Genomic DNA, 122,407 nt, shown 5'->3' with positions numbered 1-122,407 from the left:
CCCGGGGATTACAAGCGTGCGCCACCACGCCTGGAGCTACATTTTAATTTTTTTATTTTTTATTTATTTTGTGTGTGTGTGGTACTGGGGATGGAACCCATGGGACATTCTACCTCCGAGATATACCTCCAGCCCTATTTTATTCTTTTATTTTGAAACAGGGTCTCACTAAGTAGCTGAGTCTCTTGGCCAACCTGCGATCCTCCTGTCTCAGCCTCCCAAATACTGAGATTACAAGCGTGCGCCACCACGCCCGGCTGGTAACTACATTTTTGAGTTGAAGTACAGCCAGGGTGCAGCGGCCCAAGCTGGATATCCCAGTACTTGGGAGGCTGAGACCGGAGGATCCGCAGGTTGGCGGACAGACTCAGCTACTTAGTGAGACCCTGTTTCAAAATAAAAGAATCAAGTCACGTGTGGTGATGCACGCTTGTAATTCCAGGACTGGGGAGGCTGAGACAGGAGGATCACGGTTCAAGGACAGCCTCAGTACTCAGGTCCTTTTAACTGAGTGAGACCCTGTTTCAAAATAAAGACTAAAAAAATAGGGCTGGGGGTGTAGCTCAGAGGTAGAAAGCCCCTGGGTTCCATCCCCAGCATCAAAAAAAAAAAAAAAAAAAAAAAAAAAAAAAAAAAAACCCTGAAGTATGTATGTAAAGTCCCTGGAACGCAGCAGGTGCTTAATTATTGTCCCTTCCCCTGCCTGGGTGGGGCCTCACTTGGGGCCTGCAGGAATGAGGTCTTGGTGGTGGCTGTTTGAGAGGACCACGGGACCCAGGGCAGCTGCTCCAAACAAACCCTGCTTCCTGGACACCTCACCCCACCCGCCCAGGAGCCGAGGTCAACTTGACCCGGAGCCCTGAGACGTCAAACATGAGCTGTGCCGCTCCCAGCCTCCGTCTCTCTCCCTGAAAAATAGAACTGACAGGTCCCCACCCCACCCGAAACGACTCCCACGTAGACAGGTCAGCTCCACTCCGCCCGGGACCTCTGGCCCGCGCCCCTCCTACCTCTTAGGCTGGGGCTCTCAGGTCACTGGATTAAAGCGTCAGCTCCGCAGCGGCCGGGCTGGGTGACCCCAGGAGAGATATCAGCCTCTCTGGACCTCTGGTCCTGTGGCTACAAGTGAGATGGTGACCGCGCTCTTTAGTGGGGCTCCCGGGTCTCCACGGATACTCCTCCCCACCAAATGGCTCCTGGGGTCCCCCTCTCGCCCCATCTGAACACTGAGGCTGGCTCGTGCCCCCCAGCATCTTCCAAACCCGTGGCCGAATCTGGTCACCGCCCCCATTCGTGGCCTGATCTGCGCTGGCTGGGACACTGCCGCCACCTCCCGGCTAATCCCCTGCCTCCTCCTGAATCTCCTCAGAGCCTCCCACAGCCCCCCGACACCCATTCCCCACAGAGGGGACCTAGTAAAATCTCAGCACACCCCTCCTCTGCTCTCAGCCCTGTCAAGGCTCCCGCTTCCCTGAGCACAAAATTCACCCCACCCAGAGCCCCCGAGTTTCCCTTCCCTACGGCTTCCCCCCTTGCGCACCTGGCCCCAGCCACCGCAGCCCGCCCCATCTCCCTTCCCCAGGCTGACTCAGTACCCCTCAGCCTCGGCTCCCGGCTCTAAGGAGACAGTCCTGCCCACCCTGTGCACCCTGTTCCGAGACCCCTGCTCGCTCCCCTGCACTCTCAACCGCAGTTACCTGGGTCATCTCCGCCTGCTCCTGAACTCCAGTGCCTGCGGTGGGTAGCAGGTGCTCAGATCCCTGCAGAAAGACTCCAGCAGTCACCAGCTTAAAGCTCTCAGCCCCGTGGCGACCATTCATAGTTCAGAAACCGAGACACTAGCCCCAGTGTGGGGCCTGAACTTGGGGTCCCTTCACCCTATTAAAACCAAAGGAAGACAGCCGGGCGTGGTGGCGCCCACTTGTAATCCCAGCATTTGGGAGGCTGAGACCGGAGGATCACGGTTCAAGGACAGCCTCAGCTACTACTTAGGCCCTTTGCAACTCAGTGAGACCCTGTTTCAAAATAAAGAATAAAAAATAGGGCAGGGGGTGTAGCTCGGAGGTCGAATGCCCCTGGGTTCCATGTCTAGTACCGCAAAAAAAAAACAAAAAAGCAAAGGAAGAGCCACTTCCCTCAAACCCAGCAGCCTGGCCCCCAGGTACTGCCCAGATGCGGCCAGCCTTTTCAAGGTCCTACTGCAAGGTCCCCAGCCAATACAAGCCAATGCTCTGCAAAGGCCTGGCCTCCTCCGGACAGCCAGAAAGGGGAGGACAGGAAGCTGCAGGGGCCTGCCTCGCCTGGAGGGAGTGCCTGGTCCCTGGCTTGGCTTATCTCTCCGGCTGCTCTCCAGAAAGTTCAGAGTCCGATGTGGGTACTGCTGATTCAAAAGCCTGCAGCCAGGCAAGAGGCCGGAGGGGGCCAAGTTTCTGCTTCTCCAAGGCAGGTCCAGCCTGGGAACCTTTGAAGAAGTCACTATACCTTCCCAAGCCTCAGTTTCCTCCTCTGTTAAAGGGACCGCAGAGAGAGTCCACCAGCTTGTGTTACGAAACGCTCGCCAGCACATGAGGGGAAAGGCCTTCAAAAACGTTATCTGCTGGGAGTGGGGTTTTTGCAGCCTCAGCTACAGAATGGGACTTTACATCCATCCCGGGGAAGGGACGAATCATCAGTCTTTTTTTTTTTTTTTTTTTTTTTTTCAGTACTGGGATGGAACCCAGGGGCATTCTACCTCTGAGCTACACCCCCAGCCCTATTTTTTAGTCTTTATTTTGAAACAGGGTCTCACTGAATTGCAAAAGGCCTCACTACGTAGCTGAGGCTGTCTGTGAACCGTGATCATCCTGTCTTTTTAGCAGGGTGGGGTGGTGCGCACCTAGTCATCTCAGTACCTAGGAGGCTGAGATAGAATCGCGGGTTCAAAGCCAGCCTCTACAAGATGGTGAGACCTCAGTACAATCTAGCAAGACTCTGTTTCAAAACAAAAAATAAAAAGGGCTGGAGATATAGTTTGGAAGTAGAATGCCCCTGGATTCAACCCCCAGTAACACACACACACACACACACACACACACACACACACACACAATGTCATTTTGCAGAATGTTCCATAGGTATTGTACATTCAGGAAAAAAAGCTGTCAAAAAGGCAAATTATGAGGTAGGCATGGTGGCCCATGCTCATACAAATCCTAGTATTGGGAGGCTGAGCCAGGAGGATCTCAGGTTCACGGCCAGCCTCAGCTACTTAGCGAGGCCCTATGCAACTCAGTGAGATCCTGTTTCAAAAATAAAAAGAATAAAAAAATAGGGCTGGGGGGCTGGTGTCTTTCAGAGGTAGAATGCCCCCGGGCTTCATCCCCAGTACAGCAAAAAAAAATAAATATTTTTAAAAGTTAAAAAAATAGGGCTGGGGTGTAGCTCAGAGTTAGAACGCCCCTGGGTTCTCTCCCCAGTGTCTGTCTGTCTGTCTGTCTGTCTGTCTCTCTCTCTCTCTCTCTCTCTCTCTCTCTCTCTCTCACACACACACACACACACACACACACACACACACACACACGGCAAATCATTAGCCTAAGGTCTCCAGGGGCACAGCTGGCCCCGCAGCTCCAGGGCTCTGGGAAAACACACACATGGCTTTGGGCACTCAGTTCAAGGAAAGAAGAGCCACACACCCTGGTGTGTGCAGCCCAGCTTGGCTGAGTGCTCCCCGGCCACACACCCTGGTGTGTGCAGCCCAGCTTGGCTGAGTGCTCCCGGCAGCGGGCGCGGGGAGAGGGTGTGGCGGGCGCGGACTGAGAAAACGTGTGCCCAGGCGCCGACCAGCCAGCTGCCAGCGCTGCCCGAGGCAGCCCCGGTCCGGCCCTGCCCCGCGGCCCCGGCCCTGGCGCGGGGTGTCGGGGCCCCTGCTCCCCAGGGGCCGCCAGGCCCTTCCCAGGGGGCCGGGGGTCCCGGGCCCAGTTGGCCCTGCAGCTGGGGCATCACCCCGGTGCAGACTCTCCGCCGGGGGGACCCCAGCAGCGTGCCCGGGGCAGCCCCGAGGCCCCGCGGCCGACCCCCGCAGGTGCCCGCCGGCCCGGCCTTACCTCGCTGCGCAGGCCTAGGGCGGCGGCGGGACGCGAGGCGCGGGCGGGGGCGGCCGGCCAGGGCCCGGGACCCGCTCGGGGGCGGCGGCGGCCGCGGGGCTTTGTCTCCGGGCGGCCGGGCCGGCGCGGCCGCGGGAGGGCGTCGCTGGGAGCCGAGCAGGCGGGGCGGCCGGACCTCGGGCCGCCGGCGGGCGCGCCCCTTTAACCCCCCGCAGCTGGCCGGCGCAGGCCCCGCCCCCGCGCGGTCCCGCCCCCTCATTGGCCAGCCCCGACCCGGCACGCCCCCGGATTCGCCACGCCCCCAAGAACGGGGTCCTGAGAGCGCTCTTAAAGGGGACGCGACTGGGTTAGACGTCCCCCGGCTCCTGTCCTAGAAATCCCCAGGATTTGAACCCGGAAAGCTGCCTGCGAAGGTAAAGACAGGTCGCAGATTCGCCTGGAGAGGGCCGTGGGGTCCTAGGGGACCGGGACCCTCGCCGAGGTCTTGGGCCTGGAGCCCGAGATCCCCGCTGGCTGGGCTTGACGGACTGAGCTGACCCACCGCCCAGCACAACTTGTAAAACAATTCCCGAAAAGTTGTGGTCGGTTGAAAAATAGCTAAAGACAGGGCCTTCCAGGTATCGTGGCAACGTCAGTAAGGGATTGTGTTACATATGCAGGGCGCCCGGCCGTGCAGCCCTTTGCCTCGGGTGGACCGCACGCGCCTGTAATCCCAGTACTTGGGAGGCTGAGACAGGAGGATCGCAGGTTCAAAGTCAGCCTCGGCAATTTAGTGAGACCCTGTTTCCAAATAAAAAATAAAAGAGGCTGGAGGTATAGCCTGGAGGTAGAAGGCCCCTGGATTTCACCCTCAGTACCATAAAATATAATCATAATGACAAATAAATTTATCTCCAGTACAAAGAGAAAAAAAAAAAAAAGGAAGGAAAAAAATGATTCAGAGATGGATTCAGCGCTCCAGTCCCACTAAGCCGCTCAATCCCTGTGTGATCTTAAAGAAATCTCGGGGTTTCTGTTTCTTTATCTGTAAAACAGAGGCAAGTACTGTGTATACCGCAGAGAACACAACAGCCAGACACTCTAAATAAGTAGGGATCGCTGAGGGGCTTTTTCTGCCCAAAATAACAGGGCCCAGCTCCCCGAATCCTCCTTTGCTAAAGGACAGCCTCTCGGCCGTGTGCTACACCCCCAGACGGTTTTATTTATGTATTTCTCTTTGTGGTACTGGGGATTGATCTATCACAGGGGCATTTCACCTCGAGCTAAACTTTCAGCCCCCTTTATCTTATTTTTTATTATTTGGAAACAAGATCTCACTAAGTTGCCGAGGGACCCCACTAGGTAGCTGAGGCTGGGTTCGAACCTGTGATCCTCCTGTCTCAGTGTCCCAAATACAGGGACTACAAGTGTGCGCCACCACGCCCATTTCCATAATATAAATAATGGAAGAAATGAAAAAGTTTGGGATGGAAAAGAGTAGTAGATTAGTTTTTTATCAAATTGGGTTGGAACAACCAGATATCCATAGAGAAACATAAACCTTGGATGCACACCTGTAATCCCAGTACTTGGGAGGCTGAGACAGGAGGATCGCAGGTTCAAGACCAGTGTCAGCAACTTAGTGAGGCCCTCAGCAACCTAGCAAGACCTTGTTTCAAAATAAAAATTAAAAAAGAGCTGGGCATGGTGGCGTAGGCTTGCAATCCCCGCGCTTGGGAGGCTGAGACAGGAGGATCGCGCAGGTTCGAAGCCAGCCTCAGCTACTCTTAGTGAGGCTCTCAGCAACTTAGTGAGACCCTATTTTCAAATAAATTATAAAAATAGGGCTGGGGGTGTAGCCCAGAGGTAGAAAGTCCCTCGGTTCCATCCCCCAGTACCACTAAAAATAAAAATAAGCTCGGCATGGTGGCGCACGCTTGTCATCCCAGCATTCAGGAGGCTGAGACAAGAAGATCACGGTTCCTGGACAGCCTCAGCTACTCAGTGAGGCCCTTTGCAACTCAGTGAGACCCGGTTTCAAAATAAAGAATAAAAAATAGGGCAGGGGGTGTAGCTCGGAGGTCGAATGCCCCTGGGTTCCATCCCCAGACACCCCCACACACAAATAATAATAATAATAATAATAATAATAATAATAATAATAATAATAACAAAATAAAATAGGGTTCGGTATTTAGCTTGGAGGTAGAAGGCCCCTAGGTTCACTCCCTGATACCACCAAATAAATAATTAATAATAATAATAATATCTAAAGTGAACTTTCCTTGGCATTGAAACATTCATGATATTATAAAACTACTTTGGAGCCGGGCGTGGTGACACACGCTTGTAATCCCCATCCTTGGGAGGCGGAGACAGGAGGATCGCGCAGGTTCGGAGCCAGCCTCAGCTACTTAATAAAGTGAGACCCTGTTTCCAAATAAAATACATATTAAAAAATGGGTCTGGAAGTATAGCCTGGAGGTAGAAAGCCTCTGGGTTCCACCCCCAGTACCACAAAAAAAAAAATAAATAAATAATAAAAATAAATAAAACCACCACATCTGTCTAGTTCTAAAATATTTCTGTCGCCTCAAAGGGGGGTCCTATACTCATTAGATGCCACAGCCCGAGCTACACCCCCAGCCCTATTTTTTATTATTTATTTATTTGTGTGTGTGTGTGTGTGTGTGTGTGTGTGTGTGGTACTGGGGTTCCTGGAAACCCTTCTAACTCCGGGCTACGCTCCCAGACCTATTTTATATTTTTATTTGGAAACAGGGTCTCTTAAACCAGAGAGGCTGGTTTTCTCCGCCTCCCAAGTGCGGGGATTAACAAGTGTGCGCCACCACGCCCGGCCTTATTCTTTATTTTGAAACCAGGTCTCACTGAGTTGCTGAGGGCCTCACTAAGTAGCTGAGGCTGGCCGCGAACCGTGATCCTCCTGTCTCAGCCTCCCCAGGACTGGGATGACCGGGCGAACGCCATCCCCGTGTGTGTCTGGCTTAACAGGGTGTCTGAAGCTTTCCCATGACTGTCCATACCTTTTTCCTTCACAGGTCCTCGGCTAGAGGGCCTCCTGGCTAGAGGACCTGCGACCCGGCCAGCCCCCGCTGCCGAGCCCCACAGCAGGCATCTCTGCCTCCGGGCTGCTGTCTGTGGCTGGGGCTGGAGAGGGTGGAGAAGGGCCTCTGAGTCAGGACTGGAAAGGAGAACTGGAGAACCAGGACGGGGCTGCGGCTGCCTGGTGTGGCCGTCCTGAAGGCTGACCCTCCACACCGCGTCTGGAAGCCGCCACTTCTCCATGACCTTGGCCACTTCCCCGCCCGGCCCCGGCGCCCCTGCACACCTTCTCCCCCGGGCAGCCCAGGAACGCCTGTCGGGTGGGGTTCTGCCACTCTCCTGCTCAGAGACTTTCTGTATCTCCCCATCACCTGGGTAGCAAGTCCGGACGTTTCTCCTCGTGAGCGATGAGGCCATCGTGGTCCCGCGCCCTGACCCGCCAGATTCCTTACCCGGCATTTCCTCTCTCCCCTCTCTCAGCTTCAGCCGCCCTCCTCCCTCTGCTCCCAGAATGCACCCTGCTCCAGACCTTTGCCCCTCTGGTGCCTTTTCTGGAAGATTCCTTCCCATGTCTTCCCGGCCTCATCCCGTGGGCCCCTGTTCAGCCATCACCTCTTCCATGATGTGACTGCGGCCCTCTGTCGCACTGAGGTGGATGCCGTCTGTCTCCCTAGTATTCTTTCAGCCCATAAAATAGAGCTTGGAGTAGAAGGCCCCCAGCCCCCTCCACACACACAACAGTTACATGTATTACATGCATGTTCAGGGCAGCACCAATCTACCGTAGCCACAAGCTGGAGACAGTCTGAATGACCCTCCACGGGCCGGTGGGTAAATAACCTGTGGTATGTCTATGCTGGAGAATATTACTTGGCCATGAAAAAGAATGAAGTTTTTATGCATGGTACAGCAGGGAGGAATCTCAAAACATGAAAGCAAGTGAAAGAAGCCAGACACAAAAGGCCACATATTATATGATTCATTAGAAGAGATAAATCTATAGAGACAGAAGACCTGCGGTTGCCCGCAGCAGAGAAAGGGGTACATAGTTACAGGGCGTTACTTTGGAGTGGCTGAATGGTTTTTGGAACTGGACAGAGTGCTGGTTTCACAATACTATGAATGTACTAAACACACAGAATTGTTCAATTAATTAATTAATTAATTTATTTATTTATTTATTGTGGTACAGGGGATTGAACCCAGGGGTGTTCTACCTCTGAGCTATAGCTACAGTCCTACTTTTTATTTACTTGTTAAAATTTTGAAGCAGAGCCGGGCGTGGTGGCGCACGCTTGTCATCCCCGCACTTGGGAGGCGGAGACAGGAGGATCGCGCAGGTTCGAAGCCAGCCTCGCTGGCTTAAGAGACCCTGTTTCCAAAAATAAAAAAGTATAAAATAGGTCTGGGAGTGTAGCCCAGAGGTAGAAGGGCTTCCAGGAACCCCAGTACCACACACACACACACAAAATATTTGAAGCAGAGCCAGGTGTGTGGTGGCGCATGCTTGTAATCCCCACGCTTGGGAGGCTGAGACAGGAGGATCGCACAGGTTCGATTGTGGACGGCCTCAGCTATTTAGTGAGGCCCTCTGCAACTTAGTGAGACCCTGTTTCAAAATAAAGGCTAAAAAATAGGTCAGGGGGTGTAGCTCGGAGGTAGAATGTCCCTGGGTTTCATCTCCAGACCCACAAAAAATAAATTAATTAATTAAAATTAAAATAGGCAAGGGCAGGCGTCTTCGGTGGCCTAGCTCTCAGCTGGCTCCGAGGGCTGCAGGGGCTGGGACACGGGGCCCTTCAGCGTCTGCATCTCAGCCTCTGCCAACTGACCGCCTCCACTCAGCCACCAGCAGGGAAGATGGGACCTGGAAGCTTCCCTCCAGGGTGGCCGCCCCACCCTAGGAGCGGCTGAGCCAGCCACCTCCTAGGAGGAACTGAAATTGCCCTGGCCACTCATAGGCTGCCCCGGCCCCACTTGGGGTGGGGCCGGGGGTGCAGGAAGGATCCGAGGGTCCTGGCACACACGAGGGAAGGAGGCCGAGCCCAAGCGGGGTTACTGTGAGTCAGCCCGAGACCTGGGAGGTCGGCGAGCTAGTCCACATTAGCTGGGGTGGACGACCTGTGAACTTCGCTCTCAACCCGGCTCATAAAAAATAGGTCTGGGAGTATAGCCCGGAGGTAGAAAGCCTCTGGGTTCCACACCTAGTACCACCAAAAAAATAATAATAATAATTAATAAAAAAAATAAGTAAATAAATAGAGAAGCTGGAGATGGGCGTGGTGGCACACGCTTGTCATCCCAGCATTCGGGAGGCCGAGACCGGAGGATCGCGGTTCACGGACGGCCTCAGCTACTTAGTGAGGCCCTCCGCAACTCAGTGAGACCCTGTTTCAAAAAAAAAAAAAATAGGGCAGGGGGTGTAGCTCAGAGGTCGAATGCCCCTGGGTTCCATCCCCAGACCCGCAAAAAATCAAAATAAAATAGAGAAGCTGTGCATTTGGGCACGCCCCAGCCCGGTGTCGACCTTGCTGGCCATCCATCGGTGTCCTTGACCTTGCTGGCCATCCATCGGTGTCCTTGACCTTGCTGGCCATCCATCGGTGTCCTTGACCTTGCTGGCCATCCATCGGTGTCCTTGACCTTGCTGGCCATCCATCGGTGTCCTTGACCTTGCTGGCCATCCATCGGTGTCCTTGACCTTGCTGGCCATCCATCGGTGTCCTTGACCTTGCTGGCCATCCATCGGTGTCCTTGACCTTGCTGGCCATCCATCGGTGTCCTTGACCTTGCTGGCCATCGGGGAGGGTCTGGAGCCTGGGAGGCTTGCGGGAGGGCGCGGGCCCGAGGAGGCGTCGTCCCAGCTCGGGCCGCCAGGGGGCGCCAGAGCCCGCAGCCCGCGCGGCCGCGGTCCCCGCCCGGGATGCCCGGGCAGCGCGAGCGCGGGGCCGCTGGGGACGATGGAGTCCGCGCTGCGCGCCCCCTGCGGACCTTCTGGGGCCTGTAACGACCGGTTTGGAAGTGAATTATTATCAGCGGGGCCTCAGGCCACTCAGTCACTTCCCCCAGAAACCGGATTCCCCGGCTGGCGGAAGCGGGGGCGGCTCGCAGCTCCCCAGCCCCGGCGACTTCGGTCCAGATGGAGCCTGGAGCCTGGAGCCTGGAGCCAAGCCTGCCCACCCGCGGGCCTGCAGGGTCCCTTCACCTCTGCGCCTCGGCTCCTCCTCGCCTTCATACTGTGGTTGGGCAAAGTAAATCATTAATTCAGTGCCTGGCATTTAATACCCAAATACTTATTGTAGTAGTAGTTGTTGTTGTTGTTGTTATTATTATTATTATTATTATTATTGTTGTTGTTGTTATAGTTTATTTTGAAACAGGAGACTGAACCCAGGGCATTCCACGTGTGTGTGTGTATGCGCGCACGTGTGGGTTCATATGTTACTAGGAGTCGAACCCAAGGACATTCTGCCTCCAAACTACATCCTCAACCCTATTTTATTTTTATTTATTTATTTTAATTTTGTTTGCTTGCTTGTTTATTGCTGTACTGGGGATGGAACCCAGGGGCATTCTACCTGTGAGCTACACCCCCAGCCCTATTTCTCTCTCTCTCTGCTGTCCGCGAACCCCGATCCTTTCTCAACCTCCCAAATGCTGGGATGACAAGTGTGCGACACCACACTCGGCTCTTATTTTTATTTTGAAACAGAGTCTTGCTAGGTTGACGAAAGTTTCATCACTTGTGAGGCTGGCCTTGAATCTGTGACCCTCCTGTCTCGGCATCCACCACCACGCCCATCCCCATTCTACCTTTGAGCTCCACCCGCTCCTATTTGCTGATGGCTCGGGATCTTGTGAAATCTCTGTTCTCCAGCCTCGGGTCTGAGCCTTCCACTGCCACCACACCCGGTTCCTAATCTTATCCCTTCCGTTATCGCTGTCTTTTGTATTATCTTCCCAGGATACAGCTGGTTGAGAGCCGGGCCGGGCCTGGAGCCCAGACCAGCTGCCCCAGTCGCTCACCAGCTAGGTGGCCTTGGGCACACGGCGCCTCACTTTCCTCTTCTGAAAAAAAACGGCAGTGGGAATAGCACCTTTCCTTGAGGGCGGAAGGAGATGCCTGGATGGCTTCTGCTTCCGTAGATGGAGGCCAGATGGTAAAGACGGTCCTTCCCCTGGGCAAGGACTAGTGGCAGTTTTAGAGACCAAGGCGCTGGGAAGACAGGAAAAGGAACCCACAACCCACGCACGGGAAGGAAGAGAGGGACAAGATGGCGTCAGGCACCTGAGCTCAGCAAATTAGGCCCAAGCCCAGGAGCTGGACCGCGAGTTCTGACAGCTCAGGAGAAAAGAGGAAGGAGAGCTGGGCGTGGGGCACAGGCCTGAAATCCCAGCCCTTGGGAGGACAGCCTCGGCCTCGGCCACTTAGTGAGACCCTCAGCTATCCATGGAGACCCTGTTCCAAGATGAATAATAAAAAAATAGGGCTGGGGATGTAACTCAGAGGTAGAATGCCCTTGGGTTCCATTCCCAGTACCGCCAATAAATAAATCACTAAATAAATAGCTGAAAGGTGTACCTCAGAGGTAAAATGCCCCTGGGTTCAATCCCCAATACTAAAATGCGTAAAGAAAGCTAATTAGGAGCTGGACGTGGTGGCGCACGCTTGTAGTCCCCGCATTTGGGAGGCTGACACAGGAGGATCGCAGTTCGAGTACAGCCTCAGCTACTTAGGGAGGCCTTTTGCAACTCAGTGCGACCCTGTTTCAAAATAAAGAATTTTAAGAAACAGGGCTGGGAGCCGGGCGTGGTGGCGCACGCTTGTCATCCCCGCGCTTGGGAGTTTGAGACAGAAGGATCGCACGGGGTTCAAAGCCAGCCTCAGCTACTTAGTGAGGCTCTCAGCAACTTAGAGACCGTTTCCAAGTAAAATATAAAAAAGGTCTGGGAGTATAGCCCAGAGGTAGAAAGCCTCGGGGTTCCACCCCCAGTACCACCAAAAAAAAAAAAAAGAAAAAAAGAAAACAGGGCTGGGATGTAACCTGGAAGTAGAATGTCCTGGGTTCCATCCCCAGTACCAAAAAACAAAGAGGAAGGACACAGTTAAGTAATACTCTCCCATCTCTGGGCAGACCCGTGTCAGCCGAGGCCAAGGGCGCCGTTTCCTGAGCCCTCTGGAGTCCGTTGGTAGAGAGCGGTGGCTGGACACCCCAGAGCTCGGGACATCTCTGTTGGTTATCAACTACCGTGTACCCAATCACTCGCAAGCTTAGAGGCTTAAAGCAAACAAGCGTGTCTTAGCTCCTTGGGTTTTAGGGATTCAGATGCGATTGATTGCTTAGGGAGACTGTTGGGGCAGAGGGAGCAGGGTGAGACTAGTGGGGTGCAGCAGCCCGCACCTGTAATCCTGCTACTCAGGAGGCCGAGACAGGAGGGTCAAAAGCTAGAGGCCAAGCCGGGTAAGTTAATGAGACCTGTCTCGAAATGAAAAATAAAGCCGGGCGTGGTGGCGCACGCTTGAAATCCCAGCATTTGGGAGGCTGAGACAAGAGGATCCGGGCTCGAGGACAGCCTCAGCTACTTAGTGAGGCCTTCTGCAATTTAGTGAGACTCTGTTTCAAAATAAAGAATGAAAAATAGGGCTGGGGGTGTTGCTTGGAGGTAGAGTGCCCCTGGGCTCTAACCCCAGTACCAAACACACACACACACACACACACACACACACACACACACACACACACACACGTAGAAAGGGCTGGGGTGTACTGAGAGGTAGAATGTCCCCGAGTTCAATTCCCAGCACCACACACATAAAAAAAAGGAGGAGGAGGAGAACAAGAGCCAGACATGATGGTGACACCTGTAATCCCAGCATTTGGGAGACTGAGAGAAGGATCACAAGTTCGAGGCCAGCCTCAGCTGCTTAGTGCGGCCCTCCGCAACTGAGTGAGACCCTGTTTCAAAATAAAGAATAAAAAAGAGAGCTGGGGGTGTAGCTCAGAGGTAAAATGCCCCTGGGTTCTCTAGTACCAGGATGTAGAAAAGAAGGAAAGAAGGAAGGGAGGAAGGGAGGGAGGGAGGACTGAAGGAGCCAGCCAGCTGGGGGTGCAGCTCCCAGGTAAAATGCCCCTGAGAGTAGAGCATGGTGGCGCACTCTTGTAATCCCAGCATTGGGAGGCTGACACAGGAGGACCCAGGTTCGAGGCCAGCCTCAGCTACTTAGTGAGGTCTTCTGCAATTTAGTGAGACTCTGTTTCAAAATAAAGAATGAAAAATAGGGCTGGGGGTGTAGCTTGGAGGTAGAATGCCCCTGGGTTCCATTCCCAGTACTGCAAAATAATAATAATAATAATAATAATAATAATAATAATAAGGAACAGGATCTTGCTAAATCGCTGAGTCTCACTGCAATGCTGAGGCTGCCTGGAGCCTGTGATCCTCCCACCTCTGCCTCCCAAGTACTGGGATTACAGGTGTTCGCCACCATGCCTGGCTTCACTGTTGATTTATTAGTATTCTTGATTCTAGTTCGGTTTTGTTAATAGGTTTTGTTAATACCGATTGTTAATAGGAATATTAGTGGCAGCCGTCACTGTTGACCTGTCCATGTTGCCGCTGCCTCTGGCTCACTTTTGTTGATATCATCTTGATGGTAAGTAACTGTGAAGAGGTAGCGGCATCCATCTGCTCTTCTTGGTGGGGTTGTTGTTCCTAGGTCTGGGAGCTCAGAACTTGGCAGGCGCGGCGGCGTTTGGCAAGGCAGGAAGGAAGGGCGGTGGGACCTTCGCCCTTAGGACGGCCTCGCTGGTTTCCGGAGCCACCAGTCCTGCGTGGGAATTGGAGTCACCCTTTCTCTGCGGACCTCGGGGGGGGGGGGGCCTGCAGAGTGGGAGGAGCCCCCGGGCCCGCCCCCCGAGAAGAGGACTTTGCTGCTTCCAGGCTGGGGCAGCCGGAATCTTGGGCGCGGCCTTGGGAGGGCTATGGCTGGGCAGCCCTTTGCCAAACCAGAAAGAAGTCTCTGGGTGGGTGCAGCAGGAACCTGGGCTCCCGCGGGGTCGCTGGGCCCGCAAGAAGGAACTGAACCAGGAAGGAAACCGGTTTGGGCCTCAGAGAAATCTGACAGGCAGGGCGCCTCGCACCGTGATTAAAAGGGGAGGAACCGCAGGTCCCCGTTTAAGTCAGCAGAGCGCCCGTCTGGGCAGAGAGAGGGAAAGTACTTGTGGCTGGGTGCCGCACCGGGGCCAGAGCGCACCCCCCGGCCTCAGTCTCCCCAAGTGTAAAGACGATGGTGATGGGGGGCTCCACTGCTCCTTCGGGGCTCCCCAGTGCCCTCCGGGACCTTTAACACACCATTTCTGCCTTTTTTTTTTCCCTACCAGAGATAGTACCCAGGGTTGTTCTACCTCTGAGAACTACATGCACCCCGGCCCTTTTAATTAATTAATTGACTAATTAATTTATTTATTTACAGTACTGGGGATGGAACCTAGGGGCCTTCTACTTCCAAGCTATATCCTCAGCCCTGTTTTTTATTTAAAAAAAATTTTTTTGGGGGGGTCTGGGGATGGAACCCAGGGGCATTTGACCTCCAAGCTACACCCCTGCCCTATTTTTTAGTCTTTATTTTGAAACTGGGTCTCATTGAGTTGGAAAGGGCCTCACTAAGTAACTGAGACTGTCCGAGTAACTGAGACTGTCCGCAAACGGTGATCCTCTGGTCTCAGCCTCCCAAATGCTGGGATTACAGGGGTGCACTATCACGCCCAGCTTTATTTTTAAAATTTTATATACTTTTTTGGTGATGGGTATTGAACACAGGGTCATTTTACCTCTGAGGGACGCCTCAAGACTTATTTTATATTGAAATACAGGCTGGCCTCAAACCTTCAATTAGAGGGCGGGAACGGGGGGGGGGGTTTCTACCTTGGGCTATACTCCCAGACCTATTTTATACTTTATTTGAAAACAGGGTCTCACTAAATTGCTGAGAGCCTCACTAAGTGGCTGAGGCTGGCTTCGAACCTGTGATCCTCCCGTCTCAGCCTCCCAAGCTCTGGGATTACAAGCGTGCGCCACCACGCCCGGCCTATGGTTTTTATTTTTTTAATTTGCGCCCTGTCTTCTGTTTATTGCTGTGCCCCTGCGTGCAATTCCAGGCACATAGTAGGTCTTCAGTACATATGAAGGGAAGACACATTTTCGTGGTTTCTTCAAGGCCATCGCACTCCAACTCCAGGGATCGCGAGGGCCACCTGCGCCGTCTGGGCACCCCCAGGTTCTGGGGAACCCCTTCCCGCAGCTCCAAGGGCACCGGGCAGGGCTCAAGGCTGGCTCTCCAGCGACTGATTTAATACATTTACTAATTTAACCCTGCCAGCCACCCAGAAACTGAGTTCGCTTCTTTCATCCCATAGGTGAGGAAATGTAAGAGCGACGCGGGGCCCAGGGGCCTGCCGTCTGGGAAGGGTGGAAGTGGCCCCTCCAGGCCGGGGGCGTGGGCGGCCTGCTTCCTGTTGGGGGAGGGGGAGAGGAGCTGCCATTCCTCTCTCCCCTCCCTCCCCTGCGTCGGGGCCAGGCTGGCCGCGAGTCAGCTGCAGTCCAGATGAGGGGGCACGCACTGTCAGTCTCCACCCCACGACGCCCTAGAGAGAAGGTAAGCCGGCTGCAGCCCGTCGAGCCGGGGCGCGGCGAGCCCCGACGCCCGCGGTCCGGGAGGGCTTCCTGGAGCAGGGTGCACCCGTCTGGAGCGGGGGCCGGTGGCCGGGAAGCAGAGGGTAGCTCCCCCGCGCTCGGGTCCCTGCAGAAGTAGAGCTGAGGAGGGGGCCAGACCCGCATGGGGGAGTCGGGGCGCGCGGGCCCGCTCAGCGGGGCGGTGGGGAGTCGGGGCTGGGGCTGGGCCCCCGGCCCGGCGATGACGAAAGGCGCGGCCGCTGTTGCACCGCGCGGCCGGGCGGCCGCAGATAAGGCCCCGCGAGAGGGAGGCGGCGGGGGCGCGCCCCCTCGGGGCCTGGGCTCCGCCCACCGCGGCCCCGCCCCCGCCACGCGAAGGCGGGGTGGCTCTCGGGCGTCGGTGGGTGTGGCTAAAGAAGCCCCGCCCCGGACCGGCCCTTCACGGGGCCACGCGAGGCCGGTGGGCGGGGCCCGCGAGGCCACGCCTCCCGACGGGCCCGGCTCGGGAGCCCAGGATCCGGCCGCGGAGGCGCGGGTGGGCGGGGCCACGGCGCCCCACCCCCAGCGGGCGAGGGCGTGGCTCCGCGTGGCCCCGCCCCGGCCGCCCGCCCCGGGGCCGGGCGCCCGCCGCGGGTTCCTCTTTACATAACGGCGCGGGGCGGCATGGGCTCGGGGCGCCGCCTCCGCCCGGCCGCCCGCCCGGACTGTCGCGGCCCGCGGTGGCCTGGGCGGCGGCGGCCCGGGGGCGCGTCCTCCCGCGGCTGCCGAGCGCTGGCGGCGGAAATGATGAGGCGCTGGCCATCTTCCGAGCGCGGGTTTCCTGCCTGAGCCCCGCTCGGGACCTGGGGCCGGGCGCGACGCCATGGGCCGGCCGGGCCCGCTCGCCGTCCGTCGCAGGTAGGGCCGCGGCCGGGCGGGGGTGGGCCGGCGGGTGTGCACACGTGCTGCGGGGTGGAGGTGGCGGCGGCGGGGCGTGCGCACCCCGGGGCCGCCCCCGGCTCGTGCCTGGGGTGGGGGTCCCCGCCTGCCCCCGAGGAAGCGGAAGCAGCCCGGCCGGGGCCTTGCAGTGGGGGGTGAGCCCCGGGAGGGCAGTGGGCGCCGTGGCCAGCTTCGCCCTCTTCTGGGTTCCAGGCCATGTGGCTGAGGGGTAGCGCCTCCGTTCAGGAAGCCCCTCTCCACCCCATGAACGTGCAGGTGAATCGGGGGGCTCACCAGGACAGGGGGCCCCACAGCCTGGGTCTCTCTGGGCTGGGGTGCCCAGGGAATTCCCCACCCCTCAAAAATAAAAATAAAGAGGATGTTGGTTGTACAGGTCAGCACTACCTGGGAGAGTATTTTAGGGCCTTTAACGTCTGGTGCAGAAATCCCCTCCCTCCCTTCCCTCTGGCCAGGGATTTATTTTCAGAGGAAGGACTGCATTTGAGGAACTGGGGAGGGGGTTCTCCTTGCCTGTCCCCCTCTTTTTTTTTATTGAGTTTCCTCATTCTCCAGTTTCTCTTCCCCATTCCCGGGGCCACAGTGATGTAGATGGAGAGGTCACTGCTCGCAGCTGGGGGCCTCCAGGGAGGGGCAGAGCCAGGCTGGGCCTCCCGCAGGAAGTGAAATTGCGTGGCGAGTAGGGGGCTTCGGAACAGAGGGGCCTGGCCGGGTGACATCTGCGGGGCCATAGTCCAGCTTTGGTGACCCAAAGGCTGAGATCTGGGCCCGAGAAACAGGTGTCCCCTGCTGCCTGCCTCCGGTTGACAGTATTGCCGGCACCGTGGGCACGGCGTCTCCAGGGACATAGGCGCAAGTTGTTCCTGGATTTTCAGTCACTGACCTGGTGGCCAGAGTGTGAATGGCTTTGGAGGTCCCCAGAGGGGACTTGCGGGGCTGGGGACCCAGCCCCAGTGGGGGAAGAGGCACCCTGGGCGGGCTGGGCTCGGGGCCAGAGGCCAGGGCTCGCTGGGGAAATCGGAGGGTTTTAGTACACTTTGCTGAGCCTGTTCCCACAGCCCCCCTCTGGGAGGGAAAACCCTGAGCCAAGGGGGGTATACATTGCTACTACGGCCAGCCAGGGAGGGGTAGCCTGAAGTAGCAGCAGCGGGGTCTGAGGGCCGTCAGGGGCCCGGCTGAGCTCCCAGACTCCCTCCACCTCTTCCACCGCAGTTTTCCTCTCTGACAAGTGGGGTAATAACAGGTTTGCTGTACCGTGTGGCAGGAACAGGGGCTCAATCACAGGGCGTCGGGTGGTATTCTTATCATCAGTGTTATTGTTTCTGGGTGGGAAACGCTCCTCTGTCAGTTCCCTCCAGCACCTCCAGGGCACTGCCGGCTTTCCTGAGCCAGGGAGGATTTGGAAGCCCTGAGCAGAATGATGCCGTAGCACTTCCTGGCTGGGAGGCCTCGCTCGCCTGCTGGCCTCGGTCTTCTCATCTGTCAAATGGGTGCATTACAGACCTACTTTTTTTTGTGGCAGCGGTGCTGGGGATTGAACCCGGGGTGTTCGATCAGCCTGTTTTATTTTTGTTTTGAAATGGAGTCTTGCAGAGTCGCTGAGTCTTGCTAAGTTGCTAGGGCTGGTCTTAAACTCGCGGTCTTCCTGTCTCAGCCTCCTGAGTACTGAGATTACCACCACCCTGGCCCACGCCCTACTTCTTAGGCTCACCAGAACCATGAATGAATGAACCCGCAGAATATTTGCAGGGGCTATGTCAGGAGGAGGAGGAGTCATAGTGATGGGCCTTGTCTTTGTTGAGGAGGTTAGGTCTGCCGGTTTTCTTTCTTTCTTTCTCTCCTTCCTTTCTTTCTTTTTCGTGACACTAGGAATTGACCACATAGGCATTCTACCTCCATCCTACACTCCCAGCCCTATTTTTATTTTTATTTTGAAAGAGGGTCTCGCTAGGTTAACGAGAGTCTTACTACCTGCTGAGGCTGTCCTCGAACCCGCTATCCTCCTATCTCAGTCTCCCAAGTAAGTACTGGGGTGACAGGCGTGCGCCACCAAGCCTGGCCCAGATATACTTTGTAGGGTCATCAGAGCCATGAATATTTGGAGGAGAGCAGTGAGGCTCTCAACGTAGTGAGACTGTTTTGAAATTAAAGTAGGGATGGCTACGTAGCTCAGAGGCAGAATCCCCGGGGGTTCATGTCCCGGTACCAAAAAAAAGAGAATATTTGGAGGGGCTTGGTGGGGAGGAGTCATAGCGATAAGCTCTGTCTTCTTTGCTGGGGAGGTGGGCTCTGCCTGGTTTTCTTCCTTATCCCTTCACCCCCAAGCCTCAACCCGGGCTTAAGCTTCCTCCTCCAGAAGCAGAACTTTGAGGGAGAGCCGCCCAGGTGTGGCGCAGCCTGGGCCGCAGCCTCAGCCTGCGGGGCCTGAGGACGTTCTCCAGCTCTGGCCACAGCTTCCTCAAGGCTCGGGGGCAGAGCTGGAGGGACCTCCTCACCGTCAGGCCCAGGGCCACCTGTCCCTGCCAAAGGGAGGCGGGGAGCCCCCCCAGCCACGAGGGGCTCAATGAAGGGGGCCCCAGGGACCTGGCAGCAGACGCCTCCAGTCTGGGCCCAGACTACTCCCTTCGCTGAAAAGGTCTTCAGGGCCCAATTTATGCACCTCTGCCTCCATTTTGCCGTCTTCTTGAGGTCCTCCCGTGGCTGTGAGCCCTTGGGTGAGTCCCGTAACTTCTCTGAGGAAATTAAGTTTAGGTATTTGGAGCTTGGGCCTGGCACTCAATGAACAGGAGAGGTTATTATTACCACGAGAAGCTTCCGGTTACGGTCCCGCTTGGCCCCGTAGCAGTGGTGGGGCTTGGGGCCAGATGCAGGCCGTGCCAGCTTCTAGCTCTGAAGCCTTGGGCAGGCTCCCCGGCCTGCTGGGACCTGCCCCTCTCGGGAAGGACGACTTGCACTGCTGGTCGTGACTGCCCTGGCTCTGTGACCTTGGGTCTACCTGCCAGCTGCCGTGCAGAGAGGAGCATGCTCGGTGCCGCATGCTGTTAGCGCCCAATAGGTGCAAGGTACTGCTCTAAGTGCCCAAGAGCGGCCCAGCCGGCCCCCTGTTGCCGGGTTACCCAGGAAACCGGTCCCGGGGGTGGGGGGCCCTGTCGAGCATCTTGGCCTGCGGGGCAGGAAGCCACTTCCATCTGGAGGGGGCTGCAGAGAGTCCAGGGCCCATGCCAGATGCACTCCCGGCCAGACCCCTGGGCCCTGCACTGCACACGAGCCCCCTGAGGACTCTGCCCCCCCCCCAAAGAAGCGGCCCGGGAGGTCACTGGGAGTGAGGCCTGACTGGACCAGGAGCCCTGCGCCCAGCCTCCTGGCTTTAGGGACTGGGTCAGTCTGGGGCCGGGCAGTGGATCCTGGGCTCTTGCCTGGGCAGCCGTGCCTCGGGTTCAGGTTCTGGGGTTCCTCTGGTCACCGCTGATTGGGAGTCCTTGCCTGCAGTGGGCGCAAGGACACTTCCCCAGGGAGCAGCCCTGCCCCACCGGAAACCCCCGAGGCTGAGCAGATGGCTGGGAGAGAGATTTTCCCTCCCACGCTACCCTGTCAGGGGTCGGCCTGGCCAGGCTGCAGGCCTGAGCCCCTGGGGGCCCGCCCGGATGTCCCCCCCCACCCCCCGCCCAGGGCTACAGGGCAGGCGGCTGCTGCCCAGGACATGCGTCCCCAGGGAGCCCTGCGAGGGAGGAAGTCTGTGCCCAGTTAGCAGGCCTGAGTCACAGGGGGTGCTGGGGGCTAGATTGTCATCTGTCAGCGGGGAGGTGGGCACGGGAGGCCTGTGGCATGGGCTCTATCCCCTGGGGCTTCAAGCCTCTGGCCCTCTCCAGGAGGAGCCCAGAGGGCAGAGAGGGAGAGGGCCCCCGCGGTGCCCTGCAGCACTGAGATGGGGATGGGTGGGGGTGGGCTGGGGACACCGCCCCCTTGCTTTCCCTCCTCTGAGCCTCTCTGGGGCGGCTGGGTGTTGGGGGAGGGGTGGCAGAGGAAGCCAGAGGACATTTCCTGCTCTGGCAGACTGTGTTGCCCTGATAAACGTGGCCGGGCACTAGGTGACCCTAGAGAGGGCCGGCGGCCAGCGCTGGAGGGCAGCACGCCTCCGCTCTGGGGCCGGGAGCCTCGCCCCTTGCTTTCTGTGAGGTCTCTGCTGGAATCTCCTTAGTTAGTCTCCTTGGGCAGCGGGTGCTGTGGGTGGGTGGGAGGGAGCCTGGAGGCCTCCAGGGAGGAGGTGTCCCCTGAGGATGAGCTTCCTGCCCAACTTCTGTGCGTGAGCTGGGGCCTCTCTGGCTGGCCTTTTTTTTTTTTTTTTTTTTTTTTTGCAATGCTGGGGATCATGTGATCCTCCTGCCTCAGCCTTCCAAGTCCATTATGGGCTTGTGCCACTGCACCTGGTTAGCACTGGTAGTACTTTTTATTTTTGGTAGTACTGGGGATAAAACCCAGAGGCATTCCACCTCTGAGCTATGCCCTCAGCCCTATTTTTTTTTTTAATTTTGAGATAGGTTCTCACTAGGCTGTGAAGGCCTCACTAAGTTCCTGAGGCTTGCCTCGAACCTGTGCTTGTCCTGTCTGTCTCCCAAATCCTGGGATTACAGCTTGGAACCGACTCTTTGTGACCTCGCAGTTGAAGCAGTCTCCTAAGCCTGGCGGGTGCGTCCCACAGGTGGGCACAGCTTTCTCAGCCTCTGGGGTGCGGTCATTAAAGGGGACGCGTATTGTGTTCCCTAGATGTCTTCCTCTCCAGGCTGAAGGGGTGGGGAGAAGCTGCTGAGCCCCTGTCTCTGGTCATGGGCTGGAGGCCCCCAGCTCAGAGTTGACGGGATCCTGCCGCTCTCCCTGGCATAGCAGGCTCGCAGGGTGTGGATGAGCCTGCACGGGGACTCCGTGGCAGCCCCTGTAGGCACTCGGGGCCCTGAGGTGCAGACTCATCCCCGTCAGGGGCAGGGAGTGGGGTGCCAGGATGAGCAGGCTGAGTCTGCTTCTGTATCATTCTGGGCCTTACTGGGCTGTGGGATTTGGAGAAACCCCGGACACGCCTATATCCAGGAACTCCCTGCCCCAGAAGCCTAACTGAGCCAGGGCACAGGCCCCTGCACTGGCCCCTGCATGCCAGAGGTGGTTTGTCACCAGGCGTGGTGGCGCATGCTTATAATCCCAGTACTTGGGAGGCTGAGATAGGAGGATCATAGGTTTGACAGCCTCAGCAAAGAGTAAGACTCTTAACAATCTCATGACACCCTGTTTCAAAATAAAAATAAAAGCTGGGCAAGGTGGTGCACGTTTGTAATCTCAGTACTTGGGAGGCTGAGACAGGAGGAGGATCACAGGTTCAAGGACAGCCTCAGCAATGGACTCATCAACCTAGCGAGACCCTGTTTCCAAATAAAAGTAAAATAAGGCTGGAAAGCCGGGCATGGTGGTATATGCTTGTAATCCCAGCATTTGGGAGGCTGAGCCCGGAGGATCGCGGTTCGCGGACAACCTCAGCTACTTAGTGAGGCCCTTTGCAACTTGGTGAGACCCGGTTTCAAAATAAAGAATAAAAAATCGGGTTGGGAGTATAGCTTAGAGGTAGAATGCCCCTGGGTTCCATCCCCAGTACGGCAAAAAAAAAAAAAAGGCTGGAGATGTAGCCTAGAGGTAGAATGCCTCTGGGTTCAATCCCTAGTACCACAAAAATAAAAATAAAATAGACTGGGGTGCAGCTTAGAAGTAGAATGTCTCTAGATTCAATCCCTAGTACCATGAAAATAAAATAAAGTAGGGCTAGGGTATAGCTCAGAGGTAGAATGCCCCTTGGTTCAATCCCCAGTAACCCATGCACACACAAAAAAGGTGGTTTGTCTTTCTGCTGCCCAGGCTCCCAGAAGCCCCAGAGGCCAGGACAGATAGCAGTGGCCCAAAGCTTCTACCTCCCAATCCCTATGTTGGTCTAAGCTTCGGGACTGCCCCCAGCCTACCCCACCCGTGATGATTAGCCATTGCTTCCTGCCAGAGCTCCTCAGCCCCCAGCCTCAGCCGTCACGATCCCACCCAAGTCTTCATCTTCATCTGTTGCTGGCTCTCAGCAAAGCACTCGACACTTCTTCCCCGGCCAGGGACAGGAGCGGACCTTCCTGTGGCCCGGCCCCCTGGCTGGCCCGGGCAGTCAGCCCGGCCGCCCATTTCCTGCCTGGAGCTGCCCGAGCAGCCCCCTCTCCCTGAGAAGTCCTTTTGTTCTTCCAGGACACCCCCTGCCCAGCCGGGCCCAGAGGCTCAAGGCAGTCTCGGCAGGCCTGTCTACTCTAACCACAGCACTGAAACGCAGCCCCACGCCCCACGCCGAGCCCCCCCAGGCAGCGGCTCCGAGAGCGCTCAGCCGGGCTGGAAAGAAACAGCAGCCCACAGAAGCTCGCCCAGCACGGGCGCTGAGGCACATGCACCCAGGCTGTTGGCTGCCCAGCGTCACTGGGATGCCTCTGAGTCCCCGGCGTCTGTGGAGTTGGACACAACTCCAGAGACGTCTCAGTGCCCGCCTGCCCTGTCCAACCCTGGAGGGATGTCTCTTGACATCTTTACTGCTGTCATCCAAAACGACTGACCACGCAACCTAGCGGAAGGGAGATGTATTTGCTGTCAGTGTTTTGGATCTCAAGGTGTGGTGGGAAGCCAGAGGGAGAGAGCGGAGCACACGAGGCAGCAGCGAGGGATTCAGAGACACGCCCGCAGGCCCTAGGCCACACCCAGAGAACCGCCTTCTCCATCCTCACCACCAGCCCGGTGGCCAGCCTGTAAATCCATCGCGATGGGCTTGTCCACTGATGGGTTAGAACCCTCATGACATACGCACATCAACTCTGGACATCAGAACATGAGCTCAGCCAGCCGCGGGCACGCTTGTCATCCCAGCACTCAGGAGGTGGAGACAGGAGGATCGCGGTTCGCGGACAGCCTCAGCTACTTAGTGAGGCCCTCTGCAACTCAGTGAGACCCTGTTTCAAAAGAAAGAATAAAACATAGGGCTGGGGGTGTGTGGCTTGGAGGTAGAATGTCCCTGGGTTCCATCCCTAGTGATGCACAGAAAGAAAGAAAGAAAGAAAGAAAGAAAGAAAGAAAGAAAGAAAGAAAGAAAAGACAGACATGAGCTCAAGCCAGACGTGGTGGTGTGGTGGCACAAGCTTGTAATCCCAGTAGTTGGGAACTGAGACAGGAGGATCCCAGGTTTAAGGACAGCTTCAGCAAGTAGTGGGACTCATAAACCTAGTTTCAAAAATAAAATAGGAATGCCGGGTGTGGTGGCGCACGCTCGTAATCCCCGCGCTTGAGAGGCAGAGACAGGAGGATCGCGCAGGTTCAAAGCCAGCCACGCGGGCTGGCTTAGGAGACCCTGTTTCCAAATAAAAATGTAAATATGGGTCTGGGAGTGTAGCCTGGAGGTAGAAGGGCTTCCAGGAACCCCAGTACCACACACACACACACACACACACACACACACACACACACAAATAGTAATAAATAAATAAATAAAATAAAATAGGAGCTGGGCATGGTGGCACACACTTGTAATCCCAGCATTTGGGAGGCTGAGCCTGGATGATTGTGGTTTGTGGACAGCCTCAGCTACTTAGTGAGGCCCTCTGCAACTTAGTGAGACCTTGTTTCAAAATAAAGAATAAAAAATAGGGCAGGGGTGTAGCTCGGAGGTCAAATGCCCCTGGGTTCCATCCCCAGACCCGCAAAAAAAAAAAAAAAAAAAGGGCTGGGAGTGTCGCTTGGAGGTAGAATGCCCCTGGGTTCCACCCCCAGTACCGCAAATAAATAAATAAATAAATAAATAGGAGCCAGACATGGTGGTTCACACGTGTATCCCCAGTTGGGAGGCTGAGACAGGAGGATTGCGCAGATTGGAAGCCAGCCTCAGCTACTTAGTGAGGCTCTTAGCAACGCAGTGAGACCCTTGTTTCCTAATAAAATATAGCGAGGCTCTCCAGCAACTTAGACCCTGTTTCAAAATGAAAAACAAAGCCAGGTGTGGAGGTCAAATGCCCCTGGGCTCCATCCCCAGACCTACAATAAATAAATGACTAAAAATTAGGGCTGGGGGTGTAGCTTGGAGGTACACTGTCCCTGGGACTATCCCCAATACTGCAGAAAAAAGAAAAAAAGAAACCTGTGGATCTAGTGCAAAAGTAGAATGCCCCTGTGTTCAATTGCTAGTACCAAAAAATAATAAAAATAATTAAAATCAGGCTAGGACCTTAGCTGAGAGGTAGAACGCCCCCTCAGCACCACAAAATGAAACAAAACGCCCCAAAGCAGTGTGTGGTGTAGGGCGGTGCTGGGGGTGGTGCCGGCCTGGCCAGTGGGGCCCTCTAGTGGACAGCAGTGGGCAGGGGCCGTGTCCAGGCAAAGGGACATCACTAAGCTGGCTGCCCTCTCCCTCGGCGGGCGCGCTGGGAACAAGAACCAAGCAAGAAACAAGGAGGCCCCGAGCAGGTGGGGAGGGGGCTGCGAATGCAAGCACCCAGCTGCCGCGTGATGGCGCAGAGTGCCTCCTGCGTGCGGGCACCCTCCTGGAGCAGCGCCCTGCTGCCCTCCGCGGCAGGTCACAGCGCCTTGTGGGGTTGTGTGAGGAGGTGCCCACGGGCGGGGTGGCAGGAAGAACCCCCTTCGGGGCTCAGCTCTCCGCCTCGAGCCCCTCCCCGCGACTCCTACGAGGTGGCGGCTGCCTGGCAGAAGAGGGCCTGAGTCAGAGAGGGCTGGGCAGGGTCAGAGCTGCCCGGTGATACCGGGCCCTGGGCAGCGGGGGCCCAGAAAGCAAGGGTTTGCCTGTCTAGTCCACTGTCGCGTCGCCGGGGCCCAGCAGGGAACCTGGCACACAGCAGACCCAAGGGTGAGCGCATGAGGAGGCTGGGCGGCCCGCCCACCGCCCCTGCCCTGAAGGCCTTTCCTGGCTTCCACCCTGAAGGGCCCGGAGGCGGCGGCTGCGGAGCTCTGTGGGTTCAGCACCGAGGACAGCGGGCTCGGGGCCTCTAGGCCTCTGTGGGAGCTGAGGGACCCCCAGCAAGCTGGAGGCGCCTTCCCCGAGTCAGTCATTGGTTCACTCCTTTTTACCTGTCTTATGTTTATTATATAGATATCAATACACTCTTGTACTATTTAAAAAGGATAATAAGTCTCATCACCCTAGCAAGGCCTTGTTTTCAAATAAAAATAGTGCTTGGGGTGTACCGTGGAGGCAGGATGCCCCTGGGTTCAGTCCCCAGTACCAAAATGAAAAATGAAAAAAAAAAAAAGGATAATAAGCCAGGCATGGTGCTGCCCGCCTGGAATCCCAGCACTTGGGAGGATGGCAGGTTCGAGGCCAGCCTGGGCAATTTAGCGAGACCCCGCCTCAAAACTAAAAATGGGCTGGGGGTGTAGCTCAGTGGTAGTGCCCTGAGTGCAGACATCTGACCACAGAATAAATTTGCAGGTCAGGGTAACAGCGGCGGCCCTCACTCCACTTCTCCAGGTTCTTAGGCCTTTTTTTTTTTTCCCCTAGTACTGGGGATTGAAGAGATTGAACCCAGGGGTATTCCACCTCTGAGTTACATCCCCAGCCCGTTTTATTTTGAAATAGGGTCTCGCGAGAGAGAAGCGCTAATATCCTTCCTTGCCCCCCACCCCGTATGCCCCGGTCCTGCTCTTCCGCAGGGGTCAGGCTGCTCAGGACACCCTCCGGTTAGAAGTGTACAAGTGCGGTGTGGTTGCGTGTTTCTGTCTGGGGCTGAGCCTCTGCTCAGCGTGGCCCTGGGCTCTCCAGGCGGTGGCAGGCTGCATCCTCCATCCTTTCCAGGTGCCGTGCTGTGGCAGCCCTTGGCACAGACTCTCACCATTTATTTCTGACGGGTCGGGTACTCGGGTTGTATCCGCTTTTTACCCATTATGAACGCTGCTCTGGAAACGTCCAGCGGGAAACTGCCCCGGCTCTGCCTTTCTCTGGCACAGTAGAAGGCGGGATGCTGGACCTAGAGTCGATTTTAACCGGGCGTGGTGGCGCAGGCCTGTAGTCCCAGTGCTTGGGAGGCTGAGACGGGAGGATCGCCGTCAGCCTCCGCAACTGAGCGAGGCCATGTTTGAAGATTGTTTAATAGTAATGAAAATCATAGTAATTAAGGCGGGGTGTAGTTGCCAGCTAGGACGCCCCCGGGTCCCGCCTCCAGCACCCCTCCCCCCCCACTAAATAAGTAAGTGCTGATCCTGCCCCGCGGGCCGCATCCCCTGCCCAGCCCGGGGGGCGCGGCAGGGTTCTGGAGGTGCGGCGGGCCGCGTCCTGGCCCCGGCGCGCCCTCACCGCGCCCCTCTCTTGCAGCCCGGCGGCCCCCCCCGCAGCATGAGCGGCTGGAGCGAGTTCTGCGAGCGGCACGCGGCGGCGGCGGCGCGGGAGCTGGCCGGCCAGTACTGGGCCTTCGCGCGCGCGCACCCGCAGCAGGCGCCGCAGCGCGCCGAGCTGGTGTCGCGCCACTTCGCCGAGCTCTTCCAGCGCCACTTCTGCCGCGAGGTGCGCGCGGCGCCCGGGCGCGACTACCGCGAGGCGCGGGCGGCGGCGCGGCCCAAGGCGCGCCCCGAGGAGGCCGGCCCGCGCCCGCCGCGCCCGCCCCGCGCCCCGCGCCGCGGCCTGCGCCAGCTGCTGCGCCGCCGGCCCGAGCCGCTCAAGGAGGCGGCGCTGCGCTACAGCCTGGCCGACGACATGGACGGCGCGGCGCGCTGGCGGAGGGCGCGCCTGGCGCTGCGCCGCGCCGGCCCCGAGCGCCTGCTGGAGCTCTTCGACCCGCCCAAGGTGAGCGCGGGCGGGCGGGGGCGGACCCCGGACCCCGGACCCGGACCCGGCGGACGGCGCGGACGGGCGCCTCGGGCCCCAGCGCCCCGCCGCCCGCCCACGGCTGGCTTTCCTCCTGCGCGGGGGCGCCCCGGCCCCTCCCCTCGGGGCGTCCCGGCCCCTCCCCTCGGGGGCGTCCCGGCCCCTCCCCTCGGGGCGTCCCGGCCCCTCCCCTCGGGGGCGCCCCGGCCCCTCCCCTCGGGGGCGCTCCGGCCCCTCCCCTCGGGGGCGTCCCGGCCCCTCCCCTCGGGGGCGCCCCAACCCTTCCCCTCGGGGGCGCTCCGGCCCCTCCCCTCGGGGGCCCTCCGGCCCCTCCCCTCGGGGGCGCCCCGGCCCCTCCCCTCGGGGGCGCCCCAACCCTTCCCCTCGGGGGCGCCCCGGCCCCTCCCCTCGGGGGCCCTCCGGCCCCTCCCCTCGGGGGCGCCCCGGCCCCTCCCCTCGGGGGCGCCCCAACCCTTCCCCTCGGGGGCGCTCCGGCCCCTCCCCTCGGGGGCCCTCCGGCCCCTCCCCTCGGGGGCGCCCCGGCCCCTTCCCGCGGCGCAGTCGGGGCACAGGGTCCCCGTGTCCTGGGGACCTGCCGGCCTGCGCCCCGGCAGGCAGTGCTGCCCCTCCCAGGGGGCCGGCGAGGTGGGCGCCCCTGCGGGGTCCGCCCCTGGGGACCGAGGCGAGGCTGGCCAGAGCCCCGTGTGCGCCGAGGCCAGGCGCCCCCTCTGCGTGGAACCGCGCTGCTCCAAGGCGTGTGGCCCGGGGCGTCGGGGCTCGCCCTGGTCCTGGTCCTCGCCGAGTACTGCTCCCTCCGCCCCTCGTGCCTGCCGTGCGCGTGGGCTCGGCTTTATTTCTGCAGTCCTGGGATGGAACCCAGGCCCGTCGGCCCTGAGCTCCGCCCCCAGCCCAGTGTTTCAGTCTCAGTCTCCACTTGGAAGCAGCTCTCGGGGCTGCAGAGGGCCGCAGAGGGCCTCGCTCAGAGTCGGGGCTGGCCGCCCACTCGCAAGCGCTGGGGTGACAAGCCCGCCGCTGCCCTCCCTCTTGTAGGAGCTTTCATGTTGGGGCCTTCTCCTTTGTCCGCGGGGACCGCCAGCAGAAGTCTTGGGTTTCAGCGCTGCTGCGTCCTGCACAGGGCTCAGCGCCCTACCCACCAGAAGCTTGGCTGGGCCTCCATCGTGGAGGTGTGAGGCCGGGCCTTGTCTTCTCCTGGACCGAGTTGCCCCTCCTTCCTGGAGGCGGGTTTCTCTGTGGGGAGATGCTTCTGTCCCCGTGGCCTGCGTGTCCATCCTCATGCCAGCACCACACTGCCAGCGTTCCGTGGAGTCCTTTTTTTTTTTTTTTTTTGGTGCTGGGGATGGAACCAGGGGCATTCTACCTCTGACCTACATCCTAAGCCCTATTTTGTTTTTATTGGGAAGCAGGGTCTTACTAAGGTGCTGAGGCTGGTTTAGAACGGGGATCTTCTTGTCTCAGCCTGCCAAGCGCTGGGATTGCAGGTGTGCGTCACCGCCCCCGACTTGTAGAGAGTCTTCAGGGGCGAGAATGGACTGAGCCCTGAGTCCCAGGCAGGAGAGAGCGCGGGCGGAGCCCCGAGCGGGCAGGTGCGGGCGCACAGGCAGAGGTGCAGCCGCTCGCTCTTGGGGAAAGGCAGGCGCAGGTGAAACTTTTCTCATAGTTCAGGGAACGTCTCGCGGTATGAAGGCGAGTGCTGGCCCAGTGCCTGCTCTGGCCTGTGCGACACCACAGTAGGCCAGCTGGGGACCAGCCGTCAGATCCAGGCGGCCTGGGCTTGCGTGCAGACCAGCGGGAATGACTGTATGCCCCTCCCCGCTCCCAGCCGCTGCGGGCTTGGGGGGGCACCAGCATTTTTCCCGCTGGGAGGAGCTCTCGGCTGCCTGCTCTGGGCAGCGCTGGTGGTGGCCCCGTTAAATTCCTCAGGGCCCTGCTTGCTGGCTTTGGTGGCTGCCATTAAGTCGGATGCCACCCAGGAGGCCAGCTGCTCTGCGTGGGAAGGGCCGTGGAGCTCAAGAGCTGCGAGGGTTAGAGGCCCTGCCGCCACCTCCACCAGCCACAAGGCCGGCATGGCGCTGCCCCCTCGGGCTCTCAGTGGGCTGGCATGAAGCAGGACCTTGGCAGCAGGCCCGCGAGGGAGGCTCCGCCACGCACCACCGCTGCAGGGTCGGAGGAGACATCTGTGACGGTTTCCCCAGCACAGGAGGCCGGTGGTGAAGTCATACATTCTCTGGCCTCAGTGGTGTCCCCAGGGGCTGGGACCCCCTGAGCTGAGAGGCCGAGACTGGCCCTGGCCCTCGGAGATGCTGCCGCCGCTGTCCCCAGTGCGGTCCAGCCAGGGCCCTTGGCCCAGCAAAGGCTCCTGCAGCCACTGTCTGGGTACCTGCGGCGTGGGTTGTGGGCTGAGGACTCAGTGGCCTTTGATGTCCAGTGTCTTGGCCAGGTGGAGGGCAGGGCGGGGCTTCGAGGGCTCAGGTCAGCCCAAGTGCCACCTCGCACAGGGCCCCAGGACTCCCAGGAGGAAGGTCCTTGGGGCTCTCGGTCCAGCAGTGTGCCTCTGTGCCCAGCCTGCCCGCCTGTGTCCCTGCCCCCTCGGTGCCCCGTGGGCCCGGGCTCTGCGAGGGGGGGTGGCCCTGAGGGCCCCTGAGCCTGTTCCCAGGGCCCCGCCCTGCCTGTGGGAAAGAGGAGGCAGAAAGAAAGGGACGTCCGCGCTGGGGCCTGGCGGGTTTCCGCTCGGAGGCAGGAAGCGGTGGGCGGCCTCGGGGCGCAGCCTGCCAGCCCCACTCCTGCCCACTGAGCTGGCCGTCCCCTGGTCCTGGGCCTGTCCTTTTGGGTTCGACTGTTTCCCATATGATAGGCACTGCCTGGAAACGCCAGGGTTCTCCTCCCACAGAAACGGTGGGTGATGAAGCCATCTCCCATCCGCCCGAGGCCATGCTGGGGATGGAAGGGAGCTGGGAGCCCCGTGTCGTGGCGCCAGGCTGGGCTGGTGCATAAGTAGGAGAGCCCACTCTTTCTGGCCTCCAGCCCGAGGGGCCGTGTGGCCCAGGCAGTGCCCACCTGCCCCTGCGCACACGGAGCAGCCCCACTTGCTGGGCAGGGGGGTGTCGCTCGGAGGTCGGATGCCCCGGGTTCCATCCCCAGACCCACAAAAAAGAAGGGAAAAAAGGTGTTTTGCAAGCCGGGCGTGTTGAGGCATGCTTGTAATCCCAGCGTTTGGGAGGCTGAGACAGTAGGATGGCAGTTTGCGGGCAGCCTCGGCTACTTAGGCCCTTCATAACTTAGTGTCTAGGCCTCGCGCATACGCTGGGGCTCCACGGGGTTGGAGCTGGAGCCCCCTCCCCAAGCCCCTGCCGCAGCCTCGCCTTCACCTCTTCTTTTGAATCATCATTCCTCGAAGGCATCGGGGCTGGGGGAGTCCCCCCTCCTGCTGTGCGCCATGCAGCCCTCTCCTAACCACTGTCTCCACCTGCCACTGCGCGGCCCAGCTGGGGAGTGTGGAGACGCTGCTGGCCAGGCCCGTCACGGCGGGAGCAAGGGTCCTGCAGGGCTGTGAGGAGCAGGCGAGGCCCTCCGCTGGTTGTGGCTGTGGTGCCACAGGAAACCGAAGGGAAGAGCCTGGGGGTCCCCACTCTCAAGCCACGGCCGTCCCAAGCATGGGTCCAGCCCCCATGGGCTGTGCACGTGCGAGCCAGGCGCTGCGCCCCGTTGTCAGGCTCTCTGACATGGGGCCCGGGGTGGGGGCGCTTGCTCAGCACCCGGCTCCAACCAGCCCAGGCCCACTGCTGTCGGGCCGCTCGGTGCTGTGGGTGACTGCCCGGCCTGGCGCTCATGCCAGGCTGGTGCATGGGGCGACTCCAGAAGGGCAAGTGTGGGTCAGCTCTGCCCTTCCCTGCTGCCTCACCGTGGGGGGAGGGGCGCCAGGAGGCCCGCGGGTGCGGGGCAGGTGGAGCTGAGCAGAGGGGTGCCTGCCGGGTCTGTCTGAGGATGGAGCGCAGAGGGCCGAGGCAGGTGCCCTGCTGTGGTTTCCACATCCTGCCTGCAGCAAGGGCCCTCCATGTGCTGCCGGGGCAGGGCCACACACACCCCCTGTCCCCTCCTCGGCTGGTCGGGGCCCAGCGAGGGCATGCCTGGCAAACGAAAGGCCCGTTGGGATGGTTGGAGTCGGGTGGCCATGCTCCCAAAGGGCCGCAGCTGGGGGCGGCAAGCAGCGGAGTCTGGGGCTCAGGTGACTCCCCACCCCATGGTGGGGTTCCCTCGCACCCTGGCAGGCTGGGCCTCGCCCTCCCCCATACCTCTTGGGCGCCTGAGGCCTGTGGATCCCGTGCACCAATGACGCGGGTCTGTCTGCTAGCGACAAGGCTGCTGCGGGAGGCCTCCGAGCAGAGCACTGGGTGGCCTTCCCAGGCGCTGTCCACCCAGGACGGCCGGAAGGAGCCAGGCCCAAGCAGTGGTCTAAGATGAGGCCCTCCTTCCCTGATCCCTTCTTACCTCGGGATGGGCCCAGGTCTGCGGAAGAGGACGGACTGTCTGACGGACGGAACGCGTGGGCTCGATGGGCTACTCTGCGGCACAGATAGCCGTCCCCTCGGAGAGCCCTCTGCCTCGGCTGCCAGGAAGCTCAGCGGCCACGGTGCAGAGTGGGGCTCCGGTCTGTTTCAGCAGATGTCTCCCAGCTCTCCCTGGCTGCCACTATAATCTGACTCAAACCTTTTTATGGAACAGGGCAGGTCATTTTATTTTTTAGGTTTGTTGGCTTTTTTATGTCTACCAGTCAGACTAGATTATTTCCTGTAACAATGTTCATTCATCGGGCAGCAGCCATTCCAGGCCCTGGGATGGGGCGGGGACTCGGCCATCTGTGACGGGCTTTCCCGAGTCAGCAGGGCCTGGGTGCTTGTCCCCAAGTCACTGAAAAGAAAGCGAGGCTCCAGTCAGCACTGTCACCCAAACTCACAAGCTCAGGAGAGCCAGCGAGGCTGCGGCCCCAGGCCGTCACTGGTCACCGCTGCCAGGTAGAGGCCACCCCGCGGGCCAGACGCTGGCCTCCTTCCAGCCTCCTGAGGTGGTGGTGTGGCCAGCAGCCTGCCCTGCAAGTGTCCCAGGGTCCCTGGGCACACCCAGCCGTCAGGCCCGTGCCTCAGTGGCGGCAAGTCCCCTGGATCTCCCTGCCAGGCGGAAGCACAGCAGGTGGCCCTGCCCCAGGGTGGGCGTGGGCCGGGGGCGCAGCGTGCAGAGTGCTCTTTTTAAAGATGTTTTGTCTCTGGAAAGCTCTGGCAAATCCAGGACGGGGCGCTCTTACTTCGAAGCTCGGGGCCTTCCTGCGGTGTCCCTGCCCGCTGGGGCACCGAGGCCCCTCATTTCCCACCACCCTAGGCAGGGTGGGTAGGCGCGTGTGTTTTAGTTCAGAGCGTGTTACAAAAGGGGTAACGGAGGGGAGAGCAGGGTGCTCAGGACGTTTTCTGGCGGTGCCGGGGAGGCCTTTCAGCAGCGCTGGCTCACCCTTGCCACCCAGATACCTGCGGAGGTCAGAGCTGCAAGGTCCAGGGGTGAGGTAGCTGCAGAAATGCCATCCCTGAGCTGGTCGCGGTGGCGCAGCCCTGTAATCCCAGCACGTGAGGCCGAGAAAGGACGGCTGCAGGTTCAAACCAGCCTCCACAACTTAGCAAGACCCCGTTTCATCCCAGTGCTCGGGAGGCTGAGGCAGGAGGGCCCCGGGGGTGAGGACAGCCTCAGAAGCAGTGAGACTCTCATAGCCTGGGGTGTGTAGCTTGGAGGTAGAACATCTCCTGATGCAGTCTCCAGTTAGTGACAGCCTCACCACTGGTCAGCCAGGACCGAAGGACCACCCGCCCACCTGCCCGCAGCTCTTCCCAAGTTCCCCACTAAGGGGTCAGCAGGCTGCAAGCAGGGGCCGGGCAAGGTGCTCCCAGAAGGGGCGCTGCAGGGCGTGGGGGGCCGACCTCTCACAGCTGCCTGAAGCGGTGCAGCCGCTCTGATCACCAATCCCACCCCCAAGAGGTGGGTCAGCAATAGCTACTTGCGGACCAGGCTTTCCCTTTACTGGGGGCAGGGGATTGAACTCGGGGCCTTCTGAGTTACACCCCTAACCGTTTATTGACCTATGGTACTGAGGGTAGAACCCAGGACCCTTCTACCTCCACGCTGTACCCCCTTTACCCTGTTTCTGAGGCTGGCTTTGAACTTGCAATAATCCTGTCTTAGCCTCCCAAGTACTGAGATTACAGACATACACCACCATGACCCAGCTCAGGCTTAGCCTTCAAGGCAGGCAGAGGGCGTGTAGGTGAGGGGCAACCTGAGGCCCCCTTGTTGTTCCTGGTATCTGGACCAGATAGGCTGCGCTCCTGTAGGGACCCTGGGTCTCCCCAGAGGCAAGTGGTGTGGCGGGGAATCCTCTCCCCACCTGCCTGCCCAGCGCTTCCTCCCACAGCAGAGGTGGCACCGAGACCTGAGCAGAAAGGAAAGGAAGACCAGCATCCCGGATGCTCCAGGCCAGGCCCACTTCCTCCAGTGATGGGGCAGAGCCGCGGGGCAGGGCGCAGACAGGAAATGAGGCTGGTGTGGGGCCCGTGCCCAAGCTCCGCCAGCCCTGGTGGGTGCTGGGATGGCAAGCTGTGTGACTTGTCTCCTTCCCTTCCCAGGAACATGAGCGCTCAGTAAACCCTGCTCTTGCACCAGCAACCAGGAGACCCCAGCTTGGCTAGTCCGCCCTCTGCCCCAGTTCCTGCCAGCCTCTCCACAGGGGTGGGGTATGCAAAGTTCCAGAAGTGTGTGGTTTAGAGCGGACTTAGGACTCCTGGTCTGTGTGGACAAGGACTTGAACCCAGGGGACGGTACTATGGAGCCTCAGCGCTAGCCCTTTATCTCATGAGCGGATCTCCCTATGTTGCCAGGCTGGCCTCACACTCGCCACCCTCCCGCGGGCTGGGGTCACAGATGTGACCGGGCAGCAGGGACCTGCCTTTGGGCCTGGCTTCCACCCCACACCCTTCTGCCGCAGAGGCCCTGCCCCACCCGTGCTGCAGGGAGGGGAAGCCAGTGTACTTTCACCTCACTGCTCTGTACTTCAGCCCCTGGAGAGACAACCTCTCAGCCTTACCACAAGAGGAAGTGGAGGGCAGAGAGCCCCCCCCCCCGCCGGGACGCGCCCCCAAGAAGCTGGTCCTGGGCTGGAGGGTGCCTCAGCCCCTGCCAGGGCCAGCCAGGACCGCCCCTTATATATAGCAGCTCTGCGGCTACCTATGACTTGTGGAGCTGTGCTAGCAGGTTTGGTGTGAGGACAAGGGTGAGCAGCCACTCAGCAGGCAGGACGTCAAAACTGGAGTGTGTGGGCCCAGGGGAGGGCAGCCCTCAGCCAGCACAGGTGTCTCCCAGCAACGCAGGAGGCCGAGGCATGTTTGACGTCAGCCTGGACTTTTTAGTGAGACTCTTGTCCCAAAAAAGGCTGCATGTGTAGCTCAGAGGAAGAATACCCCTAGGTTTAGTCCCTAGTACCAAAGGAAAAAAAAGCACTGCTGGCCACGGGCAACAGAAACACAAGGGAGTAGCAAAAGGTGAGGCCTGGGAGGGGAGAGGCCTCCAGCCCCTGTCCTCTTCTCCTAGAGCTCAAAGCCCAAGCTCCAAACGGCCTGCTCCAGCATCCAAGAGGTCCGGAGATGCACACGCCTGGAGATGCCCGACAACCTCTACACCTTTGTGCTCAAGGTGAGCCACGGGCCTCCGCGCTCGGGCAGCACGCTCCTCAGACCCCCTCAACTGCCCCCTTCTTCACCAGGTGGAGGAGCGGACGGACATCCTCTTTGAAGTGGGAGACGAGCAGCAGCTGAACTCGTGGCTGGCGGAGCTCCAGGAGAGTGCAGGCAGAGGGTGAGCCCCTGGCTCGCCTGCACACCCGGGATGGCCCGCCTCGATGCCTAAGGCAGGCCCTCACCCGCCTCTTCCCTGGCAGGCTGGAGAGCACCGACGCAGAGCTGCAGGCCCCCCCCGCCCCAGGGCCCAGCATGTCCAGCTCCCCACAGGGCAGTGCGGATTCCTTAGACCAAGGTGAGTGGGCAGGCCGTCCTCGGGGCGCTGGCACACAGGACCACCGCTAACTGCTCCTCCATGCCAGGCGCGTCACCCGGGGGGCTGCCGGACCCCATCTGCCAGAAAACAGACCACTTCCTGTCCTGCTACCCCTGGTTCCACGGCCCCATCTCCAGAGTGCAGGCAGCCCAGCTGGTACAGGTGCAGGGCCCGGACGCCCACGGCGTGTTCCTGGTGCGGCAGAGCGAGTCCCGGCGTGGGGAGTACGTGCTCACCTTCAACTTCCAGGGCAGAGCCAAGGTACTGGCGGGGACTGCCCAGCTCCCGGCACCCGGGCCGGCGGGGCCCGTGCGAGCCTGCCTTCTGTCCCGCAGCACCTGCGCCTGGCACTCACGGAGCGGGGCCAGTGCCGCGTGCAGCACCTGCACTTCCCCTCCGTGGTGGACATGCTGCGCCACTTCCAGCGCTCGCCCATCCCGCTCGAGTGCGGCGCCGCCGGCGACGTGCGGCTCTCCAGCTACGTGGTGGTCGTCTCCGAGCCGTCAGGTGGGACCCAAGACCCTGGGCGGCTGCACGGGCGCCGTGGGGGTGCCCTCGGGTAGAGGCTGACCGCATGGCTTCTCGGTCATTGATCCTAGGCTCCGGCCACGCTGTCCTCTTCCCGTTCTCCCTCCCTTGCTGGGAGTCAGAGCTGGGCCTCCCGCACCTCGACGGCTCTAGCTGTCCGCGGGGCCGAGCCTCCCCCCCGGAGCAGATCTTCCACCTGGTGCCTTCACCCGAGGAGCTGGCCGACAGCCTGCGCCGCCTGGAGCCCGAGCCTGCGGGGCCTGCCCGGGACTCAGACTATGAGATGGACTCAGCCTCGCGGGGCCACCCGCGGGCCGTAGACAACCAGTACACGCCTCTCTGAGTCAGCGAGGGACCCAGGCCTCCAGGCGCCGGGACCACAGCAGAACCGTGGACTTGTGGATGTATGCGCTGCCCTTGAGTGCAGAGATTTAAGGGCCAGCTGCTCTCCAGCTGGACGTGCCCTGCCGGGCCTGCTGAAGGGCCTGCGCCTTCTGTCTGGCTTCCTCCTCCCTCGAAGGTGTGGTTCTTGTCCTCAGGGCCAGACGCCACGAGCTCCTGCCTCGGTCCGAGACGGTCCCACGGCGCTGGGGCTGGCAGTGGGCACGCCCCTCTTTTTCACTGACGCTGTCATAACTGGTGACAGGTTTTCTACTGGGGGAGGGGTCCAACAGGAAGCCCAGAACACTAAGCCCCGACTCTCACATGGCTACCATCGTAGCTTCGGTCCGTGGCAGGCACACAGTGCACGCCACGGTGACCACTCTGTTTCTACCCAGCTTTAGGACAAAAGCTCTGGCAGAGAGACAAGCTAAGGTCAAAAATGATTTTAAACGTTTTACCTCAGATTAATTTTGTATAGGATTCAGGTTTCAAAATGAATACTCGCTCGCTGCAGGGCACGGCCAGCACAGGGCCGCCTGCGCTCGGGGCAGTCGCCTGCGGCTGAGCAGCCTGTCCTCCCTTGTAGAGAAGTGAAGCGTGTCACCTTTCAGGGAAATTCAGGCAGTTACTGAAATAGGAGGGTGGCAGGGAACAGTCCTACCCCGTGCCTTAAAAACAAACCGATTCCGGTTTACAGCAGCTTTATGCAGTTAAATCGGCGGGGGGGCGGGGATGGACAAGTGCGGAGAGCAGAGCCCCAGCCCCTGCGGGTTAAGGCCTTCACCACAGGCACCCAGCGGCCTGCCCCAACAAGTGGGCTTTAGGCTCCTTTACAAGCTGAAGTGGAAGCTGGGAGCCTGGTGCCACAGTTCATGGGAAACTCTTAAGGACCCACAGTCAGCATTCCGTTCCAGCTGGCTGGGGCTGCGTCTGAAGAAGCCCATGTGTCCTGCGCACACACCAGCAGCCTGGGCGGGGCCCGGACTCCTGGGCAGCAGCAGAGGTGCTGGTAGCGTGGGTCAGCGCATCCGCCAGGCTCATTGCAAGTGGCTTCTAGGAAACTGGGGGTTCCGTATAGCTTCACACCCCAGGTCAGTAGGAGGCAACCGACTAATAGTACTCACCGCCTTAGCTGCGGGGAGAGCTTGGCTGTTTGAGTCCTTCTCTGTACTTTGAAAGGTTAGACTTTCACTTCTGGAACTTTCTGGGGACGTGGGGAAGCTGCCACCTCTGTACCATTCTGAAAACACTCTTGGTGTTTTCATGGACCATAAAACAGATCCAGCATACTCAAGTCTGTGGTCCACTTTTAAGAATATTTGTTTTTATTTTCCATAAGCAGACATTTCTAGAAAATAAATGCTAAGAAGTATAAACTGAAGAAGTGATACTCTGAATTTCTTTTTTTTTTTTTTTTAAAGAGGAAGTCGCTGGTCCAGATTCTCTCCCATCTGCACAGGAAAGGGCTGGGTGGACAGCGAGCCCAAGTAAGCGACCCCTCTAGGCAGGACTTCAGACAGCCAACCTCAGCAGCTGGCCAGCTCGGGTCCCTCAGGCAATGCCATGAGGCAGGCCACTTGCTACAAACCCAGCACCCTCAACCCACGGGCTGCCAAGATCCGACGGGGAACTGGAAGGCACCCAGCCCTAGACGGCCTCCTTTCTAGATGTGGCCAAGTTGCCAGGGCAGCTTCAGCACATTCTGACAAAAATCACCCTTGCCTCAAAAGTGACACTAAGCCTGCAATATCTTTCTGCAGCAGGTCCAGCTGGCAGAGGCCAAGTATTCTCCCCAGCTAGGGGCAGACACCCTGCTGGCTGCAGCCAGCCCCGCCGTGAGCACTGCTGGCAGCTGAGGCCACACCAGCAACTTCCGCGACACGCTCTGAGCGCCAACTGGATAGAAATGGCGGTCCTTCCAGTTGACCCTCCTTAAGCCCACAGTGGAACCCGACAGCCCCAGCACCACCGTGTCCTTCACCCGCCTGGTGAACTCTTTCTTATAAACTAATGGTCACCAGCACCAAAGAATTAAGTCAACTAACCTGCCTTGATTTTAGACCAGCCATCCATATGGCTTTATCTGGTATAAATCTTCTGCCTTTGATCATTTCTGGACCATGGAGGAAAAGGGAATAGCAATCATTAAAATTGGGGCCAGAGAACACTATTTTTACATACCAGTTTCTAACCTAAGTCAAGGCCTCAAACTCTTCCCGAGGACTGCCCGAGGCTCCATGCGAGCGTCCCGTCAGCACCGACATCTCGACGGCGGCGCGCGGCCTCCCCTGCACATTGTGGATTCATCTTGGATCACGACAGGCAGAAGGTATTTGGAGAAAGTTTATGTATTGTTTATGTACTGTACAAGTAACTTATTAAATGATGCAGATTTTGCTATAATGTACAAGTTGCTATATGTGAATTAAAACCATTTTTAGACTCTTGATTTGTTGCCACAGACTTGAAGGCTGTGTTAAGATTCTCTACAAAATTCTTACCCTGCTCAAATACTTGCCTTTCCCCTTTGTCTTCCTCCCACAAATTGGAGACTTTTAACAAATACAGGTCTCTATCACCAGTGGGCTGTTTTTGTACAACTTCATACCTTCAGCCCCTTTCTGCCGTCAAGATTTTTTTCCTTTCTCTTTCTTTTTGCAATAGTGAGCTAAACCCCCAGTCTCCCCTTCCTTTGAGCTAGAGTTGTGGAGGCTGTCCTCAAACCTCTAATCCTCCTGTCTCAGCCTCCTAAGTACTGGAATGACAAGAGTATACCAGTGTACAAGATGAAGCTTTATTGCAGTTAAAAAGAAAAAACAGCCAGGCGTGCTGGCGCACTCTTGTAATCCCAGCATTTGGGAGGCTGAGACAGGAGGATCGCGGTTCGCGGACAGCCTCAGCTACTTAGTGAGGCCCTGTTTCAAAATAAAGTGTACAAAACTGGGCAGGGGGGTGTTGCTCGGAGGTCAAATGCCCCTGGGTTCCATCCCCAGATCCGCAAAAAAAAAAAAGCAAAAGAAACTGTCTTCGGCCTCCCTCTGGTAAAGCAGATGCCCTGAAGGTATGAAAACGGGAGATGGGAGGCAGCGGCAGCCGGAGGGCGTGGACCTGGAGCTGCCGCTCTGGCCTCTCTGGCCCTGGCCTCTCTGGCCGGCCGCCCAGCCGCCGCCTCCTGAAGCCTCCTTTCCTAGAGACCATGAGCCAGAGGCGAAGAGGAGACTCACTGGCAACGGTTCTGGGACGGCAAGCAACGCCCCGCGAGAGCAGCTCACACACACACGCACGCTAGCTTGGTATCAGTTTTTAAAACTTTTTTTATTTTTTAATTTTTTTAAAATTTTTTATTTTATATTATCTACAAAGTAAAAGTTTTCCCTTAACTTAAAAGTTGAGCCACTGTAGACAGTGATCACCTCATCAAACTTGATTTATAAATAATAATCCGTCAGTTTGACGGTAAGAATTTACTGAACCTCTGTCAAGTTTAGTAAAAGGGCGTTCCAAGTCTTGATTTTTTACCTTTTTTTTCTTTTTAGCAGTAATAGCAGCAAGAATCATTCTTGTTACTTCTGTTGCTAGCTGATGTGTTCATGACTTTCAAGGGCCATTAAAAAATAAATAACTTCCAGTTTGGCAAGCAGAGCGGGGTACTTGCGGGACTGTGGAACGGCATGTGGGGTTACGGAACAGCCCACAGGCTCCTAGACGCCTCGCCTCGGCCCAGGTCTTCCACTGCACGTGGACTGTTAGCATTCCTACTGGATGTTACAAGAAATCAACACAGATTTTTAAAAACAAAATAAATGAAATTCTAGTTTTCTGTGCTTCCGGTTGGTAGAAGCAGTAGAAGGGAGGAGGGGATTTGGCCTTTCGGTTCCTCCAGGGCAGCCTTACAGCTGCTGTTGGTGGTGGGCTTGTACTGTAAAAAAGAAAAGTGATTATTTAAACACAACACTGGCAACGCTGCACACAAGCCTAGTGCCTCTGCAGACAGCTGTCAACTCCCTGTGCTGGCTGAGCAGGACTCAGTTAACCCACTTCCCCTTCCCATCTGCACCAAGGTGGGGAGGGGAGGGCAGGCGGGGAGAAACGAATCAGTCAGACGTAAGACCACCTCAGATAAAACTCCCAGAAGACTTGCTGTCCAGGGCAGGAGAAAGGCCTTGATGTACCCTCCCCAAACCTTAGCCAAGCACAGTATTGCTTTAGTGACAGGTGAGACTGAAATATCGCCATGGCAGCCTCCAGCATCGAGCACCATCCGGGCTTCCCCGCCGTCAGGGCGCAGGCTGGAGCTGCTGCTACACTCAGACCCGTCCGCACACGGCACCTGCTCATCAGGAGTCTTCTCCAAGCTACAGTCAAACTGCCATGGTAGTCACCCCCCACACGCCAGCCTGCTGGGACTCAGGAAGGAACACACTGCGCTGCCCAGCCTACTGTGACAAGGACGGCCAACTGAGCGCTCGGCATGCGCCAGCTACACAGAATGCTGCTGCTGCTCATCAAGCCAGACCCCGATACCGTCAACACACACAGACTCGGCTCCTGGAAGCCCCAGGCCCTGACGCTGACTCATCACGGTCCTTCCTGCGCACACCTGGGCGGGTTTTGCTATTCTCCAGTGTGGGGCTACAAGCGCTGGCCCTGCCTGCCATTCGACCTGTGCGAGCAGAATGCTTGGGGTGCCCCGGCGGCCCCTGCACACACACGCCTCACCTGAAGGGTGCGTCATATAGGGGAAATGCGCTGTTGTCGAGACTGGAATGGGCTGTAGTGCACTTTGAGCGAGGGCGGCCTGGGGACCGCCGGGTGGCTGTGTCGTCATTAGCATCATTGGCGCATGGGCAGTTGGATGAGAAGGAACCATTCCTGACTGTACATGAGCCTGAAACAGAGAGCTCTTTTACGCATACAGGCAACATCTCCGGCTTAAACAACATGTCAACTGTGTTCCTTTCACTGGGCTGGGACTCTCAGGAAAAGGCAAAGGTGGGCCTCAGGGCCCCCTTTTCCTCTGGGGACACTCCCCGGTTCACCGTTTGGAAGATTCTGCAGGGCTGGGGAAGAAGGCACCATGTAAGCCTGGGTAAACATCAGGGCTGCAAAGAACTGGTCGCCAACATTTCTGATCGCTGAATTCTATGTGTAGGGCAAGGTCCTCATGGAGAGCAGCCCTGGGCCGAGGGCAGCTTTAGCTGGCTAGGACGTGAGCTACAGTGGTGCTTCAGAAGCTGGCTTCCCACGCGGCTAGAGCGCGTCCCTTTCAAACAGGAGAGCAGGTCACTACGGGTAAGCAGGAGTGTCCTATGGGTTCTGAGCCCTTTCCTCACCTGCCCCGCCCCCTCTGCTGCGGCCTGCTCAGCAGGCAGCTAAGGAGAAGAGATGATCCGGCTCCCTGTGCTCTCTAAAGATACAACGATGGGGAGGGGTGTGATGGGAAGGAGTCTGAAACTGCCTGGGCCAGCCAAGTGCCCCGGTATCACGTGACAGACGGCAGGTTCAAGGGGGAGATTGTAGTTGGCCCAAAGAGCCAGACCCTACAGGGCCAGGAAGAGCCTTCACTTCCTCTTCCCATAGTGAAAGCTGCTCTAGACCATAAGCCTTCAATGAAATGCTTTCACTCTCACATATTCAAGTGGAACCATGGCGTAAGTGCGCTTCCTTGCACCTCTTTGCTCTTTCTTCACAAAAGCACAAAAGTGAGGTTTGTAGACCCTACCTTGCACACACACGTATCAGCCACCAGCCTGCGCTAGACACCTCAGGACCCCACTCCCGTGCAGCAATTCCACCAAGCGCACTGGCCACACTGACCGAAACGGCTCCCTCCCACCATCAGGAGCAAATCAGCTACCTGCACTACACTGCGAACCTGAACGCTACTGCAGGATGGACGACACTGGCTCCAAGTAGCCTTCTGAGCGCTCCAGCTGCGTCACGCCTCAACCCACACCTGCCAGAGCCTCACTGGCACACTGCTTAACGGGAAGCGGAATTCAGTGAGGGGTCTCAGGCCCACCCAAGACTTCTGTGACGAAAGCAGCTTTCTAATCCAGCCAGTTCACCCTCACAGCTCCAGGGAGAGCCTCCAGGACAGCTCAGAGCCCAGCAGGGCAGCTCCTGCTAACAGTCCAGCTTGACCCTGGCCTGCACTGACCTCCGTCCAGCAGACGGCAACCACACCCTTCAACCTTGGGAAGCTTACGCTAAAGGCGAGCTCCAAAGTGCTTCCAGGACTGCTCTGTAAGAACGGGAACACCGGGGTGCTTCCAACGTCCAGTTACACTGCAGCAAGGCACAAGGCTGATACTTCTCAAGGACAACACATGGTCAGAGCACATGGAGGGATGACCAGGGAAGACGGGAAGATGTCTCTGGAACTCATGTGACTAACGTTCAAGCGGACAGGCCCAGTGCAGCCTCAGAGACCTGACACTCTGTGGAGGCCTTTCATCCCTGCCAGGCTTCCGTGTGGATATGTGGAGGGATATATATACACATACATACATACACATATATGTGTATATATATATATATATAAAACACACATATATATAGTGGGGTGAAGCTATATAGACATAGCAAAGCGGACACAGAAAGGAAAGGAAGACTGGGTGCATTCCAGAGTCAAAGATATTTTAAGGTCGTATAGCTGGGAAACGTTAAAGGACTGACCAGTAGCAATTCACTGATCCCATTACGAAAACCACACCAACATTTACTGAGGACCAGATTCCATGTACTGAGCAGGAAAAGGAGACGGGCAAACGGCACCACACACAGGGTTTCTAGCTTGAAAAGCGACTGGTGTTGGCGCTATCTGAGGACCACCACAGCCTACCGGGCTCTACAGAAGCAGGCCCGTGCCGGTTACCTGAGGTACGTGGGCCACGTGGGGTGGGTTGGTGTATGCCGGCTGCACGTGAGAAGGGTGGAGGGCAAAGACAGTCTGTTGAGCTGCTGGGAAGCTATTCTGTGGCGACTGCGTGTTGGAGGCAGGTGTCATGGCAGGTGGGGTTGGTGCGAGCCCCGCGTGGTAAATGGCTGACTGCTGCTGTGGGCTGGCCAGATGGAGAGCTTGGGCGGCCTGGTGCTGATGATGCTGCAGAGCAATGGGAAAGAACGGAGAGAAAACCTCAATGCCAGTGCTGAGCTCCACAGAGCTGTGCTCTGCAAGCAGGCTCCCAGGGTCCGTGAGGGGAGCGCGCAGGACGTCGGGGGCAGGGACGAGGGAGTCTCCTATCCAGCTCCTTTCTGGGATGCTAAGCCCTGGCTCTCAGCCTGGCAGAGGCCAATAAAGACTACGGTGGCCAGGCACGGCAGTGCATGCCTGTAATCCCAGTACTTGAGCTGCTTAGATAGAAAGATCCAGGTTCAAGGCCAGCCTCAACAAGGCTCGCGGCAACTCAGTGAGACCTTATTTAAAAAAAAAAAAAAAGAAGAAGAAGAAGAAGAAGAAGAAGACTGGAGGCAGATCTCAAAGGTAGACTGCCCTGAGCCCAATCTCTACTACCACGGGAAAAAGGACCATTGCAGATAGCAGACCCCTAACTGTCTCTCTTTACTTATTTATTTTTTGGTGGTATTAAAGATGGAATCCAGGGGCCTTCTATCTCCAACCTACACCCCCAGACCTATTTTATCCTTTTATTTGGAAATAGGGTCTCATTAAGTTGCAGAGAGCCTCACTCAGTGAGGTATTTTTGATGTGTGTGTGTGTGGTGTGTGTGGTACTGGGAGTAAAACCCAGGAGCTTTTTACTTCCAGGTGACACTCCCAGACCTATTTTACTTTTTTTCTGAAAACGGGGTCTCACTAAGTAGCTGAGGCTGGCTTCGAACCTGCGTGGTCCTCCTGTCTCAGCCTCCCAAGTCCTCCTAATTGCCTCTATTAGCAAATATGATGGAAGAGGCTAATGGCAAAAAACAAACTCATCACATAAACTTTAGGAATGAAATAAAGTCGGAAGCAATAAGAATATGCTTTCTGTTGATCTGTGAGGTTTACATTAAGTTAGATTTTCACTATCAACGCGTTTCCAAAGGTTGTCCAATTACCTTAGTCTCACTATGTACCTTTTTATCTCTTGTGGTCCTGGGGACGGAACCCAGGGGCATTCTACCTGCGAGCTGCACCCCAGCCCTATTTTTTGTTCTTTATTTTGAAATAGGGCCTCACTAAGTAGCTGAGGCTGTCCGCGAACCGTGACCCTCCCGTCTCAGCCTCCCGAATGCTGGGATTACAAGCATGCGCCGCCATGCCCAGCTCTTACGATGATTTTTAAAAATCCCCACCTCCACCCTGCAGGGCATACCTGAGGGGCCACGCGGCTTGTTCTGGGTGTGGTGCCTCGTACCTGCCTGGCCCTAGAGAAAGGACAAGTGTCTCCTCACCTGCACAGGACTGGGTGCGGGGTGGCTTCCACCGTGCTGGCTCTGCTGCTGTCCGGTGGGGGTGGCTGAAGGCTGAGGATGTGGAGTATGTGGGTGCAGGTTAGCGTTAGGGTGCGCATACTGCTGAGCAAGGGAGCCCGTGGAAACTGAAGTGAGAGAAAGAGGGACATGTACGACCAGCACGCGTGACGACGGTCCTCATCTCTGTCCCATGAAGCTCCCTCATGTACGCTGCCTGCCACCTCAACAAGGAAACCAGCCATGGTCTTGAAAGGAGTGCAACTGCTCCTTCAAAACCAGACTACGTTTGATTTGCATGACACAGCTGTATGCACTGCATTGAAATCTAGTTCAAACGTACTCTGAAAACAGTCACTAGGTTTAGTTGGAAAGGCAACTTAGAAGTGTAGGCAAAAGCGTCTCAAACACTGGACCTCGAGTACGAGGACACAAACTCACTCTCTCTCGCTCAAGGCCATCACCCGGCCAGCCTCGCTGCGCTGCGCTGCGAGAGGGCCTCCACCCCGCGTCCCACACGGCTACAGCCACGCAGCACGCCGCCACTCGGACGGCTCCTGGGCCCTAGTAAGGATCACCACCCTGCTGTAGAAAATCTACATGAAACTCATTGTATGTAGAGAAAAATGAAGCCCCTTCAAAGTACCCAGCCCTGAAAAAAGACTTCCAAGGAAACATGAAGGGCCTGTCTAGGCTGAAATGTGGTAACTGAAGATCGGAGCCCAGAGCCAACACCGCATGAAGCTCGGCCTGGGCCACACCTGGTTCTACAGCACGGCAATCAGGTACGAGCCGTGTGTCCCTGCCTTCCCAAAACATCAAGGTGAGAATCAAAACCCAGTGAAGCCAGGTATGGTGGTGCACACTCGTAATCCCAGTACTGGGGAGGCCGAGATAAGAGGACTGCAGGTTCAAATGCAGCCTTGTTTCCTGAGGTTCTCAGAAACCTGGTGAGAGCCTATTTCCTAATAAGAAATAAAACTGGACCAGGCATGTAGCTTAGAGGTAGACTGCCTCTGGGTTCAATCACCATTACAATACAAAAACAAAACCCCAGTGAGAGGTCTCCCTGCTGCTAGTGATTCTGTACAATGTGGAGCTGCCAATCTAACTCTGCCTCAGCAGGAGCAGAGAACAGAGCTCCCTCAAGCCGACAGCTGCTCCTAACCCCAGCCTTCTCCCCCAAATAATCCTTCAACCCTTCAGAGGATAAGCCCACACACAGAAGTGATGCCACAGTAGTTCTTCCTGTTCTTCATGTACTGTGTTGGCCAACACGGACAGGGGCCAGGGGAGAGGCCCCCTGAAGGACCAAGGTGCCAAGAGCCACTTCATGGCGGGTTCTGGTGCCCATCAATGGCGTGCCTGCAACGCCGGACTGACGGGCCGAGGCCGCCAACACTGCAGAGCAGCCTGTTAACGGCTGCAGATGTGTCTTAAGTGCTGGGCTACCTGTGCACCTGCTGCCACTGCCTAGTGAGAGAGAGAGAGAGTGAGAGAGACAGACACGCGAGGGATGAAACCCAGGGACATTACGGCTGTGAGCTACATCCTCAATCCTTCTTTATTTTGAAAAAGGGTCTTGCTAAGTGGTGCAAGGAGTCATAAAGTTGCTGAGGCTAGCCTCGAACCTCCTGAATCAACCTCATGAGCACTGGAATGACAGGTGTGCACCACCATGCCCTTCAGCCCTTTTTATTAGGTAACCCCATGCTGGCCATAAACCTGCCATCTTCCTTTCAGCCTCCAATGTACTAGAATGACAGGCACGCGCCGCTGCAGCTGACCTGGTGTACACATTTAGTACCCAGTTTAGACTAAACAGAGCAGTTCAGCGCAGATGATGAAAAACTCAATACAGGACATTTTAACAAGAACGCCGAAACAGCAGGGCATGTCGGCGCTCCCAGGACCCGGGCGGCCGAGAGAGGAGGAGTAGGTACTTACTGAGACCATCTACGACTTAGTGAGACCACGTTTCAAAATGTAAGGATAAAAAATAGGGCTGGGAGCCGGGTGTGGTGGTGCATGCCTGTAATCCAAGCATTCAGGAGGCTGAGATAGGAGGATCGCGGTTCCAAGACAGCCTCAGCTACTACTTAGTGAGGCCCTTTGCAACTTAAAAAAAAAAAAAAAAGAGAGAGAGAAATGTTTTAAGTCTGTTTTTGTGGTGCTGGGGGAGGAACCCAGGGGCTTTTCTACCTCTGGACGATACTCCCAGCCCTATTTTATATTTTATTCAGAAACAGGGTCTCACTAAGTTGTTAAGAGCCTCACTAAGTAGCTGAGGTTGGCTTCAAACCTCCAAGATCCTCCTGTCTCTGCCTCCCAGGTACTGGGATTATATGCATGTGCCACCATGCCTAGCTTGGCCTAACATTTTTTATTGTAGCCCTATCTTTTATTCTTTATTTTGAAGCAAGGTCTCACTAAGTTGTGGAGAGCGGGCCTCCCTAAGTAGCCGAGGATGGCCGCGAGCCTTCTGCCTCAGCCTCCAAAGTGCTGGGATTACAACAAGTGTGCGCCGCCACATCCAGCCCTATTTTTATTTTTTATTTATTTATTTTTTTTTTTTGCAGGTCTGGGGATGGAACCCAGAGGCATTCAACCTCCGAGCTACACCCCCTGCCCTAGTTTTTATTCTTTATTTTGAAACTGGGTCTCACTGAGTTGCAGAGGGCCTCACTGAGTAGCTGAGGCTGTCCGCGAACCGCGATCCTCCGGTTTCAGCCTCCCAAATGCTGGGATTACAAGCGTGCGCCACCACGCCCGGCTCTATTTTTATTTTTAATTTTGGTACCAGAGATTGAACCTAGGGGTGCTCTGCCACTAAGCTACATCCATAGCCCTCTTTTATTTTAGGACAGGGTCTTGTTAAGTTACCAACTTGTAATTCTCCTGTCACAGGGGTCTCAATGGGTTTTTGTTTTTGTTGGTCCTGGGATTGAACCAAGGAGTATTTTGCCTCTAAACTACAACCTTAGCCTACCTCTCCCCCCTTTTTGATAATGGGTATTCTACTTCTGAGCTAAGCCCCCAGCCCCCCCCCCTTTTTGGGGGTGGTACTGAGGGTGGAACCCAGAGGCTTTCTACCTCAGGGCTATACTCCCAGACCTATTTTATATTTTATTTGGAAACAGGGTCTCAATAAGTTGCTGAGAGCCTCACTAAGTAGCTGAGGCTGGCTTCGAACCTGCGTGATCCTCCTGTCTCAGCCTCCCAAGCGCGGGGATTACAAGCGTGCGCCACCACGCCCGGCTATTCTCTATTTTGAAACCGGGTCTCACTGAGTTGCAGAGGGCCTCACTAAGTAGCTGAGGCTGTCCGGGAACTGCGATCCTCTGGGTCTCAGCCTCCCGAATGCTGGGATTACAAGCGTGTGCCACTAACCTGGCTCTAAAAGTTTTATTTTTGGAAAATTAAATCTGCCACACATGGCCAGCAACTACGAAATTGGCGGGTCTGGTTTTATAGTTTACTTCCTTCATCGCAAACAGTCCTACTCAAGAGCGCTATCTGGTTACCGTCCATCTGCCTCTGTTGCCACTGGGAGTTCGGGGAAGGACCCAGGGGCATTCTACCAACAGCTATGCTCTCTGCCCTTCTATTTAAAACTTTAAAACAAGGCATCCCTAAGTTGCTAAGATTGACCTTGAATTTGTGATCTTCCTTTGTCTCAGCTTCCCAAGTACTGAGATCACAGGCAATTACAAGCATATGCCACTGCTAAGAGTTATTTTTTAAAGAATTAGCCTTAAGCCGGGAGAGGTGACACACGCCTGCAATCCCAGTACTGAGACTCACATCAATCCAGCAAGACTGGTTCAAAAATAAAATGAAAGAGAGCTTAGGGTAGAACTTGGATGTAGAGTGCCCTTGGGTTTCATCCCCAGTACCAAAAGGAAAAAAAAGAAAGAAAGCAGCTGGGCATGGCGGCGCACGCTTGTCATCCCAGCATTCGGGAGGCTGAGACCGGAGGATCCCGGTTCGCAGACAGCCTCAGCTACTTAGTGAGGCCCTCTGCAACTCAGTGAGACCCGGTTTCAAAATAAAGAATAAAAAATAGGGCAGGGGGTGTAGTGCAGAGGTCAAATGCCCCTGGGTTGCATCCCCAAACCCGCAAAAAAAAAAAAAAAAAAAAGAAAGAAAAAAAGCATTATAATCATGTTCCTATGTTTTTTATGGTACTGGGGATGGAACCCAGGACATTCTACCCCTGGAGCTACATTTCAGGCTTTTTTATTTTGAAATAAGACATCACTACATTTCTGAGGGCCTCACCAAATTGCTGAAAATGACCTCAAACCTCTGTTTTTTCCCGTTTCCAGCCTCCCAAGTATTGGGATGGCAGGCATGTGCCACAGTGCCTGGTTACGAGATTTTTTAAAAGTATAGAATTTCAGAGCTTTATAATTTTTATAAGCTTAAGAGCCTTTAAATAGTATGACAACAAATTAAAATTCTAAAAATATTTTTAATTCACAGATAGCAACTTGTATATTATAGCAGAATTTGTGTTACTCAAGAACAAGCCATCAAGGCATGATGGTGGAACATGATTGTAATCCCAGTACTTGGGAGACCAAGACAGGAGGATTCCAGGTTCATAGCCAGCTTCGGCTACTTAGTGAAGCCCTCCGTAACTGTCCCTGGGTTCCATGCCTAGAACCAAAGGGAAAAAAAAAAAAAAAGAACAAGTTACTTGTACAGTACACACTGCAATCCCAGCTACTAGGGAGCCCGAGGCAGTGGGATCACAGTTTCAAGGCAAGGCTGGGCAACTTAGACCCCGCCTTAGAAGGGGGGGGTGGAGATGTATCTCAGTGGTATAGAGTCCTGGGTTCAATCTCTAGTGCTACCAAAATAAATGAATAAAAAAACTCTGGTGTATTACTTCTACATATAAAAACATACCTAGCTGGACATGGTGGCACATGCCTATAGTCCTAGTACTTGGGAGGATTACAGGTTTGAGGTGAGCCTAAACAACATAGCAAGGTCCTGTTTCAAAATATTAAAAAAGGGATAGGGAGCCGGGCGTGGTGGGCACGCTTGTAATCCCCGCACTTGGGAGGCGGACACAGGAGGATCGCGCAGGTTCGAAGCCAGTCTCATTGGCTTAAGAGACCCTCCAAATAAAATATAAAAAATAGGTCTGGGAGTATAGCCTGGAGGTAGAAGGGTTCCATCCCCAGTAGCACCAAAAAAAAAAAAAAAAAAAAAAGGATAGGGATGTAGCACGCAGGTAGAATGACCCCTAGTTTAATCCCAGTACCACCATTAAAAAAAGAAAAAAAGGATAATAAGAGAGGCAGGAAAAGAAACAAGAAAAGATAAAAAGGTAAACAAGGAAAAAATATTGCAGAATTATGGGAAGGAAAAGGTAGAAAGCAAAGGCTTCACCGGTGTCATGGCGCAGGCTTGTAATCCCTATGCTTGGGAGGCTGAGACAGGAGGATCGTGCAGAATCGAAGCCAGCTGGCTTCTGAGGCTGGCTTCGAACCTGTATGATCCTCCTGTCTCAGCCTCCCAAGAGCGGGGATTACAAGCGTGCGCCACCACGCCCGGCTACAAATAAGTTTTTTAAAATTCAGATTTAGCTATTCATCCGTTAACTTCTATTTATAAAACTTGAGTAGTCTTTCATGAAATATTTTAGATTAGGAAATTTAACAAGATAATCAAAGAAGTATTGCTTCATTGGGCCACACTTGGCCCAGAAGTTCACCATTCAATGTACTCCTTGCCAAAAACACTTCACACTCTATCCACTTCTGCTACTGGTCAAAGCTTTACAGGGCGAGCTGCACTCAACCCAGCTCGAGCTACGGCCTCGTGCAAGCCCGGCTCCTCAGGCCGGGTGTGGAATCTGCAACTAGGTTTTGTCATGTTGATCTTGGATGTACAAATCACAATAGCCAGCACTGTAAACATTAAAAATAAAAAAGTTTCCAACTTTTAAATCTGGTGTTAAACATAAGAAAAAGGAGTATGAATAAACACTGAAAACTCTAAAAAGGAAATAAAAAGGCCACTTGACCAAACTTTACCAAGATGGTTTAAAACAAGGGGAAAATAGAGTATTAAGTAAGAAATAGCAGCCAATGGTTAGTTTCTTATATTCCGTTTTAGGGGAAGTTGTGCTTAGGTAATTAATGCTCAGGTGATTAAGAATCTTTTAGCTACTTACCAGGAAAAATGACTCCATGACTACCAACACAGACAGTAAGATGGTGAGGATAACTACATTTGAGACCTCAAATTGAGTATATTATAAAATTAATCACGGACACTATCTTTACATACTATAATCACAGACACAGTTTCCCTTTAATAGTATAAACATACAGCAAGACTCCTTTTTAAAGAGCATCTATTAAAGGATTAAATTTGTTAACACTTCCTAGCACCAAATAAATGTTTATTTTTTCAACTTATTTTTGGATACCAAGTCATGGCACAATTAATGAAAATTTAAAGTCAAAAGGCTTCCTAAGGCTAAGCCTGACATTTGGTAGGATCAGACAGAATCTCTCCAAAAGAATTCAAAATTTAGTCCCTAAGAATGTTAATCCTTAGTTTCCTGTAGAATATAGTGTTTGTACAAAGTGACATGTTATCTGAATTACTTTCCTAAAGGATTTCTAGTAACCAGCACTCTCCCTACTCAAACATCAAAGTCCATAACCTTTCTTATTAAAAAAAAAAAAAAGTCCTACAAATTGGGGAAAGCCACCTGGTGAGTTTATTTCCAAGGAAAGCCCTGTTGGGACTTTCTGCATTTGGACCCCTGTCCCCTTTCGCTGTGGGGAGACCTGTGCTGCGGGGGTGGGGTGGCCCGGCCCCCAGAGGTCTTGGTTCTTGCTGAATGAGGCTGGAGACACATCCTGAGTGTGTCTGCTACCAGAGATTTTAAATCTTTGGTCATGCAATGACTGAAAAGACAGGAATGTAACTCCCGTAGTACCTTAGCAACAATATTCAACTAAAAATCCTGGTAAAAATAAATTTCTTACCAAGATACAAGATATTATTTATTTTGTGTGTGTGTGGTACTAGGGATAGAACCCAGGGGCATTCTACCTCTGAGCTACATCCCCAGCCCTATTTTTTATGCTTTCTTTTGAAACAGGGTCTCACTGAGTTGCAAAGGGCCTCACTAAGCAGCGGAGGCTGTCTGCGAACCGCGATCCTCCTGTCTCAGCCTCCCAAATGCTGGGATTACGAGCGTGCGCCGCCACGCCTGGAGATACAAAATATTTTTAAAAAATCCTTTAAATTTTATATACTAATCTGTGGATTGGTATAAAAAATTTAGCTACCCGTAAGTTTTCCTAAACAAGAAAAGATTAGGCATTTTCCAAATAGCTATGTGTTTGCTTGGTATGCAAAAATTAATTTCTGAGTAACTCAATTTTTTTCAGTAACTCCAGCTTTCTGAAGCTGGGTCATATTTCCTTTTTCCAAACTGAATTACTGATAGATATACATTCATTTAATGATTTCGTCTGGCACAAGGAAAATACTGTTCAACAAGTCTGTTCCCTTAACATGTATTCTTTAAAAAGTGTTTTACTGTAGAATTAAAATTAGTATAAAAAACCCAACTCACTGGCAAAGTAGAAAGAAGGGCTTGTCTCCTTGTTGTATGGTAATTTGGGACATGCTGAATTTGGGAAATAGAAAGGTAAATTAGCCTTCGAGGTGTGCATTTTCCTAATGTTCTGGAAAGGTTGACACATTTAGTCATCTTTCTGTATTCATGCATAATTCACTTTTATTGTACACGAGATGGCGAACGCTCCGACACTGCTACAGAATTTAAAAAGACAGGACTGAGCTGGCAGACAGTTTTCTTCTGTGCTGAGGTATTAAATCCCGCATGCTGACTGAAGTGACAGGAATAACGTGTTTATCTGATGAAGAGACCAACATACGGCATTCCACTAACAACCTTCATAAACATAATGCCCCAATAAAAGCAATACTTAGCAGATTCAAGAGACACACAATTTTATAATACAACAGAAATGTCATTATAGGCATCTGATAGTGGACCCAAATTCAGAAATATAATACAAACACGAGCACGTTGTTTCTTATTAAAACATGTCTACATAAAGGGGGTTTTGCGTGTGTGTGTGTGCACACCTGAAAGGATATAAAACAAAATCAATAGGGGTTTGTCAAGTAGTTTACTCCTTTTTGCTTACTGTATTTAACTTGTCTCCATCAAACTACTAACAACAACCCAAAAGATCCTGGCTTGAATTCTGGACTAATTAGTTAGTAGAAAAAGCTTTACTGTTACTGTTTCTAAAGGGTGAAACCAGGGCCGGGCGTGGTGGGCACGCTTGTCATCCCCGCGCTTGGGAGGCGGAGACAGGAGGATCGTGCAGGTTCGAAGCCAGCCGTGCTGGCTTAGGAGACCCTTTATCCAAATAAAAATATTAAAAAAAAAAAATAATAGGTCTGGGAGTGTAGCCCGGAGGTAGAAGAGCTTCCAGGAACCCCAGTACCACCAAAAAAAAAAAAAAAAAAAAAAAAAAAAGTGAAACCACTGACATAAAACCAAATTAGAAGAATTAAAAGACTGGTGTGAGGAGAACAAAAAGTAATGTTTTTGGAGGGGAAAGCAATGGTGCAAAACTCATGTCAAAGAGTGGGGTTTATAACCAAAGTTCTTTCTAAGCCAGTGAGGAAGAACACGAGGTCAGCATGTTTTTGGAATGAACACGTCTCCTAAAGAATGTGTATTCAGAGCCGGGCATGGTGGCACACGCTTGTAATCCCTGCGTAGGAGGCCGAGACAGGAGGATCGCGCTGGCTTAAGAGACACCAGTACAACCAAAAAAAAAAAAAAAAAAAAGAATTTGTATTCAGTAATCTGTTAGCATATTTATAATACATAAAAAACTTAAAAATGATAATCATTTTGTGATCATTAGTGGCCTGCATTATTATCAATGCCTTTTGCTTTGACTATAACCATTAATGAATGACAAAAAACCATCACCAACATCTGGGTGCATAGTCTTACACTTGTATTAAAACTGTTGAAAATCTAGACAGAACATAGCTTGACAGTTAACATTTGTCAGGTATTTTTTGGGAATAAAAATATGCACTGTTCGAAATGAACATTGTAGTATTTTTATGGAACAGTGTTGTTTTAGGTTAAAAGAATATAGTTATAGCCAGACTTGGTGGTGCATGTATGTAATCCCAGTACTCTGTATGTAATCCCAGTACTTGGGAGGCTAAAACAGACTGAGGATCACAGTTTGAGACCAGCCCCAGCAATTTAGCAACATTTGCGACAACTTAGCTAGACCCTTTTTTTTTTTTTTTTGCGGGTCTGGGGATGGAACCCAGGGGCATTTGACCTCCGGGCTACACCCCCTGCCCTATTTTTTATTCTTTATTTTGAAACCGGGTCTCACTGAGTTGCAGAGGGCCTCACTAAGTAGCTGAGGCTGTCCGCGAACCGCGATCCTCCAGGTCTCAGCCTCCCGAATGCTGGGATTACAAGCGTGCGCCACCACGCCCGGCTTAGCTAGACCTTTTCAAATAAAAAAAATAAACCCAGCATGGTGACACATGCTTCTAATCCCAGCATTTGGGAGGCTGAGACCGGAGGATCATGGTTCATTGATAGCCTCAGCTACTTAGTGAGGCCCTTTGCAACTCCGTGAAACCCTATTTCAATAAATAAAGACTTAAAAAAAAAAAAAAAAAGGTCTGGGGTTATAACTTGGAGGTACAATGACCTTTGTGTTCTATTCCCAGTACTGCAAATAAATAAATAAATAAATAAATAAATAAATAAATAAATAAATAAATAAAAATTTAAAAGCTGGGTGTAGCTCCACTTTAGAATGTTCCTGAGTTCAATCCCTAGTACCAAAACATGAAGAACATACTTAAAGGGCTGGGAATACAGGTCAGTGATAAAGTGCTTGTCCACCACACACAAAGCCCTGAGTTCAATCCCCAGCCAACACATATTCATGGAATGTACTTATTTGGGATAATCAGGCTTTGAAAGATCTAAAATAACTCAAAGTAATGACAAACTTGCTTTAGCAGATTAAATTACGGATTATGAGAACAAATTAAAGTTTCCAGTGTTTTTTTTTTTTTTTTTTTTTTGGGCGTGTCTGGGGATGGAACCCAGGGGCATTCTACCTCTGAGCTACACCCTCTGCCCTATTTTTTATTCTTTATTTTGAAACCAGGTTTCACTGAGTTGCAGAGGGCCTCACTAAGTAGCTGAGGCTGTCCGCAAACCGCGATCCTCCAGGTCTCAGCCTCCCGAATGCTGGGATTACAAGCGTGCACCACCACGCCCGGCTTCCAGTGTTCTTTTTAGGATCCGGGGTACCCAGAGAGAAATGTAACTGGCCCACAACAATCATACCAAGCCCCTATACAACGACACCAATGAACTAAAAGCTGCAGAGACTGCAGCTGCTCAGATCTGGCTGAGCACCTTCGAAGCTCCTGGCACGAAGGAGGGCGGGCTCCACTGGCGGCGGCCTCCTTCCACACTTGAATGGAACTTGGGGTGTAAGGCCAACTGTTTGTAAGTGGGAATGTTCTGGGATGGTAGTTATAAAACCATTCGTGCCCCAACTACAGAATGTATGTACAGCCGACTCCAAGCCAATGAGATCCATCCAAAAGCCGGGGCGAGGCGTCGCAGTGAGCGCCGCAGGGGGAAAAGCCCGACTCGTGTGGCTGGAAAGCCCGGGACACACAGCGCTGTTCTCTAAATGGGATGGACACCGTACAGAGGAGGTTCCCAAGGGGAATATGCCAGGAAGAGGAGCAGCAATGTGTTTCCACTTGTCAAATCAGGATGTATGGTTGGAAATGTGTAATTATAATGAACTTTTCACCTAAACCTTAGCAAACTGGAAAATGGCTGAAATGTACACAAACTTTCATGAAAACCAGCACACGGAATCAATGGTGCCTTTTCGTATGAACTTAGTCTGATTAAGACAACTAAAAAAAAGCTAAACGAAGAGAGATCATAAGCAAAAGAATAAACCAAATCAACCTGTCACTGCATTTTCCAATTCAGTTACAAATGGACTTCTTATAATAGTGATACTGTGGAGAACCTACACACTGTCTTATATAGAGTGGAAGCCTCTCAGGACGTGTAGCTCCTCCCAGTGGTGAGCCCTGGCAGGAGCCGGTCTCTAGGAAGGAAGCGGGCCAGGGCTTCCAGAGGCTGTGAGGCTCACCGACTCTCATTAGCCTGCCTAATATTACAACTGGCATTAAAAAAAAAAAAGGAACGAGAAGGTATGAAAGCAGTATAATTTCCATAAGGGGGTGCACGCTTGTAATCCCCACGCTTGGGAGGCGGAGACAGGAGGATCATGCGGGTTCGAAGCCAGCCGTGCTGGCTTAAGAGACCCTGATCCTGTTTCCAAAAAATATATATAAAATAGGTCTGGGAGTGTAGCCTGGAGGCAGAAGGGTTTCCAGGAATCCCAGTAGCACCCCCCCAAAAAACCCTGTAAATTCAAGCTGGGTGTGGTGGCACATGAATTTAATTCCAGCATTCGGGAGGCTGAGACCGCAGAGGATCACAGTTCGCGGACAGCCTCAGCTATTTATTGAGGCCCTCTGCAACTCAATGAGACCCGGTTTCAAAATAAAGAATAAAAAATAGGGCAGGAGGTGTGACTCAGAGAGCCATGCCCTGGGTTCCATCCCCAGACCCACACAAAAACAAACAAACAAACAAACAAATCTGTAAATTCAATTTTGCCTAGGTATGTTCATTTTCAAGCATACAAAATGTTTAAAGAGGTTCTAAAAAACAAAATGCTTGCCGGGCGTGGTGGCGCACGCTTGTAATCCCCACGCTTGGGAGGCGGAGACAGGAGGATCGTGCAGGTTCGAAGCCAGCCATGCTGCTTAAGAGACCCTGTTTCCAAAACTAAAAAAATAGGTCTGGGAGTGTAGCCCGGATATAGAAGGGCTTCCAGGAATCCCAGTACCACCACCACCACCAAAAAAAAAAAAAAAAAAAAAAACTCCGTAGTTTGTAACAATTTAATTCTAACAGTAGTAGTACACTTTTCAATTATCTGAATAAACCTAAATTTTTCTTCTTATACATAATGAGGTAACCTACAGTTTTATATTATAATATATGTGGAAATTATCAAAACTGAAAAAATTCTTTCTTTCAGTGCTTTTCGAGCTCCACCACCCCTAGAGAAAGTGAAAGGGGAGGTTGGGGACCTCCCTCCAGGAGGCCAGGGTTGGGGAAAAAACCAGGAGCACGGGTACCAGCTTCTTTATGTTTTCTTTCTTTCCTCTTCTTTTTTTGCTGGGAATTGTGTCCAGTATTTATATTCTTATTTTATTTTGAAATAGTCTTGCTGAGTTGCTGAGACTGGCCTCCAACCTGCCATCCTCCAGTTTCAGCCTCTTAAGCATGGGATGACAGGGGTTAGCCACCACCCCCAGCTGGTCTTGCAGGGCTCTCTCTCTCTCTTTTTTAACTAGAAATTGAAACCCAGAGGCTGGGCGTGGTGGTGCATGCTTGTAATCCCAGCATTTGGAAGGCAGGGAGGCAGAGACCAGAGGATCAAGGTACGCGGACAGTCTCAGCTCCTTTGTGCAGCCCTTCGTGACTCAGTGAGACCCTGTTTCAAAAAATAAAAAGACTAAAATATAGGGCTGGGGGTGTAATTCAGAGGTAGAATGCCCCTGGATTCCATCCCCAGTACCGAAGGAAAAAAAAAAAAAAAAGAAATTGAAATTGAACCCAGAGGGATTCTACCAAAACAGTTGACCTACACAAAGTTCTCTGGACATAAAACTAAGATGGTTAATCTTAAAAATTATTCTTATATAACAAATACTGTTTAGCGTGTGTGTGTGTGTGTGTGTGTGTGTGTGTGTGTGTGTGTGTGTGTTGGGGATTGACAACAGGAACATTCTACCTCTGAGCTACACCCACAGTCTTATATTTTATTCTTTATTTTTGAAACAGGGTCTTAATAAGTTACAGAAGGCCTCACTACGTAGCTGTGGGTGGCGGCAAATCTGTGATCCTCCTGTCTTAGCCTCTCAGCCTCTCAAGTACCAGGATTAAAAGCATGTGCCAACACACTTTTTTTTTTTTTATTTGAAACAGGGTGTCACTAGATTGTTGAGTGAAGGCTGATCGAACCTTCAATCTTCCTATCCAAGTACGGGGAATACAGAAGTGCACTACCACACCTAGCTAATACTGTTTAATTTTATACAAAATACTTCTAATTTTATCATGGCTTATATTGATTTATTTTTCAAGTGTGAATCCTATCTAAAATAGTTTTTTTTAACTTTTTGTGGCACTGGGGATGGAACCCAGGGGCATTCTACCTCTGAGCGACACCCCCAGCCCTATTTTTTATTCTTTATTTTGAAACAGGGTCTCACTGAGTTCCAAAGGGCCTAAGTAGCTGAGGCTGTCCAGAAACGACTATCCTCCTATCTCAGCCTCCCAAATGATGGTATTACAAGCATGCACCACCACGCCTGGTTTAAAACAGATCTATTAATAAACAATTTCAACCACTTACAATAAAGCATAACACAGAAACACAGTATCTTAACAGTAAAAACAAGTAACCAGTGACCACAAAGCAGGCAGTGGCCTGCTTTTCCGAATTTTTTTAACGAATTTTTACGAATGCTTTTACGCTTGGGAGTGTCTGCTTTTACATGGTCAACACTGTCTTGTGTGTCTTAAGCAGGCTACACCAAAGGATAACACAGGCAAGGACAAGAGGACGGTACCTTTCTCCCCCAAAGATGCTTTGCTGTTCTATACATTATCACATCTTAGTTGAAGTAAGAAAGAACTGCAGAGGGCAGGTACAAAAGCTGAAATTCTTCACCAAGACTTACAAAGCAGGTCAGCAGGAGAAAAGGCTTCATCTTTTCCTTTACATTCTACCCTCAATGTCACCAAAGGCCAGGGTACTCTTAGTAGAGAGCATCTTTACAGAGCTTTAAAACAAACTAAGAATAATCACACACACTGAAAGAGACAAAGCAAGGGCTTCCTACCATACATCGTGTGCGTCTGCTCGTGAGCCCCGTACTGGGCCGCCGAGGAGGACACCAGGCCAGGCTGCGCGTGGGCCGGTGGGGCCATCATCCTGGCACTCCCCTGTATGACAGGACTATAGACGTGAGGATGCTAGCAAACAGAACAAAAGAAGAAGAAAGAGAAATCAAGCAGATTTTACTCAGACTGCTCACGCCACATTCTAAATTCTGCTCACCCTGCATTCTGAATTCTAAAGCCTTTTTGGGCTGCTTCATTTAAACTGACGCCACTCATCAGTAGTAAATTCTTGAATATATCTTAAAAAGGCTCCAAGAGCCGGGCGTGGTGGCGCACGCTCGTAATCCCCAAGCTTGGGAGGCGGAGGCGGGAGGATCGTGCAGGTTCGAAGCCAGCCGCACTGGCTTAAGGGACTCTGTTCCCAAATAAAAGTATAAAAATAGGTCTGGGGGGAGGTAGAAGGGCTTCCAGGAACCCCAGCACCACCAAAAAGAAAAAAAATAGAAGGCTCCAATAAATAGCTGCCTCCTCTACCATAAAGCAGACACGGAGCCAGTGGCGACGGGCACAGGGGCACAGTCTTACCTGAGACTGATAGTGGGGCACGTGCTGCACCAGGGGCTGACTGGGAAACTGCTGCGGGCTGTAGGCCACGTACTGGGTGGAGTAGGCCGGGGGCGTGGCCACGACGGGCGGGCCCGCGGCGGTGGCAGTGGCGGGGTGCAGCACGCTGCTCTGATGGTGCTGGTCTGGCCGCTGCGGGGGCATATTTGGTACTGCGGGGAGAAAGGCTTGTCATTCTATTGATAGAAACCAGGTCCTCGCAACACGAGTACACACATGCAGTTCCACATGCATGCACGTGCTCCGCAAGGCCCTGAACACGCCACCTCGTGCCCACCTCTCCAGTGTGACCTCCACCACTCCCAGTCCTGCGGCGGCCACTTTGGGCTGTTACCACGTTGCTGTCCTCAGCCTCAAAGACCAATTTCTACGTTGTAGCTGAAACGACCGAGACTCACCTTTCAGGTGTAACTGAAAGCACCTTTCTCAGAGGAGCCCTCCACGACCAGCCTCAGACAGGATCAAGTCCCTAAAGGGACACGCACGGCGCTGCCAATGACCCGCTTCACGCCACCTCTCAAATAACCTCTTGCTGATTTTTCACAACAAAACCTGGGGACTGGGGTATACCTGTACTTTTTTTGGAGGGGGTACTGTGGATGGAACCCAGGGGCATTCTGCCTCCCAGCTACACCCTAGCCCTATTTCTCATTCTTTATTTGGAAACAGACTCTCACTAAGTTGCGGAGGGCCTAAGTAGCTGAGGCTGGTCGTGAACCAGGATCCTCCTGTCTCAGCCTCTAAGTACTGGATTACGAGTATGTGCTGCCACGCCTGGCATCTATACTGTTTGATATACTAATCATGCCACTTGCCAGGGAAGGGCACTGGGTTCATTTAGAGAAAAAACAGAAGCATGGCACAGAGACCCAGTCCCGCCGTTAGCTGCCCCTCAGTTTCGTACAGCACCATGGAGCAGACAGCAGGCTTCTAAGCAACAGCTCTTCTCAAGGGTCGCGTTGCACTCTGACTGTTCCCACAGGGCTCTTCCACAGGCCACACCTCCACCTTAAGGGCAGCCTGCTCCGCCTGGGTCCACACAGCACCTGTGCGCGTCTGGGATGTTTCTGGCTCAACATTAACCAAGGGGAGGAAATGTGTGACCACTGCTTGCAAGGAACGAAGCACAAAGAACACAGAGAACCTGGTATTCCTAAGACTGGCAAATGAGTACAGAGTACCCGCAAGCTTGCAGACAGAGTCTAATTTTTTTTTTAAAGGAGGTTATTATAAAAAGATAGAAATAAAATCACCGCCAGAATCTGATTTTCATTTTAAATATTAAAAAACTCTGGTACAACATTTACTGAGTGTTGATTGTTTTCTTTTGAGGGGAGATTACTAGGGATTCAACTCAGGGTCATTCTATTTCAAAACTATACCTCTAGCCCTTTTCAGTTTTTAAATTTTAAATAGGATCTCTCCAAGTTGTGAGTATGGCCTTGAACCTGCGACCTTCCTGTCTCAGCCTTCAAAGTACTGGGATTGCAGGCACACACCAATATGCGGCACAGCCGGGGCGGTGGTGTGCGCCTGTAACCTCAGCACTTGGATGGTGAGACGGAGGAGCACAGGCTCTCACCCAGCCCCAGTCACCTCGAGGCCATCTGCAAATTAAGACTCTGGAGGTGTAGCTCGGAGGTAGAACCCCTGGCGCCGGGCGTGGTGGCACACGCTGGGAATCCCGGTGCTGGGAGGCGGAGACAGGAGGTTCATGCAGTTTGAAGCCAGCTGCGCTGGCTTAGAAGACCCTGTTTCCAAATAAAAATATAAAAATAGGTCTGGGAGTGTAGCCCGGAGGTAGAAGGGCTTCCAGGAACCCCAGTACCACCAAAATAAAAAAAAAAAAAAGATCAGGTATGGTAGGCAGCTCGTGTGGACAATCACAATTAGGAATGCCGAGGCAGGAAGACAGCAAATTCAAGACCAGCCTGAGCAAAATGCAGGGAAATCTTGTCTCAAATAAACAAACACATACATACAAACATATGTACATAGTATAAAATTGCTGGGGCTGTAGCTCAGCGACACACCAATCCCTGTTCAATCCTTAGAAACAGCAACAAAGAGTTAAGGGACTAAAATCTGTGGGCTGAGGATTTTGTGTGGGTGGTACTAGGGATCGAACCCATGGGCATTCTACCTCAGAGCAATAGCCCCAGCCTAACTTTATTCCTTATTTTCAAAAGGGTCTCACTAGGTTGCTAGGCTGTCCTCGGAACCTGTGATCCTCCTGTCTCAGCCTCCCTTGTACTTACTGGGATTACAAGTGTCCACCACCACGCCTGAATGCTTGGCTTTTTTATTTTATTTTATTTTTTTTTTTTTTGTGTGTGTGTGTGTGTGTGTGTGTGTGTGTGTGTGTGTGTGTGTGTGTGTGAGTGACTGGGGATTGAATGCAGGGACATTCTACCTCCAAGGAACACCCCCCAGTCCAATTTTATTTCTCATTTTGAAATGATCTCATGAGGTAACCTGAGTCTCACCATTTGCTGAGGCTATAGTCAAACCTCCAATTCTCCTGTCTCCGCCTCCCAAGTACTGAGATTAAAAGCATATACCACCACACTCAGTTCAAGTAGTTTTTCTTATAGACATTTATACAAACAAGATAAATAATAGTCTCCCCTTATCTGAAGGAAGATACACTCCAATATCCCCAGTGGATTCCTAAAACTTCAAATAGTTTCAAACCTTATGAAAAAATACATAGGATAAAGTTGCAAATTAGACACTCTAAGTGATTAACAAAAATAACTACTAATAAAACATAGCACACTGCAGTAAAGTGGTTCAATTCTTATGAATTATTTCTGGATTTTCCATTTAATAGTTTTGGAAGCTAGGAAAAGTGGTACATGACTATAATCCCAGTACTAGAAGGCTGAGGAGGCAGGAAGGTGCAAGTCTGAGGCCAGCCTCAACAATTTAGTACAGTAGAGACCCTTTACCTGCAGTTTTGCCTATTAGTGTGTTACTCACTGACAAATATAGTGCAAAACTCTTTTCTCTGTATTAGGGATTGAACCCAGGAGCATTCTACCTCTAATCTACACCTCTATCCTTTTTTATGCTTTTTTTTTTTTTGGGTGGTAATGGGGGTGGAATCCAGGGGCTTTTCTACCCCCGAGCTATACTCCCACACCTATTTTATATTTTATTTGGAAACAGGGTCTAAGTTGCTGACAGCCTCACCAAGTAGCTGAGGCTGGCTTCAAATCTATGCAATCCTCCTGTCTCAGCCTCCCTGAGATTGCAAGTGTACGCCACCTGTCCTTTTTATTCTAAAACAGGCTCTCACTAAGTTGTTGAGAGTCTCTCGATTACAGGCATATATCACTGCAGCCCAGCCACAAACCAGTTTTACGTAGCATGACTACATTCTATTTGCAGTTTTCTTCCTGTAGGTATCACTGGTCACATTCGGGTTTGGTTTGGGGGCTGAGGTAAAGGGGGTACAAAACAAATACTGGAAAATTTTCTGTGCTCTGTAATTTTTTTTTTTTGGCAGTACTAGGAATGGAACCCAAAAATATCCTACCTCCAAGCTACAACCCCAGACCTATATTCTTTATTCTTTATTTTGAAACAGGGCCTAAGTTGTGGAGAGCCTACGTCACCGAGGCTGGCCATAAACCTCATCCTCCTGTCTCAGCCTCCCAAGTACTGAGATAACAAGAGTGCCCCAAGCCCGGCTTTGTAGTCCGTACTCCATCATGGTGGAAAGCATACAATACCTCGCTCTACAGGCACTTATAGGGAGGAGACGGCTGGATTCACCACCACCACCATAAAACTTTCCATTTAATTCATTAATGATTAATTCTAGTCATTTTTTACAATTGTGGCTGTGTTTCTCAAATTTTAGTGTGTATCAGTCCCGTAGAGAGCATGTATTATGAAAACGTTGTAGAAAATGGCAGCACACGCCTGTAATCCTAGTACTTAGGAGGCTGAGACAGGAGGATCGCAGGTTTGAGGACAGCATCAGAATGTAGAGACTCTTAGCAAAAATAAAACAGGCTAATGGTATAGCTCAAAGGTAAAATGGCCCTGACTAAAAACCTCAGTAACACACACACTCACACACACACACTGAACTTTAAAGAATTATAGAAGAATGTAAATTAAAGTCAGCAGTCGAGGGAACTTTTCCCCTTTTGTTCCTAAAAATTTGTCTAAATGCTTTAATGTTGGCCAGCACAAGTAAAAGCCATCTGGGCGTGGTGGGCACGCTTGTCATCCCCGCGCTTGGGAGGCGGAGACAGGAGGATCGCGCAGGTTCAAAGCCAGCCTCGGCTACTGAGTGAGGCTCTCAGCCCTGTTTCCAAATAAAGTATAAAAGAGGTCTGGTACATAGCCCGGAAGTAGAAAAGTCCCTGGGTTCCACCCCCAGTACCACCAAAAAAAAAAAAAAAAAAAAGTAAAAGCTAAAAATGAATATTTGTGATACAGTGAGTCGCCTAATCCATGCAGCATGCAGACCACACGCAGACACGGGCATGATTATTCTCACCTTTACCTGCTCTATATGTCTTGGCTTGATTCACTGGCATGGGCGTCATGGGTATTGGGTACAAAGGCTTAAAGAAACAAACAAAATTAATATTAGGCTCTTATGATAAGAATGTGTTTTATCACTTTAAGTTTAATCTTTTTAGAGATAATACTTGCTAATTCTCCAAGTCATTAAAGAATAAAAACATACTCGAAATTACAGCAAATCAAACCCCTGTTTCTCCCCAGAAAACATTCTCACTAACGACACACCAACATACTCGTGCCCCTGCCCTCTTCTGACTGCTCCTGGAACGTCGTCATGCCTCAGGCCACTGAAAATCCACAGTGCCTTTGTGTCAAATACAAACATGCAGGTGGCTGAGTGCACATTAAATTCTAGGACTCACCTGCACGCCAGGGCTCACTGGAACAGGATACATCATATTTGGTGCAAAACAAACAGGCTGCGTATAAACTGGAGCTGGCTGTTGATGGCCCACCAGAGATGGGCTGGGCTGTGCTTGAGGCCGAGGCGAAGTTGGGGTGGTAGAAGGCTTTGGCTACAAAGCAAAAATGAATTCAACTGTTTTTTTCTTTTTCTTTTTTTTCAGTACTAAGGATGGAACCCAGGGACATTCTACCTCTGAGCTACACCCCAGCCCTATTTTAACTCTACATTTTTAAACACGCTCTCACTAAATTGGGGGGTGCCTTAGGAGCTGAGGCTGGCGGCAAACCTGCCATCCTCCTGTCTCAGCCTCCCAAGTACTGGAATTATAAGCATGCACCACCATGCCCAGTTCAACTATTTCAAGATGAAAAGTTAACTATTACTGCAACTGCAGGCTAATTTCCCCAATCATTCTCATTTTAATTCTCTTTTAACTAGTACCATTTATTTAAAAAAATAAATAAAAAGAATTTTCTGGCATGCATGAAGCCCTGGGGTTAATTCCCAATGTGGCAAAACAAGGTAAGCTTTGGCGATGGGGATGTAGCTCTGTGGCGGAGTGGTGGCCGAGCGCGTCTATTCCCAGGACTGACAAAAACAAAATAAAAAAACTACTTTGGCAAAAAACTAAAGTAAAACTTTTGTCAATAAAATATATAGATGTGGTGGTGAATGCCCGAAATCCTAGAATTTGGGAGGCTGAGACAGAAGGATCACAGGTTCAAATCCAGACTCAGCAACTTAGCAAGGACCTCAGGAATTTAACAAAACCCTGTTTTCAAAATAAAAGAGGGGCCGAGCGTGGTGGCGCACGCTTGTAATCCCCGCGCTTGGGAGGCGGAGACAGGAGGATTGCGCTGGTTCGGAGCCAGCCTCGCTGGCTTAAGAGACCCTGTTTCCACATAAAAAAGTTAAAATAGGTCTGGGAGTGTAGCCCGTGGGAGTGTAGCCCGGAGGTAGAAGGGCTTCCAGGAACCCCAGTACCACCACCAAAAAAATAAATAAAAAATAAAAAATAATAAATGAATAAATAAATAAAAGAGGGGCTCAGAGGTAGAATGGCCCTAGATTCAATCCCTACTTTTTTCCATTTGTGTGGAAAATGAACTTTCTTTTTTCTGAATTCAGTTGAAAAATGATAATGTATCTAATATTGTGAGCCAAGAAGATTCAAAGACGTGCCCCAAATCACATCCAACCGATGACAAAACTAGAATCTTGTTCATGGCTAAAAAACATGCATTAGTGCTCGGCTCCACGTAACAGGCCCACAGTGCTCACTCCTCAGGAGGCTCAGGTAACAGGAGCACATGTTGCCTCAGCAACGCAGCAAGACCTGGACTCAAAGAAAATATGAAGGAAAGCGCCAGTGGTACAGCTCAGTGATGGTGCCAGTTCCATCCTCAGTGCTGCAAACAAAGCAACAAACCCGAAAATGTAAATAAGGAAATATTCACTAGTGACTAGTGAATATTTAAAATTTTAAAGAAGCCGGGCGTGGTGGCGCACGCTTGTAATCCCCGCACTTGGGAGGCTGAGACAGGAGGATCGCGCAGGTTCGAAGCCAGCCTCAGCTGGCTTAATAGACCCTGTCTCCAAATAAAATATAAAAATAGGTCTGGGAGTGTAGCCCAGAGGTAGAGGGCCCCTGAGTTCCATCCCCAGTACCACCCAAATAAGAAAATAATTAAAAAATTAAAAAAAAATTTTTAAAGAAAAAAGTTTGATTTAGCATGCAAGAACTGAATTTAGATGGCCATTATGGGAGAAAGACTATCACTAATTATAATACATGAATTCTTTTAGAGATTACCTCAAAGAAATTAATAAACCTAGCCGGGCGTGGTGGTGCACACTTTTAATCCCCGCGCTTGGGAGGCTGAGACAGGAGGATGGCACGGGTTCGAAGCCAGCCTCAGCTACTTAGTGAGGCTCTCAGCAACCTAGTGAGACCCTGTTTCCAAATAAAATATAAAAAAGGTCTGGGAGTATAGCCCGGAGGTTGAAAGCCCCTGGGTTTCACCCCCAGTACCACCAAAAAAAAAAAAAAAAAAAAAAAGAAAGGAAAAAAAAAAAAGAAAGAAAAAAGAAAAGAAATTAATAAACTTACCTGAGAAAAGGAGCGAGGATTGAACTCCTTTGCGTTGGGATTCAGTGTTGATTTCCTAACTTGCCTAGACCAGAATAAAAAAACCAGAAAGGTCAGTTAAGTCTGCATGAAACTTATATTTCTCTCACATCTCCAGTAAATATCTACAAGTAGTGAGACTCTCATTAACCTAGAGACCCTGCTTCCAGCCATAATAAAACGGGGCTGGGATTTATTGTGGAGACAGAACGCCTCTGTGTTCCATCCCCAGTACCCTCCCACCATAGTTCTTAATAATTCTTTGTAGTTTCTGTAGCATGCAATCATTTATAAATTAACAGGATATTTTTTACATCATGAACGCTGGGAAAAATCATTGTTCTAGTAAAAGGTTATTATTCACACCTAAGAATAATCCGTCCCTCAACTTAAGAAGCTGCATCCCAAAAATTCAGCTGTAAATTTATCTTTATAAATCTAAACCTTAACTATAACATTGTTTCTGATGGAAAACACTTTGAATCCAAGAAGGAGTACCAGATACTTTATTCTTTTCTTGGATGTGACAGTTATTAGTCCTGGCAGCGAATCAGGGTGATACTGACTGTAGTCCAGAGGTAGATCCCCCAGGCCCAACATTTATAGAAAAAAGTTTTCTAGTTTTTCTTTCCCCTGGGGAAATGGAAGGTAGTAAAAGTAGAATGACGTGCTTTACTTAAGATCCCATTCCTGAAGCCAGTTGGTTGTAAATAATACCTACTTATACACATTGGGAAAAGATCTGAGGATAACAAGTGTCAAGCCCAGGCTACTCACTCAGCTGCATCTCTCTTTTCCTCTTTTTCATCTTTCTCTTGTTTGCAGGCTGGACTGGATGTCTGAACCCCCTGGGATGTGACCTCGGGCCCCCTCTTGTGCTCTGCGCCGCTAAGTATGGAAGGGGAGAGGCTGGGGCTGCCGGGCTTGCTGCCGCCACTGGGGCAGCTGCTGCTACTGTTTTCAATGAAAGAATCCTTAGCGCCTGTTTCCATTTTGTCTTTGATCATATCTCTTGATTTTTCTCCCTCTCTATTTTTACTTAGTAGTTGATCCATAGATTCAGAAGTAGAACTTGGCTGTAACTAAATAAAGAAAATAATTATATACATTAAATAATTCTAGTAATCAATTTTCTCCAAATGTAAAAGCAATATAATACCATCTGTGGGCATGAAATGTTTTGAAAAGGCTTTTTTTGCTATTTTAAGAGGAAGGTAACCTGGGCATGGTGGCACATGCTTGTAATCCCAATATTCAGGAGGCTGAGACAGGAGGATCACGGTGAAGAGACAGCCTCAGCTACTTAGGAAGGCCCTCTGCAACTCAGTGAGACCCTGTTTCAAAAATAAAGAATAAAGCTGGGTATGGTTGAGCATGCCTAGTAATCCCAGCATTTGGGAGGCAGAGACAAGAGGATCACAGTTCACAGAAAGCCTCAGCTACTTAGTGAGGCCTTTTGCAAGTCAGTAAGACCCTGTTTCAAAAAATAAACAGTAGCCTGGCATGGTGGCACACACTTGTAATCCCAGCATTTGGGAGACTGAGACAGGAGAATCGCAGTTTGAGGCCAGCCTTAGCTACTTAGTGAGTCCTTTGCAACTCAATGAGGCCCTGTTTCAAAATAAAGAATAAAAAATAGGACTGTGGATATAGCTTGGAGGTAGAATGCCCCTGGGATCCATCCCCAGGACAGGGAAAAAAGTAATAATAATAAAGACTAAAAAAAATAGGGCTGAGAGTGTAGCTTGGAGGTACAACGCCCCTTGGTTCCACCCCCAATATCATAAAAATAAGTAAATAATAAAAAATAGGGCTGGGGGTATAGCTCAGAGGAAGAATGTCCCTGGGTTCCATCCCCAGTACTGCAAAAAAAAAAAAAAAAGAGTAATGTAAATACTGGCGTGGTGGTGCACGCTTGTAATCCCAGCATTTGAGAGGCTGAGACAGGAGGATCACAGTTTGCGGACAGCTTTAGCTACTTAACAAAGCCCTTTGCAACTCAGTGAAACCCTGTTTCAAAATAAAAGATAGGGCTGATGGTGTAGCTCAGAGGTAGAATGCCCCAGGGTTCAATCCCCAGACTCACCAAAATAAATAAATAAATAAAAACAGGGCTGGGATGTAGCTCAGAGGTAGAATGCCCTTGGGTTCTATCCCCAGACCCACAAATAAAAATAAAATAAAATAAAATAATAATTCAGTATAACACTTACCCTAAAATCATTTTTAAACTTCTTTAAATCATCAATCTGTTTTCTATGTTCAGAAACAACTGGTGATATACCTATAAAATAAAAAACTGTTAGATAAAGGTTTGTTTTCAGTCTTTAAAACTCTTTTGGTATTAGGTGTACAAAATGAGAGTAAGCTATCATCAAAAGTAATTTTTGTTGTTGTGTATGGTACTAGGGACTGAAATCAGTACTTAAAGAATAATCATTTGGAGCTGAGTGTGGTGGTCATCCCTGCACCCTAGTACTGGGGAGGCTGAGGCAGAGAGATTGAGGTTTGTGGCCAGCCTCACCGACTCTGTTAAAAAAAATGCTGTGGCACACACTTGTACTTTTAGTACTTGGGAGGCTGAGATAGGAGGTTCCCAGGTTCCTAGTCCCAGCTGCCTTTGCCTTTGCCTTCTGCAACTTATTGCGACCCTGTTTCAAAAAAGAATAAAAACTGGGGCTGGGCTGGGCACAGTGGAGCATGGTTGTAACCCCAGCATTTGCAAAGTGGCCACCGGGAGGACTGTGGTTTGGAGGACTCAGCTACTTCGCAACTCAGTGACACCCTGCTTCAAAAAAATAAATAAATAAATAAAGCTGGCCGTGGTGGCGCACACTTGTCATCCCAGCGTTCGGGAGGCTGAGACCGAAGGATCACTGTTACTTAGTGAGGCCCTCTGCAACTTAGTGAGACCCTGTTTCAAAATAAAGAATAAAAAATAGGACAGGGGGTGAAATTCGGAGGTCGAATGCCCCTCGGTTCCATCCCAGACTCACAGAAAAATAAATAAAATAAATGTAAATAAATAATAAATACACTAAAAAATAGGGCTGTGGTGTAGGTTGGAGGTACAATGCCCCTGGGTTCCATCCCCAGCATCACAAAAAAAAGGGGAGGGGGCCTGAGGTATATAGCTCTGAGGTAAAATAGTCTTGAGTTCAATTGAAAGAAAGAAAGAAAGGGAGAGAGAAAGAGTGAAAGAAAGAGAGATGGATGGAAGGAGGGAGGGAGGAAAAGAAAAGGAAAGAAGAGAAAAGAAAAAGCTGAGCGAGGTGGCACATGTCTATAACCCCAGTGCTTGGAAGGCTGAGACAGGAGGATCGTGGGTTTAAAGCCAGCCTCAGCAATCAACTGATGCTTTCAGCAACTTAGCGAGATGCTGTTTCAAAATAAAAAATAAAATAGGGCCTTGTGGATTCCATCCCCAGTACCACAAATAAAATAAAAAAAATAAAAATTAAGAAAAAAATGAAAGAAAAAAGAGAAGGGGAGTGTAGTTCAGACAAGAATATCATCGCGTTTAATTTCCAGTATCACTCCCCCCTCCAAAATTAAACAATTTTGAGTGTTCATTTTGGCACTGATCAAACTATGCATTCATATGTACACAATACTACGTAAGAAGTTAAACTAAAAACACTGCGTATTAGCCGGGTATGGTGGCGCACGCCTCTAAGACCCTGTACTTGCGAGGCTGATATAGGAGGATCACAGGTTCAAGAACAGCCTCAGCCCAAAAGCGAGACTCTCATCAACCTAGCGAAACTGTTTCATAAAATAGGGCTTGGGGTGTACAGCTCAGAGACAGAATGTTCCAAGGTTCAATCCCACTACCAGAGCCGGGCACGGTGGCCCACGCTTGTAATCCAGGCTGAGACTGGAGGATCGTGGTTCGCAGACAGCCTCAGCTACTTGGTGAGGCCCTCTGCAACTCAGTGAGACCCGGGGGGTGTAGCTTGGGGGTCCGAATGCCCCTGGATTTCATCTCCGCCAAAAAAAAAAAAAAAAAAAAAAAAAAAAATCCCCACCACCACACCTACATATACACAAAATAAAAAACCACTGTACTGACAATGAAATTAGACATACTCCTCCCTATTTCCACAGTATGTCTTAAAAACCTTGTAAAATGCTAACCTTTATTTTCAGCTTTTGAGAAGCTAGGTGATGTTTCATTTTGCTTAATATTTTCTTTATTCCCTGCAGGAGAGTTCTGCCTCTGATCTTGAAGCCTGGAATCTTTAGCTAAAAAACAAGTTTTACAAAAAAAAAAAAAATTAAGAATCAGATTTTTAAACAGTAGAAAAACATTCAATAATTTCAATTTCCTATGTTTTTAGAAAATACTTTCACTCAAACACAGGCTTTTGTACTTTGCAGACATCATTTGAAACATCAGTAATTATATTCACACAGTGACTTAGTACCCTGGGAATGTTAACTTCCTAACACCAGACTAAGAATATGTGCTGATATCAGTGGTATTATGTAAACAAACTTTACTTACATAAAAAGTTAAATGGATATTTAAAATACATATCTAAGACAAAACAAAATTTGTCTGCATTATGTCAGCTTCTGCAGCCCTTTCGCACTTACCCTCAGCTGAGGGAGTCACTGCTCTGTTGGAAGCAGGGCTAGCGGGCGTAGGAGACGCAGCCGGGACCGGCATGGCAACAGCTTCAGCTGGAATGGTGCCAGCCTGGGGAGAACCAAGCACGGGCCCGCTGGGAGTATGTCCAACACTGTTCTGTCTGGGAGACCTGGGTCTGTGAGCTTTTGGAGATAATCTTGGAACTAGAAGTAAAGGGAAAGTTATTCATTATATTCTCGGTTCAGCTGTCCCTTTCTCAGAGACTCCTCTGAAGATCTGGGTAAAACAGCCGTCCTCACCCTCAATCCCGTTACCTTTTTTTTTTTTTTTTAATTTTCAAAGTCCAAGGAATCGTGGTGGTAATTGAAATTATAAATACGTGAAGACATAAATTACTCATACCTATGTCCTAAGTAGGTTTCCCTCCTAACAAACGTATTAATATTGAAGTGAAATTTTTCTGGGGTGGGGATATGTAATGGAGATTGAACCTAGGGGCTACTTTGTTAATTTTTATTTTGAAACGGTCTCATAGGAATTGCATTACAAGCCCATAAAGTACTCAAAAAATACTTAGCTCCCTGAGAAAATTGAAATTCAGATGTGTGCATGACAGGCTCTACCATGAAAGTAGTAGAGCCCAAAACAACATATCCCTGGCTATTTCACTGTATCTTTTTCTCCTGGTACTGGGGATGAAACCTAAGGGGGCATTCTACCTTCAAGTTACACCCCAAGCCCTATTTTTTAGTCTTTTATTTTTTGAAACAGAGTCTCATTGAGTTGCAGAGGGCCTCACTAAGTAGCTGAGGCTGTCTGAACCACAATCCTCAGGTCTCTGCCTCCCAAATGCTGGGATTACAAGCGTGCCCACCACGCCCGGGCCTATTTCACCCATATCTAATACATACACTTATATTTATGCAAGAGCTTTAGCTGGGTCCTTGGTACATCTGCTTCATTTACACAATGAATACTCAGAACGACCTAATCCAAGAGACACCTACCCCCACTGACCACTGATGACCAGGTTCCCCCTGCAGGACTGGTCCTTGCCACGGGAGGAGCAGCGGCTTCACTTGGTGGGTTGTGGGATACAAATTCTAGGCCACTGGACATGGAACCCCTCCCAGCAGAAACTCTGTGATTTCGAGGGTGTCGCTGGGCCTTTGGGGACATCCTTGGAGGACCTAAAAAATGAACAGGGATCATATAAATATTAAAATGTCCTCCCGTACCACTTTTCTAAAAACACACACATACTCTCTCACTCAATAGCTTCTTCTTCGTTTAAAAAATAAAAGGAAAAAAAACTACTCACACCATACTTATTTTTGGGCCATATTAACTCAAAATTGTTTTGAGAAATGCCACAAGTTTATAAATAAATTTTATTTCTCTTCAAATTTAAAGAAAGGGAGAGATGAAGTTGGTGGGAAGAAATCAAATAAGATGTTATAACTCTTTTTTTTTTTTTTTTTTGTGGTACTAGGGGTAGAACCCAGGGGCTTTCTACCTCCGGGCTATACTCCCAGCCCCATTTTATATTTTATTTGAAATCAGGGTCTCACCAAGTTGCTAAGAGCCTCACTAAGTAGCTGAGGCTGGCTTCGAACCTATGTGATCCTCCTGTCTCAGCCTCCCAAGCGCTGGGATTACAAGCGTGTGCCACCACGCCCGGCTGTTATAACTCTTAAAAAGAATTTTAGCAATGTTTACATCCATTACTTGTAGGCATATAAAAATAATAAAATGTTAACAAAAGCTATAGCTATCTAATAAAAATATTTTTATTTTTATAATATATTTTAACATTTTATCCCAAAATTTCTAAAATTTATTACTTCCAAAATTAAGGGGAGAAATGTTTACTTCTTCCTATTTATTTACTTATTGACACTGAACCTGTGGGCATTCTGCCTGAGGTACACCCCAATCTCTTTTATTTTGAAAGAGGGTCTCACTGCATTGCTGAGGCTGGTCTCCAACTTGCAGTCATCTTGCTCAGCCTCCCATGCACTACGATTATTGGTCTGCGCTATCATGCTCCGCTTAAAAAATTTTAAAAAAAATTTATTTTGGGTGGTACTGGGGGTTCCTGGAAATCCTTCTACCTCCGGGCTACACTCCCAGACCTATTTTTAAACTTTTTTTTTATTTGGAAACAGGGTCTCTTAAGCCAGTGAGGCTGGCTTCGAACCTGCGCGATCCTCCTGTCTCCGCCTCCCAAGTGCGAGGATTACAAGCGTGCGCCACCACACCCGGCCAAATGTTTTTAATTAAAAAAAATTTGGGGGATAGTGCTGGGTAACAAACCAAGGGACCTGCATTGTTAGGCAACCACTTGATCGCCGAGTTTTGTGCCAGTTCCCAGGAAAGTTTAAAAAAAAGATAGTAAATCTACATATGCCCCTATACTGCTGAAATATATAAACATACCCTTCATAAATTCCTTAAAAATGTTTATTTACCTCTTCTGCCATGATCATGAATTCTACAACTCATGGCTTACAACAGTCCTCACTTATAAGCAGTTATCAGGATGTGAGAAGAAAACTGAACTGTTAAAGCAGGTCACTGGGGGAAGAAACTTGTGCTACACAAACTGTCAAAACTCAGCGTCCCTGATTCTGCCATCCCATTCCTGATTTCAATTGGTAAAACTACTGCATTGGAACAGACCATCAAGTGAAAGCAATGGACAGGGCTGCTCTCAGCACTGAAGAACATTAAAAATATTCTACGTGTCAAAGCCTAGACTCCTTCCCCAGGCCCTGCTTCTCTTAGTAACTCTGAGTTACTTCAAGTCCACAGTAGAAATTTAATCATGAACAGGAGCTTTAAAAGAATGCTCCTGTTATAGGCAACGTTCAACAGGAGGCATCCAACAGCCCTGAAAAATGCAGGAGAGATGGCAGCCAGCGCAGGAGCTGTTCTTGCATCTTGATCTAATAAAGATGCTCGCGGCTCATCAGTGGCTGTACTTTAACAAGAGACTCTTGTGATAGAAACATCACATATTCAAACAATGGACGGCAATAAACACACCAGCAGAATGGAATCTGGCACCCACTGGCTGCTCTCAGAGCAGCAGCGGAGGGAGCCAGCCACCTTGGCTGCTCAGCTTAGCTGTTCAGTCGAGGTCTCAGGAGCCTCTGCAGGGACAGCAACCATTTATTTAAAAGCAGTCAAAAGTTTTCTCCAAAGAAGGAGTTTATACAAAAATACATTATTAGTCCCAACATGTATCAATTGTAATTTTCATGATCAGATCAAAATTTTCACACCAATATTTTGAACTAACATCTAAAGGATATTATCGCTCAAAAATTCATGTTGTCACCTGTCTACAATATATCCAAGTATTTGATATGCAGCAATGGTGGAATTGGTATGGAACGCTAAATAAGAATGATAGAAGTTTTGTTTTTGACAAAGGCAAAAAATACCTTCAAATTAAAATTCATCTCTTTGTTTTTGTCCTGGGCATTGAACCCCGTGGCATCTTGCCTCTGAGAAACACTCCAAGCCCTATTTTATCTGTTTCATTTTGAAACATTTTGATCCCACTAAGCTGATGAGGGCTTTGCTAGACTGCTGAGGCTGTCCTCAAACCTGCAATCCTCCTGTCCTAGCCACCCACCTTGAATTTTATTTTAGATCAAGGACTTCTCTCAATTAGAGTAGCCCTTTGCTATAATAATATTGTAGAACTAATTTTTTTAAATGACTGTTAAGTTTTAATTCCTCAGGTACTCTAAAAAGCAATCTGCATTGTAATCTGAGAGCACACATAAAAAGGCAGCTGCATGGAATGTTCTGCTCACCAAGGGTCCCTACACCATGCAGCCTATGGCCAACAGGAAGCTTCACTAGCTTTTTGGCCAAGGAGCTGTAAAATCACAGACTCTACAGTAAGTCCAACACTCGGTGGAAAAAGTTCACTATTCAAACTTAACCACTGCACCCAGGATCTTAGGATGGGGAGGCCTAAGACTTTTCAGAGGCTGTACAGGAGCATTATTGACAGGCAGAGATCAAACCCCCTTTCTTATAATTCAGGATAATTCATAGCTTCACACAGTATTTATCAAATTTCTAATGAATAAAAGGTTAATAGAAACAGTTTTAATAAACTAAAGTTAAAACACGGAAATCATAGGTTATTAAATAATGAAGAGGAAACTATTTTGTAATTATAAACTCACATAGGAGTTAAACAAAGACAAAAACATGAACAAACTGTGGTATTGTACCTTCTGAAGACATGCGTTTAGGCACAGTAGAGACAGGAGCTGGAGAACCATGAGCAGAGGGGTGAGACGGGGGCCTGGAGGGCCGCGAGGGGGGCCTGGAGGGCGGCCGTGTGGGGGTGGCTGCCCGAGGTGGAAGAGAGTTGGGACCTGACTGGTAGCGAGAAGGTGGGCGAGAGGAAGGAGATGGGCAAGGCGATGGCCAGGGAACACCTGACAGAACAAATGATATGAAGGAAAGTATAAAAACTAAAGAAAAAAATGAGGGAAAAAGTAAACAGAAAAAAAGTAAAATGACAAAAATGATTTCTTGTACATTTTAACCCTTTGAGGACAGTCATTTGATTTGTGATCAATTTTAGCATAACTTAACTGACATAAATTCACATTTTACTTTAACCTCCTTAAAATTGTCTGTTTAAATGAATACACGTTCCCAAAGGGTTAATTAGGATCTACACATACTACTGAAGAAGACAGGCTATCTAGTCATCCTGCTTCTATAACTGTTTCGCAGTAATCATTGTTTAAAGGAATATAACATATAGTAAATAATTTCACACAATAAAAACAATAATTACTACTCAGGAATAAGCTTATTTACTACTTTAAGCTCTGAAACAGTGAAAATAAAGAGCAGCTGTTCTTCTGGTACATTCAATACTAAGAGTTGGGCTCTTAAAATCACCTATGATTTTCATCAGGTTTGTGTATGAATCAAAGGTTTGATCTGAAGTCTTACTAAGTCCCATTTAAGCAGAAGTAAAATACGACTTCTATTTTCTAAAGTCGCTTAGTTAATACACATGGGTCTTTCAAGACAAGTCTCTTAATATCATTAAACTAGGGGGGAAAAAGAAACCTTCCAAATAATTTATGAAGCAAAACACTTATCTAAGAGACTGCTTGATAAACAATACCGGTGCAAAGCAGTCACCACCAAATAACTGCTCCTGTGGTGTGACCCAGCGGTCAAATGCAACAGACATTTACTGTTTCAGCTCACTTACCTTAAGCTCAAGAAATACTTCCAGGTCTCCTCTCCAGAGCGCTCCACACACTTGAGTATCAGTCACTTCCAAGCCCCAGGAAGGTTTTTGTTTCTTTTTTTTTTTTTTTTTTAATAAACAATTAGGAATTTTTACTCAGTGAGTAAAGACATTTCACCCCAACACTAAGAACAGAAAATACTCAAGAGTGTTCACTTGGAGAGAAATACTGGAGAAAAGACCTAATCTTTAAAAATGAAATTGGAAACTTCGTGTTCTCCATTTTTATCTAATTTTCCAAACGTAGATGCCTGAAACTGAATGCCCACTCTTTCTGAGTTAGTAGCACAGGACTGCTATAGTTAATTACATCAATGTCAGGCCATTCACAGCTCTGACCTCGATAAACCATCTGCAACCTTTGAGCTACATTCAACCTAGATTTTATAAAAGAGAAAATTTCTTCCAACTGAAGGCTCTACTTTCTTTTTTTGTGTATGTGGTACTAGGAACTGAATCCAGAGGCATTCTAACTTTGAGTCGTACTCTCAGACTGAATGTGTTGCTTTTGTTTTTTCTTTTTTTTTTTTTTGGTGGTACTAGGAGTGGAACCCAGGGGCTTCCTACCTATAGGCTATACTCCCAGACCTATTTTACATTTTATTTGGAAACGGGGTCTAAGTTGCTGAGAGCCTAAGTAGCTGAGGCTGGCTTCGAACCTGTGAGATCCTCCTGTCTCAGTCTCCCAAGTGCAGGGATTACAAGTGTGCGCCACCACGCCCAGCTCAGCCTGATTTTATTTCTTGTTTGGAAACCAGGTCTAGCTAGGTTGCTAAGAGTCTTACTACTTGCTGAGGCTGTCCTTGAACCTGTAATCCTCCCATCTCAGCCTCCCAAGTACTGGAATTACAGGCGTACACAATCACGCCCAGCTCCACTTTCTTTTACTTTAATTGCTAAACTGTAACATCCACCCTCAAAAGAGTTGATTTTGTTATATTTTTAATCAAATGTCTTTTTTTGTACTAATGATTAAAGCCAGGGGCATTCTACCTCTGAGCTATACTCCAGCTCTTTTTTAATTTTTAATTTGAAACAAACCTTGCTAAATTGTTGAGGCTGGCCTGAAACTTGCAAACCTCCTGTCACAGCCTCCCAAGTACTAGAATTATAAATATAAACCACTATACCCAGCTCTCTTATTACTTTCTTTACATAGTCAATTTTTGTTCACATGCTGTCTTACAAAATACCTTAACTCCTTTCTTGAAGGAGAATATAAATATATAAACAGTTAATAAATAAACCTACATTAATCATCATTTTGTGTATGTGGGGGTTTTCCATATAGTCCATGTCAAAACAATTACCCAGTTTTGTTAAAATATAGAACCTACCCAAAGTTTCCAATTTCCTTATAGGTGTAAATGTCTGGGATCAATTGAGCACCTTCTCTTAGTATAGGAACATTCTGCCATGCTAAATACTGCCTATGCCAATGACTTACACAGCATTTTACTAATCTGATATCCACAAAAGCAAATTTTAAGTATATCTGAAATGAAATATTCCACAAAAGCATTAATGGTATGCACATTCCTATGGATTACATAAACTATCCAGTATTTAAAAAATTAGATAGTTAATCAACGACATTGACAAATTTGGCCGAAATACTTGCCTCCATTAACTACTCTTTGGTCTGAACCAGAGCTCGGGTTGAAGTCTGGAGCGTGAGAAGCAGATCTTGATGGCAGAGAGCCCGCTCCGGGCTGGCCCATGCGTGGGGAGTTCTGTCTCCCACTTCCCCAGGATAGGACTTCTCTATTTCTTTGTCCAGGAGGAATATATTTATTTTCCCTGAAAATAAGAGATCCTTTAAATCATTTTATCCTAAAAGGTATAAGGCTAATAAAACATTTCTAAAAGTAATTGAGAAAGAAGTTTCAACACTCAACCAGACTGCCTCCTTCCCCTCCGATCCTTCCACCTTACCGAGGTTTAGCTCTGGCTCCCCCTTGCCTCAGATGCCCTTCAAGACAGTTTGACAGGTGTGTGCCCATCTCCCCCTTCCTGACCTCTCTGTGGATGATCCTATCTACCACGGTCAGTCTTCTTTTTTTTTTTTTTTGGTGGTACTGGGGTTCCTGGAAGCCCTTCTACCTCCGGTATACACTCCCACGGGCTACACTCCCAGACCTATTTTTTAACATTTTTATGTGGAAACAGAGTCTCTTAAGCCAGCGAGGCTGGCTCCGAACCAGCGCGATCCTCCTGTCTCCGCCTCCCAAGGGCGGGGATTACAAGCGTGCGCCACCACGCCCGGCACGGTCAGTCTTCTTAAAACACTTGTCCTTTCTTTTCTCAGGTTTGTACTCTCTGATGTCTACTTGCCTTGCTTGTTCTTTGTGTGTTTGTGTTTTGGGTTTTTTACCTGTCGTGGCTTCAGCATTAGCAATGCTGATGAATTCCAAATCCTGCTTCCAGTCCCAGACTCAAGGCATCCCACTTGACCTGGCAGTCCATACCACCAGACTTTCTGTGAGTGCCTTGGAGACAGGATATACCTCCTGCTCTATCCAGTACAGACCAGGTGTTCCTCAACACCCATTTAGGAATAAATTCAAGACCTCCAAGCCTACACTGTAACTAACTGCACACACAAAGTTCGTATTTCTTCCTCCAACTTGCTCCATGCTTCCCATCTCCATGGTCAGTACGACCATCATGCACTCACTCGTTAAATAAACCTCTGACCTATCTACCACTAGCCTCGGTCCTGTGACCGAGTTTCCACAGGGCACTGCTGCAGTACACTACAGGCGCCGCCCCTCAACAGCCAACAGCGCCCCAGTTTTGTTCACGCCACCCAAGCCTACACGGGACTCTACAATCCGCCATGCCGGTTCCTCCCACCACCTCAGATCCCATTACAACCCAACACCGCTGCAGCCACAACACAGCCCGCAGGTTCCAGGCTCAAACGCACCCTCTGCCAAGTGAGGCAGGCGCTCAACACAGGTCTTTCTACCACGTGAAAAGTTCTTTTTCCACACTCCTGAGCGGTAAACAGACTATCACAAACATGTCACCAAGGCCTTCTCTGAGCACACAGGCATAGCTATGGCCCCGTCCTGCTGCATCATCCCGGTCCTCGAACACCGCTCCACTCCAGCAAACCAAACTGCCCTGCTGCTAGGCGGCACGCCCCCCGCCTACTAGTAGCCTTCACACTGAGTCTGTGGTGAGGAGCAAGAGACCCAGTATCTCCTCAGCACAGACTCAACACTTGGGCTCCACAAAGCTGACACTCAAAGTACTTTCCAGCCGGGCGTGGTGGGCACGCTTGTCATCCCCGTGCTTGGGAGGCTGAGACAGGAGGATCGCACGGGTTCGAAGCCAGCCTCAGCTGGCTTAAAAGAGACCCTGTTTACAAATAAAATATAAAATAGGTCTAGGAGTGTAGCCCGGAGGTAGAAGGCCCCCGAGTTCCATCCCCAGTACCACCAAAAAAAAAAAAAAAGTACTGTCCAGTATATGGGCTTTTATCTACTAGAACCTTAGAGCAATTCATCCTGCATTCTCTACCTAGTCTTCACTAAAAGAAGAGGAAATGTAACGATGACAGTAATCATAGTAACAACACACTTTTGCAAACAGACCTTGAGGCGTGCCTCCGAACCCGCCTCAAGACCCCGGAATACCTCGAGTTGGTGCCGTGCCCATCCCGCTCACTGCCGCTTCTCTGAACTGCTGTGTATTTTTCCTCCTCGCTCCTATCATCATTCTCCAGGGCCACTCGAGCTTTGTACTGAGCACTTGATTCAATTTCTTCTGCTAGCTGCTTCGCCCTTGCTTCCCGTTTTAAAAACTCTTCAGAGTTATCTCTTTCTAAGGGTACCCTGAAACACAAGGGGAAGAAAAGAGAAGCGATTGTTTTCCTGTCACAGTTTACGTACCTATCATAACCAGCTATTAGGAAGGTTAGAGTTTGGAATATTAGGAAACTAAAAGTTACAGTGCTGCTAATTTACATATCAAACCTCAAAGTTTTACTGTTACCTTTTACAAGGAAAAAGATTTACTATTTCAAGAACTGGTTAAATTGCTCACCATAGCCTTTACCTTTATAAATTTAAATTTTTACAACTTAAAAAAAACTTATGTTGAGTACAAGATAAAGTTTAGGGAGAGAAACTACATTTACTACTTGTTTTAAAAGAATTTTTTTGGCCTGCATAGTAACAGAGTAATTCTTCCCCATAGCTAACATCTAACTAACTTTTATTCAGCACAATTTAAGGTAATGAAAATCAAAGAAATATACTAAACTGAAAACAAACTTTTAAACTTACGTATATGAAGACAAACTGCTATCATATGTAGATACTACACCATAATTTTCTTCATTATATCGAAACATATCATTGGGATCCCATCCATTAGACTAGAAGAAAATGAAAAACATTTTTAAAAATGACAAAGTAGAGCAGGCGTGGTGGCGCACGCTTGTAATCCCAATATTTGGGAGACTGAGACAGGAGGATCTCGAAGGTTAGAGGCCAGCCTCAGCTACTTAGTGCGGCTCTCAGCAACTTAGTGAGACCCCGTTTCCAAATAAAATATAAAGTAAGTCTGAGAATGTAGTCCAGAAGTAGAAGCCCATGGGTTCCATCCCCTGTACACACACACACACACAAAAACAAACAAAGTACTTATCTTAATTCAGTTACAATCAATACTTAAAGTAAAAATATCTGTACTACTTAAATATAGAAAATTTTAAAATAAGCAAAATGTTTTAACATTGTAAGTGCTGGGTGCAGTGGTGTATACCTATAATCCAGTAATTAGGAGGCTGAGATAGGAGGATATCCCAGAATTAAGGACAGTTTCAGCAACTTAGTAAGCCCATGTTTCAAAGTAAAAAAATATATTTGTATATTTTTTTGGTGGTACTGGGGGTGGAACCCAGAGGCTTTCTACCTCCGGGCTATACTCCCAGCCCCATTTTATATTTTATTTGGAAACAGGGTCTCACTAAGTTGCTGAGAGCCTCACTAAGTAGCTGAGGCTGGCTTCGAACCTGCGCGATCCTCCTGTCTCAGCCTCCCAAGTGCGGGGATTACAAGAGTGCGCCACCACGCCCAGCGTAAAAAATATTTTAAGAAAAAATTTTTACTGCACATATCAAGCCCACAAATTGGTAAATAGTACCGCATAATTACTTGAGAGGTTATCAGAACAGTTTACATCACTCTAGTTACTTCACAGACACAGAGCCTTCAGGTCGGTGATCTGCTCTTACCTGACCTCTAACAGCCACCTTTCTGTAGGACAGACACAACTGTATGTATCTGAAACCTTTTTGAGATCACTGAGGATCAAGTTTGTCAAGGAAAAGGTACCTTCGGAGAGCCACAATTACCTCCAGTGTTGGCAGAAAGAAGTAAAAAGCCAAAGCTTCCTTTCCCCACTCTTCACTACACTACTTCAAGGTGGACCACAGTGCTAGAGAGCCCAGTCAGCCTCTGCTTCCTCGCGGGAATGCTCATTAAAGGGTAGTGTAAAGCTGCCAGGCAGCAAATCACACGAGAGCTGGGTTGAGAACTGGTTTTGTCATTCGAGTCGGAGGTCTTTGGCAACGGCAGTTCTGAGTCTATATGCCAGACCTCATAACCTCCCTGTGTACACAACCCTTCAGTGTTACAAAGGAACTATAGGAAACCATCCCTCTCAGAAGCGAGGCTGCATGCTTTAATGGGTAAGAGTCAACCGTCAACCATACAATGAAATGCTGCAAAAGCCTTCATTGCCTGGCGAATCACGTTTCTCTTCTTTTAAGGTAGATGGGTTAAAAGGAGCGAAATCCAAACACAGCCATGATTCACCCACAGGAGACCCAGCATTATCCAGCAAGTGTTGATGGCAATTTCAAACTTGTCTTAAAATTCACCTGTCAAGCCTGGGTTCCCGCTAAAATGACAACACTCCTCTACCACAAAAGTAATTCCTTTGACCTAATAGAGATAGGCCAGAAATTACCTTAGAAAATTTTACTTCTTTTTTTTTGTTGGTGATACTGGGGGTGGGACTCAGGGGCATTCTCCCTCCAGACTATACTCCCAGACCCATTTTATATTTTATTTGGAAACAGCCCCACTAAATTGCTGAGAACCTCACTACATGGCTGAGGCTGGCTTCGAACCTGCATCAACATGCGCCACCACTGCTGTCACAATTATTTAAGTAATATATGCTATACATAAAGTCAGCCAGGTGTGGTGGTTCACACCTGTAATTCCAATACTTGGGAGGCTGATTCAGGAGTATTACAGGTTGGAAGCCAGCCATGGCAACCTAATGAGGCTCCCACCAACCCACCAAGACCCTGTTTCCAAATAAGAAATAAAAAAAAGCTGGGCATGGTGGCGCATGCTTGGGAGGCGGAGACAGGAGGATCGTGCAGGTTCAAAGCCAGCCTCGCTGGTTTAAGAGACCCTGTTTCCAAATAAAATATAAAATAGGTCTGGGAGTGTGGCCCAGAGGTAGAAGGGTTCCATTCCCAGTACCACCAAAAAAACTAAATTAAAAATTAAAAAACCAGGCTGAAGGTATAGCTCAGAGGTAGAATGCCACTGGGTTCAATCCTCAGCACTATAAAAAATAAATAAAAATGTCTAATCCACACAGAAAGATATCCAATAAAAAAAAAAAGTCTTCCAATCTCAGGTGGCATAGATACAGATTAACATATTCTTGTGTGTAATTAAGACTTCTATGCATATTTAACAACATGATCAGCCTTTCTTCTTATTTGGGGATAGAGTAACTGGAGGTTTAACCCAGAGGCATTCTACCTACAACCTAAAACACCAACCCTACTTTATTTTATGTTTTAAAAAGGTGGCGCACGCTTGTAATCCCAGCATTTGGGAGGCTGAGACAGGAGGATCGCAGTTCATGGACAGTCTCAGCTACTTAGTGAGGCCCTTTGCAACTCAGTGAGACCCTATTTCAGAATAAAGAATAAAAAATAGGGCAGGGGTTGTAGCTCGGTAGTCGAATGCCCCTGGGTTCCATCCTCAGACCCGAAAAAAAAAAAAAAAAGAAAAGAAAAAAAGGGGTCTGACTAGGTTGCTAAGGATGGCCTTGAAGCTATGCTCTTCCTGTCTCAGCCTCCCAAGTACTGGCATTACAGGCAGGTACCACCCAGCCAGGATACCTCTTTTTTTTAAGTTCAAATAAAATCTAGTTATAAACTTTCTCTTTAATAAATCTTGAATATCACATCGTGTGTGGGGGGTATGTTTTACTAGGGATTGAACCCAAGGGCATTCTATCTCCAAGCTAGCCCCCCCACACACACATTCTATTTTTATTCTTTATTTTGAAATAAGCTCTCACTAAGTTCCTGCGGCACTCCTCGAACCTGTAATCCTCCTGTCTCAGCCTCCAAAGTATTGGGATTACAGGCCTGAGCCAACACCTGTTTTGTTTTTGGAGATATATTGTGTTTCTTTTGGTTGCACCATAAGTATACCTTATGCTGGGATTATAAGTGTGTACCACCATGCCCGGCTATACATGATTCTTTGAACTGTGAAAATTAAGAATGAGCCAGGCGTGGTGGTGCATGCTTGTAATCCCAGAATTAGGGAGGTGGAATTCGGAGGATCACAGTTCAAGGACAGCCTCAGCTACTTAGCGAGACCATTTATTTGCAACTCAGTGAGACCCTGTTTCAAAAATATAAAGACACGCCAGGCGTGGTGGCACACGCTTGTAATCCCCGCACTTGGGAGGCAGAGACGGGAGGATTGCACTGGCTCGGAGCCAGCCTTGCTGGCTTAAGAGACCTTGTTTCCAAATAAAAATAGGTCTGGGAGTGTAGCCCAGACATAGAAGGGCTTCCAGGCACCCCAGTACCACCAAAAATTAAATAAATAAATAAATAAATAAATAATATAAAAAATAAAGACTAAAAAAAATAGGACTGGGGGTGCAGCTCAGAGTTAGAATGCCCCTGTGTTCCATCCCTAGTACTGCAAAAATAAATAAATAAATAAATAAATAAATAAGAATGATATATTACTGTTATATTTCTAGTTTAGAGGTGAGGTCTAAAAAAGAGAAGATACGGATTACTAAGATGTTATGCCTAAAACATTAAACACAGGTTATCGATTCTAAATTCAAGTAAATTTTGCTAATTAAACACACTCTTTATTTTTTTGTAGTACTGGGGATGAAACCCAGGGGTATTCTACCTCCAATTCTCAGAGACAGTAGCAAAGTAGGAGAGGAAGCCGGGTGTGGTGGCACATGCTTGTAATCCCAATACTTGGGAGGCTAAGGAGGAGGATCACATGTTCACAGCAGCCTCAGCTACTTAGTGAGGCCCTCCATAACTTAGTGAGACCCTGTTTCAAAATAAAGAATAAAAAGCAGGGGAGGAGGTATAGCTCAGAGGTAGAATACCCCTGGGTTTCATCCCCAGACCCGCAAATAAATAAACAAACAAACAAACAAACAAATTAAAAGACAACCACTTTTCTTAACTTGCCTTATTCTGTAGAGCGTGCAACTCAAACACACCTTGGCATTTGTCATGGTTTCCAGTTTAAATTTTAAGTTGCTTACTATCTTTTTTTGTTTGTTTCCCTTTGCACTGGGGATTTAACCCAGGGACAATCTACCTCCACAATAAACCCACTAAGCCTATTTTATCTTTTATTTTGAAATAGGGTTTCGCTGGGCTCAAACCTGAGACTCTCCTGTCTCTGGCTCCAATGTAACAGGATTACAGGTGTGCAACACCGCACCTGGTTACTTATCATTTAATCCCAAGCAGTAATTCATGAGTACGCAAACAGACTGCATCCCCACATAGCTCTGATGAGTAAAATAGCAAAGACCATTTTCCTTTATTTATGGCCTGGGAGAAAGTCTCTACTTACACAACTGTTACTCTAAATGCATTCATTACGACAACAAAAACAGACTTGAAACTTAAGGGATAGGACGCTACATGCTACCATGCTAACAAAGCTGATCGCCAATCCACAAGACGTAACTTACTACATCATTCTCCAGAGCCTCCAGCTCCTCGGCGGCGGTGAGCTCCCCAGCGTCCCAGGGCTCCAGGTCCTTCTCCTTGTGCTCCCCATTTACTTTAGCACTGATCGCAGAGTCAGTAAAAGCATCTGCAAAGGACGGTTGTAGTAAAAGATCATACAACATACCACAAGCTGCACTGACATACGCGACAATGATCAACCAAGACATCTGCTTCAAAAGCACGAAAAGTGAATTTCAACTACGTTAAAGACCCACTCAGCAATCGCTTTCAAACACTTGGTAAATGCATCACCGATGCAAAGCCATGAAACTTATTTTGTGCATGGAGCACTACGATCGAATATAAGGGCATGCTATGTCTGAGATAAACCCCCAGCCCTTCTAAATGTGGCTTTGAAGCAGGATTCACCAGCTTGCTGAGGTGAGCCACACGCTTGCAATCCCCCTGTGCTGGCGCCTCCCACAGACTGAGATTGCAGGTGTGTGCCGCCATGCTCAGCGGATAACATCAAATTATATGATACTCACATAGTTCATTAAATTATATTTAAGAAAATTATTTCATGTGTTTCAGAAATGAAATAAAAAAATTTTTACTAATCTAAAAAGTCTCTTGTTTAATGGATCCAATAATTACATGCACCTTCAGCAATAACTTCAGTCAAATATATGCAGTAGAGCCCAGTATCTAAAATACTCTTGCCAACAATTAATGAAAGCTTTCTAAGTAGTAGCCCATTCCTTCCTGGAACTCATGTTCCCCGATACCAAGCGATACCAATTTGTTAGTAAGGTCAGGCCCCAGTGTCCCCTGTCCCCACAAAGTTCAGGTGACGCACTAAAGATTTCCTAGTGTTCTCACATACCTATGTCCTCCCCTACTTTTTCTTTTTTTGTGGTACTGGGGAATGAACTAGGGACATTCTACCTCTGAGCAACCCCGCCCCAGCCCTATTCTTTTAATTCTTTATTTTAAAACAGGGTCTAAGTTACAGAGTACCTAAGTAGCTGAGGCTGCTGTGAACCTCTGATCCTCCTTCTCAGCCTTCCAAGCATCGCGATTACAAGCATGTGCCACCACACACCCGGCCTCCTCTCCTACTTTACTATCATCTCTGAGAACTGGAGTCTTGTGAAGGTAACGTGTCCAGAGCGAGCGGGCCATACTGCAGGAGGCAATGGGAACTTCTCCAGCTGGGAGGCGGAGCCCATCAAAAAGCTAAATAATGCCAGGAAATGCTTTGTAGATATCTCTTTGGTTTTGTTTTGCACCAGGGACTGAACCTGGGGGACAATCTATCTCTGGGCCACACTCCTAGCCATGTTTTATTTTGATATTTTGATATTAAAACAGAATCTAAGTTGCTGACGCTGGTCTCAAACCATGAACTTCCTGTCTCAGCCTCCCAAGTACCAGGATTACAGACATGTGCCATCATGCCTGGCTTATGCTTGCATTTAATACCTAAACCTGCACGGTGGCATTTACCACCAGCTAGGGAGTAATCCTTCTGATCCGGCTCTGTTAAGAGAACAGATTCCCCATTGTGTTCTTACCCATCCTGCAGTTACCCCAAAAAGGAGGAAGGGAAGATTCAATATCCTTAGGCCCATACTCCCCTTCAAAAGAAACAATTTCAGAGAGATTTTGAATTTGGAAATTTGGCATTACTTCTGCAATCATCATTCTCCCCAGCTATCAAGATGCCCCCACCCCCCCATTTTTTTTTCAACACGCAAATGTAGGCAGAGCATTCCAAGACCAGCTAACTTTAAACTCCTCTCTCACCTCAAACTGAAGGAGGAGGGCACGGAAGGGCTGAGCTGCCTCCACAGTGGCAGGAGGGAGGGTGCGGGAGGTGCCCGAGCTGCAGACTCAGCTGGGGGTGAGCAGTCACCAGAAGGGATGAAACTCCCAACAAGCCATTTTCAGATGGAAACCAGAAGTGTTCCTGAACACCTAGCCTTGCTCAACACTAACAATCTCTATTCTACATCACCTTAAAATTACATAAATTTGCCGGGCGTGGTGGCGCACCCTTGTAATCCCAGCATTTGGGAGGCTGAGACAGGAGGATCATGGTCCGCAGACAGCCTCAACTACTATTAGGCCCTTTGCAACTCAGGGAGACCCTGTTTCAACATAAAATTAAAAAATAGGGCTGGGAATGTTGCACAGAGGTAGAATGCCCCTGGGTTCCATCCCCAGTGCTGTAATAATAATAATAATAATAATAATTATTATTATTATTACATAAAGTCTTGGTGAAAATTAATTAACCCACGTGTATTTTCAAGAATATGCAATGTTCCAAGAAAACATCAAAAGAAAGCCAGGCGTGGTGGCACACGCTTGTAATCCCAGCATTTGGGAGACTGAGACTGGAGGATCGTGGTTCATGGACAGCCTCAGTTATTTAGTGATGCACTCCATAACTTAGTGAGACCCTGTTTCAAAATAAAGAATAAAAAAATAGGGCAGGGCGTGTAGCTCGGGGGTCGAATGCCCCTGGGTTCCATCCCCAGACCCGCAAAAAAAAAAAAAAAAAAAAAAAAAAAAAAGATAATTTATACATTAGAATCCTGAAATTCCTTCAATTGTAAGAAAACAAGAACACTAAGCTGGGCGTGACAGTGCATGCTTGTAATCCCAGTACTTGGGAGGCTGAGACAGGAGGATTGCAAAGGTTTGAAGTCAGCCTCATCTACTTAATGAGGCTCTCATCAACTTAGTGAGACCCTGTTTCAAAATACACACACACACACACACACACACACACACACACACACACACATATATACGTATGTGTGTGTGTGTGTGTGTGTGTGTGTGTGTGTGTGTGTGTATTTGTGTATAAGTCTAGAGTATAGCCTGGAGATAGAAAGCCCCTGAGTTTCATCCCCAGTACCACCAAAAAAAAAAAAAAAGAGAGAAACAAACAACAGTAGATACAGGGAAAGCTGAAACAGTTGTGTTATCTTTTGTAAGAAGCAATAACATTTAGTTTATACAGAAGATCTTCTTAATGTCTTAATCACACTAGTTTTTGAAAAGTCCACATTAAAGTAAAGAAAGAATTAAGATCAAAAGAACATACAAAGGCAATAATTTTATTAAAGAAACTAAAGCTCAAAGCACTGAAGAAATTTTTTTTCCAGGTACTAGGGATGGAACCCAGGAGCATTCATTCTACCTTTGAACTACACTCCCAGCCCTATCTTTTATTCTTTATTTTGAAACAGGGTCTCACTGAGTTGTGGAGGTCCTAAGAGCTGAGGCTGGCCACAAACCGCCTGTCTCAGCCTCCCAAATGCTGGAGTTACAAGCGTGCACCACCACACCCAACTTAGAGATTTTTATAGAATTAAAATGGACATTTCATCACAGCCTGTGTGTGTGTGTGTGTGTGTGTGTGAAAGAGAGAGAGACAGACAGACAAGACAGACAAAGAGAGAGGGGGAGAGAGAGAGGGAGAAAGAATATTTTTGAAGAGACTGGGGACTGAGCAAAGCTGTTTTCAAGTAAAAAGATCCAAATATCCAAAATAAAATAAATATCTTGACTATACTTTCATGATATGATTTTTTCTTTTTGGTGGTACTGGGGTTCCTGGAAGCCCTTCTACCTCCGGGCTACACTCCCAGACCTATTTTTTTTATATTTTTAAACAGGGTCTCTTAAGCCAGCGCGGCTGGCTTCGAACCTGCGCGATCCTCCTGTCTCCGCCTCCCAAGCGCGGGGATTACAAGCGTGCGCCACCACGCTCGGCTCATGATATGATTCTATACATAAATATCAAAAGGGTCCCCAGAAGCAAGGCCAGGTAACACATGCCTATAATCCCAGTAGAAGAGAATGAAACAGGAGTATTACAGATTATAGGCCAGCACATGGTAATTTAGCAAGTTTGTTTCAAAATAAAAAAAATCTAAGAATACTGTAGCTCAGTGGTAGAACACTCCTGGGTTCAATCCCTAGTACCACAAAAAAAAAAAAAAAAAAGAGGACCTGCATATGTCTGTAATCCAGCTGTGAAAGGCGAAGCCAGAAGGATTTTAAGAAGCCCAGGCCAGATCTGGCACTGCAGTTAGACCGGACTGAGGATGTTGCTCCGGGGCCGAGCGCTCGCCTGGCCTGTGGAGGCCCGAGAGTCGTGGGCGCCAAGTGGAAGGCACGGATTAAAGCAGCAGGGCACTGGGCTTCTATTCTGCGGATGCTTCCAACCTTATTAAAGAATCAGCGCGTCCTATGCTGTGACTTAGCAGTACGGTTTTCTTTTAGAACAGTAAGAGAGGTGGGAAATCCTAAACTATGAAAGGCCAGTTTGGCAGAGTGGTGTACACCTGTCATCTCGGTACTTGGTGGCCGCAGACAGGAGGATCCTGCGTTTAAAGGCAGCCTCGCCAATCTGTGGAGACCTGACTTCAGATCCCAGTACTTCAAAGGCTGCAGGTTCCAGGCCAGCCTCGGCAATTTAGCAAGGCCCTCAGCAACTTAGTAAGACTCTGCTTCAAAACAAAAAACGAAGTGAGACGGCCCGAGGCTGCTGTTAGGAGTAGAATCCCTGAGCTAAGTCCTCAGAATCAGCTTGTCATCCCCGCGCTTGGGAGGCAGAGACAGGAGGAATGCACAGGTCCAAAGCCAGCCTCCACTGGCTTAAGAATCCCTGTTTCCAAATAAAAAATATAAAAATAGGGGTCTGGGAGTGTAGCCCGGAGGTAGAAGGTCCCTGGGTTCCATCCCCAGTACCGCCAAAAGGAAAAAAAAGAAAAAAAGGCCTCAGTACCCAAAAAAGAAAAAAGGAATTATATTCTCAGATGAGCATGGTGGCTCACACCTGCGACATGCAGATAACAAGTTGGGAGGCCAGCTTCACCAACTTTGGTGAGACCTTGTTTCAAATTTTAAAAAACGGCTGCGTGTGTAGCTCAAAGGGTTTCATCCCCAGTACAGGGGGTAAAAAAAAAATCTTACAAAGTCGCTGAGGCTGTCCTCAGACTTCAACCCTTGTTGCCTCAGCCTCAAGTGCTGAGATTGCAGGTGCGCACCACCACACCCACACCCAGTTAGTAGGTCCCTTCTTAATGAAGAATAAAAGGCGTAGGGACACATATGCCAAGTAGAGTGTCAGCACAAGACAAGGTGACAGTGGCAGACACCAATACCCACTACTGCAAATTCTCATTGATTTTACAATAAAAAAAGCTATACGTTTTATTAACATGTTTGAAAAGCACTTATCTTTTTTTTTAAAAAAAATCAATGATAGGATTAAAGAGTGCAATTGTTTAAACCAAGATTCCTGAAAGCTCAAAACTCTACATGTTATTCTATATTTTATCATCTGTAGTATAGAAATTTACATGCAGACTACATCCATGCCATAAGTCATAGTGTATTAATTTCCATTATTCTTTATGGTGAGAAACAAAAGCATTATAAGAGCAAGATGCAAGAATACAAAAGGAAAGTTAGAAAAGTGTTACCTGTTTCTGAAGGAACTATAGGTAGGTACATAAAGAAAAAAGGAAAAATAAAAATTATCAGATAAGACCAGATAGGATTCTGTGCTTCATTTCCTGCCTTATGAACACTGTATTTACAAAAGCCTCTAGAGTAGAAGACACTAAAAGGTGCAAGATTACTCTTCCGCCTCTTGGTACTCTATGGGCTAGCCCGCCCTGCAGGCTCCGGGCCAGTGATGCCACCTGGTGGAGGTGAAAGAGAAATGCCTAAACCACAGGCCACCTCTCGCAGGTCTTCAGACCCACACCCAGGAAACAAGGTAGGTGCTCTGTTCCCAACCTCTCCTCTTCCACCTCTCAGGCAGTTACGCCATCAAAAGTCATTCAAAATTGTCTGAGAATTATGTTAAGAAGTAGAAAACAAGTCAAGTAAAAAGACAGTGTTAAGATGTAAATGTATATTTTAAAAACCATGAAATGAGTCGGGCGTGGTGGCGCACGCTTGTCATCCCCGCGCTTGGGAGGCTGAGACAGGAGGATCGCGCAGGTTCGAAGCCAGCCTCAGCTACTGAGTGAGACCCTGTTTCCAATAAAATATAAAATAGATCTGGGAGTATATCCCAGAGGTAGAAAGACTCTGGGTACCACCCCCAGTACAAAAAAAATAAATAAATAATAAAATTGGGTGGAATGACCATTGACATCAAAGCTAACAGCAGAAATCCTCAAATGTTTTGTTTTTGGGTTTTTTGGCGGTATGGATGGAATCCAGAGGCATTCTACCTCCCAGCTATACCAACAGCCCTATTTTTATTCTTTATTTTGAAACAGGGTCTGAGTTGCAAAAGGCCTCACTAAGTAGTAGCTGAGGCTGTCTGCGAACCTGGATCCTCCTGCCTTAGCCTCCCAAATGCTGAGATTGCAAGCATGGGCCGCTACCCCGGCTTTGGGGAAATGTATTTCAAGGATTGAAATCTGTTGTTTCAATAGCACTGTTTTGTAACTGGGCAACGATGAAGACTATCAGAATTACAATAAACAAGATCTTCACTTGTTGGTAAAACTATATCCTAAAAAGGCAAAAGATAAGCCAGGAATGGTGGTGCACACTTGTAATCCCAGCATTTGGGAGGCTGACCAGAGGATTGGAGGATCGTGGTTCCCGGATGGTCTCAGCTACTTAATGAGACCCTCTGCAACTTTGTGAGACCCTTTTTCAAAATACAGAATAAAAAAATAGGGCTGAGGATGGAGCTCAGAGGTAGAATGCCCCTGGGTTCCATCCCCAGTACCACCAAAAAAAAAAAAAAAAAAAAAAAAAAAAGCAGTTCAAGTGATGGTCATAAAATATACATTATCAGGAGAAAGTTTAAAGTGGTAACACAGATTTACTTTTGCCTACCTATACTTGACTTGGCACTCATTTTGACAACTTTTAAAGTAACAAAAAGGCGGGTGTGGTGGCACACACTTGTAATCCCCGCACTTGGGAGGCTGAGACAGGAGGATGGCACAGGTTCGAAGTCAGCCTCAGCTACTTAGTGAGGCTCTTAGCAACTTAGTGAGACCCTGTTTCCAAATAAAGTATAAAACAGGTCTGGGAGTATAGCCCGGAGGTAGAAAGCCCAAAAATTAATTAATTAATTAATTGACAAAAGCAACAATACTGGTAAATGTTCCTACCTGTCCTACATACTACTGTGCATCCAAACCAATAAATATGTATCTGACCAAAAAATATATCAAAAGAGTATATCTTAATGCTACGTGTCAGCTGTTTTACATTAATCTGCAATCAAACCACCTAAATAATGTCTTTGCACAATGCCTTACTAAAGACAATGTTAAAAATAGGCTTTTGTGGTGGTACACACTTGGAATCCCAGACCTTGGGAGGCTGAGCAGGAGGATCGCGCAGGTTCAAAGCCACCTCAGCTACTTAGTGAGGCTCTCAGCAACTTAGTGAGACCCTTTTTCCAAATAAAATACAAAATAGGTCGGAGGCATAGCCCAGAGGTAGAGGCCCCTGGCTTCCACCCCCAATATCTCTCTCTCTCTCTCACACACACATACATACACACACACACACACACACACACACACACACACACACACACACACACACACACACACACACACACAAGGCTTTTGGCCAGTTGTGGTGGCCCATGACTATAATTCTAGTTTTTGGAAGGCTGGGACAGGAAGCTAGCACATTTGAGGCCATCCTCAGCAACTTAGTAAACCCTGTTTCAAAAATAAAAAAAAGGTGGTGGGTGGCAAAGACTTGTAATCCCAGTACTTTGAAGGCTCAGACAGGAGGATTGCTGGTTCATAAAAAACCTCAGCTATTTAGTGAGGCCCTCCGCAACTTAGTAAGACCGTGTTTCGAAATAAAGAATTAAAAATAGGGAGGAGGTGGAACTAGGAGACAGAATACCCCTGGATTCTATCCCCAGTATAGGAGTAGGGATAGGGATCCTGAAATATAAATAAAAACAAAGAGACGGGGTGTAGCTCTGGATTCAATCCCCAGCACTCCATCCCCCAAAAAATGCTTTTTAAAAACACAAGCTTTTGCAGGGCTTGGTAGTGCACACTTGTAAGGCCAGTAACTGCCAGATTGAGACACGAGAATTGCAGGTTCAAAGCCAGCCTCAGCAGTTTAGTGAGGCTCTTAGCAACTTAATGGGGCCTTGTTTCCAAATAAAACAAATGTCTGTGGGTATAGCCCAGAGGTAAAAGGCCCTTGGGTTCAAAAACATAAAATATGTGGACAACATTTATGTTCACAAAACATAAACAGATTAATAAATAAATGAATACAAGCTTTCTTAAGAGGCTGCTCCTATCTCAGCAACGCAACTCATACTGATAGAACTAAATTTTCTTTTCTTTTTGCAGTACTAGGGACGGAACCCAGAGGCACTCCACCTGGGAACTATACCCCGACCCTATTTTTTATTTTTTATTTTGAAAAAGGGTCTAAGTGTCGGAGGGCCCACTAAGTAGCTGAGTCTAGCTAGCCACTCGAACCTGCCCCTGAGTTCAATCTACAGTTCCAATAAATACAACATACATAGATACATACATAAATAAATTAAGCAAAATAGGGCTGGGGCATAGTTCAGACATGTGTCCTTGGGTTCCATATCCAGTACCACCTCCTCAAAAAAGAAACTAACACTAACCAAAGCATCGTGTTTTGTTTCTTTTTTAAACCTAACCTAGGAACCCCCCTTTTTTTTTTTTTTTGGTGGTACTGGGGTTCCCGGAAGCCCTTCTATCTCCAGGCTACACTCCCAGACCTATTTTTATACTTTTTATTTGGAAACAGGGTCTTTTAAGCAAGCACGGCTGGCTTCGAACCTGCGCGATCCTCCTGTCTCTGCCTCCCAAGAGCGGGGATTACAAGCGTGCGCCACCACGCCCGGCCTAGGAACCCTTTTGACCAAGAAAGTCTGGAAAGAATCAACTGGCCTGGAAAAAGCAAATCCCAAAGTACTATTTTCTTTAAAAGAATATTTTGGGTTTTTGTGTGTTGGGGGGGGTGGAATCAAGGGGCTTTCTACCTGCGGGCTACACCCCAGCCCTATTTTATTCATTCATTCATTTATTTATTTATTTATTTATTTATTTATTTATCTATTTATGTGTGTGCATGTGTGTGGTGGTACTGGGAGTGGAACCCAGAGGCTTTCTACCTCCAGGCTATACTCCCATACCTGTTTTCTATTTTATTTTGAAACAGGGTCTAAGTTGCTGAGAGCCTCACTAAGTAGCTGAGACTGGCTTCAAACCTGTGTGATCCTCCTGTCTCAGCCTCCCAAGCACGGGATTACAAGTGTGCACCACCACGCCGGGCTATTTTATAATTTATTTTGAAACAGGGTCTCACTAAGTTGCTGAGAGCTTTACTAAGTAGCTGAGGTCGGCTTATTTTGTTATTAAAGTATTTCTACAAAAGGACTGCAGGTTCATGGCCAGCCTCAGCTACTTAGTGAGGACACTCCACAACCTAGTGAGACCTTGTTTCAAAATAAAGAATATAAATAGGGCTAGGAGTGTAGCTCAGGCGAAACGTGCCAGGATTTCACCAGTACCAACAAAAAATAGATTAAAAAATAAGGCTGGAAATGTAGTTTGAAGATAGTATGCCCCCGGGGGGCGGGGGGGGGGAGGGGAAAGAGGTGGTGGGTAGGAAGAAACGGAAGGGGGAAAAAAGAAAGGGAAAAGAGAAAGTACGTGATTCTATATAAACGCTAGGGGAAAAAAAAAACTCAGTGAAAAACTTTTAAGAACAGGCTAAGGAGCAGTTGGTAAAATGAAATGTGTTCCCATTCTTACAGCTGCAAAAACATCTTTGTGTTTCTGTGGCAAATACATTAAAAACTTTACAGATTCGGACGGTTTCTAATAAAGGAAAACAACGGTGCAGATGTGCGTGCTCGCTTACTCATCTGCACAAAATGGCGGTCAATTTCATCCGCACTTAGACGGGGCCAGAGTTACACAGGAGAAAGTGTCTCCACATCCTCCACTGCCCAGCTTTATGACTAGTTTTAGTTTATGTGCTATTCCTAAGACTCAAGAAAAAATAAAATCAAAACCAGACAGTCACCTGGCGTGCTACCACTGCACAATACTGCCAAGTAAATGGCCTTACTGAAAATCTCCCGGGGCTGGGGGCTGGGTATGCAGCGCAGAGGGAGAGCACTTGCCTAGCACATGCAGGCCCTGGGTTCCATCCCCAATACTGCAAAACAGAACAAAGAGGGTCTGAACACTGAAAATATCCCAGGCACATCTGTACTGCTCACTTAAGACTTCAAAATCACTCTTTGATCGGTCTTAAAACGCCCATTTTCTAATTCCCTTACTATTAACAAGCCATACTAATCTTTCTCAATGAAAAATATTACACCAGTGCTTTGAACCTGCACTCCACCACGGTGGATCGCCTCCCTGTGTGCTCACTGGCCCTTTCGTCAACCCGCTTTTGTTGAATACTCCCTAATTCACAGCAGGTCTTCTAAAATTCATGGTACTTTGGGACATATCTAAGTATTTCACTTTTTTTTTCAGCACTAGCTCCAAGCTAGATACCCAGTCTTATTTTTTATTTTGAAACACGGTCTCACTAAGTAGCTGAGGCTTGCCATGAACCTGCGATCTTCCTGTCTCAGCCTCCCAAGTCTTGAGATTACAAGTTTGTGCCACCATACCCAGTTGTATTTAACTTTTTCATAATCAAACATTTCAATCTTTACCTATGATTTTTTGCTTTAATGGTCATGACTCTAAAGGTCCTTCCCCACCCAAAAGTATACAAATTTATAAACGTGCTCTAGTATTCTCGTATGGTTTTGGAACTTTTCCTATCTTTCACTCTTTTTTTTTCTTTTTGTGGTACTGGGAATTGAACACTGGGGCATTCTACCTCCCAGCCTTTTTTTTTTTTTTTTTTTTTTTTTCCGTATCTGAGGATGGAACCCAGGGGCATTTGACCACCGAGCTACAACCCTTGCCCTATTTTTTATTCTTTATTTTGAAACAGGGTCTCCCTAAGTTGCAGAGGGCCTCACTAAGTAGCTGACACTGTCCGCAAACTGCGATCCTCCAGTCTCAGCCTCCCAAATGCTGGGATGACAAGCGTGCGCCACCACGCCCGGCTCTTCTTTTTAATTTGTAAGAGTCTTGCCAGGTTGCATGAAGATGCTGAGGCTGGTCTCAAAGCTGCAATCCTCTTGTGTCACCTAAACACTAGGATTATAGATGCAAGTCACCATGCCCAACACAATCCTTTTTTTTTCCTTTTGGGTGGTATTTGGGGTGGAACCCAGGGGCTTTCTACCTCCCAGCCCTATTTTATACTTTATTTGGAAACAGGGTCTCACTAAGTTGCCGAGAGCCTCACTAAGGCTGGCTTCGAACTTGTGTGATCCTCCTGTCTCAGCCTCCCAAGTGTGGGGATCACAAGTGTGCGCCACCACGCCCAGCTAATCCTCTTTTTAATTCTATTTTGATGATCACTGTGAAGCAGGAGTCTAATTTACCCTAAATCTTGTACAAACCTAATTTGCTGAATGAAATTACTACAAATTTTTTGGGGGGATACTGGGGATGTAAGTCAGAGGTATGCTACCTTTGAGCTAAACTGCAGCCCTCTCCTTTGTTTTTTTTTTCCAACAGGGCCTTGATTAAGTTGCGGAGGGCCTACCGTTACTGAAGCAGGCCTCAAACCTATTTCAGTCTCCAAAGTGGGATTATAGTGCAGTTGTGCGCACCACACCCGGTTTCAATATATATCTTGAATCAGAATCAAGCTACCTTACTCTTACTAATACTAAAAAAAATTTTATATAGAATTTTTATTGTTTTTGTTTAGTTTTGAAAAAACAAAGGTAATTTTTTTAACTTTGGCATACACATGAAAACTACAGTAGAGAATCTTATATGCTAACATTGTGTGAAAATAATCTTGGTAAGTGGAAGATTGTATGTTAATAAACATGCAACACTTTCCTATATGTTCCTTAAAATATATTGCTTTTCCTCACCTAGCTCTACTCAACCTGTCTGCTTTCTTGTTTGAATCGCATCCTGCACCTAGTTTTATAAAAACTAGTCTCTATAACTCGGCCCAGCATGAACTATACATACTCACTTCTTAATAGCCTACAGCGAAGCTGAGGCAGTAAAATTTCTACGATTCAATTTTAAAAGATTATTCGATCATTGAGAGTTACTTAGAACTAGCTCACTAGTAGGCTGGGATGTAGCTCAGTGGCAAAGTGCCTGCTTTGCAGGTGTAGCGCTCTGGGTTCGATCCCCGGTTCCAAAAAAGACAAAAAAAAAGAACCCCTTTAAAAGAACTAGCTCACTAGTTATTCCCAAGGCAATCCTTTCTCCTGCCTCCTTTCTGGCCACAAAAGGATACCTGTGCACCCATTACTCCCTCTGCCCACCTACCACAGGTACCAGAAAGAACATGAAGTCCATGTAACCACTTTTCTGTTTAAGAGGTGCTGCCTAACCAACGTCAGCACTTCCTGCCCCTTTACAGTGCCCACTGCGCTCCTATCTACAAGAATATGCCTACTCAGCTACAGCAGTGTGGCCTGTCTGCTCTGGCAGAGCTCCGCCCCTGAACCAATGTGCCATATGTTTAGATTTCTCTGTGACTGGCTTCTTCTTAGACCCCTGACATGGCATGCTTAATTCCAGACCCTTCAAAGAGATCCCTTTCTGATACTCATAGTCTTTACTATTAGACTAAGAACTCAACCATTTTAAAATATAAGAGTAAAACACAAGGGCAGGAGATATAGCCTGGTGGTCAACTGCTCACCTGCACAGCCATGAGTTCAATCCCCAGCACAGGAAGAGAAAACAGAGAGGAGAGGAAAGGGGGCAGAGCCAGGAGAGAAGAGGGGCAGAGCCAGGAGTGGTGGTTCATGCCTGTGGTCCCACTACTTGAGAGACAAGAAGACAGCAGGGACATGGCCAGCCCTAATACCTCAGCAAGACCTTGTTTCAAAATAAAAAATTTAAAGAGCTAGGGATGTCACTCAGAAGAAGAATGCCCCTAGGTTCAATCCATAATACCAAAGGAAAGGAAAGAAAACAAAAAAATTCCATAGAAATTTATACCTCACTGCTCATTATACCATCCTACTCACTTCAAACTCCTCAAATTACTAGTCCACACAATTCTCAAGCCACCAAATTCTCAAGCCACCAAATTCAACATTCCACTTTTCTTGAATTTTCCACAAACTTTAGTACTGCCAACCATGAAAATGCATAGAATATAGCCATGGTGGCACAAACCTGTAATCACAGTACTTGGGAGGCTGAGACAGGAAGTTCACAGGTTCGAGGCCAGCATCGGCAACTTAGCAAGACCCTGTTTCAAAAATCAAAAGGGCTGGGGGTGTAGTTCTGATGAAAACACCCCTGAGTTCCATCCCCAGCACAACACATACACACCAAAAAGAGAGACTTGAGAAGTAATATTTACTTATCCAAACGTGGGAAATGACAACTCAGTATAAAAAACTTAAAAACCGCAGCAGGGGTGGGATACAGCTCAGTGACAATGTTTACCGCTCACGGTTCAATCCCGACAAATCCACGAGCAACAAAATACCTAAACACACACTGCAAACGGCTGTCAGACCAACGGCCCGGTGTCCAATAAAGTACAGACACTGTTTTTGCTGTGGCTAATTTTATTTTCAAGTGCTATATATTGCAACCAACTAAAATTTTAATTTCATTTTTGGCTTATAACCAAAGTCAATTTTAAAATTTAAAATTAGAGAATGTTTTAAAAGTCTAAGTATAAATATAAATAATTGGGTGCTCCAAGGTATAAACAAGATCAACTCTAAAGGCAGCAACTAAAAAAAGACTTGTTTCCTTGTATGGGTTACTGAAGGACTCTTAAGACAAAGAGTTGTGAATCAAAGAAACAGACATTTGAGAAGATACAGAAATGGAACACTGTGCTTTCATCAGCGTTTCACAGCAGTTACCAAGTACCTAGTGCTGCCAGCCTCTGAGAGAAGGCAAGTTATAAGGTAAGAACTTTAAGAGAAAGGTTTTGACTTCCGCAGGTCAGTTTCAGTATAGAAGAATCAGCTACACAAAAAGTGGCTGGTTTTTATCCCATTTGATGTATGAATACGGTGCACCAATAAAAAAAATTGTTTTTAAAGTGTCTGGTACAGATAAATTCATGAAATCAAAAGGTAATGAATTACAATGTACAAACAGAATTAGGGATTTGACTATAGAATTTAGCATGCGTAAGTCATTAAGGAATTGTAGAACAAGCTCAACATTGCTCAGAAGTACCATTCACCCTGTTACTGAACACTGAGCGACAAAATACCTAGACAAATGAAAAACAGCACAGCCCTCTTTTCTCCTGAATGAGTTCTTGAAACAGACTTGTACTGAGGATTAAACCCAAGTGTATTTCACCTCTGAGCTGTACCCACAAACCTATATTTTATTCTTTATTTTGAAACAGGGTCTAAGTTAGGAAAGGCCTAAGTAGCTGAGGCTGGCCACCAACCTGTAATATTCCGGTCTTAGCCTAACATGTACAAGGATTACAAATGTGCACTTCCACACAGCTAAAAACAGACTAAATTCAATAGAACTGTGCAACTTTTTTCAATTCTCAAAACATAATACTACACTGTAAGTATTTATTTATTTATTAATTTTGGTGGCACTGAGGATGGAACCCAGAGGCTTTCTACTTCCCAGCTATACTCCCAGACCTATTTTTTATATTTTATTTTGAAACAGGGTCTCACTAAGTTCCTGAGAGCCTAAGTAGCTGGCTTCAAACCTGTACAATCCTCTTGTCTCAGCCTCCCGAGCGCGGGGACTACAAGCATGCGCCACCATGCCCGGCCACTTTGAATATTTTTAAATATTTATCTTTTGCTTTTCTTTTTTCTTACTTTTAGTAAGAAAAGTCTTACTTTTTTTTTTTTTTTTTTTTTGCAGTACTGGGGATGGTACCCAAAGGCATCTTACCTTCAACTGACACACCCAGCCCTATTTTTTATTATTTTATTTTGAAACAGGGTCTCACTGAGTTGCAAAGGGCCTCACTAAGTAGCTCCTGTCTCAGCTTCCCAAATGCTGGGATTACAAGCGTGTGCCTCCACGCCCGGCTTTCCTCATTAGTTTTCTATGCAGAACTCTCTACCTTTCTTGCTTAGCCCTGATCTTTAAATTCTTTCCAAATGTATAGGCTCCCTACAAACATCACAAGCCAAATGGATGAAGAAATTGTGTGTGTGTGTGTGTGTGTGTGTGTGTGTGTGTGTGTGTGTGTGTCAGGAGTTGTAACCGAACCCAAAGGCATTCTATCTCTGAGCTATATCCCCAGGGTCTTTTTTTTTTTTTTTTTGGTGGTACTGGGGATAGAAGAACCCAGGGGCTTTCTACCTCCAGGCTATACTCCCAGACCTATTTTATATTTTATTTGGAAACAGGGTCTCACCAAGTTGCTGAGAGCTTCACTAAGTAGCTGAGGCTGGCTTCGAACCTGCGCGATCCTCCTGTCTCAGCCTCCCAAGCATGGAGACTACAAGCGTGCGCCACCATGCCCGGCTAAAAACCAGGGTCTTTCTTGAAACAAGAAAGTGTGTGTGTGTGTGTGTGTGTGTGTGTGTGTGTGTGTGTGTGTGTAGTACTAGTGGTGGCGGCAATGAACAAAATGGCATTCTATCTCTGAGCTACATCCCCAGACCGATTTTTATTTCTTATTTGGAAACAGGCTCTCAGATTGCTGAGAGCCTCACTAAATTGCTAATGCTATCCTTAAACCTGAGATCCTCCACTCTCAGCCTCAGAAACACTCGGACTTCATGTTGGTGCCACCATACCTGACTCAGACAAAGATTTTCTTTTTTTTTAATTGGTGGGGTTGGGTATGGAACCCAGGGCATTCTACCTCTGAGCTACACTCCCAGCCCTATCTTTTATTCTGTATTTTGAAACAAGGTCTCACTGAGTTGCAAAGGATCTAAGTAGCTGAGGCTGTTCTTGAACCACGATCCTCCTGTCTCAGCCGCCCAAGTACTGGGATTACAAGCATACATCACCACGCCCAGCTTTTATTCTTTTTTTTTTTTTTTTTGGTGGTACTGGGGTTCCTGGAAGCCCTTCTACCTCCGGGCTACACTCCCAGACCTATTTTTACATTTTTATTTTGAAACAGGGTCTCCTAAGCCAGTGCGCGCGGCTGGCTTCGAACCTGCGCGATCCTCCTGTCTCTGCCTCCCAAGCGCAGGGATTACAAGCGTGCGCCACCACGCCCGGCTTATTCTTTATTTTGAAATAGGGTCTCACTGAGTTGCAAAGGGCCTCACTAAGTAGCTGAGGCTGTCCACTAAATGCAATCCTCCTCTCTCAGCCTCCCAAATTCTGGGATTACAAGTGTGCACCACTATGCCCGGCTAGACAAGACATTTTTAACTGAGCATCATCAGTAATTTATCTGACCAAAACCATAAGAAAATACATTACAAACTATTTTTTTTTTTTTTTTTTTTTGTGGTACTGGGGTTCCTGGAAGCCCTTCTACCTCCGGGCTACACTCCCAGACCTATTTTTACATTTTTAAAATTTGGAAACAGGGTCTCCTAAGCCAGCGCACGTGGCTGGCTTCGAACCTGCGCGATCCTCCTGTCTCTGCCTCCCAAGCGCGGGGATTACAAGCGTGCGCCACCACGCCAGGCCTACAAACTATTTTTAATAAAACAGTTATTGCCCAGACATGGCGGCACACACTTGTAAATCCCAGCCTTCGGAAGGCTGAGACCGAAGGATCGCAGTTCGCAGACAGCCTCGGCTACTTAGTGAGGCCCTCCGCAACTCAGTGAGACCTGGTTTCAAAGTAAAGAATAAAAAATAGGGCAGGAGGTATAGCTCAGAGGTCAAATGCCCCTGGGTTCCATCCCCAGACTTGCAAAAAACAAAACAAAAAAAAGTTACTTATGCTAACAAGTACCAAGTATACTTCATTCAAATTTTGAGTACTTCCCAACAAATATGCATTAACATTCCCATTTTGCTAAAAATGTTTAAAAACCTGTCTTAATGCATATATTTCTTAAATAGGAAAAAAAGAAAGAAAAAAGCCTGCCAGGCCTGGTGGTACACACTTGTAATCCCAGTACTTGGGAAGCTGAGACATGAGGATAGCAAGTTCACAGTCAGCCTCAACAACCGCATGAGGCCTTCTACAATTTAGTGAGACCCTGTTTCAAAATAACAGAATAAAACTAAAACAGAGCTGGGGGTGGAGGATGGAGATAAAATGCCCCTGAGTTCCAACCCCAGTACCATACACACAAAGTCTGAATAGAGCATGGTGGCACAAAATTATAATCCCAGTACTAGTGCAGCTCTCCACAACTTGGTGACACCCTGTTTCCAAATAAAAGAATAAGCCGGGCGTGGTGGCACACTTGTAATCCCAGAGCTTGGGAGGCTGAGACAGGAGGATCGCACAGGTTCGAAGCCAGCCTCAGCTACTTAGTGAGACCCTGTTTCCAAATAAAAGTATAAAATAGGTCTAGGAGTGTAGCCCAGAGGTTAAAAAAAAAAAAAAGCCCCTGGGTTCCACCAAAAAAAAAAAAAAAAAAAAAAGGTCTGGAATGAAGCTCAGAGGTAGAGCGCACGCGTGCCCGCACACACGCACACACACCCCTGTGTAAAAACCACTATGGAGAGTCATTGGGAAAATTAATCATGAGGCATATTTAGAAAACCAAAACCTACCTCTTCTTGCATAACTCGAGTCCATATCTTTAAACTGTACCACAACAAAGTCTGAACACTTGAATAAAATACTCTCCATTATTTCTTCACGTTTTGGCCCCGAACTGGATTCTGTACTTTTCTCATGTGCAGCATCAAGTACCAAATCGCACTAAAATGAAAAAAAAAAGAGTAAATATTAAAAACATTTAGAATACAAAATGTAAGCCAGGCATGGTGGTGTAAGCCTTGTAATCCCAGTACTTGGGAGGCTGAGACAGGACAGCCAGCCTCAGCTACTTAGTGAGCCCTCCACAATTTAGTGATACCCTGTTTCAAATTAAAGAATAGAAAATAGGGGTGGGGTGTAACTCAGAGGCAGAATGCCTCTGGGTTCAACACTAGCACCACAAGAAAAAATATATATATATAAATCCTCTAGCGTATTACAGTGCTTTTTTTTTTTTTTTTTTTTTTTGTGGTACTGGGGTTCCTGGAAGCCCTTCTACCTCCGGGCTACACTCCCAGACCTATTTTTACATTTTTATTTGGAAACAGGGTCTCCTAAGCCAGCGCGTGCGGCTGGCTTCAAACCTGCGCGATCCTCCTGTCTCTGCCTCCCAAGCGCGGGGATGACAAGCGTGCGCCACCACGCCCGGCTTACAGTGCTATTCTTTATGTGCCTTTGGGCTAAGGGTACAGCTCGGACATAAGAATGCCCCTGTATTCCATCCTCAGTACTGCAAAAATATATAAAAATTTTTTAAAAAGTTAATATTTGAAACTATACAACAAAACCAAAGTGGCTTCATGTACTGAGCATAAATATTTGACTCTATATGAAAAACTAATATGAATTTGACTATGACAAATACATTCACCTCATACCTATAAATTGCAAAGTTAGAGACTAATAGTGTTCAGAAAGTGATACAAACAGGCGTAGTTGAAATTTCCATTAATAACAAATCAGCCAAGCGTGGCAGCCCACCCCTTAATCCTCGTACGTGGTAAGCTGAGACAGGAGGACGGCTGGTTCAAAGCCTGCTACGGCAGGTTAGCGAGGCTTTGATTGCAAATAAAAATGAAATCAGTTTGGAGGTGTAGCTCAAAATGGAATGCCTTTGGGTTCAATGACAAAAGTAGAAATAAACAGAAATAAGAGAGTAAGAGTTACCTTAGGACTATATGTTTTAAAAACTCCTTCGTAGACACCTCCGTTTTTCACTTGTACTTCACATTTGGATCCCTAAAAACAGACAGTTAAATTTTCAAATAAACTGCGTAACACCCCATCAATAGAAACAAGTACTTTCATTTTGCATTTCAGTCCATCAGACTTCATTTTAAAAAGATATTCAAGCCGGGTGTGGCAGCACACGCTTGTCATCCCAGCATCAGGAGGCAGAGACCAGAGGATCACGGTTTGCCGACAGCCTCGGCTACTTAGCGAGGCTCTTCGCAACTCAGTGAGACCCTGTTTCAAAAATAAAAAACTAAAAACTAGGACCGGGGGTGTAGCTCAGAGGTAGAATGCCCCTGAGTTCCATCCCCAGTACCGAAAAAAAAAAAAAGATATTCAAGCCGGGCGTGGCAGCGCACGCGGAATCCCAGCATTCGGGAGGCCGAGCCTGGAGGATGCGGTTTGCAGGACAGCCTCACTACTTATTAAGTCCCTCTGCAACTTAATGGATTACCCCTGGAAATACCCCTGGAATCAATCCCCAAGGCCCTACATACATACATACAAACAGACAATTCTGAGCCCACCCTATCATTAGATGACAAACAGTACTCAAGAGGCAGCCAACTACACACAGGACATACGGCAGAAATAACGTGTTTACAGTGAGTAACAACAGACTGGATAAAAATTTCTAAAGCATTTTTCTACATTATCTTGACTAAATATGGCCTACCAAATGTTATTTTAACAATCATTCATCTACATTTTAACTCCATGAAATTACTTTCTTCTACTTTTATATACACTCCCAGAGCAGTCTGACCCCAATATAACTTACGACAACTGATGTAAGTATATGGACCATCCTCATATTTGCATAAATTCCATCAAAAGAAATCTGAAATGTTAAAGAAAATTAGAAATTAGTATTTGTCCTGGGCATGGTGGCACTTACTTGGAATCTCAGTACTCGGGAGGCTGAAACAGGAGGATCGCAGGTTCACAGCCAACCTCAGCTATTAGTGAGGCTCTCAGCAACTTAGCAAGACCATGTTTCCAAATAAATAAAACAGGTCTGCGGATATAGCCTGGAGGTAGAAGGCCACTAGGCTCCATCCCCCGTACCAAAAAAGAAAAAAGAAAAGAAAAAAAAATTAGTGTTTGTATTTGCATATATATTAAAGTGAATTTTTATTTTGTTAAAAAATGTTAGCTAGGTTTGTATCACACCTCACATGTATTAAAAATTTTTTTTTACTATAATCTGTTGCTTTCTTAGAAAATAAGGGTTTTGGCCAGGTGTGGTGGCGCACACTTGTAATCCCAGCACTTGGGAGGCTGAGACAGGAGGATTGCACAGATTAGAAGCCAGCCTCGGCTACTTAGTGAGGCTCTCAGCAATTTAGTGAGACCCTGTTTCCAAATAAAGTATAAAATAGGTCTGGGAATATAGCCTGGAGGTGGAACCCCTGGGTTTCATCCTCAGTACCACAAAAATAAAACAAAACAAAAAAGTAAGGGTTTTGAATTTTTCTTTTTCTTTTTTGGTACTGGCGATTGAACCCAAAAACAATGTACCTCAGAGCTTCACCCCCAGCCCTTTTGGGGTTCGTTTGTTGAAAAAGGATATAAGTTGCTGTCTCACCTTCCCATGTACTGGGATTACAGGTGTATGTACCCAGTGAATTATGCACAATAAAAATAATCTATAAACAATTTTACATTTTATATAGTTATCACCAAAAACCAAAACTATATGTTAAAAAATCTGTTAAACTTCATTGATATATAAAGGTTACCACAGCAATTAAATTCATGAGAATTTTCTTTTTGCCTTTAGTATTTAACATAAGGATTTAGCTACCAATTTTCCCAAAAAAATACTAAAGTTACTCACCGTAGACTGAGGCAGTCCTTTGCTGTTTCGACCTCTGAAAAGATTAAATATTATTTATATTAAATTCAGTAGGCTGCATAAGCTGAACATATTCCCCGATTTTAAACGTTATAATACCATTCCAATGAAGAACAGGTTATCTATGGGAACGGTTCACCGACTGCCGAGTCTGAAGCCTCAGCACGGCTGCGCGCACTCCACTGGCCCAGACACAGAACAGTGGGGTCAAGGGGAAGCAGCAAGAATGTGAGTTTTATCAAAATCAAATAAGTGAAATAAAATTAAAGACAGCCTATTAGAAGAAAATATATACAATACAAATGCACAGTGGCTCATGCCTGTAAGTTCAGTACTTAGGAGGCTACGACAGAAGGGTTACAGGTTTGAGGAAGGCCTCAGCAACACACCAGACCCTGAGCAACTTGGCAAGACCCTGTTTCAAATTTTAAAAATAAAAAGGGCTGAGGGTATAGCTCAGAGGTAAAATGTCCCTGGGTTTAATCCCTACCAAAGTGGTGGGAAGATCACAAATGAACAATAATCTTTACTTGAAAATAATCAATCACTTTGTCATAAAGAATGACTTAGAGCCAGGCGAGGTGGCGCACGCTTATAATCCCAGCGCTTACGAGGCTGAGACGGGAGGATCGCACAGGTTTGAAGCCAGCCTCAGCTATTTAGTGAGGCTCTCAGCAACTTAGTGAGACCCTGTTTCCAATAAAATATAAAAATAGGTCTGGGAGTAGAGCCTGGAGGTAGAAAAGCCCCTGGGTTCCATCCCCAGTACCAAAAAAAAAAAAAAAAAAAATAGGGGTAGGGTTGTAACTCAAAGGTAGAATGCCCGAGTTCCATCCCTAATACTGGGGTGGGGGGGGGAATGACTTTGGAGCAAATACAGATTCTATCCCTAATTTAACTAATTTATTTACAAAAAGCAATTTTCATATTTCCCCCCACCTCTAAAAATGGGTAATGTGGCTGGAATAGTGGCACACACCTATAATCCCTGTTACTCAGGACTGATTATAGGGATTATAGGTGTGTGCCAGTCTTAGGCGAGAGGATATGCATGTTTAAGGCCAACGTGAACAACTCAAAATGAAATTGTAAAAAGAACTGGGAGCCAGGCGTGGTGCATACCTGTAATCCTAGTACTTGAGAGACTAAGACAGAAGGATCACAAATTCAAGACCGGCCTCAGCAAGTTAGTGAGACCCTATTTTCAAAGTAAAATATAAAAATGTTCACGATAAAGCTGGACATGGCAGCACACGCTTATAATTCCAATATTTAGGAGGCCGAGGTTCACGGCCAGCCTCAGCTACTTAGTTAAGACCCCTGCAGCTTAGTGAGAACCCTGTTTCAAAATAAAGAAAAAATAGGGCTGGGGGTATATCTCGGAGATAGAATGCCCCTGGGTTCAATCACTGGTACTGGAAAAAGGAAAAAAAAGAAAAGAAAAAAAAGAAAAAGTCTGAAGTGTACATGTCAGAGGTAGAATACCCTGGGTTCAATCCTTAGTATCAGCTAGCTAGACAGATAAGGCTGGGACGAAATTCAACAACAGAGCACACTTAGTGTGTATATATACACACAAATCCTTGGGAGTAATCTCCAATCCAAAGAAAAAGGTAATGTGCTTAACAACTGCAAAAAAACACTGAAAATAAGCTACATCATTCAAAGCACTTTCCCTTCTAAACAAATACATCTTTGTCAGGATCTCTGGCCAGTGCCTTTCCTTGCCAACTCCCTCCCCCAGCAAAGCAGCAGCACGGCTGGGTACGCTCTGTGGCTGTAATCCTAGTACTTGGGAGGCTGAGACAGGAGGAGTGCAGGTTTGAGGACAACTTCAGCAAGTAGTGAGACTCTGGTCAACCTAGCAAGACCCTGTTTCAAAATGAAAACAGAGCTGGAAGTGTAGCTCACAGGTAGAATGCCACTGGGTTCATCTCCAGTACCCCCACCCCCTCACACACACGAGGAAGGCAGGCAGGCAGACCGTGCACGGTAGCTCAGTGAGAACCTGTTTCAAAATAAAATAGGGGTGGGGTGCAGTTCAGAGGTAGAATACCCCTGGATTCGATACCGCAGTATCACCAAAAAAAAAAAAAGATGTACTACTTGTTCTAAACAAGGAGTTGGATGGTAAGTGATCCCCATTAGGTGTAGTTCTGGGAATGGAACCCAGAGGCATTCTACATAAACAAAAAATAAACAGGGTTGAGGGTGTAACTTAGGTAGAATGCCCCGGGTGCAAGCCCCAGTACGACACACGTACACATCCAAAGGGTGGGAAGGTTAAAGTCAGTTCAGGGGTAGAGTGCTCCTGGGTTCAAACTCCAGTATTACCACTTAAAAAAATAAAAATAATGCCCTTACCAGAACATACTAGACTGTTCATAAGAGGGCCTGTCGTTTAATAGAGGTTTTTTTTTCTTCTCCCTCATTAAAGTAATTCCAAGATTTTAGCCGGGCGTGGTGGCACACACTTGTCATCCCAGCATTTGGGAGGCTGAGGCCGGAGGATCGCGGTTCGCCACCAGCCTCATATACTTAGTGAGGCCCTCTGCAACTCAGTGAAACCCTGTTTCAAAATAAAGATAAAAAATAAGACAGGGGGTGTAGGTCAGAGGTAGAATGCCCCTGGGCTCCATCCTAAGACCCACAAATAATAGTAATAATGATAATAATTCCAAGATTTTTTTTTGGTGGTACTAGGGATGGATGCCAGGGGTCTTCTACCTCCAGGATACACTCCCAGACCCCAGACCTAGTTTATATTTTATTTGGAAACAGGGTCTCTTAAACCAACTGATGCTGGCTTCAAACCTGCGCGATCCTCCTGTCTCAGCCTCCCAAGCGCGCCACCAGGCTGGCTTCCAAGATTTTATAAGGCTTAAGTATTAGCACCTCAAACACCTCAGTATCATGAGGTGGCAGGGCAGTGTGAACATTCAGCTGTCTACACAGCATGTAAGGTCCGCAGGGGGAGATCTTATCTGGCTTGTTTACCACTGTATCCTCCAGCCTGGCAAACAGAATGTGCTCCAAAAAAATGACTTACACAGGTATGCCTATGGCAAGTGAGCAATGAAACCAATACTCACAGTCGGTTACTAAGCACGCCAAGTTGCGCAGGGCTCTTACCCTTGCCCTCAGGTGCTCTGCACTGGGAAGGAATGGGGATGCAAGCACTTGCTACCAAGTTAGACCCTAACAGCTGGCCATCACCAAAGGTGACCTTCTAACTGCAATGAACACATGAAAAGATGACCTGCCACTAGGTGTTAGGGAGAGGCCCTCAGGACCACACTACCACTGCATACCAACCAGGATGGCTGAAATTAAAGACTAGTAAGTGCTCACACGAAAAAATCAGTACAATTAGAACCGCATACATTAGGGAGAGGAACACAAATGCAGTAGTCACTTCAGGAAACAGATCCGCAATTCCTTTTTTTTTTTTTTTTTTTTTTTTTTTGCGGGTCTGGGGATGGAACCCAGGGGCATTCGACCCCTGAGCTACACCCCCAGGCCTGTTTTTCATTCTTTATTTTGAAACAGGCAGGGTTTCACTAAGTTACGGAGGGCCTAAGTAGCTGAGGCTGTCTGTGAACTGCGATCCTCCTGTCTCAGCCTCCAGAATGCTGGGATGACAAGTGTGCAACACCACGCCTGGCTGATAAGCAATTACTTTCAAAACCAAAAACACTTAGCTGAGCCTAATGGCACATGCCTGAAATCCCAGTACTTGGGAGGCTGAGACAGGAAGACTGCACGTTTAAGGACAGCCTCAGCAAACAGGGAGACCCTCATAAACCTTGTGAGACGCTATTTCCAAATAAGAAATAAAATCAGGCTGGGGATGTAGCTCGAAGGTAGAATGCCTGAGTTCAATCCCCAGTAAAACACACACACACACACACACACACACACACACACACACACACACAGCTTCCCTAATCTTTTACTGCATCTTAGTTTCTCTATAGCAGTAACGGTTCTGTATTACATCAATGAAAAACTACATTTTACACTAAAATACAATGAAGTAACTAAACACATTAACTAAAACAAATATTCTTAAAACAATTCCTTTTGGGGGAGGGGTGCTCTACCTGAGCTACACTCTCAGCTTGTTTTTCTTTTTGAGAATGCGGTCTTGCTAAGCTGAGGGCCTTGCTATGTTACTGAAGTCGGCAATCCTGTCTCAACTACCCAAATACTGCGATTACAGCCATGAGCTGTTGAGCCCAACTCAATTCATTTTTGGGGTTTTTTTTTATTCTTTATTTTGAAATAGGGTCCCACTAGCCGGGCGTGGTGGCGCGCGTTTGTAATCCCCGCACTCAGGAAGCGGAGACAAGAGGATCGCGCAGGTTCGAAGCCAGCCACGCGCGCTGGCTTACGAGACCCTGTTTCCAAATAAAAAGTAGAAAATAGGTCTGGGAGTGTAGTCCAGAAGTAGAAGGGCTTCCAGAAACCCCAGTACCACCACAAAAAAAAAAAAAAAAGAAAGAAAGAAAAGAAAAGAAATAGGGTCCCACTAAATTGCAAAGGGGCTAAGTACCTGAGGCTGGTGTGAACCTGGAATCCTCCTGTCTTGGCCTCCCGATAGTCAGAACATGTGCTGCTATACCTAGCCCCTGGCCTTTTTCATTTTTTGAAACAGGGTTTCCCTAACTTGTTTCTTTGCGTGTGTGTTGACACTGAAGACTGAACCAGAGGTATTCTTCCTCCAAGCTATAGCCCCAGCCCCTTTTATTTGTAAACAAGGTCTTGCTAGATTGCTGAGTCTCACTACTTGGGGAGACTGTCCTTGAACCTGTGATCCTCCTATCTCAGCCTCCCAAGTACTAGGATTACAAGCCTGCACCACCAGAAGCAGCTCTCCCTAGGTTGCCGAGAATCTTGCTAGGCTGGTCTCAAACCTACAGTCCAGTGTCAGCCTCCCAAGTGTGTGACACCATGCCCAGCTAACAATTTTTATTCTTAATAACACAATATATTCTAATTTTACTTTTTCATTTTTCAAAAATGCCTTGTCATGACCCACGCTAAAGAGATTTCACAACCTAAGGGGCCATGACCTGTAGTTTGAAAAATAAATAAGAAGCCGGGCGTGGTGGCGCAGGCTTGTAATCCCCGGGCTTGGGAGGCGGAGACAGGAGAGTTGCACAGGTTCAAAGCCAGCCTCAGCTACTTAGTGAGGTTCTCAGCAACTTAGTGAGAGCCTGTTTCCAAATAAAATATAAAAAATGGGTCTGGGAGTATAGCCCGGAAGTGGAAAGCCTCTGGGTTCCACCCCAGTACCACCAAAAAAAAAAAAAAAATAGAGCTATAAATGTATAGTTATAACTCCCAGATGGCATACTTCTGAGCTCGTTTTTTTGTATAAATTTCCAGTTTTTTAACTTTCTATCACACTCAATGCTGTCTATATATTTACCTCTCCAAGTTTTCCATTCCTACTTGCTGACAATCTACAAATCATTAAAAAGGCAAACTAAACACAATCATGTGTACAGTTAAAGCAAATAACCTCTCACAGGCCCAGAACAGCTCTCCTTTCTGCAATCTATGTTAGTTTCAACACCAAGACCTCAGGTCTTCAATTCCTACTTCCCCAGCGGGTCTCAGGACACAAGGCCCACAATACATGCTTCTGCGCCCCCAAAAGAAAAACGCACTACTTGATTTAAAGACAAAGGAAAATAGAGATGCTGAGTATGGTGGCACATGCCTATCGTCCCAGTACCTGCGAGGCTGTGACAGGAGAATCAGTTTTGAAGACAGCCTCAGCAAGGTAGCCAGAGTCCCAGCAACCTAGTGAGATCCTGTTTCAGAACAAGAACTAGCCTGGGGAGGTGGTGCGCATCTGCAACCCAAGTTTTTGGGAGGTAAAGACAGGAGGATTAAAGGTTCAAAGCTAGCCATAGCAACGTAGTGAGGCTCTCAGCAACCTCGTAAGACAGTTTCCAAATAAAAATAAAACAGGGCTGAAGATGTAGCTGAACCAGAATGACATTGGTTCAATCATCAGTACCACAAAAAATAAAATTAAATAAAAAGTAAACAGGGCTGAGGGTACAGCTTAGAGGTAGAATGCAACTGAGTTCAATCCCCGGTACCACCAGAGCCAGCCTCAGCTGCTTAGCGAGGCTCTCGGCAACTCAGTGAGACCCTGTTTCCAAATAAAATATAAAAAAAGGGTCTGGGAGTATAGCCTGGAGGTAGAAAGCCTCTGGGTTCCACCCCAGTACCACCAAAAAAAGAATAAAAAATAGGGCTGGGGGGTACAGCTTGGAGGTAGAACACCCCTGGGTTCCACCTATAGTACCACAATAAATAAATAAGTAAATAAATAAGTAAATAAATAAATAAAGGCTGGGGATAAAGCTGAAAGGTAGAATGCCCCTGGGTTCCATCTCTAGTACAAGGAAAGAAGGAAGGGAGGGAGGAGGGGAAAGGAGAATGGAGCTGCTGAGGGTATAGCGCAGTGGTAGAGCACCCCTGGGCTCAATCTCCAGGCGCGCGCGCGCGCGCGCGCGCGCGCTCTCTCTCTCTCTCTCTCTCTCTCACACACACACACACACACACACACACACACACACACACACACACTCACACACACACACAGTACAAAAATAAGTGGGCCCACACCTCTATTATATAGCCAATGAAGTTGTCATAATCATTTGAAATAGCTACAAAAACAATTGTTCATTTTTCAAAATACAAAGTTGAAATTATAGTTTAAAAAATCTTCTAAAGCCTTAAAATTTCTTTCAAGGTAAAACAGTGTCTTTACTATGGTGAAAGTTCTAACACAGCTGTACCTATTTAAAAAAGAGAAAAAACTCAGAACCTCCTTTAAGTCGAAACATATGGCTATTAAATAGCTATGATATGAGTTAACATCCCCCAGTGTAAAATTATAACTGTCTCTCTAATTAGAAAAACACAGAAAATACAAGAGTACATTTAACCAAAATAGGAACACCATGACAGGTCCCATGAATGTTTTCCACTATGTTTCAGAAACATCTCTAAGCAACTAAACTATTACTTTTTTAACAAACACAGATAAGCAATTCTAGGTTTTTGCCCCCCCCCCTTTTCTTTTTTGGTGGTACTGAGTATGGAACCCAGGGGCCTTCTACCTCTGAGTTACACTCCAAGACCTATTTTATATTTTATTTGGAAACAGGGTCTAAGTTGCTGAGAGCCTCTGAGGCTGGCTTCGAACCTGTGACCCTCCTGTCTCAGCCTCCCAAGTGCTGGTATTACAAACATGTGCCACCACACGCAGCTGCCCAATATTAAAAAGTGTATTTCCTCCAGGTATTTGGAATAAAAACTAATATTGTTAAAGAAATGACCACAAAAGAAAATGCCTCTTTTATTGTTTACTTATTTATTTATTTAATTATTTTTGCGGTGCTAGGGATTGGTCATAGGTTAGCAGTTAACAAGCAACACTTATAGGTAAAAAAGGAGTTAAAAAAAAAAGGAAACAAGCTAGGCAGGGTGGCACACATATGTAAACCCAATACTTGGGAGGCTGAGACAAGAGGATCCCGCAGGTTCGAAGCCAGCCTCAGCTACTTACTGAGGCTCTCAGCAACTTAGACCGATTCCAAATAAAATATAAAATAGGTCTGTGAGTGTGGCATGGAGGTAGAAAACCCCTGGGTTCCATCCCCAGTACCACCAAAAGGAAAAAAAAAAAAAAAAAACACAAGCCTGGCATGGTGGTGTACGCTTGTAATGAGGCTGAGACAGGAGGATCGCGGTTTGCAGACAGCCTCAGCTACTTAATGAGGCCGTTTGCAACTCAGTGAGACCCTGTTTCAAAATAGAGTACTGCCGGGCATGGTGGCACAAGCTTGTAATCCCCGTGCTTGGGAGGCTGAGACAGGAGGATTGCAGTTTGCAGACAGCCTCAGATACTTAGTGACGCCCTTTGCAACTCAGTGAGACCCTGTTTCAAAATAAAGAATACTGCCTAGTGGCTCAGGCTTGAAATCCCAGTGCTTGGGAGGCTGAGACAGGAGGATCGCACAGGTTCGAAGCCAGCCTCGGCTACTTGGTGAGGCTCTCAGCAACTTAGTGAGACCCTGTTTCCAAACAAAGTATAAAATAGGTCTGGGAGTATAGCCCGGAGGTAGAAGAGCCCCTGGGTCCCATCCCCAGTACCACAAAAAATAAAGAAAAATAAAATAAAGAAAACAAAATAGGACTGGGGGTGTAGCTTGGAGGTAGAATCCCCTAGGGGTTCCCATCCCCAATGCAGCAAAAAAAAAAAAAAAAGCTTTAGAACAGCCCCCCTCAGTAATTTCATGACTAAGTAGTATCAGCACAAGAAATAAACCATGGACCCTCAATGGCAATACTGATTATAGGTTCCAAAGAACTCTCACGTATACTCTCTAGTTAAATCCTCAAAGTAAGAAAAATCAAAATTAAATATGAAGTCAGGTAACTAACAAAGGCTCATTGTTAAGTATGCACTTGATAGCATATGCAGTTTTCCCTTGAAAACACCCACAGCAGGACAAACTACCAACTACCTTTTTAGCCAGAGACTCTGCAGTCTTGCAAAGAACGCAGCACAGCTAGCAAGACCCATGGAAATCTGAAGGCCCTCTGACCCAGTACAGCCACCCCGGGAACCTCCTCAAGGGAGATCACTGTGCTGAGGCAAAAGCTACTAGTATAAGGCCGTCCACTGCCTTTTATAAAAGCAAAACACCATAAACCGAATCCTAACAATAATTAAGTCGAAACTTCATTTGTTAAATCGGGCACAGTGGTGAACACCTATAATCCCGGGAAGGGAGAAGCTGAGACCTGACGATCAGGGCTTGAGGACAGCCCCAGCAATTTAGGGGATCCTTAGCAACCTAGGGAGACCCAACTTCAAAATAAAAAGAAGACAGGCGTGGTGGCGCACACTTGTCATCCCTGCGCTTGGGAGGCTGAGATAGGAAGATGGCACAGGTTCGAAGCCAGCCTCAGCTACTTAGTGAGGCTCAGCAAATTAGTGAGCCTCTGTTTCCAAATAAAAAATAAAATAGGTCTAGGAGTGTATCCTGGAGGTAGAAAGCTCCTGGGTTCCACCCTACTACCACCAAAAATAAATAAGAGCAAGGTGTGGTGGCGCACGCCTGTGATCCCTGCACTTAAGAGCTGAGACAGGAGGATCACAGGTTTGTGGCCAACCTCAGCAATTTAAGGAGACCTCTATTTCAAAATAGGGTAACATGCCTGCAAGGTGGTGCTAGTGTGTAATCTCAGTACTTGGGAAGCCGAGACGGGGGATCATAGGTTCTCGGCCAGCCTCAGCTGCTTAGTGAGACCCTTCGCAACTTAGTGAGACCCTGGTTCAAAATAAAGAGTTAGAACACAGAGTTGGGGGTGTAGCTCAGAGGTAGAATGCCTCTAGGTTCAATCCTCAATATCAAAAAGAGAGGGGGAAACAAATTATGGTTTAATAGAAACTTTTAAGCCAGGTGTGGTGGCGCACGCTTGTAATCCCAGCGCTTTGGAGGCTGAGACAGGAGGATCACGGTTCCTGGACAGCCTCAGCTACTTAGTGAGGCCCCCTGCAACTTAGTGAGACCCTGTTTCAAAATAAAGAAAAAAAATAGGGCAGAGGGTGTAGCTCGGAGGTCAAATGCCTCTGGGTTCCATCCCCAGACCCGCAAAAAAAAAAAAAAAAAAAAAAAAAGAGAGACCCTGTTTCCAAATAAAATATAAAACAAGTCTGGGAGTGTAGGCCAGAGGTTGAAGGCCCCTGGGTTCCATCCCCAGTACCACAAAAAAAGTAAAAAATAAATAAATAAATAAATAAATATTATAATAAAATATTCAAGAGGGGAAACTGACCACAAACTATACACAATCACTATAACTATATACGAATCTAAAGATAAAACATCAAAAATCAAAATTGGACTCAAGCAAAAATACAAAGAATATGGTTACAATATTCTAAGAGAAAAGAGCTATCTTCAAGTGTATTTAACAATTAAAGGCAGAATAAATCACCTTTTTCTTTTTTTGGCAATACTGGGGATTCAACCCAAGGGCATTCTACCTCCAAGCTATGCCACCAGCCCTATTTTTTCTTCTTTATTTTGAAACGGGTCTAAGTTGCAGAAGGCCCCACTGAGTAGCTGAGGCTGTGTTCGAACCGCGATCCACCTGTCTCAGCCTCCCGAGTGCTAGGATTAGAAGCTGGTGTCATCATGCCGGACTAGAATAAATCACCTTCTTTTTTTTTTTTTTGGGGGGGGGCGATACTGAGGATGAAACCCAGGGCATTCTACCTCCGAACTACACTTCCAGCACTATTTTTATTCTTTAGTTTGAAACAGGGTCTCCCTGAGTTGCAAAGGGCTAAGTAACTGAGGCTGTCTGTGAACCACGATCCTCCTGTCTCAGCCTCCCGATGATGGGATTAGAAGCGTGTGCCACCACACCCGGCTAAAAACTCACTTTTGAAAGTCATAAAAATCTACCCACACATATAGACATAAAAAGTCAGATATAAAATGTAAGGGAGCTGTGAAATTCTAGACTTTCAATACTTTGCCATCTCAAATGTGAACCCAATGCTTTTTTTTTTGCGGGTCTAGGGATGGAATCCAGGAGTATTTAACTTCCGAGCTACACCCCCTGCCCTATTTTTTATTCTTTATTTTGAAACCGGGTCTCACTGAGTTGCAGAGGGCCTCACTAAGTGGCGGAGGCTGTCCGCTAACCCCGATCCTCCGGTCTCAGCCTCCCAAATGCTGGGATGACAAGTAACTCTTTCTTTCCTCATCACTGCTTCTAGAATCCTATTTTAATTGCTGATACAATCATGAGGATATTCTACAAATTGTAACTGATTTACAAAGAACCCAGTAAAGTGATTAAAAATTGAACGCGCTTGTTAGAAAACTAAGAAAAAAATCTGTACAGAATAAAACTCCATCTATACATTGTACAAAACTTCATCAAAATGAAGAGCTCTAATTTATGTCTCGGGTAAGAGAACATACACCAAGAAAGAATCTAACTTAACCCTGAATGCTTTAAGTAACAGAAAAAGATCGGTGGTACACTCCAAGTCTCTGTTCACTCAACCTATCTCTGGGTCAAAATCTTGGTTATGATCTAATTTTAGCCTAAAGAGTGTCAATCCAACTTAGAAGTCTTTAATTTTTTAATTATTTAAGGTAAATATATGCCCGAGATTTCCTGACACCTAAGAAGGGGGGAGGCTGTATCTTTCTCTCAAAATCATATTAAGATTTCCCATTTCCTATTAAATGGCACTGAAGAAGGAAAACTAAAGTTACAGAATCCTAGGAAGTGTGCTGGGGAAATGGTCACTGCGTTTGGACTTGTACTGAGTAGTGTACTGAGAGACAAGGGGAATCGTCGGGGGCAGGGGCTACACGTTAAAAAGCCAGTTACCAACGAGACAATTCCTTACTAACCATCTCCGAGTCATCTTATGGCTAACTTCTGTTGTCCATTAAAACCCTTTGGAAAGAGACTGCTGAGAATGTGATTTCAAAAGGATTCCTCGGTGCTGGGTGTCTGTCTACGGAGGACACGGTCCCCGGCCTAGGCCTGCCTGCAACACAGGGACTGGGGCCCTGGGGCACGGGGAAGCGGACTGCGTGCCCTTGGCGAGCTCTGGCGGCACTCCCCGGGCTAAGGACACCGGCCACCATGGAACGGAGGGCTGGCGTTCGCTTCGCTTGAACACTAAGCATTTTCTTAGCTCGCGAAATACGGACGGACAGCCACCCCCACCAACTAGGCGGCCTTCCCGCACAAACGCGCCCCGAGAGCGGGGCTCCTACCGCAACGCCCGGGGCGTGCGTTGGGGAGCCGGGGCGAGGGCACGGCAGACACCCACGTGCTGCCTCTGGCGACCCCCGCCGCGCCCGGGCTGCAAACCCTCTCCCCTAGAAATCTCAGGCGGGGCGGGGGCAAATGCGCAGCCCGGCCGCCGCCGCTCCCCGCGCCCACCAAACGGCAATGCGGCCCGGCCGCCCCGGAGCGCCGGAGCCGGGCGGGGGGCGGCGGGCCCGGGTCTCCACCCTGCGGCCTCGGGTCCGGGAGGGCGCCGCCGGGGCCCCGCCCGGGCTCAGGGAGGGGAGCTGCAGGGCCCCTGCCCACCCACCGCGCCCGGCCGTCCTTCCTCCCCGGGACCTCCTCCCGGGCGGACAGACCCCCCGGAGCCAGACGGCGGGCCCTCCGGGGGGGGCGCGGCCCTGAGCCCCTCCCTCGGCACTCCCGGGCCAGGCGGCGGCACGCTCCCCCCCGCAGACCCCAGCCCCTCCGGGAGGCGCCCGTGCGGGGACCCTGCCGAGCATCGCCCCTCCCGGGGCGGGGGGCTCCGGGGAGGCGGAACGGCGGCTGGCGATCGCCGAGCCCCGCCGGCACCCACGCGGGGGCCGGGGGCCGGGGCCGTCCATCTTGCGCGCTGGGGGAGGGGACGCCGCAGGAGCCGGCGCGGCCGGGAGCGCGGGGCCGGGCACCCCCACTGCGGCCGGCGGGGGCGGGGCGCCGACACCCACCTGCCCAGGCCGGGCCGCCCGCCGCCCGCGCCCGCCGCGGGGCAGGGGGCGGCGGCCGAGGACGCGGCGGCTGCGGCGGGCGCCGGGAGCAGGCCTCCTCCGCCGGGCTTGCGGGCGCCGGCGGCCGGGGGCGGCGGCTGCTGCGGCGGCGGCGGCGGCTGCGGCTTCAGCGCCATGGCGAGCGGCCTCTGCACCGCGCCGCGCGCCGGGCGGGGGCAGCCGGGCGCCGGGCGGGGGCGGCCGGGGCGCGGCGGGGCGGCCGGGCCGGCGAGGGGCAGCAGGAGCACGACGACGGGGCGCGCGGGCCCGGCGGGACGCAGGAGCCGCCGCGAGCCGGGGCCGCCGCCGCCCGAGCAGTGCGCGGCCGGAGGGGGGCCGGGGCCGGGCGGGGGAGGGGCGGCGGAGGGATCCGCGCGCGGGCCCGCCGCGCCGCCCCGCCCGCCGCGCCGCGCCGTCCGCGGGAGCGAGCGCCGGCCGGGGGCCCTGGCTGCGGGCGCGCGGCGCGGCGGGGCGGCGGCGGCGGCGGCGGCGGCGGCGGCGGGGCCCCGGGGCCGCGGGGCGGCCGAGCGCATGGGGAGGCCCGGCCGGCCGAGGCGCCGAGCGGGTGGGCGCGGGGCGGCGGGCCGGGGACTCTTTACCGGAAGTCGGAAGCGGCGGGCGGAAGTGGGGCGCGCGGCGGCGCCGGAGGACACGTGAGGAGCGGCGCCGCGGGCCGGGCGCGGGGTCGGGGGCGGGCCTGCCCCGGGGGAGGGCGGGCCGGCGCGCGCGTAGAGGACGCCGGGGCGGACCTGGCCGGCCCCCACCTGATGCAACCGAGGAGAGGGCCGGCGGGAGGCCGCGGGGCGGGGACTGGGGCCGGCTACGTGGAAAGCGCCCGGAGCACTGCCCGGCGCGGGGAGCTAACTCAGCATCTTGCGGTTTGCTTTCCACCCCCCTCCCGCGCCGGGCACACAGTAGGCCCGCAAGTGTCCGTGACCTCTACCTAAGCAGGGCTTGGTCAAAATTGACACGCGGGAGGCCGAGACAGGAGGATCGCGGGTTCTCGGGCAGCCTCAGCAATTCAGCTGGACCCTGCTTCAAAATAATTTAAAAGGCCAGGGGGTAACTCCGAGGTTAAAAAACAGAAAACAAAACAAAACCCAAAAACTGGCTTCAGTGTTCAGTACCGAAAAAAAAAAAAATGGAATGAAGCCACCTCCCAGGGCCTCCCCCATCTGGTTAACTTTTCCCCACTTTTTTCACCCCAGCAATACAATAAGGAGAAAACGCTCCAGCATCTGACCTTGATTTGAACTCACTAGAACTACGTTTTCCTCATTCACGAGACTCAGAAGGAAATGTGCAGTGATTTGGTAGAACTATGTAAAATGGGGTCTCGCTAAACATAAATAGAGTTTCTTTTGGTCGAGAGAAAATCGACTTCACAAGAATGTGAACTTCAGACCTTGACCCCTTTAGAAGTTTTACTTTAACGGAGGGAGCCAGCCTGCTCAGTAATCTTTTAAATTTGTGGCTATTAAACTGGAAGCAAGTCGATAGTTTTTATTTTGAGCGATGAATGTAGTTTTTAAACAAAAACAAGTGGCTAAAAGAAATGGTAGGGACGAAAACGCGGGAATTCCCCCTCGATGTGCTAGGATTGTCCAGATGCAGGTAAAGAGCTTGGGAAACTTAGACAATGATTAGACCTCAAGTCGCCAGCAGCCCAATTGAAATTTACCTCCTAGACAGTCTGGGCAAAAATGGTCCTTGTACTTAGACAACTTAAAGTATGAAATTTGAAGTCAGTTTTATTTCTCATCTAAGGTAAAACCCTGTAAACCCACAGTGGAAAACCCCTTTAGAAACCCAAAGGTTGAGCCAGGTGTGATGGGACACGCTTGTAATCTCAGTGCTTGGGAGGCTGAAACAGGAGGATCGCACAGGTTCGAAGCCAGCCTCAGCTATTTAGTGAAGTCCACAGCAACTTAGACCCTGTTTCCAAATAAAATATAAAATGGGTCTGGGAGTATAGCACGGAGGTAGAAAAGCCCCTGGGTTCCACCCTCAGTACCAAAAAAAAAAAAGTTGTAACCCCAGCATTTTGGAGGCTGAGACCAGAGGATTGCTGTTGATGTACAGCCTCAACTCCTTAATGAGGCCTTCTGTAAGGTAGTGAGAACTTGTTTCAAAATAAAGAATAAATAAAACAGGGCTAAGGTTGTAGCTCAAAGGTTGAATGCCCCTGGGTTTACATCCTCAGTACCAGAAGAAAAAAAAAAGGAGCCAGACACGTGGTGAGTGGCCCATTCTTGTAATCCTAGTATTCTGGAGTCTTGAGACAGGAGGATCTCGGGTTCATGGCCAGCCTAAGATGCTTAGAAAGGCCTTCTGCAATTTAGTGAGACTTTTTTTTTGGTGGTGGTACTGGGGTTCCTGGATATCCTGAGACCTTGTTTTTAAAGTAAAGAATGAGCCGGGCGTGGTGGCCCACACTTGTAATCCCCACACTTGGGAGGCGGAGACAGGAGGATTGCACAGGTTCCAAGCCAGCCCCGCTGGCGTAATAGACCCTGCTTCAAAAATATAAAATAGCTGGGCATGGTGGCGCACGTTTGTAATCCCCACGCTTGGGAGGCTGAGACAGGAGGATCGCTCGGGTTTTAAGCCAGCCTCAGCTGGTTTAAGAGACCCTGTTTCCAAATAAAATATATTTTTAAACAATAGGTCTGGGAGTGTAGCCTGGAGGTAGAAGGCCCCTGGGTTCCATCCTCAGTACCACCAAAAAGGAAAGAAAGAAAGAAAGAAAGAAAGAAAGAAAGAAAGAAAGAGAGAGAAAGGTAGACCTGGGATGATGGCACACGCTTGTAATCCCAGCATTTGGGAGGCTGAGACAGTAGGATCAAGGTTCTTGAACAGCCTCAGCTACTTAGTGAGGCTCTTTGCTACTCAGTGAGACCCTGTTTCAGAGTAAAAAACAAAAAGTAGGGCAGGGGGTGTAGCTCCATGGTCAAATGCCTCTAGGTTCCATCCCCAGACCCGCAAATAAATAAATAAATGAAAAAAAAATAGGGCTGGGAATATAGTTTGGAGGTAGAATGCCTCTGGGTTCCATTCCAGTACGGTTAAAAAAAAAAAAAAAACCTACATAACAATAAAAAATAGCAAATAGCAGCCAGGCATGGTGGCCCACGCCAGCAATCAGGAGGCTGAGACCGGAGGATCGCGGTTCACCGCCAGCCTCAGCTACTTAGTGAGGCCCTCTG

At 49.2% G+C, this 122,407-nt stretch overlaps 2 protein-coding genes across 5 annotated transcripts; one reads left to right on the top strand and one right to left on the bottom strand.

Annotated features, from left to right (window-relative positions):
• Positions 1–25,289: 25,289 nt before the first annotated feature.
• On the top strand, positions 25,290–36,568 carry SH2B3 (SH2B adaptor protein 3; the record flags this gene model as incomplete). Its single annotated transcript, XM_080717570.1, has 10 exons — positions 25,290–25,379; positions 25,720–25,838; positions 26,448–26,499; positions 27,106–27,573; positions 35,236–35,337; positions 35,408–35,499; positions 35,582–35,676; positions 35,744–35,958; positions 36,033–36,204; positions 36,297–36,568. The coding sequence occupies 10 exons, from the start codon at positions 25,290–25,292 to the stop codon at positions 36,566–36,568; spliced, it is 1,677 nt and encodes a 558-aa protein (XP_080573696.1).
• A 3,931-nt stretch (positions 36,569–40,499) lies between these two features.
• ATXN2 (ataxin 2) lies at positions 40,500–119,338 on the bottom strand (the record flags this gene model as incomplete). Of its 4 annotated transcripts, none has more annotated exons than XM_080717930.1 (25): positions 40,500–40,528; positions 41,329–41,497; positions 43,487–43,714; positions 45,006–45,151; positions 52,636–52,689; positions 59,112–59,244; positions 59,698–59,888; positions 64,253–64,319; positions 64,644–64,796; positions 66,798–66,861; positions 67,593–67,897; positions 69,029–69,099; positions 70,953–71,060; positions 71,415–71,612; positions 72,417–72,599; positions 75,666–75,875; positions 78,333–78,511; positions 80,356–80,553; positions 81,007–81,098; positions 85,733–85,857; positions 103,514–103,664; positions 104,670–104,741; positions 105,517–105,576; positions 106,576–106,609; positions 119,163–119,338. In XM_080717930.1, 25 exons carry the CDS (start codon positions 119,336–119,338, stop codon positions 40,500–40,502), a joined length of 3,396 nt encoding a protein of 1,131 aa, XP_080574056.1. The 4 variants fall into 4 exon arrangements, with proteins under 4 accessions (XP_080574056.1, XP_080574059.1, XP_080574058.1 ...); XM_080717933.1 differs by having other exon boundaries at positions 64,259–64,319; positions 119,163–119,305; XM_080717932.1 differs by lacking the exons at positions 75,666–75,875; positions 106,576–106,609; positions 119,163–119,338 and having other exon boundaries at positions 105,517–105,543.
• Positions 119,339–122,407: the final 3,069 nt, after the last annotated feature.

Source organism: Muscardinus avellanarius, assembly GCF_963383645.1.
Source record: "Muscardinus avellanarius genome assembly, chromosome: 21".
NCBI classification, from domain to species: Eukaryota; Metazoa; Chordata; class Mammalia; order Rodentia; family Gliridae; genus Muscardinus; species Muscardinus avellanarius.
This window is presented reverse-complemented; position numbering and strand designations above follow the sequence as displayed.